General features: G+C 41.2%; 6 protein-coding genes and 1 long non-coding RNA gene across 19 annotated transcripts; 6 read left to right on the forward strand and 1 right to left on the reverse strand.

The window, feature by feature from the left end:
• Positions 1 to 663: 663 nt before the first annotated feature.
• e2f7 (E2F transcription factor 7) lies at positions 664 to 7,681 on the forward strand. The gene is given in 14 exon segments (XM_061667936.1): positions 664 to 794; positions 1,866 to 1,962; positions 2,091 to 2,387; positions 2,473 to 2,632; positions 3,180 to 3,322; positions 3,324 to 3,396; positions 4,071 to 4,214; positions 4,296 to 4,430; positions 4,509 to 4,612; positions 4,614 to 4,756; positions 4,980 to 5,247; positions 6,048 to 6,135; positions 6,208 to 6,515; positions 6,605 to 7,681. Coding segments are annotated over 13 exon segments (2,076 nt in total). The 5' UTR covers positions 664 to 794; positions 1,866 to 1,902; the 3' UTR covers positions 6,758 to 7,681.
• A 557-nt stretch (positions 7,682 to 8,238) lies between these two features.
• csrp2 (cysteine and glycine-rich protein 2) lies at positions 8,239 to 16,515 on the forward strand. 2 transcript variants are annotated; one of them, XM_061667595.1, is made up of 7 exons: positions 9,939 to 10,075; positions 10,492 to 10,521; positions 10,767 to 10,883; positions 11,468 to 11,636; positions 12,516 to 12,645; positions 14,139 to 14,232; positions 16,009 to 16,515. In XM_061667595.1, exons 1-7 carry the CDS (start codon positions 10,057 to 10,059, stop codon positions 16,083 to 16,085), a joined length of 636 nt encoding a protein of 211 aa, XP_061523579.1. In that variant the 5' UTR covers positions 9,939 to 10,056; the 3' UTR covers positions 16,086 to 16,515. The 2 variants fall into 2 exon arrangements, with proteins under 2 accessions (XP_061523580.1, XP_061523579.1); XM_061667596.1 differs by lacking the exons at positions 9,939 to 10,075; positions 10,492 to 10,521 and adding an exon at positions 8,239 to 8,364.
• A 326-nt stretch (positions 16,516 to 16,841) lies between these two features.
• zdhhc17 (zinc finger DHHC-type palmitoyltransferase 17) lies at positions 16,842 to 31,748 on the reverse strand. Its single transcript, XM_061667594.1, has 17 exons — positions 31,674 to 31,748; positions 28,835 to 28,938; positions 28,635 to 28,757; positions 28,489 to 28,566; positions 28,084 to 28,228; positions 27,163 to 27,227; positions 26,062 to 26,224; positions 25,863 to 25,988; positions 25,213 to 25,355; positions 24,854 to 24,956; positions 21,523 to 21,645; positions 20,672 to 20,734; positions 20,500 to 20,593; positions 19,566 to 19,649; positions 18,715 to 18,872; positions 18,544 to 18,638; positions 16,842 to 17,643 (listed from the first exon to the last, which is right to left on the reverse strand). The coding sequence occupies exons 1-17, from the start codon at positions 31,734 to 31,736 to the stop codon at positions 17,505 to 17,507; spliced, it is 1,869 nt and encodes a 622-aa protein (XP_061523578.1). The 5' UTR covers positions 31,737 to 31,748; the 3' UTR covers positions 16,842 to 17,504.
• An 816-nt stretch (positions 31,749 to 32,564) lies between these two features.
• Positions 32,565 to 75,744, forward strand: osbpl8 (oxysterol binding protein-like 8). 10 transcript variants are annotated; one of them, XM_061667269.1, is made up of 26 exons: positions 32,565 to 32,880; positions 35,734 to 35,804; positions 38,617 to 38,666; positions 42,114 to 42,214; positions 51,733 to 51,769; positions 52,404 to 52,577; positions 62,186 to 62,259; positions 63,058 to 63,138; positions 63,345 to 63,446; positions 63,558 to 63,761; positions 65,524 to 65,608; positions 67,449 to 67,614; positions 67,940 to 68,165; positions 68,607 to 68,791; positions 69,561 to 69,642; positions 69,735 to 69,833; positions 70,205 to 70,301; positions 70,388 to 70,486; positions 71,156 to 71,253; positions 71,513 to 71,602; positions 71,805 to 71,941; positions 72,034 to 72,219; positions 72,775 to 72,928; positions 73,711 to 73,813; positions 73,973 to 74,078; positions 74,906 to 75,744. In XM_061667269.1, exons 4-26 carry the CDS (start codon positions 42,164 to 42,166, stop codon positions 75,033 to 75,035), a joined length of 2,766 nt encoding a protein of 921 aa, XP_061523253.1. In that variant the 5' UTR covers positions 32,565 to 32,880; positions 35,734 to 35,804; positions 38,617 to 38,666; positions 42,114 to 42,163; the 3' UTR covers positions 75,036 to 75,744. The 10 variants fall into 10 exon arrangements, with proteins under 10 accessions (XP_061523253.1, XP_061523255.1, XP_061523254.1 ...); XM_061667271.1 differs by having other exon boundaries at positions 52,407 to 52,577; XM_061667272.1 differs by having other exon boundaries at positions 32,566 to 32,880; positions 51,743 to 51,769.
• A 3,400-nt stretch (positions 75,745 to 79,144) lies between these two features.
• On the forward strand, positions 79,145 to 80,183 carry LOC133397003 (uncharacterized). The gene is made up of 3 exons (XR_009767521.1): positions 79,145 to 79,275; positions 79,447 to 79,489; positions 79,832 to 80,183. It is a non-coding gene; the product is annotated as an uncharacterized LOC133397003 (long non-coding RNA).
• Positions 80,184 to 88,835: 8,652 nt separating this feature from the next.
• nap1l1 (nucleosome assembly protein 1-like 1) lies at positions 88,836 to 101,226 on the forward strand. 3 transcript variants are annotated; one of them, XM_061667364.1, is made up of 16 exons: positions 88,836 to 88,997; positions 92,851 to 92,889; positions 93,341 to 93,429; positions 94,330 to 94,432; positions 94,909 to 95,050; positions 95,339 to 95,431; positions 95,575 to 95,703; positions 95,801 to 95,872; positions 95,961 to 96,100; positions 96,195 to 96,340; positions 96,428 to 96,447; positions 96,539 to 96,661; positions 97,000 to 97,032; positions 97,124 to 97,174; positions 98,298 to 98,334; positions 100,143 to 101,226. In XM_061667364.1, the coding sequence occupies exons 2-15, from the start codon at positions 92,873 to 92,875 to the stop codon at positions 98,301 to 98,303; spliced, it is 1,164 nt and encodes a 387-aa protein (XP_061523348.1). In that variant the 5' UTR covers positions 88,836 to 88,997; positions 92,851 to 92,872; the 3' UTR covers positions 98,304 to 98,334; positions 100,143 to 101,226. The 3 variants fall into 3 exon arrangements, with proteins under 3 accessions (XP_061523348.1, XP_061523347.1, XP_061523346.1); XM_061667363.1 differs by lacking the exon at positions 98,298 to 98,334 and having other exon boundaries at positions 88,839 to 88,997; positions 95,339 to 95,419; XM_061667362.1 differs by lacking the exon at positions 98,298 to 98,334 and having other exon boundaries at positions 88,840 to 88,997.
• Positions 101,227 to 102,065: 839 nt separating this feature from the next.
• Positions 102,066 to 105,412, forward strand: phlda1 (pleckstrin homology-like domain, family A, member 1). Its single transcript, XM_061667365.1, has 2 exons — positions 102,066 to 102,723; positions 103,474 to 105,412. The coding sequence occupies exon 1, from the start codon at positions 102,209 to 102,211 to the stop codon at positions 102,680 to 102,682; it is 474 nt and encodes a 157-aa protein (XP_061523349.1). The 5' UTR covers positions 102,066 to 102,208; the 3' UTR covers positions 102,683 to 102,723; positions 103,474 to 105,412.
• Positions 105,413 to 113,086: the final 7,674 nt, after the last annotated feature.

Genomic DNA, 113,086 nt, shown 5'->3' on the forward strand with positions numbered 1-113,086 from the left:
GGAAATTGGGATGTGGGAGGAAACCAGAGTGCCCGGAGAAAACCCACGCAGGCATGGGGAGAACATACAAACTCCACACAGGCGGGCTGGGGATTTGAATTCTAGAACTGAACTGTGAGGCAGATGTGCTAACCAGTCGTCCAAGGTGCCGCCAGTAACACAATACAATGCAAAACACATTAACAAAATACAACAATAAAATTATTAAATATAAAATCCAAATCAATGATTAAAAAAGAAAAAAGTGTAAAATTAAATGGTATAGAAGCTCCAAAAACAATGCACAATAGGTTCATAAAAAATAATCATAATATTTAGAAAAATGATATATAAACTGTATTTTTAAAAGGGACTAATATTAAAAAATGATATTTTATCGAGTAAGTGAGACTTCCTACTTGCGTTACAAGCTTTGACGCAGCGCGCCTGTTTGGCCTGTTGCCCCGCCAACACAACTCTCAAGAGGCGTGGTCGACGTTGCGCGCCAATTGGTGGACACTGTGGAGCGGCAGCCACGTCCGGCCTCTGTAATTGGGTCGCTGTCACATGACGTTGCAACAAGCGTGACTCCGATTGGCCGGCCGGAGAGCGCCAGGAAGCAAGCTTGAGCGCGTGATGCTGCTGCAGTCTCCCCGGGACACTCCACACATTCCTCCACCGGGACAGGTACAGCACTCACTTACTGGGGACCCGCTTATTTTAAAGAGGGAACATTAGCTGCCATGGCGGTTTGACGAGAGGACGCGACGACGACTGTCTTCAAGCGAACCCAGTCGGATAAAAACAGCGGCAAGGTGGGGGGTAGTTTCCATTTTTACGCCTGTTTTTACTTTGGACTAGGCGCCAATGTCACCCAACTGTCCACCGATATTGAATATTGTAACATATTATGCATCTTACTTCGGACTTAAGTGTGAAGCTATACTTGAAACAGTATGTTTCATGATTCATTTGAGCGACTTAAAGTGTCCCTAGATGTTCCATCTTCATCAGAATCATCTTTATTCGCCAAGTATGTCAAAAAACACAAGGAATTTGTCTCCGGTAGTTGGAGCTGCTCTAGTACGAAAACAGACAGTCAATTGACAGAATACTTTTGAGGGATAAAGACATTGAGGAAAACAAAAAAACGAACAAAAGCAATAAAAGGTTCCTAGTAATCTGGTAGTGCTGGTACAATATTTTTGTGTGTGTGACAATTGTGCAAAAGGATGCAGAGTCCTCCAGCAATTAGAGCTGAATGACTAATATAGCAATCGTCCGGCGCAATGACCATTGTGCAAAGGGCGCCGAGACTTCAAGAACTGTATGCATTTTAAAGTGACTAGTAGTGCGATAATCTGGGACAATGTCGATTGTGCAAATGGTGCAGATGCTACTCAGTCGATTGTGCAAATAGTGCAGATGCTACTCAGGCACATGAGTGGCCAGTATTGGTCAACAACAGATATGCAAATAGTGCAGCATGGCGAGACTACGAAATGAGTGCACGAGTAATGTATAATTGGCCCGACAGAAATCTGACAACAAACTCAAGTGGGAAGAAGCTGTTGGAATGTCAGCTTGTTTTAGTTTGCATTGTTCGGAAGCGCCTACCTGAGGGAAGGAGCTGGAAGAGGTGGTATGTGATCAAAGTACTGTATTAACACGTCAGCTTGCCCCATGTGGCATAAAGGAGTAAGCTAAAGTACTTCATCACAGTAGCGTTGGATAAAGGGCATTTACAGTAGCTCGCAAGTAGCTATTAGCTTTGAGCCATCTTCCCTCTTGATGATTTATTTTTCTCCAGTCATCTTTTGAAGAGAAGATTGTTTATGATTTACCATCAGAATGGATAGAAATTTACATCCTTGTTTGTAATACAGGTCCCCCCCCCTCCACCCCCTAAAAAAAACCCAAAAAATGGAAGTGGAATGTCTAGCACTTAAGGATCTTACAAGTCCAACGAAAAGTGAACAGAAGGTAAGGTTGCCCAACACTAGTGAGGAAAGGTTGGGAAGTGTGCGGCAAAAAATGGCTCTAAAAGTATTTTCATATGTGGAAATGGAAATAAAACTCCAATAATAGTATTAAAATTGTCTCCGTTACAGGAAAATATATGCACAGTGTGGAGGAAATCCATCCCGACGAAATCTATAGAGCCGTGCGTACCTGCGATGAAGTGGCAAGGCGGCACCCCAGACTCGGGTCACGTCACCCCGATCAAACACGCCGCTGAGGCCGAGCCCTGGTCGCCCATGGCCAACCTGAAGATGCTGATCAACGCCGCCAGTCCCGAAATCCGAAACCGCGAGATGAGGAAAGTACTCTTTCGGCCCATAGAGAATGAGTCAGGAAGTGCGGACGTCGACATAGATGACGTACAGGCAGCCGAAAATACCTGTCAGGTGAGTGAGATTTGCTTAAAAATTCATCAAAACCATGACCAGCTCTACTAAAACTTAACATTTAAGCAAATATGTTTTCTCACAGTTTGAAGCAGTGGAGGAGGAGGAAAACATGGAGAAGAAGCCGAGCAGGAAGCAGAAGAGCTTGGGTCTGCTGTGCCAGAAGTTCCTGGCTCTCTACCCGAATTATCCGCCGCCCGACAAGCCAATCTGCATCTCCCTGGATGATGTGTCGACCAGTCTAGGTAAGAACCAAAAAGGTGGTACCCTTGATTTACGGGTTTAATTTGTCACATGACCGAGCTTGTACTCGACGACATGCAGAACTTGCTCACATTTTTCTTCAATGTCAAGATTTAATTCAATGGGCATCGTCCGATTCTTCTTCTCTGCACTCACTAAAGAATCAAGGTTCAAAATTTGGCACAATATCTGTACACAAAAAAAAAAAAAAAAAGCCGAAAATGCGTGTGCAAAACACAAAAAGATATTTGGCGGCTGAATGAAGTTTGCTGCTTGCCAACTCTTCGTGGAGTGTCTGAAGTGCACTCATAGCTCTTTCGGGAGCAAAAAATGTTTCTATACGATCGCTACATTGTGCCAGCAAACTTAACAACAAGCAGTAGTTTGGCAGATTTGCTCAAAAAAGATGCCAAGTGCTTGCTTCAGACTGTTTTATTGCCAGTCCCAGTTGAAAAATTGATCATATAACTCAAACAATTACATGTTTTCATCGGCTCAATAAAGGCTGGGAAACACTGGTGTAGATTTTCATGCGTGTGCGTTATCCAGGGGTGAAGCGGCGGCGTATCTACGATATCGTCAACGTGCTGGAGTCCCTCGCGATCGTGGGCCGCATGGCCAAGAACAGCTACCTATGGCACGGCCGCCTGCGCCTGGAGGCCACGCTGCACGAGCTGCAGCGCCAGGGACTGCCAGCAGGGCTACCAGCGGCACGTGGCGCTCGCTGCCGGGGAGGGCGAGCGGAGCCGGGACGACAACAGCCACGGTAACGATGAATGCGTCTTCAATAACAGATTTTATGAGAGGAACATCTACCTGCCTGTTATTTTACCCTCCCTCGCTGCCTTTATTATGCTCATGCTGGCGATTCAGACTCAATACAATACAGGTTCCGTCAAATTAACATCACAGTTAAATGAGATTTTTAATTACATATAGATGCCACAAGATGGCAGCAAAAAAAGAATTTTTTTTTTTTTTTTTTTTTAATTAGACAAGGCTACGGCCTGAGTAAATGAAGCTCCTTCCGTCACTTCAACAGAGCATCAGAGCTGAGAAATAAATACGTACGAACTACGAAGAAATACGAACCCGAACTACTGTTAAAATGTAATTACCGGGAAATTTATCGGAGCTAAAAGAAGATCCTGAGAGCACCGGGTAGTAGAACTAAAGATGTCGGAAGTTAATATATTTTTTCGAGGAAGTACAGTGCCCTTACATTCCTGCAAAACTTTGAATTGACACCTCACTTCAAATTGTTTCCTTGGGTGATGCCACCAGATGGCAGCATGGTTCTAACACACTGTACAATGGCTAATGTCTTAAAACACATTAGGTTGGATGCTATCACAGTTGTCATTGTATGGAGCCCCATTTAGAACTGAAATAATCAACTTTTCTCCCGATTTCATCATGTTATTTGTGTGCTTTTGGCAGCGGCCGGCAACAGGAAACACAAATCCCTGCGCATCATGAGCCAAAAGTTCGTCATGCTCTTCCTGGTGTCCAAGACCCAGATCGTCACTCAGGAAGCGGCAGCGAAGGTTCTCATTGAAGAGAGTCAGGACTCGTCCAGTCAAAGTAAGTATAAAAGTAAGCACCGGCACTGCTGGATTGTTTCGTTTCCCCCGTTTCGTAAAACTAAACACGTGCGTCTCTTAGCCAAGCTGCGACGTCTCTACGATATCGCCAATGTGCTGACCAGCCTGGGCCTCATAAAGAAAGTGCACATGCGAGAGGAGCGAGGCAGGAAGCCGGCTTTTAGATGGCTGGGACCGGTGCATTTTAACAATTCCGGTGTGTATATCTGATTTACTGATCATCAAGCTGCTGTAACACACCTTCTAGATGTATATCTGTTCTCTTTTAAAGCAGAGGCTGTTGTTGAAGTCACCCTGCCTGAAGCCCAGGACCTCAGGAAACCCCAGCTGGCACGCCACGCCTCTTTTAACATCACCCCGACGCCCGTGGCCGTCCGGGACGCAGGTCTGCTCGGCGCCAAGGGGCCTGGGCAGCGACATGACCGGTGAGCGAGGATTTACATCTCAGCCGCTGGATTATTCCAGAAAGACAGGAGTCGTCGGCGAGGCGGTCTGCACCCTGCAGTTTGGAAGCCACAATGAGTGAGTTTTACAAGTCATCATAAAACAACAATCTGGAAACTAGAGCTACCTGGGCAATGATGTGCTCCTCAGTTGAGAATTATTTTTTTTTTCCAAGGTATTCCCCAAATGGATCAACGGGGGAAAGAAAATTTCAATTTGTATAATAATAGTATTGGTTGAAGTATTGGTATTGGCATTGTTGGCTGACGTGTAAGATTTGACGTGAACCGTTTCTCTGCAGAAACACGCAGCCCACCCTGCTGGTCCCCGCCCTGCACCCAGAGCGGCTCTTTGCGGTCTCCTCGTCCCCCCACTGCCTGGCCTACGTGCCCAGCCTGTCCCAGGCCTCTGTGGTCATGCTCTACAACCGGCCCAACGTGACGGGCGAGGCCGAGGGGGCCGCGAGGGAGGAATCGGCGGAGGGGAGGAAGAGATGGAGGGAATCCGTGGAAGACGAGGAGGCGGTGGCGGTCAAGAAAAGCCCATCTGAGTTTGAGCGAGACGATAAGGTGAGGCATTACAATGTGAAATGGTTAAGTTATTACTTGTCTTGTAAAAAAACAAAATACAATATTATTGTATGATAACATTAATAATTAACATATTAATGATAGTTAACAATAAATACCTTCTCTGTAGCACCTAATAAATATTTGTACAAATACATTTTTACTTCATAATACTCGTGAATTATCGGAAATTGTTCAAATGAAATTAATACTGTACAATAGCCGTTATTTTATTTTTTTTGTAAAACAAAAACAAACTTTTAATTCATGCCTTATCTCCAATAAGCATTTGAACAAATACACGCCGTCCACAAAGTCTCTTTACAATGCTGGGACATTATGAGCATATATGTACCATTTTATAATAATTAAAATACAGTAATACTATAGTAGTTAAATATTTTCTCAGCTTTCCTTTGTAATGCGTGCCTTACGCCTAACATTTGTGCAAATACATTTTATTTCATAATACTGGTACATTATCACAATATACAATTCTAATTTAATCAAAATGCCATAATTTAATATTGGGTATCTTGTACTCTCTACAGTTAAGACCGGCCACGATAATCTGTTTTTACATTTATCAATATTGTTATTGCTATTTTACAGAATATTCATGGTATTAAAACCGATTTTGAACAGTGCAGCGATCAGAACAATTAACATTACTCGATTCGATTCCTTCTGCAGCCCTTTTAGGCTGAAAACTAGCAGAGACTCACCGAATATATGAGAACTCCATGCAGCAGATATGAAGCATCCGTTCTAAATTGAGTTTATCATTGTTTATTCTTCAGAGAGCGAAAAGCAGTGTGTCAGACGCATCGGAGGAGGGCGTCACTGGTACCCAGGCGTCACACGACCTCTACGTACCAAACAGTACAGGTAAAGCCACCGCAATATATTTATTATACAATACAATATGGACAACTAAGATTTATTTTCCTTCTTTGCCAGGTCTGAAAAGCCTCAACTTCCTGGTCCCCTCCGGCCAGCCGTTGGCCCATCTCCCCGCCGGCGCCGTGCCCCCGCTGGCGCTGCCCTACGTCCTGGTGCCATCCACCGCCCTCTCCCACTACCCCCTGCAGGGCACCAACGCCCAGCTGGGCTTCAACCTGCCCGCAGGCTTTATGGTGGCGGCCACGCCGTATGGTCTGGCGGCGGACGTTGGCCGGATGACGTCCGTTCCATCGCCTTCCACGCCGGAACAGGGCGGGCGTGGCGGCTCGGGGACCGCGCATACGGCAACCACTCTGCAACCACTGGTAAGGATGCTGACCTAGACACTTAACCCTCACATGGAAGGGTTCAAATGAATCTAAAAACATCATCTAATCTGATCCTCCTTTTACAGACTCCGCACACTCCAAAGGAGATCCCGGCGCCCGCCTCCAGGGCTTTCTTCCAGACTCCGGGCACCGTGGAGGGTGTCAGCGTGGCGCCCGCAGCCCGAAAGCGGGGCTCGGCGCAGAGGAGACTGGACGTCAGCCGCCCGTGCCCCTGTTAGATGTTTAACAGCCTGCTTTAAAGCCATACTGGTGCTATTACAATTTAGGGAATTAAATTACAGTGAACCTATTGGCTGTTTTTGTGCCCAGTACAGCTTTGTGTGTCTCATATGAAAATATTGCTTTGGCGCCATCTGGGGTTTACTGTTCATCTTCGATCGTGTTCTCATGGATTTATGATATTATAAAACGAGAGAAGCCATTTTCCGAGTCAAACAGGGCCATCCTGTGTTAGATGTTCGCCACTATAAGATTTAAAGCCTTAATTTCTCCCTCCCAAATTTTAAATCCAGCTACTTTCCCCCCCTCATCAGACGTGCTTAAATATTTCCTATTTATATATTTTTAGCTAATATATATTACTTGCAGGGACTGTAATGGAACACTTGAATCACTGAGTATGTTTCTTCATTTGGACACAAGCTATTATAAGGGATCTGTTATTGGCTTATTTTAATTTAGAAATTACTGTGAAGCTAAATTAATGAGGGGGGAAAAAAGTCTGTTGACATCCGATACTTGCGTGGCTGTATGTGTTCTGTGTATCGGCAACATGGCTTGACAATGCATTCGGGTACTTGAAGTCCTGTGACTTTTACCATCGAGGTATTTTTTGCAGAACTACAAGAGTACTGTAAAGAGACGTTTGTCTACTGGTTATAGGATATGGGATAAGTGCCTTTTAAGGGTTGTTGTTGTTTATATTTACAGTTGTCCGGGCACATTTTTCTTCAGGTTGTTAAGGGAGTTACCATGGTAACCTCTTGGCCAAAATAACGGTGCTGTGTAAGGACTGACTGACCACCCCACTGTGAACCATTCAGGAGGCCACACCAAAGCATGCACGGACAACCCACACTCATACGTGTTCATTCATGTACACTTGTTTTTTTTTTTTTGGTGTACATTGCTTCAGTCATGCTCGTTTTACTGTGTTTATTGCACTGTTAGTTTGAGTAAGTATGAGCTCTTGAAAACTGGTCCTTGTACCATCCGACTGTAACTGTGGGCCATTGATTTTCCTTTAATGACTGTTTCATATTTTAATAAAAGTAATATTTTGGTGGTTTGTGCTTTTTTTTTTTTTTTTTTTATTTAATAGTTAACTGAGCCAGAATTATTTTTTCTTCCACTGTGATGATCTGTCATATAATTGTATAACAGATTTGAGTGCGTTTGTTTGTTTTACCTATAAAGTGTTTAAATCCAAGGTTGTGCTCTCATAGTTACGGAGCCCCTAAAGGGACACGGAATAAACATTTAAAATGAAACATGTTTCTCATTGTAACGAGAAACATGTTTCTCATTGTAACGAGAAACATGTTTCTCATTGTAACGAGAAACATGTTTCTTTCTTTCTTTCTTTTTCATGTCCCTTTAGTGGCTACGTACATAGTGGGTGTGAGTTAAATAAAAACAAATCCGACAGCACCTGAACGCGGCAGTGATACGTTCACAGCTCCTCAGCCCCACCCATTTCGCCGTCGGTAAAAACGAGTATCACCGACCGAGACATTACGGAGAAGCACAGTCGACGCGACGTAGTCCTTTGGAATTTTGCCAGTGTAACATCTGGAACTGCCTGCTTCTTATAATCCACCAAAAGGTATTTTATTATATGCATACTGTGCACCGTTTAAAAATAAACATGTCTCCTTGAACGTTCACTATCGAAGAGGTACGTGGCTTTTTCAAATGAAGACATGTTTTCTCTAAATGGAACACGTTAGTTGTAGTGTAACCTAATCAGTGTGAAAGTAACAACCGGTTCACTGAGTTTGCATTGCTTTCTGACCAGAAACATGCTAAATGCCGAAATGCACTTGAAAGGCTAGTTATGTCTGTTTTGTTTTGTTTTGTTAGGGGGGAAATGCTATACAGTAGTTCTCAAACTTTAAACACAGAGTACCATCTAAAAAAAAACTATCCAATTAAAATGTATGGCACCAAAATGAATGAAACACCGTACCTCAATAAATGTTTCAAAACTAACAGTCTTGAAAGATTTCATGCAAACGGATTGAACTAAAAAGTTAAATACAACCGAACTGTATTTGGGCAGTGGGCATACTTTCAGAATTTATCAAATACAGTGGTGCCTTGAGATAAGAGTGACCCGACTTATAAGTTGTATTTTGTTTTTGTCTTTTAGATATGAGATGTTGCATTGTCCATTTGTTTTTTCTTCAAATTTCGAGGGGAATTTTTTTTATTTTATTATTATTTTTTTTTTTATATAAGAGCACCATATGGTGACAGTGAACTACTCCACAATAAGCATGATTTTGGCAGATAGTGGCACAGTTTCTTCAAAAAAGGCTTCAAGCTATTTATTTTGAACCTCAGTTGAAGTTTACTGTCAAACTAAACATCAAACAAAAATAATTACGTTTATTTAAATGTACCACATTACTTGGCCTGACGAAAGCTGGCTAGCGCGACGCTATCACAATGCAAAACGCCATAAACGGGTAAACGAAACTAGCGTCGATGTAACGGCGTCAAACAAAAAATAATTTTTTTGACAGGCTGGAAAGGATTATTGCCATTTCCAATCACTTCAATGGGGAAAGATGATTTGAGATGAGAATGTTTTGGTCAGTATATGTGGCATGTTCATGAGTGTAAGAATTTTGAAAATCTCAATCAACTCGTTTGACTAAATCAAATGCACACTTCATTGTTTGTTTAAACAAGGGCCGCGATGTGTTTAGATTGATTTTTGATATTAACCTCAAAACTAAGTCCGAAATCAGGGGTGTCTTATCGCGAGTGTGAACTTTTAAAAGTCACTTTAGTGTCAATTCTTGACTCTTCCTGTTGTCTATTATGCGGTTGAGAAAGCCTGTCGATGTGTTGCTCCAGATGTGAGGAGGACAAGAGCATCTGGCCAGATAATTGCATCGTCTTAATCATGTCATCACATCAAGGCCTTCAAATGGCCCAAATGGACCCATTTCGGGGCGGGCCAGGGTCAGTAATTACAGCCAGACGCGAGTGCGGAGGCATCAAGAGAGCGATTGTGACATAAGGTTTTTCAGGGGTCTGCGGTTCAGTCCAACTACGACACCCCATCGCCCAGAGGCATTCCTCAGGGTATTAAGTTGGCTTTATCGTGCCCTCTAGCCCCAGGTTGGGAGGATTGGAGGGATTTTTTTTTTAACAGCGGTGACGTGTACAAAGTCACTGCACCGTGCTCTCATTTCGATGGGAAATAAAAACATGAAAGTGAGGCGAATGGGATTTTCCATTCGGGCCGATAAAAATCTACAAGCAGTGGAAAGGCCAATGGACCAAAATGTCCGACAAAACTCAGGGTTCGGATTAGTTTTTTATGCTCAATAGGTTTACTGTATTTGACCTTTGTTTAGGGTGGATAATATTACTGCATTTTAGTTGTATTTAGGGTGAGCAGTTATACTGTATTTGACATTTAAGTCTTACTGTATTTTACGTTAGGGTAAATTGTTTTACGATATTTTAGATTTATATAGGTTCAGTCGGTTTTACTTTTAGTTTACTGAGGGCGAGTAGTTTTACTTTAATGTTTTAGGCTAGACAGTTGGACTGTATTTTAGTTTTATGTTGAGTAATTTGTCTGTATTTTACTTTTATTTAGGGCGAGTAGTATTACTGTGTTTTAGTTTCATTTAGGGCAAACTATTTTACTTGTGAGAATTTGTACAGTTTTTTAGTTTTGTTTAGGGTGGGTTGTTTGACTGTTTTCATTTAGGTGGAGTAGTTGTACTTGGTTTAATTTATGGTGAGTGCTTTACTTTTTTGCTGTATTAAGAGTTGTATTTTTCTCTTCATCTTTGCACACGTTACTTAAAACATTGCCTGTTGCGTTAATAAATTGCGTGAGCTGGGAACCAATGTCTATGGGGAAATCAGGTTTGAAATTAAACAATTTGGAGTCAATCGACAATGAAAAATGAGAAAGTAGAAGTATACGAATGTCCCCAACAGCTGTTTGGTTGCCATTCACCACCATGTGATTTGTCTCAGCCACGATGCCGAACTGGGGCGGAGGCAACAAGTGCACGGCGTGCCGCGGCACGGTGTACCACGCCGAGGAGGTGCAGTGCGACGGCAAGAGCTTCCACAAGGGCTGCTTTCTCTGCAGTGAGTACCAACAGTACATGTGAGATAAGCAGCATAGAACGGTACGGACAAAAGGCGCGCTGGGCCAAGTGTGTTTGTGCGGGGGCGTTTGTTTTGTTCCGATGAGATCACGCTGGGGTGAGAGCGTGGACTTGTACCGGTCATCTCAGCTGGAAACACGCAGACCTCACGCACAGACCGGTACCGAGCCCGAGATGTTGCCTTAGAACGTCTCACAAAGACGGGCTTGTCAAATCCGTGCAGATGATGAGTAATGGGACTTTTTGTCCTTGGCTCCATGCCTTTTTTTTTTTTCTATTTTCCCCATTGACATTCACAAGCTTGTATCAAGAGTGGCTGGCCAGAATCTTTCTTTTCCACTCTGCCAAATTGCCAATGGCCTCATACAGTCGAGCCTCAGTGGTTCCGATCGCAATGAATGAAAGTGTTCAAATACTCATTTCTTTTTTTTTTTTTTAGCATTTCAGGTGGCAGCATTCCCACACAACACCTGAGGGAAATGCATTTTCTAGATATCATCAGTAGTCCATTATTACCGCTGCCTTCTATGTATAAAAGCAACATGTGCCTGTGTGTGTTGTCAGTGGTGTGCAGGAAAGGTCTGGACAGCACCACGGTGACCATTCACGACCAAGAGATCTACTGCAAGTCGTGCTACGGCAAGAAGTACGGTCCGAAAGGCTACGGCTACGGGCAGGGGGCTGGCACGCTCAACATGGACCGAGGGGAGCGGCTGGGGATCAAACCCGAGCAGTAAGCGCCGTTCTTTGACATTACTTTACAATCATATTAATAATAGGATCTGTGTCATCCACTTTAAGGCTCTTGCTAAAGAGCATGCAGGATGTAGTTCATATAAAGTAGGATTTGAATTTTATTCTCAACAAAATATGACATTTCTCAAAATATTTGTCTTAAAATGATGACTGTATTCTGCTAAATTGATGAAACTCCCTCAAAAAAACCCTTTTTTCCCCTAAAGAGATGATTCTTTTCTTTTTCTTTTTAGTATGACTTGAGTGCAACAACGTTATAATTTAAAAAGACAATTTTACTTTTATGTAATATATTCATATTTATTGATGTAAAATTACTGCTTTAATCCTGTACATTAGGGTTTCTTTTATAAAATATTACTCTTTTTCTATGGGTATCCTCTTTTGTAGACACTATCAAAGACAAAATAAACAATATGTCACAATTTCTGTGCTATAATACTGCACTATATATTTTGAGAAATAATGCAATTTAATTTTTGGTTCAAACTAAATGAGTCATTCAAGTATTGCCCCCCTCCCCCCCCCACCACCAATAAAAGTATTTCAATTCCCTGCTGAATTGCTTTCATTTCATCAAGTCAGGTGTTGACACAATAATACCATGAAGAATGTTATTATGAAAAATGAGCACCTGGCCAGCATGTTTATCCGACCCCTAGACATCCGCCGCTTAGTATAATAAAAGTGATTTCTTATGTAACGAGCTGCGCCGGACTTGCAATGCGCCACAAAGAACTTCATTCAGGAGGGCTCACGGTCACCCTCCACCGAGCACAGCTCCCGGGCCTCCGGGGGACTTTGTTACATTCATTATCGACTGTCCGATGTGTTGTGCTCACCTCTCTCCCGACAGGTCGCCGTGTCACAGGCCCACCACCAACCCCAACCCGTCCAAGTTCGCCCAGAAGTTCGCAGGATCGGAAAAATGCGCTCGCTGTGGCGACTCCGTGTACGCCGCAGAGAAGATTATGGGTGCGGGCAAGGTGAGACGATCCCATCTGCAGGGAACCGCTGGAAATAAAGTTGGAAATAAGAGCTACACGCTCATTCAGAATCTCATATTCAAAGTCTTCTGGCTTTTCGTTGAGTGAAGGTCATTCTATCCAAAATGTTAGATTTGAAGACAAAGTAAGTTGTAGTCTTAAAATAAGTCGAATGTCAAAATTAAATAAATTTCTGAGCCCACTGTTCTCAAGAAATTGGGACTTTAATGTGCAAGGTTACTTACTACTATCCATCTATCTATCGCTCTCTATTCTTTAAAAAAAAAAAAACACACACAACACACCTTTGTTGTAATATTACAACTTTTTAAAAAAAATTTCCCTCGATGGGATTCTCGTAATATTGCAACTTTTGTGGGGGAAAGATGACTTTTTCACAACTATATACATTAAACACTGAGCCACAATATAAAAACCACAGTATAAAATGGCACCGACAACTTGCGAATTATCACAATTGATGCTCACTGCTACACTAAGTTACTTTTTACCGAGTTCAATTGTAGTTGCTTTTTAAAGCTACTTTAAGAGTTTTGGCACAGAAATACACCAACAAACGGACAGCAATTCATCCACTCAATAACACAAAATAGGCTTCATTAAGTCAATTTGACCCAAAAAACTAATATAAAAGCAGTACGGTGTTAAATTATTTAAACAATTTATATGAGTAAAAAAAGAGCCTGAAGTCAAAGTGGGACGAGCAGTCAACTTACCAAACTTCTCTGTAGTAGTGACTCCAACCAAGGTAGAAAGCCACTTGAAAGCCATTTTCCGCATAAAAATGATCCAGAAAGTTTTAATCCAGGTTATAGCGTCCAAATCCATATTTTATTGTCAAAAACATACTACTTCCTCCATGTTTTCCCTTGCGTAGAATGTTTGTGTCTTGACACCCCAGCTGTCAGATGTGTCCAATTATTTCCTGTTTACTTCCTGGATGGGAACCAATCAGATCACTTACATACCAAAGGCTAGCTGAATGTGATTTCTTTTGTAAGGGGTTTTTCCATCACAATATGAGTAACATGACAAAGTTTAAAAGATAAGAAAGGCAAATGTTGCTGTTGCCATGAAGATTGACATCACAAGACAAATTTTCAGACGAATTGTTGTAATTGGGACATGAGGGAAATTGAAATTGACCAATGCAGGGTCAAACTCTAAGTTAGCTGTAGAAGTCATTTTTAAAAGTTGATTAACATTCCTAAGTGTCATACATGTGATGTGAACAATTGAAACAGAGTCATTCTGTCCGGACTTATTGCTGGCCTTACTAAACGTTTGTTTATTTTTATGCTAACGATTAGCCACTATGGTATTTACATTAGCATTTGCTTGGTAAAAATGTGTCCATGTATAACATACTGTTTTTTATTTTATTTTTTTTCTTTCTTTCTTCTGGTACTCAAATTCAAATGCAACATCTTACAGCTCTAAAAAGGCATCTTTGTGCACATTTGTGCCCACAGCCGTGGCACAAGAACTGCTTCCGCTGCGCCAAGTGCGGCAAGAGCCTGGAGTCCACCACCCAGACGGACAACGAAGGAGAAATCTACTGCAAAGGTGACAACATACTCTTGTTCCCTGCTACAAAATGTAGGACACGGTTCATTTGTTTCTTGGCCCGGTAATTGGTGTCATGGAAGGCGTCACGAGTCAAATCGTTTCAGCTCACTCACTCTCTTGTGCTGCTATTAAAATACAACAGTGCCGGCATTATCGTGCTCCAATAAATTCAATAGAATTCAATAAACAAATAACAAATACATCTTCAAATATTTAAAAAATATATAACAATAAAATAATTCAAACCAACAGTAATTTTTAAACAAGATTCAATATTTACAAAAAAATCAAAATAATAATAGTGCTTATTATAAAGGAAATAAAGATATTTAAAATAATGTTTACAATAATTTAATAGTTCATTCTACATATTTTTAAACATTATTTTAGCTTTTGTGGTAAATACTTTCAAAGTCAAATTACAGTGAGCAACTTACAAACATGTGACACTTGAGAGTTAAATATAACAATCACGGGTCCAACATTTCATCACTGGACCTTGAGATTTAATTTGTGTAAAATGTCTTTACATCAATGAAAATGATAAAGTCACATGCAACAACAACAAAAATCTATTTTGTTTTTCTGATCATCTCCATGTCAACTCCACTCAACAAACAGTCCTGTTTTCTACTCAGTACAGCAAACTATTTATGACTGTTTGGGTGTTTCTGACACACGAGCACACAAGCAGTTAGAACTTCACACTGACACCAAAGTGAGATTAAAAAAAAAACAGGCCAAAAAAGGACACACACACACTTGAAAGACACACAAAGCATCAAGATGTTTGCTGAAAACCTGAGGAGCAAGAATGTTACATCTCGGCTCCAAACGACACTGAGGTGATTGCTGTCCATTAGAGAGGAGGGAATTTTTTTCCAGATTTCCTTTCCACTGAGAATGAATGAGAACGAATGAGATAAATAAAATACAATATTACTTCAGAGAGCAATCAAGTAAGTGTCTCAAATCAGATGCAAATTTAGCCTACGCTAATTCGTGCATCCAACAAAACTCATTGCAGCTTTGCTTTGGCCTTAATGTACTGTTTCAGACAATATAATCCAGTGGCAGGACTCTGCTCGTCACTTGAGTGGCTCTGGATCTTCACTCAGGCTAGCTACCAAGTCATGGGTAGAAAAACCGAAGGTTAGGTTATTATGTTAATTAGCATAACTCATTTTTGACCAAATTTGCAAATTTGTCCCAGTTTTAGAAATGGAACTTTCTTTGCATGAACTTACATTTCCTGGTTTACTGTTGTCATCACATTTTTGTTATGTGAAAGTATTTAAGTAAACCTTTCATCTGCAAATTCCTGAACATGTGTAAGTGAGCGAATTTTGATAAATTGCGATTATTATTTTTTTGACTCCACTAGAGCTGCAGCTATCAACTATTTTTCGAATCGATTAATCGAATTTAAAAAAGGAGGGGGGAGGGGCATTTTGCATTATTAAACAATGTGCATGAGGTGCAGGTATTATTTTTGTTCACTTTGGGACACCAGCCTCACCATATACTGTAATATTTGACTGTGTATGGCTTTAAAATTTAGGGCCTCGCATGACGAGTGGCATGGATGTCACAAATGAGTTTATCAGTAGCTCGTGTATGAATCTGCTTGTGACGTATTTCCTTACCGTTTATTCAATAAAGTAATTGAAAGTGTGAAAGTTTAATTTTCCACATTATATCTCTGCTTAAATTCACTCATTGGTTGGATCATGTTAATATATTGCATTCATGTCTTGTTCTTGGTCTCCACAGCTTGTTACGCCAAGAACTTCGGGCCGAAAGGATTTGGCTTCGGCCAAGGAGCGGGCGCCCTGGTCCACGCAGAGTGACAACACGGCCACCAGTACTCACCGCTTGTTTGCTTTTAAGTCTTCTCAAATAAAACAATATACCCCTCACATAAAAGTTCACATTTGACTGTATTTTATTATTAAAGCCATTAAAACTGAACCATGCCCGTATGTTGTACATCTGAAGCAGAGTTAAAGTGATGTGGGCAGAGAGAGAGAGGCACTGGAAATGATACGGTCTTGTTTTCCTGTGTATGTCTTTATATATATATAGTGAATAGTCCCAGAACACAACTGACTTTTGCGTTGGTAGAACTCGTGAAACGGGGGTTGCTTTTTGTGTGTCGACAGGTGAAAAAAATACCAGGCCCTTTGAAAAATGTCTTGCATGATCACATCTCTGCTTTTAGAAAAAAAGAACAAAAAAAAAAAAAAAGTCATCTATTGTCTTTGCTTTACAATTTGTACATCCAGTGGTATAACAAACCCGGCCATATATGACATTTAAAAATAATACAAAACAAAAATGGATGAGAACAGTCCACAAGCATGGTATATAATACACAGTTAAGGGGTTCACTAGACACTGGATTTAAGGGGTATTAAAACAAATGGAACAGAATGCACTTGCCAGTACGTAACATTGATTATATACAGTGGGCCAGGGGGCATCATACATGCAAGTGTGGGACACCAGTGTTGGACATCACTAAAAGCTACAATCACTTCATGTCCTTGTCATGTAGTCCCCCTCAAACTGAATTTAAAAAGTACACTGACAAATTCAAAGAAAAATGGGAGTTCCAGATTCTTTATGTACACATACAGGAAAAGTAAACAATGGGAAAAAGGTGCTGCTGGGCCCGTTTGTTGAGCATCAGCCGAGACAAAATAAATCAGTGCAATTTTGTAGGCAGACAAAAACAACAACAAAAAACACACATAAGACTTTACAGCTTTTTGATACAAACATGGAATGAACCTTCCTGTCCTATCCATAATAAATACACCATCCATCCCATCTGACAGCTACAGGTATACTCTGAATATAAAAAGCCTACTCCGCTAAAAAAATGTCAAAAAAATGATGGAGCATTTCATCGATAAATATGTTTAAAATAAATATACCTGTGTCACATTTGATTTGTTGTTGTTGTTGTTAGAATATTTGCCAGCCCAGAACTCATGATAAAAAGACATTCCCTTATCTGTAAATAAAAGAACAAAATGAGGAGGGGATACTGCAACTGCATCTCTACTAGTAACAGAGGTGCTTCGATTTTGTGATTTTTTTTTGTTGTCCATCTCCCTCTAATAGTGGTGACAAGGGGGGGCGTGGGGGGTTGCCCCCTACCAGCATGCTAATCCTGTCCCGATGTTTTGCGTGACGGTCCGACAAACGAGGACCACCCCCCCCCCCCCCCTCCCCGTCCCCCTTCTTTCTTCACACTCCTCTTTTTACACAAGCTGGTAGCCAGAGCCTGACGTCTGGTCGTAGTCTATTGTGTACTGCGTGGTCCAGTCCACCACCACGGGCCGGATCAGGCCGCAGCAGCGGACCTCGAAGAAGTCGATGAGGTTGCGGATGCAACCGTGGCTGAGGGGGAGAGCACAATAAATGGCTGAAAGAGCATTGGCGACTTTCGCTGTCAACTTTTGGCGTGCTCAAAAATCGACAGTGATAGCTCGTGATTCCAAAAAGTAAGTCAAGGGTACCGCTGTACAATGTTTAATTCTTTTCTGTATTTTGTGTCGGCTTTACAGCAAACTTCAACTGGGAATGTCAAATAAATACATAGAAGCAAGCACACTTTGTCTCTTATTTGGAGAATATAGCGAGTGAAAAGAGTGAGAACTAAGACATACTTTAAAAAGTGTGTTTTAATAAGCTTAAATGTGTTTAGAGCGCTTGGAAGGGTTACAACTATATGACAAAAAATAATAGAAAAATAATAATAATTTTTAATAGGTCTCTCTAAGGTATCGTTACCAATTCATTTTAGTGAACATTTCTGACTTTTTTGTATGATTACAACTTCGTTTCTTGCCATTTTTCTCACATTTTGACTTTAAAAGAATTATTGTGTCATTACAACAAGAATACAATTTTCTCTAATAATAGTATGACTTTTTTGTAGCAACGTTACAGCTTTTTACTACACTTTAATTATTTATTCCAGCAATATTTAATGTCAAATGTATTACGTTTTTTTTTTTCCCTCCCCCAGACAAACCGAAATGAAATTTCTTGGCCGGGCATGTTTACATTTTGAGTGGCTTACTTAAAAAGTGGCCGAACATGCACTTAGAGCAACCACAGTGAAGTCACATGGTAAAATCGCAGTGGCGCACATCAATCCTTGTCTGTAGTGCTTGGCTTGGGCTTGCTCGGGTTATAAATTAACCACCTCTAAAATTACAAGTAATGACAGACCACGGGGCTGCAGCTGTACAAGATTAAATGTATGGTGAAAAGACCAGATCCTTTCATACTTACTTGAAGGGGCTTTCGATAGACGTGGCCGTGACTTTAAAGTGCTTGTACCTCCGTGCGTTCATCCTCTCATTGGTGGTGATTCCTAGAGCGGCGATCTGGTGTGGGGAAAATTGCAAAGTCACCAAGACGGATTTATGGTGAATTATGTGAAATATATTGAAGTGTCCGGACCTGGTAGAGCTGACACATGATGAGCACGGCCACCCACATGAAGTGGAAGATGCTGTTGAGGAACATCCAGAACATCCACGGCGAGCACGCAGCGATCTGGGTCAGGTAGAGCCAGAAGCCGTCCTTGGCGTAAGTGGTGGCGCAGTGGATCCTCCAGTCTGCGGCAGACAGAGACGGTGTTAGAATGGGAAGGAAGTGACTTCAAATACACAACACAGTCCAATCACAGTCTTGTATTTGTTTTGCTTCTCTTCCAATGCAGGAACTAATAGCCCGTGGCGTAATGGTCTGTTCCAATTTCCCTCTAAAAACCAACAATTTAGTGTGTAAATGCCATAAAGTCCGTTTAAGGATTTACCCATTTGTGTTAAGTGATAGTGCGCATATTTGTTATGCCCATGTGTGATATCCTATCCGAGTAAATACTATTGATGAGCTTCATGAGAAAGTGGCTTGTTTGTGTTGAATAATTCAACTACTGCATACAGTTGTTTGTGTAACATGGGTCCATGATTATGTACATTCTAGATGCATGGTGTTGATGTTTTGCGTATTCTTCTTTGTCTGTGTTGTTACAGACCAAAGTCAATAGATCAATTTAAACACAATACCAGTCTGTTTTCAGTGCTAACTTAAACTTTAAGTGCAAACACCTGTCGTGAAGTTTTCCACTAAAGAGCAGCACGTTGTACAAAATGCAGTGACAAGTTTAGAGAAGGTCAAATTAGGCTCACCTGTAAGGAATATTGCGCATTAAAGGTTCATCCTGAAATTTCACCCCAAAAACCAAGATCCCAAACTTTTTGGGTAGTAGCGTAGCTTTATTAGGACAACCAGGTGGAAGCACTCACAGGAGATGCAGCCGTATATCATCCAGCAGATCATGCACAGCAGGAAGAACAGGTAACCCATGAAGTAGCGGTGGTTCCCGCTTCCTGTAGCCCAAAAAGAAAACAAATGTCACTTCCTGCTTTTGTGCTTTTGTTTGGAAAAAGAACAGCTTGTGTTGAAACGACAATGGGGAAAAGTGGCTCGAGTTAAGAATGATAGGATCCTTGTGTGTGTTCTGCTGAATCACAGTTAACTGCAACAGATTTGAACAGAGTAAATGAAAAATTGCAACCAATGTGGAAATACCCTATGGGTTAAGAATTACAGCCTCTTTAATGGCGTCATTGAAATTAGCTTGTTTTCAGAGAGCGGTCCTGTCTCATACAAAAGAGCCACTGCTCATCCTACCTCCCTCTACTGTGGGGCCAACTATGATGACACCCTCGTTCTGCCCCTAGTCGTCATGGTAACAAGAGCTTTGACTCTGCATTTGCATTAGCCAGTGTTAAGTTCTTTATTCAGTTCTATAGTCATGATCATTTTACTGTGCCCCCCTCCCTCCAAAAGAGGATTCAAAGCTGTTTTATTGCGCGCTGTCATCATCATACACTACTGTACCACTCCTGTCTGGTATGATGTGACTTTGTTTGCACAAAAAAAAACAAAAAAAAAAAAAACAATGTGCGATGATTAAAAGTCTCTTTTCCATCATCACTGGTCATATTTCCTTTTCTACCTGGAAACATTTCGGCAGGAGTGTGATCTGTTTCCTCGCTCTAAAAGCTTCATCGGCCCCATCTGCTTCTACGAGCCCCTTGGTGCTCCTCGCTTCCCCCACCCTCTCGTTCCAACCGTTTTCCCCTAATTTAAGGCTCCACTGTCTTCTCCCCCCTCATTTCTCAACCCAAGTGTAATGCGATCCACGCAGCGTGTCGAAGGCACGCTTCGACATACCCACGCAGTTGCCCACCCAGGGGCAGTGGTGGTCGAACTTGGCGATGCAGCGGTTGCACACAGCGCAGTGTTTGGACCTGATAGGCTTCCGTATCTACACAGGGAGAAATTAATATAAGAGGTGCTGTAACAGTTGTATTCATCCTCGAGAATGGAAGTGACCCTGGCTTACCAAGCATGTGCTGCAGAAGATGCTGAGATCCAGGCTGCCGGTCTCTGCCAGCTCCACAATAGTCTGGATGAGGGCATATACCAGATCAGAAAGATTAGTAAACAACTAAAGCGGGGTACACACCTATTGTGAGACAGCCAAATTTGATTCAATGACCATTTAAAATCTGAATTTTCTTACTAATTGGAAATTTTATTTTTAGAATTTTTTTTTTTAACGTAAAATGTAAATGCATTCATTTGCATCCTTATTTTGTGCTGCACCACTGATATGCTATAAAAAATGTTTTTATTTTATTTGGTTTGGTTTCACCCCCTGCTGCACGAGACTTCAGGCCACATGAAAAAGGTATGATGTTGGGATACTTTTATTCATATAAATAAAAATTATAAACAGTTAAGAGACCATTTGGATGCCCTCTTTTTTTCTTTTTAATGCATTGTCGAGTCGGACTCTGTATCGACAGATACTCAAAATCAAATGATTCAGACGATGTCGCAAAAACGACAAAATCCTAGACAAAGATTAAAAATCCTTTCCCTTCTAGGTTTGCTTTTACGGGAAAAAAAGGAGGGGTGGAAGGGTTCCTTTACGACGAAGGGCAAAAGCTTTGGAGCTCTCAACAATGCGGGATATATTTAGCACATTCATCAATCACAGGATGGGGGATCTGGGCCCCTTTCGGTGTGCTTTATAGTCCAATAATGACGCAAAACCAACAGGGGCTGCCGCTATGAGAGTCGGCTGCCGTGTGGCATTTGTCTGTATTCAAAACGACCCAAATCGGAATGTGACCGCTTGAAAGTTTCAATTAAGACATCAACATCCAGCCCAAAAAGTGACGATTTTACCTTTTTCTTCTGTTCCTCCGAGGCCTTGATGATCCCCGGGTCCGATTTCCACGATTTGCCAAAGTTGTAGAACAGAGCCAGCGTGTTAATGAGGAATGGCAAGTGGACCGTGGCGAATGGGAGATGTGCGCGGCGAGGTTAAGGAACACAGCTGACATTCAAGTGTCATACTCGATAAAGCCTACAGTATAATGCCTTTTATGAAGCAATAAAACGGAAACCCACTTTAAACTGAACAAGGTCGGCACACGTGAAATGATCAGTAGTTTTACAGCAAATTAAAAAAAAGCTGTGCCTATATATTTATAGAAGAATACATATTGAGAATCAATCCCAGACCAGGAATAGCCATGCCAGATCCAAATAAGCAAATTAGCTGAATGTTCTAGAAACACTGTTGAGTTGTAAGTACGATGAAGGAGTGATGAAAAAAAGTTGTGGACCTGTCAACAAAATGAATGTTCCTGATTAGCAGCACAGTCAGTCAAGCGGGTGGGAATGAGTCAGCTGAAGCCCTGGAGGAAGAAGGCAGCCACAGCCTAAAATGGAAGGAAAGGAATGGGTGACTTTGCGAAAAGAGGGGAGTCGGTCAAAGTAGTAGAGTAGTAGAAATGCAGCCTCCAATTGCTTATGAGAGACAACATGTTAGGGATGGGTATCAGCTGTAAGACTTTTTGTTTAAAATGTATAAAGTGCATAAACATTTGCATCACAAATGTAGAAAACCGATTTTTCTTTTTACCCAGACAAGACAAGCTAAACAGATTGAGTGACTCCGCCTGCTGCCCTTAATGCTACACGTGATTTGAAACAAGACTCTGGAATATCCTTACACGCATCCATCATCGATATACCGCGTATTCTGTGTGCGTGAGAGTAAAGTGCAGCCGTGACACTTTTGCAGAATCCACCAAAGCTCATCACGACTGCAGTGATCGAGCGAAAAGGCTTCTAAACGACGACAGAGGAAAAACCTCGTCTCCATAATTTGCCATAAAAGGAGGGCGTTCAAAACAATTGCTTTCTGAAATGGCTTGATAAGAACACTTTAGGTCTAACTCGAGCAGATGATCATTGATCATGGGTGGGTTAAGGGGGGCTCAATTTCTCTGCTGTCACACCTTTTTCTATTGGCAATTTGTCTTTTTAAATGGTAAAAAGAAAGGCTTTCGAAGACCATATTCGGAGGCACTATCAAATCCTAAACTTGGGCTTCAGTGTGTTACGAGTGTTATGTTTTGATAACCGACACACTTAAATGTTCGGAGCAAGGGGGAGAATATCCGCATTAATGTCTTCTTTAACAAGTGACAATTCTTTGTCGACCAATCAGAGGACAGCATATCACACAGATGAAAGGGTGTTAAAAAGCGGGGAAGTACCGGTTGGATATTTTAAGGCCAATTACAAAGGAAACGCGTAAAAATAAGTTGATAATTTGCCACATGGAACCTCCAAGGTCCGACAGCAAAGCATTCCAGCCGAAGGTGAACAAAAAACATGACATATTCACCATTAAAGTATGACGTCCCATTTCAAGTTGGCACTTCAATGGAGGTGGGCCAATTTCAAACTCCCCGGTATTCCGGAACGCAACGTAATCCTCCATACGCACAGCGGCGAGGAACAAGAGCTATCCTACATGCAGGTCAGGAACATGAAATTGCATGTCCTCTAATTGTGAGGGGAGAAGAACGACTACAAACGAATAATAACAATGCGGAAAACCGCAAACGACAGGGAACGTGCCAACGGTCAAAGTATGAACAAACATTGGCAGCTCGAACCCAACAACCAAACCAAACAGATGCTGATTGGTAATGTGCTATGTTGCTATCAATCAAATTCCAAGACATCACTTTAACACAGTGGTGTGGCAAAGTATGGCCAGCTCCAATATTTAGTCTGGCACACCAAGCATTTACATCGATCAAGAGTCCCGCAATCGTTGTTGTATTAGTGTAGTCATTTCCCCCCCTAAAATTGGTAAATTCAACCATCTCAATAATCATTTTTCAATATTTCGAACATGTAACTAAAATAAGATGCAAACTCATCTCTTCGACAATAGCAAATTTAAAAACAAAAATATTTGCAAATAAATGCATGTAACATGTTTATGTAAAAGGTTTGTGTCTGAAAAACTATTCTCATTTTAAAATAATCTATATTAATCATAAATTGTATTAACAATAAATGCTTTTTACTCATCATAAATGTATATATACAATCATTTTAGATGTAATAATTTACAGTAAATCAGTTAATTTATTAGAAACAATAAAAACATTTATATGAAAAATATTTTAAAAAATCAATTCATGTATTGTACAGTTAATAAAACGAGGTACTTTATTACATGTTCCTTTAAAAGATATTACACAACTTTTTAGTGCAATTTAATTAAGTAATAAACTAAATGTTTTCATCTTTACTTTTATTTACAATATATCATTGACTCTATTATAATGAATATTTTAAAGATTGGAAAATAAATGACACCCCAAAACAATTAAAATAAATAGATAAAAATAAAGTTAACCCACCCCTGCTCTAACTGATAAATCAGAACCATAGCGTACAATTTTGAAATGAAGACACCCAATGTGCCTCATTACATCAAGCTCGGGTCAAAGACATCTGTACTCGCCCTCCCTATTAGTGCAGCAATGAGGCATATGATTCAATGCCTTCCCCTCCTCTCCTGCAATTAGCAGCTTCCAAACAGAAAGGCAATTCTTCTGTGAGCAGAAAGAAAAAAAAAAAAAAAAAAAAAAAGGAATCAACAGCCAGATTCTCGCTCTCTCTGTTGGATTTCGCCCAGCTGCTGTTCCACTCCAAATCTCTGTCCATAAATCGAAAAACACTGAACACTGGCTAACAAGTTAATTATTGGACACTCCGCTCTGCCATCCATCCTGATTTAAAGTTTGGCTTATTGTCTCTTTTAAGATTAATAGATTAAAACTCAGCCCACAGCTCTGCCAGCTCATAATTGTTTGTGTTCTGCCTAAATAAAACAAAAAGCAGTACAACTGGTCTCTTTACAACCTCCCTGTTTATGCCAGACTTACTGGAAGGATGAACAAGCTTCCAACTAATTCCTCCCCAATAATTAGACTGTGCTCTACACCCAAGTGAACTGCCATCTGGTGGACATTAGAGGCCAACTGTCACTATGACAGGTTGGTGCAGGTTATCTTAGTTCTCGTAATTGCATAAAGTACTATTTAATGTTGAATAATGCTGTGTTTAATACCAGGCGAAGAACAACCAACAGTGTTTTCTACACAATGGGAAAAAGCATTCCACAGACAAATCCCAAAAGGATATCATTCCAGAACCAGTAGAACCAAGTTGTATACATCCAAAACTTGGTGGCCAGGTAGATTCCCAGAGGGAGAGCGCTGTGCATGGAGTGGTCGAAGAAAGCCCTGGAAGGAAAAGGCGGGAGATTAGGGGAGTTATTTTTATTCCAAAATGGAACAACTATCGACATGAGATGTCCGTTTCAGTCTAATTTGCCCATGTGCGATGACATATGCTTTAAAGGGGACTCATTATGGAAGCTCCCCTTTTTAGCACAAAATTGCTTGGATACAAATTGCTGGATCTCTGGAGTGCCTGCCCACCCATCAAGTGTGAAATCCGCCGACATTAAACATGAAAAACGCTCCCTTCCTGACTTACTTGGAGAGGAACTGCACGGCCACCCAGACGCCCACGTACATGAGGCACTTGATAAGCCAGGAGTCGATGTCGAGGTCGGCGATGAAGCCCACCAGCCAGATGACCAGGAAGGGCGTTCCCAACATCACCTTCTGCCTTACCTCCTGCAGGCCGAGGACAAACCAACGCAAACAAATTACACAAATTGTTTGTTCAGTCGTTGTCACTCCACTGCTGGCGGCAAGTATCGCAGGTCTTGAGTTTATTCTCAACTGCTTATGTATATTGCTACATGTGCAATATTCCTGACTATTCTCTCTTCATTCATATCGTTTTCCATTTACACCCACACGTGTGGTGTCAATTATTCATGTACAAGTGCATCATACACGGATGTTCTCATTCTGCTCTGCCTGGCGATGTAAATACATCAATATACTTATGTGCTGCTGTAGAACCGAAATTTCCTTTGACTTATGAAACGATATTACACTTACAGCATAATATATCGTGACTAAGCTTCCTGTGGTCTTCCCTTAATGTCCAACCACTGTCTTGTAAAACATAAGTCATTAGTTCAGAGCTCCTTCCTGTCTGACTAACATCATGAAATTTACTTCATGACTGACACTTTTATGAAGAATTTTCATCAGCATGCAGTATCCACCCACCTTGTCCACCTTGAGTCTCTTCAAGTAGGACGGGCTGTCATAACCTTTCGCTTGCCGCGCTTCCTGTAAATGATTGATCATCCACACGTTCTTCCTCTGCTTGGCGAGATCAAGCGGCGTTTCACCCTTAAACATACGGATGAAACATGTAAAGTGAGCGTGACCACTGAAAGCGAGTCGCGCAGGCTCATTTTAGTACCTTGATGTTTTGCGCGTCGACGTTGGCGTTGGCGTCCAGCAGCAGGCTGATGACGGTGGTGTTGCCGGCCAGCACGGCCCAGTGCAGCGCCGTGTTCTTGTGGTACTTGTCGCCCAGGTTCACGGACACGTTGAAAGTGAGCAGCAGCCGGGTGGGGTCCACACTGGAGAAAAACGTGACAATGAAGGATATGCTAATCAGCCACAACAGGGGTTCTCAGTTTTACGACAGTATTGACAGACGTGCTTTTGAGGTTACGATACGTGCGCAAGGAACTAGTTTGTGCAGCGCCGTAAGTCGTCACATGACACAAGAAGGCACCCTCAGTTACCATCATATTTACCATTTTTTTTAATTTGATCGTTTTGTGTGTATGGCCTAGAAGTGTCTTTCATACAAATAATTACTGTAAATATGAAACATTTATTAGCGTTGCATTGGGAAACTACAGAGCGGCGTAAGATTACACCATCACACGCCACAAGAATGCATGCTCAACTACAGCGGTACTTACTGTTTTTCATTTGATTGTTTTATATTTATGACCAATAAATAAATAGGACATTAAAATATGACATTTCAAAGTTACAACTGGCGTGGTAGCTAGAGAAGGCTTTATTTCCCCTGTGTTTGTCGTCGGCAACATTCACCATCACCAGCAGCAGAGTGTTAGATATATTGTAGAAGTTATCATTTATTTGCTTAGCTTGCATTAGTATTATGGACAATGTTTAGAAAGAAAGATGTCTCGCCTTCAAGAAGATGACTCAGCAGGAATCATCTGAGAGAAGGACGTGGCCGGGACGTGGCAGGTGCCATGTTTTCACCTTGAAACCCTACCCTTAGTGTGTTGTGTCTTGTAGCTTAGTACGTTATGTCTTGTAAACTTAGAAACCTCCCTATTTTCAAATCAATGCAGGAGCGACGGGAGAGATTGTTTAGAGCGTGTTGAGAGGCTGTAACCTGAACAATCTCCCATGCGCCCTCCTCATGAGTAAAATGACCAACGTCTTCATTCCTTTTGTGTTTATTCATTATAATGTTTGGTGAGATAAATCCAACAAGAGCATACCCGATAACGCTACGTGCTTGTTTACGCACCTGTGCGTCCTGTACGCCGCCCACATGAGGGGAGTCATTCCGTTCTGGTCCATCATGTCCACATCCTGTCATGCATGCAACACAAGAAGAGGAGGGGGAAATGCTGAATAAGCAAATGAGATGATGAAGGGAATTAAACGTCTCCCTCCGGTGGACAACAGCGGCCCAACCCAAGTTGAAAATTCATCCATGGATCAATTTTCAAAAGCTATTTTCCTCATTCGGGTCGCTGGGTGAGCAGGTGCCTATCCCGGCTGACTTTGGATGAGAGGCGGGGTTCACCCTGGACTGATCGCCAGCCAATCGACAAACAACCACTCACATTCAAACCTATGGACATGTTAACATTTATTGCAAACAAAAGGTAACTACACCAAAATAAATGTTTAAATACATGTGAAATGCAAATGTATTGCACTTAAGTCAAATACAACTAAACTGTACTGTAAATTATAATTAGAATGGTGTCAAAAGCTTAATTTAATGAGGTAGTTCAATTCAAAAAGTGGGATTCTTATTATCGAGATGCACGACACACAGAGTTAAATAGTTCATTCTTTTTTAAAAATACGTATGAATAATTTTGATGATCATAATAAAAAGCAAATGAAAACCCAAAATTCTCCATCTCTAGAAACGGGAATATTATGTAACAAACAATCGTGAAACAACGGAAATGATTTTTTATTGAGAAATTAGGCAGGAATTTGCCTTCTGAAAAGTATTTTCCCAAATGTTTACTGAATCTATATAAAGTAAGAGTACTAAAATAAATGTACCTGTACTTACTATAGGTCGTAATTCTTTTATGTACCACTAGAGAAGCCCCACACTTTGAGGTTCACTGATTCACAGTATTCAATGGACCTGCATGCATGTTTTTAGAATGTGGGAGGATAAATAATAATATCCATATCTGACCTGTCCCTTGGCGATTAGATAGGCGACGATCGAGGTGTGGCCGAACTGGGCGGCCAGGTGGACGCAGCTGCATCCCTCGCCGTCGATCAAGGATGGGTCAGCGCCGTATTTCATGAGCTGCACCACCATGGATAGGTGACCTTGTCTGGGGGGGAAGAAAAAAAAAAAAAAAAAGAGATAATTGTATTTCACAACAGTTACAGAAACGTGACATTTGGATGCTGAGTAATCTTTTAATTTCAGCAATAACAAATAATTTGATCTGCAGTCATAGAGACAAAAAAGAAGACTATGGGGGGTCAATGGAAGGCGGAGGACAGGCTATATAATTTATATATATATTATAATCAATAATTCAGGAGCAAAGCCACTTCACGTTGACCACAAAACGGTTGTGCAATGTACCTGGTGGCCCAGTGCAGCGGTGTGGAGTTGAGGTCTCCGCCAAGCTGGTCCACTATGGCCCCCTTTGATATATAGTACCTGCGGTAAAGTATTATTAGCGTCTATGCTATTATTAGAAATAACAACAGAAGAAGAGGAAGACTCACTTGACCAAGTCTACCCTGTTGTTGATGGCAGCCCAGTGGAGGAGCGTCACGTTTTCTTTGTCCGGCTGCCGGACGTCGAACCCGGCCTCCACCAGCTCCCTGCATCGCTCGAAGATTCCGTACCTTCGAGTAGGAGACAAATTAGTTTAAGTGTCAATTCCCGATCAGATCAAAAAGCCATTTTTTTTTTTTGTACTCACTGTGTAGCTTTCACGATGTCCCATGTGCTGTAGTCGTCCACGTGGTTCTTGCGACTGACGTTCTCGCTGTAGCCGTGGTTGAAGTGGCTCTGAGGCTTGATTTCCTAAAGAGCACCAGAGAACAAGGTCAAGTTATCTCCAAGGATTTTGTGGTCATGCCTCATTAGCAGGTGCATTCTTGGCTCTTGGACCTGAAGGAAGTCAAAAAACGTAATGTACCTGTAAAGAGAAAAGAGTGTTGTTAAGAACTCTGCCTAATTTGACTGATTAAAAAAAAAATATATATATATATATATATATATATATATATATACACACAGTTTTAGCCACAACCCAAAAAAAACCCAACAAAATCAGAAAAAAATTAAATGTTGAGAGTTTACCAGCTATATCTCCACAACTGAGTACTCCATAGTTCTCAGTCTTTGCACATTTTCAGCAATTATCTTCAAACATGTATAATGTACCGTATGTAGAAACAAAGCCTTGAATTCACTTTACAGGGTCGTTAAGGTCTTTCAATGTTGTCTTTGCTACTAACAAGGTTGCACTGCTGTGTAAAGGCTAGGTAACACATACGTGGACTTGGGGCGGAGTGGTCGATTGTACCGATTAATCCAATCGCTGCGTAAAAGAGGCTTTAATTTATGACTCTGGAAGGTTATAAGGCTATGGAGATTCCAATGAAAAAAAATTCTAAATATGATCATCATTCGGCTGTGAGAAGAAAAGATATCAAAACTACCTGAAAAGTGCACCCGCAGAGTTTCTGATCAACTCTATAAACAAGGGGGAATGCAGCAGTATAACGGGACAAATCCGGCTGATCTTGTCCCGCGTTGGAAAATCTAATGTGTCACATGTGCGACGCAGAATCTGCGCTACAGCTCACATTCAATTAGCATGGATGGCCGAGAAAACACAAGCTGCGTGCTGCTCACAAACAGAATACTGTGCAGCTATTTGACCACAGACAACAGTTTGATCGCACAAGTACAATCTGCCATGCTGTGAATGTAGGCTAATGGTCTGTATCATACACAGTGGCTCACAGATTAATACAAAATATTAACAGCCACGAATACTCAATGATACTCAAAATACACTAATGTGTTGGGCACAGTGGTACCTCAGGTGACCCAATTTGCGGTGTTTTCGAGATACATATTCCGATTTCTTTTGCTGTCATATGTGAGTAAACATTTGAGAGACGAGCGCTTGATGGGAGGGGTGAACTTCACACAAAAAAATAAAAAATAAAAAATTTTAAAAAATAAAAAGAGGTCAGGTGATTGTTTTAAGGTGATTATTGCCACGCCTAGTTAAAGTTTGACGTTAAAGCAAATTAGAAATTGAGTATTCAACCTAACTTTCCCTTACGAAAGCCTGCTAGCTTAATGCTAACATAATAGGAAACACCCTAGACGGACTAACGAAACTAGCATTAACATTGCAGTACTCAAAACTTGATATTAAAACACAAAGGCAGAGATAATATAACAATAATTGAAGATATATATTCTTTAATCTGCGCAATAAATGACTGACGGACAACAGATGTTAAATCACTTTCGCCCCCACAGTGATACCTTGTCAACCGGATCCGCCACCGCCGTGGTCTCTTCACCCCCCGCCATGTAAAAAGGCATTTGTCACTGCAGCGATAAGCTAAATAAGCCTTGTCATTCTTTAGCTGATCATAATGAAGTGTTCTTCACTATAAATATCATCTATTTTAGAACGATATTGTTTGGGGTAGTTACATGTTATGTGAGGGGATCGTCTCTGGACATTTGGCCAACTCCCCTGGGGCAAAAATCTTGTGGATTTGCTTGGTATCAGGATAAATAAAGCAAATTGGTCGGTGAATGAGGAGACAGTGTTAAAGTGCTTTGGTACCTTGAAGGGAGAAAAGTTATGTGGTATTGTTTCCGTATTGAGTTACTTTAAGCAGGTATAGCATTGAAGTCAAAATCTTCTCTAATATAGAGCAAAGAAAGAGGTGTAAACACACGTGCATTTTCGGCCTGGGTGCACAATTGCATTTCTATGGGCCTACCTGCCGCAAAGAGGAAGTAATTATGCAATTATCGAAACAGATTTATTACCTTTTACAATTGGGCCGCTAACATCTTTAGTATTAACCAAAGTTACTTAATAAGCTCCCCACACACCAGTAAACAACAATTAAACCTAAACAACAAAAATATTGTGTTTTTGTAATAGAAATATAAGATTTTGAAATCGAAATGAGAAGCAATTAGCATATTTGAAATGAGACAGTGATGAAGGGAATGATGCGTTTAAGTGCAAATGGGTTATTGGACCACACACCTTGCAAAATAATAATGTTACTAATTCGACATTAGGCACACCTTCTGTAATACAGGGTAGCATTTTTGACGTTTGAGACACATTTCTAACAGCTAGACCCTGTCAATGTAGCTCCCGAGCAACATGACGCTCGATTGAGGATTCACAATTTTCCTGTCGCGCAACGACACTTAAACGCACCGCATAGAATAAGCAGTAGCGGCCGAGCGTTTGGCAATCATGGAGGAAAATAGCGACTTTTGCGTGAAATTAACACGGACATATGTTGTGCGTGTGTGTGCACTAGCAATGCAGCAGGAGCAATTGTGGGGGGCGACCGTTAGCGCATTTAGCATCGTTAGCAGCCTGACATCCCCCCCACTAGTGGTTATGCAGGGGGCATCGGCTCTTGGGGGGGGGACACACACACACGGTGAATTACAAAGAACATGCACACCGAAGCCAAAGATTGTGTTTAAGGTGTGTTTATGCGTACGTGCCCGGGTGAGAAGTGCACGAAACGTACCTCTGGATGCAGAATAGGGACGCAACCAGCTTCTTTCTCATACTCCTCCATGACGTCGGCCATCTTGGGGGTGATGTCCGCAGAGCATTGTGGGAAACGGGAGGCTGCGAAAGGGGCATCCGGCGGGGTGCGCGAGGAGGGCGGAGCTGTCAAAAATCGTTAGGTTCGTTTAATTTAAAGCTACAATGATCTGTTATTCAACAACTAAAATAGATCATGTACACAATTAAATTAATACCGCTCGGAGTGTGCCACTATTGTAGAAAGTTCAGCTCGTGTAATTAACTGATAAGGCCACTAGATGTCGCCATTACCCCATTAGATTACTATTACATATCGAGTATTCGTTGCATAAAATAAATAGAAACGCGTACACTGTATACGGGTATTTTACTACCATTTGACAGAAATATGATAAAATACATGTAAAATGAACCAAAATGCAATATATTAAATAGATGGTAATGCCTATATCACATGAGTATGACAATGCGTCATAACCGTGAACTCCGAGAATGCAATTAGTTATGTTTTTTATTTTATTTTATTTTTTTAAACTAAACCGCGTTATTATTTTTTTCCAGGTAATGAGGTAAATCAAATCAGAGGAAAAAAAGGAAGGGACTCTGATTCTATAGTCGAGTTCCGTAAATAGCAAGCAGAGACCAGATACTGAACGATTGGATTTCAAAGTACTAGACCGAAAGAACGAAGTAAAGTTAAGGAAACCCCGACAATGTGTAAGAAAACTATCAAAACGATCTGTTTTATATTAAAACTGTCATAGTTGTGAAATCCAGTACCCGTTATTTTGCATGGAAGCCAAACGCACAGTCCGTTTTGTTATAAGGGTCTTACTCTGAAAGTACGTAACCGGAACTGGCGAGATTTATTGCTATGCTACCTTCTGCCCTTCTCCTCTTGTGAATGTGAATTTGACACGTCCGAGCCTGCCGAGAGGTTGTTTACAAATTGTTGTAATCGTTGCTTAAACAGTTGTATGTATGTATTTGTTTACCACATATTTATTAACATGGGGACAAAATCGAGCCGCGCTGTGCTGAAGAGTCATGACGACGCTCGCCTATCAATAATAAACGTCTGCTAATAGTTAGCACTAGTCAGACAAACCCTCCCTAAAGAGGACTAAGCGCAGAAACGAGTGATCATCATCGGATTTTCCTCCGATGAGCCAATCTCACCACGGGTAAGTACCAAAGGCGTCAAATAGAATCCAGTTGAACGGGTTTTCAAGCAGCTGTCACCCCCGCCCCCCCAAAAAAAGACAGCGAGCTGGGCTAATGTTTACACTTCAGTCACCTCTGCAGAAGAAGAGCAGACTGTACTATAATACTTCCCTTCCGTTCACCTGACTTCCAGCACAATACATTCCTGCTGCACCCTGGTGCCATGTTACCACTTTCACTTGTCTGGAGAGGCAATAGGAGAGCAGCCTGCAAAAGACGCAGATGCATGTGCATTAACCTAGTGCTTCCCAACAATTGTTTGAAGTCATCTGGTGCATGATTTAAAAAAAAAAAAACTAAATCAGTGATAAAATGTCTCATGTATTATAGATCAGTGGTTTGAAAGCCTCAAAAATAGTACCACCGTCGTGACAAACATTAAAATAATTTAGCATATACTTAAATAATGATTCAATTAAAATATAAGTTAAATCAAAATGTTTACCTAAATAAGTGTTTGAAAACATCCATCCATCCATCCATTTTCTGAGCCGCTTATCCTCACAAGGGTCGCGGGCCTGTTGGAGCCTATCCCAGCTATCATCGGGCAGGAGGCGGGGTACACCCTGAACTGGTTGCCAGCCAATCTCAGGGCACATACAAACAAACAACCATTCGCACTCACATTCACACCTACGGGCAATTTAGAGACTTCAATCAACCTACCATGCATGTTTTTGGGATGTGGGAGGAAACCGGAGTGCCCGGAGAAAATCCACACAGGCACGGGGAGAACATGCAAACTCCACACAGGCGGGGTCGGGGATTGAACCCCGCTCCTCAGAACTGTGAGACCGACGCTCTAACCAGTCGTGCCGCCTGTTTGAAAACAAACACTTCTAAAATGTTTTGTACTTAAAAGTTAAATACAACTAAATTGTACTAAACGGATGTACTGTAGAACAGTAACATCATGGAGTTTGATCATTTAATTCAGTTATTCTTCATCTACCACTAGAGGGAGCCTGTGTACTACATTGTGAGAATCACTGTTATAGATCACGAAATTTCCGATTATCATAGATTTTTCTGACTTTAATAAAAAGGAAAAGACAATGACATTTTCGAAAGCTAGCTTTTCTTTTAGGATTCTTCCCCCTTTCTGGGACTACAAAAAAAAATGCACGTGACAAGCCTAAGGTCATAACAACAACATCCTGAAAACAAACACGAGTTTTTATTTTTTTAAAAAATTACAGCATCAACTGTATCAACCTCCGCAGAAAGGAAAAAAAATAATTTTCATTTTCTTTACTGTTGTTATTGTTGTTGTGACCTTTGGCTTGTCCCGTCAGGCATCGACACCGCAAGCCACTCACATGATTTGATTTTAGCACAGTTTTTACGCCGAATGCCCTTCCCGACTAACCAAACCATCCATTTTGTATCCGACAATTGGAAAATAAAAGTGTGTCATTTAAACACAGTCTTGAATACAATTAATAAAACATTTTAAATGTTTGACAATTCAACATCAATGGATTAACAAAATATTCTCTGTCGGATTAATATGCCACAGCAAAACTGTCACTATACCTGCAATGAATAAATGCACTGATTTAAAAAACTCAAGTAAGTCAAATCAATTGACTTTATCGATAAATCGCTTCGTCGTAAAAGGTCATTTATATTATACACAGCAGTGTATATTATATTCCTGTGTCCTCCCACTTGAAAAATATATGCATGAAAGGTTAGATTGACGCTGCAGGTCCAAGTGCCCAATTCCGAGTTGATGCCTGTGTCTAGTTTTTAAAAGTATTTCCATGTACATTCCAATTGACATATATTCATATGGCTGTGTTTCATAATACTTGTTTCAGAATAGTACCGTTATTTCCCTCAGTAAATTCATGGAGAACTATTTTGGCACCAGGCTGTGTACACTGCGTGCACGCTTTCCAATCCACATCCACATTTGCATTGTTAATGAACGGTTATTCCTGACTTTCCATACCAAATTAGTGTTGCGAGCTGACCTGCACATTTGCCAGGCAAATGGAGCTTCCATTCTCTCCCCTTCTTGACTGGTGCTTTGGTCTGGTTATCACAAAGCCAGGATAAACTGCAAACAGATTGTAATTCCTTTCTGTCAGACAAGTAGTTTCAACGTGCATTCCTTGTGTGTTTCATGATGCTGTGCAATGTTTATTTAAAATTTTTTTTTAACCTATCCTCCTTTATTTACTGAAAATGTGTTCAGACAAAAGCAATTTAAGTTGTACTTTGACACCATCTAGCGAAAGCATGGTCTTGTCAGGTTTAATTCATTGATTGGGTTTTATCACCTGCGTTTGCGTCTGTGTTGTTGCCCCATCCTTGAATGCACCTCGTGCACTGGCAAAAGTGAAACTCAACGTGTGTTTCTGCTTCTCACCCGATGCAGCTACTAATAGACTGTGTAGTCTACTTTGCCGTTACAATTTTCCTGTATTTCCTAACAGTTATTGTGTGTAACTGCAAAAAGGTGAGTTTTATGACTTCATACCATTTGTGAAAAGTGCAAGTGCGCATATTTGTTTGCCTATGTGTGATGTCACGTTAGTTTGTGCTCGTGTATTATTTAGGCCTAATACTATTGATGAGCCTCATGTGAAGGTGGTGTGTTTGTGTTGAATAATTTACCTACTGAATAGTCATTATGTAACATGCGTTCATGATTGTGTACACGCTAAGAGCATGGTGTTGATGCTTTATGATCCTCTGCATTTTTAAGTGCTTTGCCGCCATCTTGTGGCATCCATTTGCAATTACTGTACAAACCCCTTTTAGGGTCTTGTCAGACACTCACAGATTTTTGTTATTTGTGGCAGGGCTCCTGAGCTATCCCCTGCAAGTAGCAGCGGTTCACTGTCGTGCAAAACCTGCACTTCGTCATGAAAAGGTATGACGGTCACATTGTCTTAACGTGTCAGTGGCATCTTATTTAAACTTGGGGAAGTTAAGATTGGGAAATTATATTGAAATTATATTGATTTCGTCATGACACTGTAAAAACGCGCACAGACAAACAAGTTGGAAAATTGATATTAAGTTATTAAACTGTTACTAGCCTGCTTTTACCAGATGCCCTGCTAATATTGATCCATAAGAAATTAGCTTTTTACGATTTTTACCAGGCCATTTACTTCAGTGGCCCTACATCAATTCCATCTACATTAATACTCCTGAGAAAGTATCAGCGGTTGACTCACAGGCATTGTCATGCCATCGTCTGGTTTAGCATAGCATATGTGATTTAAGGTGTAGCCATTGATCACACTTATTATCATTGTGCTACGCATGCCTCATGCACTACAGTCAATTGGAAACTGCTCTCAGTTGTATATTTTCAATTGAAGTGGCTGCAAAAGCATTACTGCATGAGGAAATGAAATTAGATTTAGAGTTAGATTTAATTGCTGTGTTTTGGAAGGGACTGGAACGGATTAATGACATTTCAGTTCTTTTTAATGGGGATAACTGATTTGCTATACTGTAGAAGTAAATTGAGTTAAAAGCTTGGTCACGGAATGAATTCAACTCATAAGTCAAGCTACTACTGTGGTTAAAAATGTAAATATAAGAAATTTTATTTCATCATACACTAATAATTTCAAATTAATCTTCCAATATTACCCTTGAAAATAAACTGCATTGCATTTCTCCAACAATCCCGACGAAACCTAGTCAGTGCACAAAGTTCTTTGTCTCTCAGTTGGGATGCATCATCTCAACATACTTCCTTGACACCAATTACAACCATTCTATTACCCAAGACATTGGCAACTTTTCAACAAAATTGGGTGTTATAGATAGAGCAAAAAAAAAAAAGAATGGATTTTTCAACAAATAGCAGAGGATGTATTCCACCTTCCATGGGGGAAAAAATAAGAACCGCGAAGAGGCAAGGGTTCCCTATAGTAGGAGTTAAGAAACTATGACTTGTTTTGGCTTTTTCACCAGGGCATGCGGGTTACTTTCGAAAGAGGAAGATAAAAACTGTGAAAAACCTCACTGAATATTTGCATAACCGTCACATAAACCTTAGAATGAAAACAATCGCCAGCAAGATGATATCACCCCACAATGGCTGTACTTTCATGTTTACTTTGAATGTACTGTAATCGACCACGAACTTGCCACCATAATTTGATGTATCCAAGGCAGATAAGGCTGTGCTGAACTCATATAATGTTGTAATTCAATCAGGCGGACTCCACAATCGTGTGCACAGCTGCAGGCCTTTTGAGGTTAACACGATTCATTGTTTTTGATGGAGCTGTTTGATGCACACGTGCGGAGATGCTCTCCTTAAAGAGCGACTACAGCGTCCCTGCAGTTCTTTCTAAAGTAGCCTCCTGCTAAGATTTAGTAGCTTCAGGTATTGATGACCTTGACAGTGCAATTGCCTCCATCTGACCGAAAACAAGAGCAGAATCTGGAGTAGGCCTGCAAGTGATAGACATCGAAAGTTGCACTTTTGTACCCGTGCCTCCAGCCCTTGTGAAAAATGGTCTTTCATTCCTATGAGCTGTTGATGGCACGTTACATAGTTTCCACAGGTTATTTTTACACACTTAAGCTATGCATATGTGGTGTACAATTCAAAGCACCGCGGCAGTGGTAAACAGTGTATGAACAGCGGTTTGTTGGTCATGAAAATATCTTAATCATGATGCATATTTGTTTCCCTCTAAATTTAGCTTACTGTGTGACTCTTTACAACTGTACTTTTAAAACAGTATTTTGAGTGACCCATATCTCCATGATTAAAATTCATCTGACAAAATTACAGTTGCATTGACTTAATCAAACTTTTTAGCATCAAATGAAGGTGATGGACTTAAAGGAGACAAATAATGCATTTTTTTCACAGTTTCAAAAAGTTTCCAGGTGTTTATGACATGCTTTTGTCAGGCAGGGTAGAAACTATTTTCTTGTTTAAATATACACTTGATGTGTATATTTAAACTCTCTCAATCCTATCAGCTTTTATTTCTTTTTATTTTTTTATTTAGTTGTATTTCTTATTGGGGCTAACGAAGTCAACATTGATCATCAAGAAGACTTTACTGCACATAGTGTACAAAGTCTCATGCAGCGATCACTGCCTATGTACACTTATTGTATGTAATGTACACATTTATGTACACATTTATTCAGGTAAAATTTCTAATTTCTTGTGCAATACATTTTAATTGAATCATTATTCCAGTACAGTTTTTTCCCCCTATATTTAAACACATTGTTCAAATTGTGTGTTATGTTCCATTGGCTTATATTCATTTTTAGGTATGAAACCTTGGACCTAGAATGCTACTGAATTTTAATGTTGATCATAGTGGTAGTACTCGGAGAGTCGAGTATTTTTTAGGGGGTAGTTGGTGTCGAAAGTTTGAGAACCCTGGTCTAATGGGTTCATTTCTTGAGTGTCCACACATATAGAGATAAAGTTGGACGTTAAGGCTTGTGTACCACATACATAGATAAACACAAGAACATGTACACACACACACACGTGTGGGGGGAGCACTCTGCTTGTCTCCTGCAGACGCTGGCAGCCCTGCAGCACCAGCCTACATTTTATAGGGGGCGGGCAAAAAATATGGTGATGTCATCTCAATGTCTCTCTCTCTCTCTCTCTCTCTCTCTCTCTCTCTCTCTCTCTCTCTCTCTCTCTCTCTCTCGCTCTATCTATCTTTTCTTCCTTCCAGGGTCTGTGTTGTGAACATTATGGTGCTGTCTGCTGTCCGAGCGGCATGAGGTAGGTTGCCTGACTCTCTCTTGCACATGTGCATGCAGCGTTTATAGTCCTGTGTTTGATGCCAATCATCTGTTGTTTGCCAAAATCACCTTTAAAGAAGTAACCCCACAGTTTGTGTAGCATCGGTTGCTAACAAATGCTAATGTGAGTTAAATGAATTCCTGATGTTTCGAGTCAAACACGTCACCTTGAGACCTTTACACTCTTCACCTTTTCACATTTAGAATACAAAGGGAGTACATTTCAAGGCGGAACGTGCCAACATCTGTCTGGGCACCTGTGTTTGCGCTCTCGCACTCTCTTCTGGTGTTATGTAAGAGGTATCGCGCTCTCTCTCTTGCACACACAGCAACATTCAAATCAGGCAGCGTGCGTCACAACACATTTTCACAGCACATCTCTGTAGTAGCTGTGGCCCCGCTCTAAATGTTCACAGTCACGGTTAAAAAGCCGCTGCATTGTTTCACCGCTAAGAGGATTTGAACATGCATTTGATGTCATCACAGTCTCCTTGACTTGGGTTCAGTCCTTCAGTCCTTGTCATCTGGCTCATCAGCATTCCCATCCGCATGTCGCTCCGGCAGATCAGATAGCTGGAGAGCGTTGCTCTCGTAAGCATTGCGTGACTCGTGATATCACAAGGTGACAATCTGCTGGTGAAACATAAACGATTGATGCAGAATTAGTTGTCGTCACAGTCATCTGGAAGAACTGTCACACTGATATCATTTAAGGTAGAATCGCAGTGCGTCATGAAAACCAGTAAAAAACAAAAATAATTATTTGATGTGTATTCCGGAAAGTGCCCAATAATTTGATTTACGATTGTTTCATCTTCTGCCGCTCTTCGCAAATAGTTTCTGTGTTGTCATAGGCAAGTATCGTCACGTCTCTGCCAAATATCACACAAAAGTGATTGCTCAAAAGGGGTTTAGTTCTGCAGACATGTTGGCCAGTAAATCACTTTTGCCCTCTCCATTACCAAGTGTCATTTCTTCTGTGTTGTCCCATGAAAAGATAAAAGAATGTGAGGGCTGTACTAACTTTTGTGAGATACTGTATATATTTATTGTGTTTAAAAAAACAACAACTTAACTACAGCCATAATTTTATCATGTACCTGTGGCTGAAAAGCGAAGTGTGGAGAGTCTTTCTGCCGGTCCCCTCCTTCTAGTCACCCGTTCGCGATTGTCCAGTTTCATCTAGTTCAGCCGCATCACTAAGTGCCAAATTCCCATTAACTGTTGAATCGATTAACATTCCCATCCCTAATGTCCCTCCCTTTTTCGTCGATGTTGCATCCATATTCAAGTTGTATTGATTGATTCGTTGTCCCTAAGCGATGCTTTGGTTGACACTGTTGGCCTCTCATTGGTCTTGCCCCGCCTCACATGGTTGATGAATATTCTTACTTCCCTGACCTACATGGATTCTTGCATTTACGTCCCCTCAAGCACACACCAAACTGGGACAGTCACATGATTTAATTGGATCACGCAATGTAAATTGCCTCTTGCCCGCTTCTCTTGTTTGTTTTTTTAACCCTCCTCTGACGTAATAGACATTTTGGAGTAAAATAAGGTTTATCAAGCCTTCGATGTAGGCTCAGAGAGCCAGTGTTATTTTTCCCTACTCCCACCTGTGCGCCTGCCACTGTGTTCTGATTCATAGATTGATTACTGAAGCATCTGTCTTAGTGTGACAGGTCGTTGAGCGAGAAGGCCACATCAGCAATGTGTGTGTGTGTTGGTGTTGCTAGATGACTGTCAGAACAGGTGACTTCTTCATTAGTCGATTGACTTAGTGACCGTTTTATTGCCGAGATGTCCTCCTGACTACCGTCTGACAATTTGCATCTTTATAACCATGGTAGCTGCATGGTGGTGGAGCGGTTAGCACATCTGCTGAGTCAGGAAGTTTGAATCTTTCTTCTGCCCACATTCCAACAACAAGCATGTGAGTTGAAGATTGAACATTGTACATTTGTGTGATTGCGAGTGTGAATGGTTGTTGGTCAACAATGTTACCTGCAATTGGCTGGTGACCAGGACTGGGTGTAGACAGTGTCTCGTTCCAGTTTACCTTTGATCATTTCATTTATTGCTTTATTCTGACTGGACAGTGCACATGAATGAACATGTTCAGAATATACAGAGAACTCCAGAACGCAAGTGCAGGTCAGACACAGAATGAACAGGGACTTCCTCAGTCCAGTTGAATAAGACAAGATTTCTAGCACAGTATAATATACTGTGGTGCCTTGAGATACATGTTTAATTAGTTCCGTGACCACGCTCATAAATCAAGTCATTGTTCCCCATTGAAATGAATGGAAATCCCATTAATCCGTTCTAGTCTCCCCCAAAAAAAACATTTTTTGTAATGCAGTTTATAATTAGACAAAATAGCGCTCGGTGTTCGTGCCATGGCTACCTAATAGTCAAACGGATATACATGGAGATAGTCACAGCTTTTCAGTAAGCCACAGTAAATTAGTTGATAATCATCATAACGAGTTGATACTATTCCCTCCATCCACTTGCTATACCGCTCATTCTCATTGTTGGGGATGCTTTTACCATGACTTCACGTGGTTTTTCTTTCTTAGCAATGTATTCTTAGCTCGTCCCTATTTCTTAGAATGATTGGAATCACTATCTAAGTTTCACCACAGGCTACAAAGATGTGCTTGACCAAATAAATCGAGATTGCCCCGGAATGTTGTCAAAGGCAACAGAATAGTACTTCTATTATATCTGAGTTTGATTTAGAACACAACCATAGTGTTTAAAAATAGCGGTATGTTTGGTTCAATCGACGACACTGATTTCCCTTTCACGTTCCCAGGGCCCAAAAGGTGTTACGTGACAAAGATACTCGTGACTAATAAAGTTACACCTGCTGATTAATCTTCCATTCACTTTGAAAGTAATTGGTCACATTTCAGCCAATTCTCCTCCTTACAATGCTGGACACTGCTCAGATTCTTTTTTCTTTTTTGACTGAGTATTGTTATGATGATGAATAACTTGCAAGGATCACATTTCTGTGGCACACGTCTTGTGGACCTCACTCGAGTATGCATCAAAGCCCACACACGGGCCAAATGTGTTGCACTTTAGGTGTCAAGTCAGCCCAGTCGACACCGATTGCCTCGTGTAACTAAACTCTGTCAGGCCCACTAAATGGGCTAAATGGCAACCACATGTAACCGTCCCTGGATAATAGACAAGGGTTAAAAACAACATGCCTCAAGGCTTCTATAGCGCACGAAGCTCAAGGCAAATGGGAAAAGTATTCTGAATTTCCGGGGAGAAACAGTTTACAAGGTTGGCAGATCTTAGAAATATTGAAGATCTGAGTGAAGGAAATCTACACGTTGACAGTTGCTGCTGTAATCATTTCCTGCAGCATTAACCCTTTTGTATTGCCTCACTCTCCTGACAGATATGCACTTATCTGAGCAACAGTGACAGGCCCCCCGGCTCAGATTGAATATGACCATGAAGTCTTCGTCTGAGTCCCAACAGGAGACCGAGACCACTTTGGTGAGTCGATACACAGACAGTATAATGCACGGTACATGGTACACGGTAGCCACAGTCCCAAACTGACACCAAGTTGGAAGCTTTGCAAACTTTTCCAAGATAAGAAATTAGAACACTAAAGATTTGATTGAGGCTTTAGAAAAGTGTGGTGTCGATATACAGTATACCTGTGATGGAAACTGAAATTGTCTAATGCCCATCCCAATACAGATACATGCTATACAATCTTATTATCCATCAAGTGCATATACTCTGTTAAAATGAGTGTTGACTGTGATGGTTTCCCCGAACCATTCATTTATCAAATGTTGTGTCGCCGCTGTAGTTCTTCACTGATGAGACATTGTTTCCAGAAGTACATTTGATTAGCCTTAATGATTAAAGTGCTTGTACATGCCAGTCTCCCAAACAGTAAAACTGCCTGTATGCACGACATAAGGAGATCTCGGTGGAAGCAAATCAACCAATGCGGTTCTACAGAGATGCAGGTTTATTTAATGGAAGCACAAATGATGATAAATTGAATGCGAGGTTGGAGCTGTTCACATTTTATTTTGGTTGCTCATGTTGTTGTTAAAACCTCTCTCACGGTCACATCCATATATTTGTTTTCGCAAAAAAAAAAAAAAAACACTAAGCAAATGTATGCTTTTACTATATTTCAATATTCCCATCTATAATATGTTCAAATATCCCATTTTGGGTCAGAACATTGTGCTCTTCCTGAGTCACTTACAGGGTTGGCCAGAGACTCGATCATGTTTTTTTCCCAGACAAATATTTATAAAAGCGCATAACTCACAATCTATATTAAGCACTTCCATAAAGTCTCTTATGTGACTGATGGGAGCTCCAGTCAGCACCAACGCAATAAAGTGCCACTTCCTTTCTTTCAACTCCCAGGTGAGGCGTTCTGCCCTTTCATTTCATCTTCACCCTAATCCCCCTGTATCTTTTTTTTTCCCAGTGAGTGGGAGTGCAATTATAATTGCAGATAGCCCGATAACATCGCTGCATCTCTCCCACAGGCCATCAAACCAAATGATACACAGTGGGATTATTGGGTTGCAGACCCAAAAGCCCTTTGCCCTTGCGTTGAGTTTCTCAGCGTGGCGTGAATAATTATGAATGCAGACCCTCTTTTAGTGTCTGCACGATTAAGACAGTAATGACGAAAGGCTTCTGGAAGTCATATCGGCAATGAACTGTTTCTTTTGATTGCTAACCTTTTCAAGAATTTTATCAGACTGCCCAGGGATGCCCGCGCACGATGATGTGTTATCACCTAATCACTCATTATGAGTCGCGGCAATGCCAACTGGTGCGAGATGAAGACTGTGGGACGTATTGTGTCAGTCCCTCGCTGTTTGCTTGATAGGTCGGGCTGTGGAAATGATGGGCTCTTGGCAAAAAAAAAAATAGAGATGAAAGCCTCTGGGAATTATGCCAGGTTGTCTTCACACGCGGACATCCACAGTAAAGGGATGTGTCCAACCTCCACCGACAACGGCTGCTTTTGGTTGGCAGGCGTTTATTGGGGGTAAAACTATACATATGCTGCAATTATTCAAATTCAACTTGAGTCAGAGGACGGAAGTATATTTCCTCATATAGTGCCTTCTTATATTCTTATATAGTGCAAAGACACCGTGCCCCAATTAATCGCGGGCCCATGAAAAATTAAGCACCACACCTCAGACAGATGCATTGTTTTTCAATCCAAGAAATGAAGCTAACCAGATGGGTTGGATTTAATCCTCTGTCGTAGTAGACGTCTTGTACAAATCCTACCTAAGAAATAAATGCCTTACCCCTAATATGTGTCACTACAGTCGAGTAATTAAACAGCTCCCTGGCCACTATATGAAGAAATACGGTACAATTTATTGTGTTTTTTGTTGTTGTTGTTGTTGTTGCTAAGGTACAATTGTAATTATCGCATGAATAGCATTTGGGATGATGTTCTTCTTCATTAATACAACAGTTATTCATACTGGATGTCCATAAGACCAAAAAAACAAAACATAACCAAGAGCAAGTGGCGGGAATGTTCCTCCTCTGTAGCAGACAATATTAGATGCTAAATAAATAATCCAACCCCCAGCACGGCACAATTTAGTAATGCTGCTAATAAACAAACCGAATAGGCGTACAAAATAACGATACCATGGGTTAGCCTTAACCTAACCCCCCAACCGACCCCCAAATAAAACCTACCAATCTTCCTTTTAATAAAAAAGACACCTTTGAAATGAAACCCTTCCTCTAATTCTAGCTCAACCACTGCAAATGAGATCTAAATGCCAGAGCGAGGCATAGACACGCTTTCTTCTCGGGAGCAAAAATGTCAGCTCGCCTGTCAGGTATAAGCTCGCCTCGGAAAAAAAGAAAGGTGAATATCAGCTTCAGGCGGGAGTGAGAAAAAACAAAGTTGCTTTTGCCTCTTTTGCTTGCAGAGCCAACGTGACAGCAATGTTTGTTGGGTCATATTGATTCCACTAAGTAAATGAGTTGAAGTCAAGTGGAGGGGTGGGGGGTTAGGGAGATTTTTTGAAGTACCGAGGCAGTCTTTCCTTGACAGTTAGGCTTTTATGCTGAGATGCTGGCTGAGCTCGAGACCAGTAATCACTACAACATGGATTTATTGACGCTGCCATGAGAAGGACAGGCACGAACATTGAGTCATTGGTACTAAAAACATGCATGTGTGTGTTCCCCTTAAAAAGGGAGCCATTATAGCCTCGCTTTTATCAAAAGACCCATGTGAAGCCTGTCAGGACAATTAAAAATACATTAAGCCCTGTCTTTACTGCTGTGTAGCAGCACGACAGCGCATATGGTGTGAGGTTAGATTGCATTGTGTATTATTGATCACTTAAGTTGGCTTCAGCCATCCTGAAGGTTGTCATTTACCAGGGACACGTCATCTTTTTGGAGCCTGAAATAGCGTCTGGGCGGGATTTGAACATTTTAGTCACATAGCTATACTACATTTTTCACACGGCCGTTTTTTGTTTCGTCTTTGCTGTACAAGTATACAGGTAAATTTGAATTTAGAGTTGTGTTTCAGTGGTGTAGTACCACGTTGTGCAGCAAAATGCTGGGTAGACCTGCGCTCTCCTGGAATTAGATGCAGTGCGATGAAGAGAAGGTCCCCCGACTAAGTCCAAAATAGGAGTTCAAACGCGCAAGCCGACAAGCATCATTTAGACACAAATAGTTACTCGCCACTAGTCTACTAGCGAAGAAGACTGTCCATCACAGCATTGTTCGATGTTGGATTTCCTTCCCCTGCAAAACCAAACAATTATTTCAGAAATATTTATTTCAGAAACATTTTGCTGCAGGCAGCGCCATCTCCTTTAAAGCCAATCACGAGCCCATACCTATTTACACCATCACAAACTCGTCACGTACGTCCATAAGTAAAAGAGAAACCCGATTAAAGTCTAGATTCCTTTTTTCAGACGTCAGCTATTTGAAGATGAGCTACAACCCTGCGCTGCTCACTAATAAACTGCTGAGACAGATTCTCGCATGCCATTAACTGTATTTTTAGGTGATTCATTGAGTGTTCATTTTATTTAGTCAACAACCTATGTTTAGCTGCATATTCTGTGTCATATATGTCATAAACAGTGAGTTAGGTTGGTGAACGTGAACACACTGGCAGAGGAGAGTGCATTATTGGTTCCATGATAACCGCCGCTGGGTGGTCGCTCGCGTGTCTTTCTGTAGGCTGATGTTGGTCGCTTTGGTTTATTGGTGCAGAAGGGGCGTCAGTCAACATCAGCACGAGGGGCTGCCCCTCAGGACCCATAAGCGTTCCAATAACTGCCCAGATACACGAGACAAGGTCCCGATTGTGGCTTCCACTTCAGCCTTTTATAAAACGCCCACTTCCTTGTTTGCGCGGTCGTGCGGCGCTCTGATGATTTGTATGATGTTTTTTTTCTCCCCTTGTAAAAAAGGAGACGTGCAGTCAAAGGTTGGTTTGTGACGTAATATAGAATCCAATTAAAGAGAAGTACAGCAACAGAGAGCGGTTGCACTAAAAGGGTAAGAAGAAGGAGGGGTGAGGCAACAAATAAACTCAGGAGGACGTTTAATGAAGGAAAGGGCGAATAAATGAGTGAGGCTCCCTGCCTTGTCTCCTCCCTTCAGTTGAAGACGGCTGTGAGCTCGGTCGTGGCACGCCGCAGCAGCAACGGCAAGCTCACCTCCCTCCACACGGTATGCATTTCCTTTATCTGCCTCCTGCGAGGGGGCCGTAAACGAAGTGACAAAAAGGAAACACAGTAAGCCCTCTTGAGAGATGCATGACTGATGCTGTGTATTTTTGTAGAGTTGTAGTCTGCTGTGCGACATTATGTCTTGTGTTATTAGGCTTCGCACTTGAAATATTGTTGTTTGGTTTTAGTCGCTCATTTTGTGAACGGCAGCTTTATATGCAGTGAATACTTGCTTCGGTCGACAACCACGTGCATGTGCCGGGATTCCGCTGCTGCAATAAATTTACCCCAGAAAGGCAATTGGCAGAAGGGACATTTGTGAGGTCGCTTGACAGCTGAGGAACCGTTCATCGGCAGTACAGGTTTTAAGGAGGCAGACCCAGACACCTTCTTCCTATCAGGACCCAAAACTATTTGAAGAAGCACAATATTTGAATATTGTGTTTGATTTTACAGACGGCGGTTTCGAAGCCTTTTCCAGGAGGACCTAGTAGAATTGTATTACATTAAATAGCCCACCTCTACAGGCAGGGAGAGGACAGAAAACAGGCCCCTTTATTGCGCTCTCCCCAAGTCCCATGAGGCTTTCGGGTTCAATGAAACAAAAACACTCTTGTAGTGTGTTAAGTTCGAAAAAGCTGTGTTTGCGAATAGGCTCAGTAACATTGTATGCTTTTAGGGCTGTTATGATGTCATGCGCTTTGATTTGGTGCATTTTGGGTTGTCCTCAACTGCTTGCTTACAGCTGAACTCAAAGGAGATATATTTTGCATTTTCTTTCACAATTTAAAACAGTTCCCAGGTGTCTTTAGAAAAGTTTTTTTTTTTTTTTTTTTTAATCTTCTTTGGATAAAGCATCCCTAACGTCCACTTTTCACACTGATTGACATCATGAGCCCGCTATTCTATTTGGCCAATGGGATTGTTACCATGACGTCCGGGGGTGAATCTCGGGCAGTGATTCCCAACCTTTGTTGAGCCAATGTAGATATTTTACATGTGGAAAATCTCATGTCACACCAACAAACAAAAATAAGGATTAAAAGTGGATACACAAGTCAATTATACACTTTGTGCCATCTAATAAAAGAGTATTTATTTGTTCTGTCTGTCTTTATATGCCGCTGGTGTAGAGGTGAACAAAGAGACAATTATTTTTTGTAAATAATATTCTGACCAATTGAGTGATATTTGATCATTTCCCGCGGGACACCAGAAGAGCTCTCACGGCACACTGGTTGGGAATCACGAGCCCTGAAGCGAGCCCTCATGAAGACACTTTTGCAAATACGTTGTCGTGTATTTTTGTGTCGGTCTGCCTTTAATGGGGTGTGGTCTAGTGATGTCACTCACTTGGCTCACATTCCAGCTTGGGTTGGGCATTTTCCACACCACCTCCATGCTCATTGCGAGTGTTTTCATTTTGTATTTCTGTTCGGCTGCTTGTCCCCTTCAATAAAAAGCCAAAAGTTTTGTCACTCTCATTTTTTTCATTTGACTACAGTCAATGACTAAATTAACGCCTGTGTTGTGCTCCTTGTGAGTGTTTTCCTTTTTTATTTGTATTTTTTTTCACTTCAAGTCAAATTTTAGCTTGCACCACAAAGCAAAAAGTGACCAAGCTGCTCGAAAAACTTGAAAGTGGGGAGAATCGTAAGTCAACCTACCACTGTATTTGTATATTAGCAATTAAAAAAATCAATTATCGATGCATATGTCCGTTTTAAAGTGTTCATTTGGATGAGATCAGCAAGTGGTTCGATTTAGTCTTGTTTGCATTATCCCTACCTACACAACAATCCTTGAGTTTAATTGCCTCTCCAATAGGATTCCTGCGCTGTAACCATTTTAAATCTCCAATGTCACAACTAATATCACCTCCCCCCCAGGTCACCTCCATGTAGCGTCCCTGAGCCCGAGTGCCCTTGCCGAGATGAAACCAAGTCAGTCGCGCTCGCCGCGTGAGGCCGCCCACTTCATTTAACCCCCCGCACTTGTGCTGTTCTGAAGACAGACATCCTGAAGCGCTATCCTCTAATGAAACTCAGTCTGCGTGGGTAGAAGTGTCAGGTTGAAATTGTCCTTCGCACCACCTCCAGTAACTTCAATTAAAAATGCTGAGAGAGGATGTTTATCTCCATATAGATTTCCTGTCAGTCAGGTCATAATATTAAGTTCCTTTATGTTCTCTTCCAACGTTATCTGTTAGATCTGTCTATCTGCTTGGGAGAATTCCCCAAAAAGGTACAATAATTGCAGCATGTGATTCATTGCCAACCCTATAACCCGTGCGTAAGACTGAGGCTGAACCCCCCCACTTGAGCTGACAGATGCGCTAGTTCTTGATGGATCAAGCCAGTGTGACACCAGTGCCTGCTGTAGTTTTCACACGTAGTGCGTGGGAAGCAGCGGTGATGGGAACGAATAGCCCGTAGACTTTGGAAGGTTTTATTTAAATATCTAGGATAAGATAAGCTATATAGGGACCACTACACTACCATTACTAATACTAGTAAAAACACTTATGCTACTTTAGCATTCCAAAAATTCCATATGAAGCATTCATATTAGAACAGAAGAACTCATTGGCAGAGCGTGATGGAAAACTTAAGTGTGTGTGGGTGGAGCCTGCAAACCTTTCTCATTAACCTTATTCAATTGGACTTGAGTCCCTTTCATAAGACTTTCTCGATGGGAATGTAATGCCGTGGTCCATCTACTGTGGAGGTCATCAGTATAAAGTCACAAGATGTCTGCGTTCCGGTGAACAAGTGGGAGAACACTGCAGTAATGCTGCAAAGATGCAAGTATTAATCGGTTGGCATCTAACAGTCATAATAATACTTGAAATTGTGGTTCAAACAGTTTCTGAAGAGAAGTGATGAAAATTAACTCAATGAGCGCCGTATCCCTATTAATCTATTCTTCCAGTGTCTTCTGAACAAGTAACGCGACAGTAATGACTCATCGATTTCAGTTGCCGGAAACATGTCTCCTGTTCTTTCTGAGTCATCGTCATCGGCATGTTGGTGCAAAATACTTTTATTATATGACCCACAGTTCACACTTAACAGGAATAGACAGAGAGTTTGTTTGCAATGTTTTGGGTTAATGTCAAAAGTTGGAGCTGGAGAAAAAAACCCAAAAAACTGTTGTTACTATCTCTCTCATTCCCCTGCTACTGAAAATAACTAGGTCAGAGAGACTGACTGTAAGCTGTGGCTGATGTTTACCCATTATGTAAGATGGGATATTTTATACATAGTAAGCAAGCACTCGTCATCTTAGAGTGCTGTAGTCAAGGCAGCCTTTGAAATAGATGCCATGCCTCAGTCACTTGTCTTTTTTTTTTTTTCCATTTAAATGTAAATACACTAGGCATGCTATTAACCAAACTAACACTGAAAGCTCAACAGCAAAAATAATGTGCTAAAGAAGAATGCTAAGTGAAGGTCCTAACACTGTTAAAAGTTAGTGAAGCACCCTGACGTGCAAATGTGGCAAATAGTTTGAAAAGACTGAGATTGGTGAAAATTTATACTTATTTATGATTCCTCAAATGCAACATTATTTAGAATACCATTTTTAGATTAGTGAGTGCACATACAACATATTCTTGTCCCCCAAAATTTTGCATTTCCTTCCGCTTTAACAAAATGTGGCCGTTAGTGTAGTTGACATTTTCTTCGATATTTCAACAGAATTAACTCCCAACATAATTTTTTTTTTTCCCCCAAATGCTGGCGGAAAAAGCTCTGAAAAATGTGGCTATGAGGTTTCAGCATAGATAGCTTGAAAATGCAATATGTATTTAAAAGATAACGCCAATCCTTCTGAGTAATTATGCATTGTCCTACGTGGTCATCTCAAATGGCAATTATTAAGTTTCTGAAAAGCCATCTGGCAAGAACCCTATTTTGAGTTATCAAATGTTAACAAAAAAAAAAAAGATATGAAGCCAGACACTAAGTCACTTAAGTATTGTTTCAAAACATGGAGGGCGTGGCCGTTACTGCGATTCATTTTGAAAAGCGACTACGTCGGGTGCTACCCTACAAATCTTCCGACTGTCACTGACCGTTCCCGTAATCCTTTCGCCTTATTGTTCTCTAAGCGCCTCTGAGGAGCGCTTGATCCTCTCAGCCAGTGGCTCTCAAGGCTTCGTCCAATCGCAACGGCGCGACTCGGGTGCTGCTTCCTGATTAACGGAGCAATATCCAATCAGTGGAATCGTTGGCTTTGTCTTTCAACGCGTCGAGCTGCCTGCGCTTGTTTTGTCTGTCTGAGTTGTTGGGAATCCTGACCGTGACCTCGATTTTCCGCCAAACACTACAGCCTTAATTAAGTCTTACAGCTTTTTGATAAAAGGTTGAGTATGGGTACACGTTTCTATAGTATGATTTGTTTTGACAAAATACGAAGATTAAATATGATTATTTCCTCTATAAACCAAAATATTGAACTAAAAATGCACAATTTAAGACCAGTTTTCAAGAGGAGATAGAGGTGCATCCAATCTGCTGCTTCATATGACACTGGCATGGAATCAGGAGTTCAGAACTTTTCAGACGGACTCTCACATTCCACAAAAACAATTAAAGATCAGCTCATGAAATGTAATAAAAGTCTACACACCCTGTTAAAATGCCAGGTGTTAGACCTAGATCATTTGAAACGTTTTCTACCATTAATGTGACGTATAACCTGCACAACTCAATTGAATAATGTGGTTGCACAAGTGTGCACACCCTCTTAAAAACCGGGATGTGGCCGGCGTCAGAAGTCATGTTCAATGGGAGTCAGCACACACATTTACAGTGCCTCTCGTTAACCTCAAATACATTTCAGATATAGTCTTCATATTCAAAGCCAAAATGGGAATTAAAAGCTTTGTCATCATATAGAACCCATGTCCTCATTTCACGGTCCATCACCTTGTCAAATTTTCTTTCTTCTGTTTGTTTTAGTTGAACTAATATCAGTTTTCCCATTTGTTTTGTTTTGTTGTGTGTGTTTCTTTTTGGTTGTAATCGTTGGCTGCGGCTTCTCCTGCTGTTGATGGCCACTGCACGCAAAATGCCACCGGCGCCATCCGGCTGACAACGCATGGTGGATTCCCTCCCGCTGTTTGATCTTACTTTCTCCCACACTTCATCCATTTCTCCTTCTCTTTCATGCGCTCCATTTTCCCCTTCTGTTTCTCCGCCCCCCTCCCGTCCTGCTTTTTTTTTTTTTTTTTTTTTTTTTTTCCCTCTCTCTCTCCTCTCCCCCCTCACACCCTGCTAGCACCCTGCAGACTTGAGAGAGATCCATCCCACCTCTGGTAAGCCACTGACATTTTTTATAGGAAAGGCTAAGAGCAATCATGGAAAGGACCAGTTTATATGCTGTATCCCTCAAATAGTGGCGCAATGCCTATATTAATCATTTTTAGAAATAAAGGCAAAAGCTCTAAACTATATTGGGGAATTTTTTTTTACTGCTGATGCTACTTACTTAAACTATGACCGTTGCATGTACACGTGACGTGTAGAACTGACATTTCCACTCTACGCAGTTCGGAGTATTGTTCCAAATACTGCTATACTTTTTAATATATAAACAACATTTTAATATACAGGTCTCGGCCACGAATAGCGAGACTTTGTGAATAATTGACCATCTCCTATAAGTGATTATAATAGCTTATTATTAATGGTTTAAACCATGAGTATAGCACAAACTATCATACCAAAGCACTTGGTAAATGGCTGATAGAATTTCGAACACTTAGAAAAACATACTGTGGATAATATTTTTGTTTGTTCATCAATAACACCAGGTTAAGCGCTGTAGAAAATGGATGGATGAATAATAATTTTGGTAAAGATTAGAAAAGTAATAAGTCATCCCTCTAATGTCTTTCCCCCATTGTCACCATAAGTGATGGTCACAGCCACATACGTTTGTATCTCCAGCAGCAGCCATAGCGTCCGGTGATGACGCCGTCTTTCTGACGCCAGGCAGGATGAGCCAGCGCCAGGTGAAGGAACGGGACAAGGAGAAGGACAAGGAGGCAGGCCTCCAAACACCCAGCCGGGAACATATCGCCTCTCCCTCCTCGCTCAGCTCGGGCGTCAGCTACAGCCACGGTATGTGTGGGGCTCATAAGGTGTGATTTAAAAAAAAAAAAAAAAAAAAAAACGAGTCATTTATGACTTTTTTGTCAAAAAAATAATTATAAAAAAGCATTTTTTGTCTATTGTCTGTCTAGCTATCCATATTGTTGTGTTAGTGCGCCCTCTTGTGGAATGCTGGTGTTGGTGGCTGTTTTGCATTGAAGTTCAGTATAAGATTTGTCATTTTAATTTAACTGCTTTATAAATTACCCTTAGTAATTTTAAATGTTAATATATAGTTTACCTTTCCATTTATGTATATTTCACCTGTATTTTATAAAATATAATAAATACAAAAATAAACATAATACAATATATTTGTTCCGTTTAATATATTTTTAAAATAATGTAGAATTGAACTATTAAATTGAATAAGATAAATGCATTATTAAAAATAAAGTGGGGAAAATATTTCATATAATTAATAGAAAAATGTCATTACTAAGGATAAGGCAGTTATCAGGTAGGAGATGTTTGCTTTTGTATCACTGCAGAGCTGGATTCTTTTATTATCCTGCAGAAATTGCATTTAAACTAATGTTTAATTATTAAACCAAATTATAAAAAAATAAAATATTGCAAAAGTGAACCTTTAAATAATGTATATACTCAGAATAAAATGAGAAAAATTATAATGTAAAATAATCATTCAACTCCATTATTTAATACAATTGGTGAAAAACTTGTTTTTTAGGGGCAACTTAGGCATTTATTTTTGTTGCTTTTTGTACTGATGGATAGAAGGCAGTAATATGCATTTTTAAGCTAATATAAAATTTTTCAAACAAATTCTAAACAATAAAATAGATGCATAAAATGTAAATACTTCAAACAAATTCAAAATCTATTAAATCATTGTAAAAATAAAATGTGAAGTCATTCATGTATTAAATTAATAAATCCTAAAACAATGACAACTATTAATAATGTAAAAGACTGAATTATTTATAATAGTTTATTACTACAATTACCTATTCATCGTAAGGCATTTATAGGTTGGAGGTGTTTAGAGATATATATACGACATATAGGTAACATACGTACATATTATACATACATTTATTCATATCTTAAACGAACATTCATTTTTATATTAATAAAACTATGAAAATAAAATATGTTGAAGCAAGCAGTAATACAATCAAATACATAATTGTAATGAAGCTATGTTGATATGTTGTAGATTTGAAGTTGTAATATTGTTTACCACAGCCTCTGTCACAGAACTATGTAAAGTATCGGATGCAATCCATTTTTTTAATTTTATGTTGCATTGAAAATATTCCCGCTGGGTGAAGATGATATAAAAATAAAAAAAGATAAAGTGGAATATCTTCTTGCACAAGGGATACAGAGACTTCACATAAATGACCGCACAATTAAATTATTGCACAGTGGAATTGTTGTGACTGGGCATGCGGCGGAAAGGTACGTGAGCCACGCCAATTATTTCTTCCAAGTGTCTCGAGACAGACTGTGGCGAGTGGGCGTACGGAGTTTGCGCCCATAACTTGCAGTGACGCTGGTGCCAGAGAATCCAGATGCCCCGAAATAATTCTTCCGGCCTTGCGAATCCGCTTTGTGACTCTTCTATGTCATGCTGTTCAAATGTGTTCTGATAGTTGGAGTGATATGCATTGATTGGAGAGCAAGCCATTTATTAAGAACGGGGGCCCTGTATTGTCTCAAAATGCGTATTAGAAAATAATAATCATACAAATAGCATCACATTTCCACAAAATACAATAATGGCACACGTTTTTTTTATATACATATATTGTGCATTTTTAAAATAATGCCAAAGAATATTAGATATTTTTTCATGAAAATGTTCTTTTCCAGATTTCTAGATGCATACTGTGTATACATGTGTACAGTGGTGCCTTGACTTATGAGTTTAGTTTGTTCTGTTGCCACTCTGGTAACTAAAAGCACTTGTATCTCAAACCATTTCCCCCCACAGCAATTAGTCCATTCCAATCCTCCATAAAACAACCCCCAAAACGGGGTTCTTTAATATGAAAAATGACAAATGACACTACATACCTTTTATATAAACATACAGCAATAATATCATTTAAATAGAACACAAAAGAACAATTTAACAGTTTGTGCATCATGATTTCATGCGGTCATTGTAAAGCTCCTTCAGGTGTGTGCACCTTGCCCACCAGGGGCAGTATAGTACAGCACACAAATACATAATATATATACACGAAGAATGACCGTCACAACTGCTCAGAAAACTGCAGTAATATGAGTCGATTTTCACAAAGAAAGAAAGAATGTATATATGCTTGTGAGTATTGTTACATTGTTTGTCTACGCACGTTCTGACTTCCTCATCTGTATTGAGCATGTTTTTTTTTTCCCACCCCCAGAATAGTTTACGTCATGACTAATCTTGACTCTCTTTATGACGACTCACCGAAGCAAAAATAAACCCTGAAAAGGCTGTTTGACGTGGCTTTTAGATGTGAATCGGTGGTCAGAGAAAATCTGCAGACAGGCCTGAGGTAAACGGCGTCGACGATGACAAAGGTGGCAGAAGAGCAGCTGGGGTCAGCTCGGATTTAAGTTCAGCTTCTGGGATTATGGCCCGTTACCTTATCCTCACCTGCGGCCAATCTCCTCACGGCGTTGCTTCTTTTACCTATGACCTCATCCGGTGAATGGCGAGAGTCCTAAGAAAGACGAGGCGGTGACAAGAGAAGCTAGTGGAAGTCAATTCGACGCCATGATGGAGAGTATGCTGGCTGCAGGCACGCGGCTATGCTTGGATGGCCGGAGGCTTGTCTGGGCTGACGCCGTGTGCGTCTAAAGTAAGCCAATTCGGAAATTACGGGAACGTTTCGACCTGGAATCAAAGCAAAAGTGTGATATAAAGAGGCTTCACTTGTTCAATTTAATCCTCAGTGTCATCTCATGGTTGGAAATGTTGTGTGGGAGGAGGCGCACTCAGTATAATTACTCATCCAGCGTTGTCACGCTTCCTGTTCCTTGAGTGGATGTGGACACTAGCAAGGTGGAAAAAGGCACGATGGGATGATCGCGTTCAAAAAGCTTCTTTGTTCCGAAGCTAATCCCTGGATTTACAGGGTCTACTTGAAGCCTTTTTAGTCCAAGTGGATGTGTTTACCTGCGTGCGACCACTTGTTTTGCTATGTCATTGTATTACTAAAGCCGCATGGTGGCATTGACTTTTAATCCTTTGCTCGCAAGGCGAGGCGGTCACGGCGAGGTCAATTTTTTATGTTATTTATTTATTTATGTATTTTATATATTAGCCTTAAAGCAGCTTCATTTTCCTATAGATCACAGAGGTTCCACTTCAAAATACACTAATCTCCAAGTACTACCATATTGAACAACATTAAAATCCAGTAACTAGTTGGCCAAGTTAAATGTTCATTAAAAATTCATTCATTCATTAAAGATCCACTTAAAACAAAGCAGAAGAAGCTGTCCTTAAATGATTCATTAAAATGGATTGCAAAAACAGGTTAAATAAAAAAATGCGCTCATGTTTAAAAACAGAGTAAATGCAAATGTATTGTACCATACTCAAAAGTTAAATACAACTGAACGGTACTTAAAAAATATTTTTAAAATTAAGATGTACTGTACTTGATTTGAAAAATATGTTGGCTGTATGCTTATCGAGGTTGATTCTAATATTGTTTGATTGTGTTTTATCTTATGAATGTTGTAAATTTTATTTGTGTTTAATGCAATCAATCCCACACTCAAACGCTAAAAAAATTTGCCATTAACATTTTTTTATGTGCCTGGACTTGGCAGATCAAATTTCCCTTCAGGGTGGAATATGCTGTTAACTTTATTTCCCCCCCCATAAAGTTTCTATGGCGGCACGGTGGGCCGACTGGTTAGAGCGTCAGCCTCACAGTTCCGAGGACCCAGGGTTCAATCCCCGGGCCCGACTGTGTGGAGTTTGCATGTTCTCCCCGTGCCTGCGTGGGTTTTCTCCGGGCACTCCGGTTTCCTCCCACAGCCCAAAAACATGCATAAATTGGAGACTCTAAATTGCCCGTAGGTGTGAATGTGAGTGCAAATGGTTGTCTGTCTGTCTGTATGTGCCCTGTGATTGGCTGGCAACCAGTTCAGGGTGTACCCCGCCTCCTGCCCGATGACAGCTGGGATAGGCTCCGGCACGCCCGCTTCTCCCTTGTGAGGAGAAGCGGCTCAGAAAATGGATGGATGGAGTTTCTGTGTTTGTAGTTATTATTCTTGTCAAAGCTTTATTGAATTGATAACTTTTCTCCCGTTTCAATCCAAATTCAAGCATTATTTTCTCACATTGGAAAGAGGAGAACCACCACTGAATAGAATTTCCCTGCAGGACTGCAATTGATTGTAAATTAAAATCTGATATGCTAAATCACATGATAATTTATATGAATGTACTCATAAAAGTGTGTTAAATTAAATATTTCAAAAACTGTTACATTAATACCTCACTCTCATGTATAATGAATCAATTATGGTTACTGTCAATATATATATTTTTAAATTATTATTATGTATTAAGTATGATAAATTACATATCATAAATTGCATGAAAAAAAACTAGTGTCGATCAAAATGCTCCAAAAAAAACATTTTAGTTGTGCATTGGATTTCTTATAGATGGTTGTTGTTGTTTTAGAGGTTGTCGTGGTACAAAATTGAATTTCACTGCAGAATTGTGATTGAAATTCAATAAAATATAATGAACAATTAAATTTGATACTATAGAGCATATATGTTTTACATGAATGCCTCTGTAAAAGTGGCGATCAAAACTCAGCATTATGTATAGCAGCATGTATATCCCATTTATTTTATTATTGATGTATTGGATTTTTTCATTGCGGTTGTAGTTTGCATTGTAATTAAATACGATATTATGAATTACATATAACAGTCCTGTACATATATATGAATGCAGTGTATGTAACAATGATACATTGCATTTTAGAACAAAGTCCGTACTTAGCATGTGTTCATTTTTTATCTAAAACACGACAAAAATGTAAAAAAAAAAAAAAAAATCATGAAATAAAACAGCCTTTGGAGAAATACTTAACATCAAATCTCCAATTGGCTTCCTATTATAAGCAGAGAAGGAAGCTGTATAAATATTTTATTCATTTTCGCACCATCTCCACATTTTTTAAAGTTTGTCATCCAGTTAAGCTGTTAAGAAAACAAACCAGATGAATGGTGGTGCTCCAAATGAAGTGCTCGTCAGCATACGATATAAGATGAGGCTCTTTTTTTTTTTTTTTTCCCCCCCCTCTCCAACTTGGATGCAGCTCTCCTCCCCATCCGGAGGGGAGTGAGTAGGAGGGGCCGTGAGGTACCTCCAGAGCGCTGCGTGCCTCGTCGCTCACAGTCGAGTGAGGGAGAGGGAGGGAGCTGTCAGCTGAGGGAAGCATCGAGGAAATATCGCACTCCACTCTGAGCTCTTTTGCTCTCTTCTCTTGTTTTGGTTCCTTGGCTCGACTCACCGTAGGAGCGCAGGGAGTCCCCCTTTCGCCCTCTGCCCTCGGGGTTTCGTCACCAACCTCCCCCTTACCTTCACGCCCCACCCGTCCGTCCCTCCCTCCCTCCCTCCACACCCTCGCCGAGGGATCGCCCGCCGGCCCCCATGATGAAGGAGGAGGGCCCGCTGGGGCGTCGCCGTTTCTCCACGTGCGGCGGCACGGCCTCGCTGCGACCACCGCACCCGGACGGACGCAAACTCATCCGCAATGCCTCTTTCGGGGGCTATAACGAGCTGTCGCCCATTTCACTGTCAGGTGGGTGTCGGAAAGGAAGTAGGGGTAGTCCATCCTTTAGTTGTGTCCTGTGATTGACACCTGTTTGTATTATTAGAGTGATGCTGAGTCATTACAGAAAGTGTGACTAATGTCTCGTAGTTCCTATTTGGTCAATTTGTGGCTTGGTTTGGTTGGATGTATCCAATAATATCTTTTAAAGCAGACGTATGGAAAACATGAGGTAAAGTAGCTATTTTATAATCATGATGATGGTAATCAGTATCTTCTGTTATTGCCATGGTAACCCAGGATTACTTTCCCGCCGGTGGACCGGCCAGGACACCTTTGATGCCGTGTTTGCTAACTTTGCCGCATGTTAATATGATTTATTAGTGTGGAGACTTGTTTTGGGATTGTACTAACTATCCTGATGTGGCTTGTATTTACCAAAGTTTTTATTGCGGGAGCACGAGATTTGTATACCCCAGATGCTGAAATGGTGAAAAAAGAAAAACAAGACTTTGATTTCCTAAATGTTCTGCACATTACTTGAACCAAAAATTTTAGCGTAACATAATTAACTGTCAATCTGGTTGAAGATGAACATATTTAGAAAATCTCAACAAAATAATTAAGATTATTTATGAATTAGCATTTTTTAATCATTATTAATTCGTTTTTTCAAACTATAATTGTTTTATTATTGTGTCTTACTTAATTATTCAAATGAATAAAAAACAAAATGGATACATTGAGAACTACAGTGGGCGAGCTCCATTTTTGTCATTTTGTGGGGGAGTGATTTAAAATGTTGTATCTGCTCTTACTGTAAACGCTCCTACTATTAGTCTTTAATCAATCTCTCAACCTGACGTTTTTGGGATGTTTTTTTTCGGAAGGTGAAGTGTGGTTTCATGGGCATGGCCATTTTGGACACGGGATTTGGCCCTGTGTTGCACTGATTAATGAGGAAATGTGCAAAGTGCAATAATGGGCTGCCCCTGTATGTCTATATTTCAAACAATATTCATCAGAAACAAATGCCTTTTCTCTATTACTTGTGCACTTAAAAATGACCCCCAGAAAACCTCTTTCTGCATCTGCTTTGAGCCAGTAGACGTCTGAGTCATTGTTTACTCCATCTTCTGATTTTGGATTGCTCACAGGCACTTTTTTTTTTTTGTGCAAGTTGACAGTTGGTGCAGCGGAGTAGCGCTTATTGCTCTGTCGTATTGTTTTGTTCTTGGAAATGCTGTTTTTATTGTACTCCGCCATTGCAGTGATTTCAGTTTCTCGGGCATCGAAGCAAAGATGAGGTTTGTGAAGCATGTTTGTTCGTACGCAGACAAAAAAAAAAAAAAAAAACAATGTACGCTGACAGTTTGTCGTCCTGGCACTGGTTCAACTCAGAATATATGGTCTCTGACAATTGTAACCCGGGAAGGGTATTTAACCTTTTGATGAACAACATATAAATATCATAAGATCAAATGAGCTGCATTCATTTCCCGGGTGATTTCATGCTGGCTGAGGTTTTTATGTCTATTTTACGCTTTAATACGCCATCTAGTCTTTAAATATACCTTGTTTCCGATGACCAGGGCTCATTATTTCAGTTTTTCCTTTCATACTTTATTGAACAAAACTGATTGTAATCTTTCTGCATCATGTTTGCGCACACGATGCTCTGGGATTCAAACGTTCTAGTCATTTTGTTTACAAATGCATGACTGCGGGCTGTATTCTGGTCTTCAGGACACTTTTAATACAACTTGATTAATCAGGCAATGTCTCCCTTTTTGTATGTACAACACGTGAACTGGCAAAAGAATTGGACGCTACAAATGCGTCTTTTGAAAAGGTAAAATGAGTGGACACTGGACAGCGTGTCTCTTTGTGGTTGATAATGACACATACAACCCATACAACCCATACAGAAGTCAGCATGACACATCGTATCGACCATCCCCCCCCCCCCCCCCCCCCCCCCCAAACAGGAAGGCATTTGCAACAGTCTAGAAGAACTGAAGTGGGTGATTATTAAAGTATTTTACATTATAAGGCAATATTCTTATCACAGCATTCAGTGGAACTATGCATCCAGCATCAGTTCATGTAAAAAGTTGCGTAAACAATACTAAATGAAATCAAGCGGCAGATATACTGTATACATCCGACTTTTTTTGTTGTCTTCTATTATTAAGTTCTAGTATGTTAATAAGAATACATACACCACATTGTATAAAAGAATACAATCACAGTCCAAAAAATATGTATACATCTTTTAAATGAACTAATTGCAAATTTATATTCATCCCTGCAGTAAAAACGAAAATAATTCAAAAGCTGTCCAAGCTGTGTCTTGTCTTGAGAGCACGCAACATTGGATGCCACCCACAGAGAGGGTTGGTTTCCATTTTCCCTTTCGTGGAGATGCCATGTTTTTTTTTTTGTTTCTTTCCAAGACATCTGCCAAAATAATAACGAGGCAGTTGGCGAAAATCCCACACAAGCCAAATTGCTGTCAATCTGCTCTCTAGCAACATGTTTTCTTCACTGCATTGTCATGCTTTAAAGATAATTGGCTTACCTCGCATTTTGTGTACATTGAGGTGACCAATGGCGGATGGTGTTAAATGACTGGAATCTCGCTCTCACGGCTTTCTGCTCGACTTAAATTCATGAAGCGACGTGTATGCAACATCCAGGCGTCATGGTTATGTGCGGCGTGTCCAAGTATCAAGTAGCGTTTTAAGGCAGACTCTGACCTTATTTATCCCCCCCCCCCCCCCCCTGTGAAATCTATCAGCGGTGTTGTCGCCATTATCTCCTTAAGGACAAATGTGAGTTAACGAAGAAGAGCCAGTCAGGCATCTGAGAACATGGAGCTTTGATTGCAAATTGATACATTCAATGCATCGCAGCATACTTAATGGCTGTATGTGGCAGTTTTAAAAGTGGGAAACTTGTAATTACCCCCGGCTCTCTTTATGCCCCACTGTGTGCATTCAATTATGGAGGAAGGGGATGCTGAGTCATGCCATCTCGCTGCTATAAGTGCGTGAATTGCCCTTGACTTGTTTACCGCAATAGGTTGGCATGGGGATGTGCGTCAACTGGGCGCAGATGATCTGGCGGGACCACACGTGTACTTAGCCCATGTGAAAACAACCTTTACTAAGGACATTGTATTTGTATAATCCTTTTTTTGTTTTTAATTCCTGGAGTTTTAATTCCTCAAAAGTACATTTAACATATTATAAGCCTCTGTACCATTAATCAGGTTATAAGCATGAACACTGCACTTAAATATAGCCTGTACTTGAATAAGGATTCAATTAAAATGTATTTCAAGTAAGTTAAATAAAAATTGTACCGAGATAAATGTTTGAAAAAAAAAAAAAACGTTCTGAAAGATTAAATGCCAATATATTGTGCTTGGTTATGGTTATATAAAACTGAACTGTACGTAACAAATATACTCTACTGGATTGAAAAGAAAACTACAATTAAGAAAAGTGTTATTAAATTAACATTCATTTACTCATTGAATACACTAATTACGGATACCCTGTGGATGGAAATACAATAATTTGGAAGCCATGAAATATTAACAATCTGTTGTCACCTGCTTCCCTGACACGGAGTCTTGATGTGCATTTCCTCATGTTTTTATACTTGTATATATTTGTTTGCCTTTTCATTGTTGTTTGTGGATGTCCACATAAAAATAGCAGTGCCATAGTGTACTTGTGTCACATGTCGAAAAATGCTGACGGTGTGTCGATTGACTTTTTCTTCTTTGCCTTTTCATCGCAGGTTTCGAGAGGGGGAAGGAGGATGTTTTGTCGCTGCCTTTGAAAGAGGATTCGCTTTCCATATCCAAGAGCAAGGTGCACATAATGCAGACTCATCGCGGCAATCCAAACATTTTTAAGGAGACCCCTTTTGAAACTTGTTAATCTCATGCCACTATGCAGGCGTACCTTATGAAAGAGGTTTTTTTTTGCTCCTGTGCTGGCATTTATTTTGGGCCTTATTTAACCCGACTTAATGATCCCTTCTCCGCCGCGTATGTCTCTGGGCTGTAATGACTCCCAATTGGCTTGCGTAGCGAACTGGCAGACGCATACCTACACTTACAGGAGGCCTTTTATAGGTCTGATTCAGCTCGCTGTGTGCTAAGTCCGGGCTAGTGTGAAAAGCAAGGCAAAAGCAGATGATACTTATTTCCCTTTTCGTTTGTACTTTGTTGGATTATTTTTTTATTTGACTGAAGTTTTGTTCATGTTTTTATCATCATTTAACTGTTAATTTTCATTATTTTACCTTTTGTTTATTTACATAACTTTTATTGTTATTTCAATAAATTTGTATTATGTAGTTTTTTATTCACTGTTGTTATTTTACTTGAAATCATTTTTTTTATTATTTAACTTTGTATTGTTTTCATGGAACTTTGTATTTGTCGAGCCCCCCTCCTCTCAATTCTCTGCATAACATGCTAATTCTGATTCTTAGATTATATGTACGACTTTACCCACTGTTGAAAATGGAACTCTCAAACAAAAAGAGCAATACTGAGTGACACTTAAGTCAAGTTCTATATTAAAGTAATCCACATCCCTGACCTTTTTTTCCATTTAATTTCAATTAAATGTCTCCTTGTTCATTGTTTGGTGCGTTTGTAGTCGGAAACCAAGCTGTACAATGGCTCCGACAAGGACGTGTCCGCGTCTGGAGGCAAGCTCACCAAGAAGGAGTCCCTCAAGGTAAAAACTGCCCTCTAAATCTGTTTGCACATTATCCGGACACACATAAGACGCCAACGCGTTATGTGAAGCCTGATAAACCAGTGATCTCATAGGCTGTCCTGTCATTGGAAAAACATGTTGACATAATGTGTTTCTCCATTTTAAAGGCAAATGACTCCTTATTTAATAATTGTATTGCCTATGTCTGTTGATGCTGTCTGTAGGTCCAAAAGAAGAACTACAGGGAAGAGAAGAAGAGGGCGACAAAAGAGCTGCTCAGTACCATCACTGACCCTTCTGTCATTGTCATGGCCGACTGGCTGAAGGTAGTAACAAGCCAATTTTTTTTTTATTATTATTTTTTATCCGATAGATGCAAAAAAATAAATTGAACTTTCGCGTCGGGAATAAAGTAAATAAGTATTTGATGGTTGCAGATCCGCGGAACCCTGAAGAGCTGGACCAAGCTGTGGTGCGTGCTGAAACCGGGCGTCCTGCTCATTTACAAGACCCACAAGAACGGCCAGTGGGTGGGCACGGTGCTGCTCAACGCCTGCGAGTTGATCGAGAGACCCTCCAAGAAGGACGGCTTCTGCTTCAAGCTCTTCCACCCCCTCGAGCAGTCCATCTGGGCCGTCAAGGTCAGAATATGCCAACGCAACTCGAGGGAGCCTCAAAAGTATTCACAAATCAGACCCAATCCAGTCATATGTGCCCTGAAGGATCACAAGTTATTTCATGTGGGCAGTGTGCAAGGTGAAATATTAATTGATATACATGTTTAGTGATAGTAATGATCCATTGGGGAGAAATATCCCCCGGGAAATAATTAAGATATAACGCATCAAAATAATATACATACTCTACATACAAAATTGATTGTACTATTATTGTCCAAGTCAATGTGAAGTTTATCGTGATGATGGATCGATAGATGGATGATTGTTTTTATTATTAGTAGTAGTAGTAGTACGAGTATGTTGTTGTTGTTAATATAGGACTGAAACGATTAATCGACATCCCCCCCAAAAAATCTGATATTATTGTGTGGAACATGAGGATGGTGACCCCAAGTGGACAACAATAATACCTGCACCTCACATGTACATTTTGTTGTTGAATAATGCAAAATCCATTTTGATCCGATTAATCGATGGGACGTTCTGTAGAATAATCAGTTCTAAGAATATTTGATAGCTGCAGCCCTCGTCAATAATAATAATGATAATTAAAGTTAATGAATGTAAAAAGGAATGCCCTTGAAATGATTAGTGTCTGTTTTTAAGATATAGTATTTACAAAAAAAGACAAAATTGCTTCATGTAACGAGACAGTGAAAAGGTTAATATTATCAATTATGTACAGTATATACAATTTAAAGTGGAAAAGATAAGGTGCCCGTTTGTGTGTGATCGTCCATCCATCCATCCATCCATTGTCTGTACCGCTTTATCCTCACAAGGCTTTATCCCCAGCTATCTTCGGGCGGGAGGCGGGGTCCACCCTGAACTGGTCGTCAGCCAATCACAGGGCACATAGAAACAAACAACCATTTGCGCATACATTCACACCTACGGCCAAATTAGTCTCTTCAATCAACCTACCATGCATGTTTTTGGGATGTGGGAGGAAAGCGGAGTGCCCGGAGAAAACCCACCCAGGCACGGGGAGAACATGCAAACTCCACACAGGCGGGGCTGGGGATTTGAACCCGGGTCCTCAGAACTGTGAGGCAGATGGTGCCGCCTGTGTGTAATTTTGGTTATATTTTATTGTTTTAAGTAATTTGGAATCATTTACAGGCTTCAAAGTAGACAATCATCTTACTGTTAGCAATTAAAATCTTAGCCCATAAAATTATTTCTTTTTAGAATGTTACGAGTACTGTCGCCACTTCTATTTTGCTAGGGGAATCGTTCCATTTCCAATGGTTTAATTTGAGCTGCGAGTCACGTTTTAGATGTCTTGCGATTGACTGAACCTCTTTACTAAAATCCAGAATGATCCTTTTAACAATGTGACACATGACAAAGAATGACCTCATAAACCCATCCCAGATTATTACTCAGCCGTAATCCTACAATAAGAACAATGCGAGCGGTTTAAATGCAAAATGGTCTTTTACTGAAAACAAAATCCTTTGTCTCCTGTGGATGAATTAAACAGGATGCGAATGTCAAGTGCAAAATGAAGGGAGCATCTGAATAACAGAAACACAAAGCATCCAATCCACTCCAACCATGATTGCGTTTCGAGCGTTTGCTCTTGTTTATTGATCACAACTCTCCACCTCCAAAACAAACACTTGAGCCATTCAATTTCTGGGCTGGTCTCTCCACTATTAAAGCATGTGCATCACTGGCTTTCCAATTAGTGTGTGTAAATAATTAAACGTCCTTACAGGGCCCCAAAGGGGAAGCGGTGGGCTCCATCACTCAGCCGTTACCCAGCAGCCACCTCATCTTCCGTGCGGCGTCCGAGTCTGATGGTAAGAGACAAGCTGTCATTCATAGTTGTCGTCCATTTGTCTACTTGTCAGCTGCTTATTAGATGAAAGCTGTGATGACATAAAGTCACACAAGCAGTACCTTGACTTGCGAGTTCCCCAATGTATGGGTTTTTCAAGTTAAGAGGTGTCACTCGGTCGAATTTATTGTCCTCGTGCTGGAGCTAAAATTTGAGAAGATGCCAACTGTGCTTCCTTCAAGCGGTTTATAGCCACAAGCGGTTTATAGCCACTCCCAGTTGACGTTTACTGTCATACTTAACACAAAACAAATAACTGCACATTGTGTATTTAATCAAACCACATAGCTTTTTGTCTAACAGAAGGCTAACACACCATATAAAATGCCATTGGCGAGCTAATGAGACTAGCATTGATACTGCGGTAGTTAAAAAACTTGAAACAATTGATATTTCCAGTGCTGAAATGCAAAACCACCTCATAGCTGCAGGATATTCTGATTGATAGTTTTAACCTCGACAATTTGATTTTGCAAAAGTAAATTGAGTATTTTCTGTTTTTCGGATTTCACTTTAACAGATAGCATTAAGCACGAAAAATATATATTTTTTTTTTTCAGTTTTCTTAATAAAATGTAATACTTTAGATGGGCGGTTTTGTGTTTTGGCCAAGGCACGCAGGCCAAAAGGAGCAGCACAAACTCCATTGAATTAAAGCATGATGTACAAAATGTTTAATTCTTTACATTCTATTTAACTATGTTTTTGTTGTATGTTTTTATATACTGTAGAGCGCTATTTTTGTTTGTAAAAAAACAATTTACACATTTTTGGGGGTGTTTTTGGGGTGCTGGAATGGGTTAAAGGCATTTCCATTCGTTTCATTGAGGAAGGTTGATTTGAGATACAAATTATTTGACTTACAACTGTAGAATTATACTCAAAAGTCACTGTACCACTGTAAAATATTGCTGGCATGGAGTCCAAATGATGTGACAAGTCTCTGTCCGAGGTGCTAAAACATGTACATGTAATTCACACATTACGTAACTGTCCTTGGTGCTGAAACATGCAGCAAGTCTTCAGTGTCTCTGTCGATGGCACTAAAACATGCAAAAAATCAATTTTCTGAGCCGCTTCTCCTCACTAGGGTCGCAGGCGTGCTGGAGCATATCCCAGCTATCATCGGGCAGGAGGTGGGGTACACCCTGAACTGGTTGCCAGCCAATCGCATGGCACATACAAACAAACAACCATTCGCACTCACATTCACACCTGACGGGCAATTTAGAGTTGTCAATTAACCTACCATGCATGTTTTTGGGATGTGGGAGGAAACCGGAGTGCCCGGAGAAAACCCACGCAGGCACGGGGAGAACAAGCAAACTCACACAGGCGGGGCCGGGGATTGAACCCCGGTCCTCAGAACTGTGAGGCAGACGCTCTAACCAGTCGCTCACCGTGCCGCCACATGCAAAATAGTTCCTGTTTAAAAAAAGAAAATATTTTGAGATGGGCAGTAAAAATAAAACAACTGAGACAATGTGATTGCACAAGTGTGCACACCCTCTTATAAGTGGGGTTCGGCTGTGTTCAGAATTAACCAATTCAATTCAATTGAGTAAAACGTTCACTGCTGTATAGTACAACTTCAAAATTCCTAAAAAGTCAACTTTTACTAAATGAGGTATACTGTCATAAAAGTGTTGAAAAATAAAAATGCGATGCACTAAAACACTTCACACTGTACATTTCGTTCTTTTATTATTATTGTCAACAGAGATGCATTTGTGCAATTTTGGGGGGTTTCCAGAAAATGGTAGTGGAATTAAAAATAATTTTTTTTTTTTTTTTTTTTTTAGGTCGTTGCTGGATGGATGCCTTGGAGCTGGCCTTGAAGTGCTCCAGCTTGCTAAAAAGAACCATGATCCGCGAGGGCAAAGAAGACATGAGCACGGTGGCCTCTGGCGGAGAACATTCCCTCAACTTTTACAGCCTCCTGCGTGCCCACAACATGCACGGATTCCAGTAAGTCTCGGCAAATATACCTCAAAAAAAGGCTGGGTGATTCATCGATTTTGTTGATTAATTCGAGTTTAGTGGTCACTGCAACTTTTTGTTCAAAACACCACTTTAATGCGACTAAGATTGCCTTATTTCTGTGGATGCAAGTTAATGCTAAGGGGAAAAAAACAGTTTCAAAGCTTGTTTGCTGTCAAGAAAAATAAAGCAAATCCCAGAATGGGGGGGGGACAAAAAGCAAAACCTTTTCGATAAACAAAGAAGAAAAAATTGATTAAAAGTGAAATTTTTATTTAAGGCACTGACGTTATATATAATATTTGCCATTGAGGTTCAACGATAGCGACCATTTGAAAGACCCGGACCTCTACTCCGATAAGTCCGACCGGGAGGGCGAGCCGGACCACGAGGAGTCGGACCCGGAAGGTCTGGAGAAGAGCGAGGAGAGCGACAGCGACACGTCGGAGCGCCAGGACGACTCGTACGTGGACATGGACCCCAACGAGCACGTGCGGGAAACGTCCTACCTCGAGCAGTCCCACGAGGAACTGGGCGAGGTAGTCACTTCGTTTGCTTGTTTTTTTCCCCACATCCCAAAAACATGCATAGATTGGAGACTCTAAATTGCCCGTAGGCATGACTGTGAGTGCGAATGGTTGTCTGTTTGTATGTGCCCTGCGATTGGCTGGCAACCAGTTCAGGGTGTGTGTCCTGCCCGATGACAGCTGGGATAGGCTCCAGCGCGCCCGCGACCCTAGTGAGGATAAGCGGCTCAGAAAATGGATGGATGGATGGAATAAATGAGCATGTTCTCTGGCGGAGCTGCTGTAAAATTGTCACATGGGTCATGTGTGCATTTCCACACTAATACGACTTTGACAGCTCACTAATTAAACCCCCACCCATCTAATTAAAGCCTTTCTGTGCACCATACTTGGAATGAAATACTGTAATATTAGTTGCCGATAGTAATTATTCCGTACGACTCGTTCTTGCAGGCAGGCGAGGCTGCCCAGACCGAAACGGTGTCGGAGGAGAACAAATCCCTGATCTGGACTCTCCTGAAGCAAGTGCGACCGGGTATGGATCTGTCCAAAGTGGTCCTGCCCACGTTTATCCTGGAGCCGAGGTCCTTCCTGGATAAACTTTCCGACTATTACTACCATGCGGACTTCCTTTCTGAGTAAGAGCTACTTAGTCATTCCACTGTTCGCCATTTGAGAACTGATTTATTTTTCAAGTCATTTCCAAGAGTACAAAATTATTGACACTACATTTTTTGAGCAAGGAGCCATCTTTGGTTACGGAGTGCAAACTGTAATATTGAAAATTTAGCATTTGATGAAAACTAGAGTGGGCTAACTAAATATTTTTTTTTGCATTTTGGCAGTCTGGGGGATTTATATTTGGTATATGGCAATGATTATTTCTTCTGGATAACTTTTTGTTTTAATGGAAATTGTATTTTTTCCTCAGATTTTGGCGTTTTTCAAAATATCATTGATTCAAATCTGCTTTTTTGTCTTCATTCAGTTTGATAGGTTAGAGCCCAGTCAGTATCATCTAAGATCCTGAAAAGAAAATAATCAAACTGTGATGAGAAAAATGCTTTTTGCAATAGTAGTCCAAGTCCAAACATCTGTCGATCTATCAAGATTTCATGAAAAATTATAAATAACATTGACTCATACTAACATGCAGATTCATTGACATTCAAGTTAAAGTGCTACTTGCTTTGTGAGTCTTCCATCAATCTCTCAACCTCACTGTCTTGGCTGTTTTTGTGGGAGGGGAAGATTTTGGAAACGGGAGTAGGCCCAGTGTTGCACTGAGGAATCAGGAAAAGTGCAGAGTGCAGGAATAATTGTCAAAATTGGAACTGAACCTTGATTTAGACCAGTATTCAGTTGAAAGATATTCCTCTTTATTAATTCATGCATTCAACTTAACAGGGCTGCGGTGGAGGAGAATGCTTACAACCGGATGAAGAAAGTTGTCAAGTGGTACATCTCTGGGTTCTACAAAAAGCCAAAGGTGTGAATGAAGATCACATATCCCACCGCCAATGACATACAAGTAGAAAATGTTTTTTTTTGTGCTAACGGAACGTGCTTCTGAACTTGCAGGGCCTGAAAAAGCCTTACAACCCCATTATCGGCGAGACTTACCGCTGTATGTGGCTCCACCAAGAGACCACCAGCAAGACCTTCTACATTGCAGAACAGGTAACAACAATCAAAAGCGAAACTTCAGTTCCGTCAGTGTCTTAGGCCGGGTCGATTAAAAAAATGGATCGATTGGGCCAGTTCAGGCGTAGAAAACGTTTGAATATGTTTGTAAAGCATTTGCAATGGTTATTTTTTTTCAATTTTTTTAATGAATACAAAATACATAAAATATAGTTTAAGTCTTGATATAACATATGTACATTAGTTCATTTTAATAGTGATAATTCATTTTCCTTTTTCATTTATGTTATTCAATCTTTAAATGTACTCGCAAAATGAATAAAAGCACTTTTGATGAACCAAAATGATAATAAGCCTTTTCTCAATTCATTTCTGCACGTTTCCTTCACTGCATCATTTCTGTTCAGGTATCCCATCATCCCCCCGTGTCAGCATTTTACGTCAGCAACAGGAAAGATGGATTCTGCCTCAGCGGCAGCATCCTTGCCAAGTCCAAGTTCTACGGTACACACAAACAGAAATCTTAAGCATATGCCAGTTACCTATTAAATCTCTTGACCATTACTTTTACTTAAAAAATTTTTTTATAGGAAACTCCTTGTCGGCCATATTAGACGGCGAAGCTCGACTTACTTTCCTAAACCGGGGAGAGGACTATGTGATGAACATGCCCTACGCTCACTGTAAAGGTCTGTGTGTGCCCACATTCTTTATTTATTGTCACGATTGATTGTTTTCTTCCTGCAACACACTTCAAATGGAATTGTAATGTGAATACTGTTCTGAAAAGAGACGTCCATTTCTTTTCACAATTTTAAAACAGTTCGCAGGTATTTATTACCTTTATTTATTTTTTTATTTTTCAAAAAGAAACAAAGATCAAGAGTTATGGTCCAGTCTTGTGCGTTCCAGCTGGCGTTTGGTTGGCGCTCATCATCTCGTCAGCAAGTGTATGCGTAGGAGCACAGTACTGCTGGGTCAATAACAAGTCAGCCTTTCGTTGAGAACCGAGTTGTGCAACAGCAGAGGCTTTGCGGGCTGGCTTTCTTCACCTCGCCAGCAACAGTGAGGCTGGATCTCGCCGGCTAGAGTGTGCGCCGTCTCCTCTCCAGGATTAAACACACACTGGCTGTCGCTTGAAAGTGGCTTTGGTTCTTCGCCCACACTCGCTGATCATTTCATTTTTATATGTTTTCCAATTATTATTACTCAGTGGTTTAATTTTACAACAGTTTGCAGGCACTCCAGAGACCCAGCTATTTGTATACAAGCCATTGAAAAGTATTTTTTCCCCCCATGATATGTCTCTTTAAACATCTTTGTTTTGACTGATAGTTGTCTTTTTTGTGTTATGGTAGGCATTCTGTATGGCACCATGACTCTGGAGCTGGGTGGTCAGATCACCATTGCGTGTGAGAAGACAGGCTACAGTTCTCAGCTGGAGTTCAAACTTAAGGTAAGATCACAAAGTAGCGGCCATTTGCCCATGATAGCTCCTTCTTAAATTCTAAAGTGACCATTTCATGCCGCCTTTCTGTTTTGTCCTTCCATCCGTATCTCGACCCCTCTAACATTTATTTAAAGCTGGACATAAATACCCAACCATCGTCGACTAGTTCTTTTAAGCAGATGTAAAAGACATCAAGTAACACTTGTTAACTTTATTCATTTTAGGTAATGAACAACCTTATCCTCTGTCGCTTTCTGCTTTGCAGCCGTTCCTGGGAAGCAGCGACAGTGTCAACCAGATCTCCGGAAAGATCAAGCTGGGGAAGGAAGTTCTGGCAACTCTCGAGGGACACTGGGTAAGAGCCCGCTGACTAGCTGAAAGACTGAGACAAGCCAGATAAAATTAATTGCCAGACGCTATGCTAACTGTATGTGCAGCATGTTAGCATGGTAATATTTGCCCATAAATAACATCTGAAGTGTCCATTGATTGTATATTGATTTTGGAAGCTTCATTGTATGTAGTAACAGCGTTATCGTGACGTTGTCCTCTATCAGGACAGCGAGATCTTCATCAACGAGAAAAAGACGGGAACAGTGGACACTTTCTGGAATCCAACACCGGACCTGAGGCAGAGCCGACTCACCCGCTGTACCGTCCCACCCGAGGAGCAGGGGGAGTTTGAATCAGAAAGGTGGGCTTATGCATCTAGAAAATGTATGCCGCTGTATTTGGTGAAGCAAATCTGCACAGATGACCTCGTTCTCTCTCGCATGTCATTCCTAGACTGTGGCAGCACGTGACGAGGGCAATCAACAACAAGGACCAGACGGAGGCCACCAACGAGAAGTTCATCCTCGAGGAAAGCCAGAGGAAGTCGGCGCGGGAGAGGAAAGCCAAGTGCGAGGAGTGGAACCCCACTCTGTTCGAGCAGGATCCCATCACTGGAGAGTGGCATTATAAATATGCTGAGTGAGTCTCCAGTATCTGTACCGATACTTAGCATTAGTTCCCCACCTGCGATGGATGACTATCCATCCATCCATTATCTGAGCCGCTTATCGCCACAAGGGTCGCGGGAGCGCTGGAGCCTGTCCCAGCTGTCATCGGGCAGGAGGCGGGGTACACCCTGAACTGGTTGCCAGCCAATCGCAGGGCACATAGAAACAAAACAACCATTCGCACTCACATTCACACCTACGGGCAATTTCGAGTCTTGAATAAACCTACCATGCAGTTGAAAACTGTCAGGCTGATTTGTGTCTATTAAAAGTTGGGTTTGTTTCTGAATTTTCCTGAATATTATGTTTTTTTACTGCATCACGGAGTTTCAGTACAATTAATGTAGACTTGTACATGAATATTACTTTATTAATATTCAAAGTAATGTTGCAGTACGGTATACTTAGTTTTAAAATAATCGAATAATTAGTTTTCTTTAATCACAGTAATGTATTTTTTAATTTGTGTTATTCTTTTGAACAAGCATCACGTCGTCATGGTGGTCTCTCGTCCCCTCTTCTGTAGCACAAGGCCGTGGGACCCCCTCAATGACCTGATCCAGTTCGAAAAAGACGGTTGTATCCAGACCAAGGTCCGACACCGCACCCCTATGGTACGTTCTGGCAGTCTTATTAGTCTGAGTAACCAGGGGTCGCGGAGGGACAATTGCAAGTGCCAGGTAGGTTTTTTTCCAAAACATCTTGCCGCCTAAGCCACCGTCTACTCAGCTTCATGTTTTTTTTTTTTTGTCTTCATCACTTTTTCTCATCGCCTACATCCAACTTGTTTTGCCCTTTTTTTCTTGCTTTTGTTCTGTCTGTTTCGGAAAGTGGAAGTGCACCACTTCATCTGCTTTCCTTGGCTGGATTGAGCATGAACCAGTGCCTTACCAGCAGTAATAGTGTAACTGAGTGCATGTACAGTGAAATGGGATGTAGAATTTCCGGCTAAAATTGCTAAATGTGTGAATACACTTTGTACGTGTTGTTAAATAATTCATGTAATATTGATATGCAAAATACTTTATTATATTTACAATGTGTTAATATTAATCCTCATAAAAATACATTGTATTTGTACCAAATATTCTGCGGCTGAAGCCACTGTTAACAATGTTTTCCTTCTTAACATTGAATCAAATTTATTACTGCATTAAAACAAATGACAATCTGAGCTAAGTAACTGTTTCTACTTTATTTTATAGTGTCGTAATGAGTCTTTGGCGCATTTAGTCCATCTGGATGCTTTTTTAAAAAAAATTTTATATATATATCTTACTGCTGACATCCCAGCACCAGCCGTCATGTATGTGTCTATTGCATGCATTCAGTTTCCATGTTGTGAAATCTGTGTGCAGTGTGCTTAACTTCTAATTTATTCTATTCTAGCCAATGTTGTTATTATGTTACATATTTGCTGAGCTCTTCATGTGTGTGTGTTTGCGTGTGTGTGTGTGTGTAGGTCACGGTGCCAAAGAGGAAACACAAGAGCGACAAGCCTAAAAGCCCAGAGAGCGGCTGCTCTTCGCCCGAACTCGACCGCCAGGACTCCTCTGGAAGCGAACGTGAGACAGTTTTGTGTTCAATTTACATGGCATTTAAAAATGTTGCATTTAAAAATGTTAGCGTACTGTTTCACATCACATTTTGCACCTGTACCTAATGAAGTATCCATGGCAGTTTTCAAGATAGCGCGTGAAAAGAAATATATGTGCGATTTACAGGACACAAGAGCAAACACAACAGCCGTCTGCGCAAGAAGGGCACAGACCTCAGTGAACTTCAAAGTGCCATTGAATCCATAAAGCAGGCGCAGCAGGACATCAACAGGTCAGACTTGACACTGAGAAGTTTACACACACTCATCAAATATTATATGAAAGGAGACATATGATGATTTTTTTTTTGGTCGCAATTTAAAAGCAGGTGTCTGAATGAAAGGTCTCTGACATCCTTCTATAATACATCCGTATTATAGCCCAAAACATCCGCTTGTTCCACTCGGATGACTCACTTCATTGCCGTGACGACTGGGGGGTGGAGGTAGGGTGTTTTGAAGAAACGAGCGGCGACTCAGCGTTACAAGCTGAAGGAAGTGTGTGGCTGTATTTTGCGACTTGTCTGAGCCCTCCAGCTACAACTAGCAACAAATTGAGCAACGCTTTGTGGTGTTATTGGAGAAGTGAATTGATTTTTCATGATTATTTTGCATACAGTGGATGGAAAAGTCAACACACCTCTGTTGAAATGCTGTTTTTGTGATATGAAATAAACGAGACCAAGATATAAAAAAAATTCCACCATTAATGTGACCTATAACCTATACAATACTATTGAAAAAATATATTTTTGAGATTGGAAGTAAAAATAAACAAGTGAGATAATGTGGGTGCACAACTGCACACCGTATTATAATGTAAAATTTGGCTATTTTCAGAAATAACTAATCACATTCAAACGCATGTTAAATGGGAGTCAGTACAGAAATGCCACCGTTTAAAGTGACTCCAAATAACGTTCTCGTCGAGTAGGCTTTTCCTGACATTTTTTGCTTTCGAGCAGAAGCCTGAAGGTTTTGTGCTCACACTGACCAACATTTGGAACAGTGTATATAATTATTATTATTTTTTTAAAATATATATTTTGTGCATTGTTAGGAGCATCTGTGCGTTGCGGAGTCGCACGGCAGGCCGGGCGGAGGGCACCTCCTTTCTCCAGCAGCGCGACTACGTCATCATTGTGGCCCTCATCGTCCTGCAGGTGGTCATCAACTATGTCTTCAAGTAGCAGCCATAGCGGACAGACTTATCACATACGCACTCCAGTGGCGGTAACTTCCTTTTTTCCCCCTTCCTCGGCATCATCCTCAATTGCATTTCTCGCTTCTACAAAAGAAGCTAGTCCGTCCAAAATCAGAAGACTTGAAATGTATTTTATTCCAAAGTTCACGTATTTGTAGCTTAGAAGCTGATTCGCCCAAAACCACGAGACTTGTAATGTATTTTATTTCCAAGTCCATTCCGAAATGTTATAAAGCTCCACGGATTTCAAAGAGACTCTTGTAGACAAAGAGCACAGCCATTTTATTTTTCATGGGAATGTAACTGCTGTTAATACACATGTATTCACCCTCTGAAAGACGGGGGGACTTATTTAACTTAAGAGCCATGACTACTCTCCTCATGAAAGGACCCTTCATGCTGATATCGTTTTTTGTGTGTTGTTGGTTTTCATGTTGCGTCCAAAGTGGTCCAATGTCTTAATACTTTTTTTTGGTTTTGTTTTTGTTTGGAACTTGATTTGACTCAAAGTCCATAGTTGAAGAAAAAAAATGTCATAGGTAAACATGTACAGCTAGAAAATTGTGGTAAGCACACATTGCAACTTTGTACAGTATTTTGTCTTCTGCACAAGCGCACTGGAAACGTCCAATGTTTTTCAACATTCACTCCAGAGAACTTGATATGTATTACTCTTAAAACTACAGTGATCACTGCCCAACCTTTTCTTTTCTGACTGAATCTACCAGGACATTTTGAAGTGTTCCTAATATTAAGATGTGGGTAAAATGGCGTTAATTAAGTGCGGCTAAACATTCTGGGACTCCATCTAAACAACTGCCTTCCTGGATTTAATAGCGAGTTAAAGTCAGAAAAATATTGAAGGAAACATTCCTTATTTATATACATTTTACGTACAATACCCTTCTTACATATACGAGTGAGGTGTTGCTTGTTTATTTTATCATAGCCTAGCTCAGCTCATCTTAGTTTACATTAAATACCAGGGAAGATGAGAAAAGCTATTACTTCTTATTTTCAACTGTAGAAAAACAAAGTAATCAATTTGTACTTTTATGTGAGAAGTTAGCAAAACTTGCATTCAGAGTTATATGACTAATTATTGCCTTCCTAGGCTCAATAGCAAGTCAAAGCGTTTTATTTTTTAAATTGGTGTAAATTTTACTGATGACTTTATATCTGTAATGTCAGCGTGCGCAACATTAATCTGTCATCTTAATTTGGGTTAGCTTCGCTTAGCCTAGCTTCTTTTATGATAGTTTAGCAAATTTTAGCTAAACGTAGGTCCTCTGAGTTTGAAGAGTAAAGTTACAATTTATCGGGTAAAATGTCGCTTTTTCTCTTAAGATTTACACAATGATACCATTCTTAAATCTGTAATGTCAGTATATCTCAGTTTAATTTAGCTTAGATTCACTTCTTTTAGCGTGTATTAATAAAGCTTAGCCTAAAATGTATATTTATCTGCTAAATTTACCCTCTGATACTAACTTAGCCGGAAATGTTACTTTTTCTGCTAAATTTACCCACTGATACTAATTTAGTATGTGAACGTAGCTTAGCCTAGCTTTGGGTTCTTTTAGCTTAACAGTTGCCTTTAGCTCCACCTTGCTCCGCATAATGCCTTTCCACACTGCATTTGCGTTTTCTTGGTGTTCGCCACAGGAGCAGTGCGCAAGGACGATGGCGCCGCGGTGCAAGCTTGCCAGCCCGCCAACCGGGAAGTAACGGAGGCTTTTCCCGCTGGTTGGTCTATTGCTGTTAGCACTCTGAAATCACTCCGCCAGCCCGCCAGCCCCTCTCCTATTGAATGCGCCTTCAGTGCTTCGCATAGCAGCAAACAACCCACCTTGGGTGACGCGACGCTACACGCCATTCTAGCATCGCAACCCTTGCAGCACATACACAACGAATGGGTGAGTTGACGTAATTCTGCGCTTTGCTCAGTGCAGTGTGAAAAGGCCTTTATAGTGTGAAAATAAAGTAAGAATTTTGGGGGGTAAAATTGTCATTTTTCTGTAAACTTTACAAAATGATCACAATGATGAGTCATACTGACATTATCTCAATTTAGCATCGCTTTTCGAGACTGGGAAAGATGAAGGCCAGCTAGCAGTTAGAATAAATAGCTTCTGACTTTTTATTGACCTTATTAATTATTCCACAGAAACAAATCTTAAAAAGTACAAACTTGTGAGGTAGGGTATATTGTTTTTTCTTTATCGCTTCCAGTGCTATTGTGCCACAGTGAACTCTAGAATAGACACTTTCATAAGTAGCGAGAGGAGATGAAATCTTTTTACCAGTTAGTAGAATGACCTTAGTAAACAAACAAGAAGAGAAAATCATTCCAAGCTTCCGTAAATCGGAGCCAGTTGCAGCGTGTAGACGATTAGTTTAGTGTCCTCTCTTCGCTATGTATATAACCTAACAGGATTTCCTTGCAACAAAAAGATATTTTGTACGCATCGCAGTGTGTGCAAAGGGTGTCAAAAATATCGTATACGAGGCTGGGTTTACGCTATTCGTCATGGCAACATGAAAAGAAAAAAAAGCATACACCATCAAATGAAAATATATTGAAAATTATGTTTCTTTATGTGGTGCCTAAAGATATGAGTGAGTTGCACACACCATAAGGAGCTGCAATGAATTAATCATGATCCACATACTGTTTTGATACTTCACATTCTATTATGTTATTATGAAGAACAATTTTATAGTGTGCTATTTTCTTTTTTAAAAAACATGACAATATATTTTTTTCCTTGGGGGGAGGATGATTTGAGTGTAAGTTACGAGCGTGCTCACAGAACAATTTAAACTCATATCGCAAGGCACCACTGTATACTGAAATACACAGTTTAATGATGTACCTTCTACCATCTGGTGAAAGAGCATTTCAATGTTCTTCCTGTCACTGTATGTCCCTAGCATAGATAGAGGAACAAAGATACATCGGCAAACCGTATGCACTCATTGTATACTCATTGAATCGGAATTGGGTGCACTTGGACCTGCAAGGGTAAATTCAGCCTTAGTTAATCCCGGTTCCAATCTGTAATGTATCAAGGGAGGACCGAATAGTTTGTCATGACGAAGTAAGAGCCTTGTCCACGTTTACATATCCCGTTGCCTCCGCCGTCAGCAGACTGTTAAGCGACGATGACAAAAAAAAAAGACTGGTAGCGTCGTTGGGAAGGGGAGTTAACCCGGCTGGCCCGTGTGTGTACCCGTACGTCGTCTTATCGTGCATCCTCATTGCCTCGCTCATCTTAAAGCTATCCAGATGTCCGAATGTGGAGAAATACCAGTGCCTTTTTTTTTTTAAAGGATAAAGATGGAACAGAGGAGGTCGTACGGGGGAGTTGTTGTAGTGTTGCAGAGCGAACGTGCCATACAAAGCCTTAGTAACGAACTGACTCTGCAGAACACCTTGCCCCGGAAGGGGTCGTCATAGTAACGCACTCACAGGTGTCGAGACACTGATTCCTGAGTGACTCCACTGTCTCTCGTAGCATTTTATTTATTATGTTTGTTTTCCTGCTTAGACCGCTGTTACTTTTTGTTATTTTTAATGATTTTATTCCATGTCCTCATCACTGTACTCACGTCGCTCCGTCAAGTAATCCCGCTCCACCCACACCCCCGCAACACTGTGTACCTTAATGTGTGTATTGACTATATCCTCAAGGCACTGATAATACCATCCTGGACGTTTATGGTCACATGTAATATACCACAGAATAATAATAAATCATAATTATAATAATGACATCCTGTGTGTTTTCTTTTGAGTAATCTACAATTGTATGGTGAGATGATGCAACATAATGTGAATTTTGTACTATCGTTGCCTATACAGAAGATCAAGATCAAGGTAATTGTAATGGGAAGACGAGAACAAAATGTGTATTTTGTAAAAATTATTTTTTTTCTGTTGTGTCTATCTCTTGGTAACCAACGTACATAATATAACGGGTAAAATAATTTTTAAATCTGCTTTTTAGATATAATTTTGTGTACGTCTTCCTTGTAAATGTAGAAACGTTGGACAATATTTCAAAGTCATAATAATGCTCTGAAGTTGTGTGTGTCAACATAGATACAACTGTAACCAAAACGTTTTAGCCATCTAGAGGAGGAGGAAAAAAAGTGAGCGACATGACTCAGTATGAATCACATCAACAAGCAAATCGTGCTGGCCATGCGTGGGTAGACCGAAGGTAAGTCCTTTGTTCTATTTTTCCAAATTTTTTCCAAATATTTTTAGCCATACGTTTTTTGAGTGTGTCACTCAAAACAATGCAACCAAAAAAAAATTACTTTGTGTATTGTATTTGAAAATATATAACTAGCCGTCTCGTTGACATGCTGTACTACACTTTGGCCACTAGATGTCGGCAGAGACAAATCAAGCGATTCACAGAGATGATGAAGGTAAGTGAAGAAAATATGTTTACAATAATAAACATAAACAATGCATGTATAGTGGGTGGTTCCTTGGTGTGAGATTATGGTCCCAGGACAATGTCTCCTTCATGTGTAAAAGCAGGGTTTCAAGGCTATTTAAAGCAGTATTATAGCTCTGATGAAACAATTCAAAAATATAGAATAATGTGTGAAAAATCTGTTGTCTGTACTATTTATAGGCTTAGTTTACTGTGTATAGAATAATGTGTGAAAGATCTGTTGTCTGTACTATTTATAGGCTTAGTTTACTGTGTTGCTGTTACTGTGCTGTTTGTTAATCTTATTTTTGCTCTGTACTGGTGCCTCTAGGGTCCCCTCCAGTGTCAGCCAATCAGCCATTTAGCAACGTTGCCCCAGATGTACTTTGCACCATGACGTCACACGCAATCTAAATTTTAACAGGTAAGTTGATTCAATAAAGGATGCAGAACTTCACACATAGCACTAACTAGTTAATGTGTTCGAAACCTACCAACCAAGTAGAGAGACATTTTTTGTGTGTGTACAAAGATTGCAAAGCGACAACAAAACTTGAATTTCAGGTGCTCCACTGCTCGAGTGCAGTGAGGAAAACATAAGCAATTACGCATGTGGATAAGGAGAGAAACAAGTCGCTAATACACTTTAAGCCATTTATTAAACAGGACAATGTTGTTATACGATACAGTGTTGGGAGGAAGGGGGGGGGGGCTGTAATGGATTGTTGGCATTTCAATGGTAAAAATTGATTTGATAAGAGTAACTTCATTTACAAGCTTGGTCGCAGAATGAAAAAAATGTGTAAGTCAAGATACAACTTTAACGCTGTACTCGAGCCATAGTACATATTAAAAACTGCTTCCATCCATCCATCCATTTTCTGAGCCGCTTCTCCTCACTCGGGTCGCAGGCGTGCCGGAGCCTATCCCAGCTGTCATCGGGCAGGAGCCAGGGTACACCCTGAACTGGTTGCCAGCCAATCGCAGGGCACATAGGAACAAACAACCAATCGCACTCACAGTCATGCCTATGGGCATTTTAGAGTCTCCAATTCATGCATGTTTTTTGGGATGTGGGAGGAAACCGGAGTGCCCGGAGAAAACCCACGCAGGCACGGGGAGAACATGCAAACTCCACACAGGCGGGGCCGGGGATTGAACCCGGGTCCTCAGAACTGTGAGGCTGACGCTCTAACCAGTCAGGCCACCGTGCCGCCAAAACTGCTTCCCATTCACCAATAAAAAATGGTGGATCCTGAATGTCGCTGTTGCTAGGAGACAACACGCAGACGGCAAGCTTGCTGGCGTTTTGGGATATTGGGAGAAAGGGGGGGAAGAATAGGGAAAGAAAAAGGGAAATGTAAGATTTGGCGGTCGCCATGGAGACAGTGAAGAGGGAGAAGATGGAGAGTGAAGGATGAGGGGAAACACCTCATGTTCCATTCTGTAACCGTACCACTGGCACCACCCTTTGTGGCAACAAAGCAGTCACACTAATGTTGATTATTTTGCACTGACATGTGAATGAAATGGTGGCTGCTAAACAGACACACTTCCTGTACCTCAGGCGTACATGACTTTGCTGCATGAGGCTATTACTCACCTGGGGAAAAGAGGTTATTTATTAATTATATGGGTTATTAATCATCGCAGCGGCCAGTTTGTGGCTAGAAGGATGCTGGTGTTAAGGCAGTCGGGCATCCAATGGGTTAATTGGTCATCAACGATGTGCAGTGCAGCATGGCTGGCGAGGTTGCGCTGGCTCAGCATCGTGTTTATCCCCTCCCACCCCACGTCTGTGGTATCAACAGCATGAAAAGAACTGCTGCAGTGAGCCGCTCTCATTCACAGCTGGATTAGCCGAGCGGCCGGTCGTCTTTTTTCGGCGGCTGTTCTACCTGAAATGACACCGAGGGCAGTGTCACTCGTTTGCCTTTGGGAGGAGGTGCTGCTATTTTTAGAGAGAGGAATGACTTGGGGGAACACCTTCATGTAAAGCGGTCTTAAACCTATTCTGAAACAGACACTCATTGAGAATTCTTCCAGTTGTGTGGAATTGTTTGCATCCTCAAATACAATAAAGGTGCAAGTGAAATAGAAACAGTGAAACAGATAAAAGCTTAATTTTTCGGGAGCCTGGCTGTGATGTTACGGTCTCAGTCACAGAATGAATTAAACTCGGACGTCGTGGTCCAACTCTACTGGTACAATAACAAAAGGGTGAAGGTGTCTTGTTGTGGTTGCAGGTTGCTATTAGTTTGTTCGCAAACCAGTTACAAGAGGGAATCCCACTGCAGGTAAACAGTCTCTCGTCCCTTCAAGCTCAGGTCGCATTAGCACTTCATGCTGCTATAAATAACCCGAGTGCATTGATGTATTGACGTCTGCGTGTCAGGGTTTCTCTCTTCGGCCTTCCAACTTTTGCATATTCTAGCTTTTAATCAATGGGCACAATCGTCCCGATTCTGACCTCTTCAATAGTCTGAGCGGTTAGCGCTGGCTTTCATCGCCGATTGATGGCTGAAACAACAGAGGAGGAGGCAGCGGCTCGGCTGGGTGCCTGCTGAGCAATCGAAGGACGCCAGGCGATGACTCAGATTTCTGAGGCGCTGTCTCCTCCGGTTGGCAGACAATCTGCTGACTCCTCGCCGCCTTATCAGATGTTTACCATCACTTGGGTTATGCTCGCAGACATGACTGGCATACGGCTGCATCAGATCTTACTTTTCATTACAGACGCTCCCGAGCGCAGCGGCTACATGAGGCAATATCGGGAATGAAGGAGACTATTTTTAATTGCCTTTGTTTGAGAAGTGCCGGGGACATAAAACGGGGAACATTGGCATTCTCGGAAAGAACTGATTTATGCAAAGGTCGGCTTGAACTCTGTTATTTCTGGTGTATTTTTAGTATGCAGTGAAATGTCAATGTCAAAACAATTTGGGATTCGACCAGAATTTTCTGTTCATCAAAAAGAAGACCATGGCGCTGAAATATATGAAACCTAAAAAAGTACCGTGTAATGATTCAATCAAAATGATTGCACATAAAAGTCACATGAAAAATGGTGCCTAAGTTCTTCAAGGTTAATTGCAACTGTACTTCAAATGCTAGGTAGATTAACAAGTGTGTGTTCTCGCTCCTCAGTACAATTATGAACATCAATCCATCAACTTTTTTTTACCGTTTGCCTGTACAGATTTTTTGACTTGTTCATACCGGCTTGTTCCTCGAAAATGGCAAATTAAAAGTGGTAGACACATAAAAGTGGAGTGGTAGACACATCAACGTCCAGCCCCCAGCTTGAAGCATTCAGCTATTCACCGAAGTGCCAGCCCCGCCCTGGCCTACTGCATTCCTGCCTTTTGCCGCTGACAATGACCTCCGAACGAGCCGACCCGGCACTTTTCATTGAACCTGAGTATTAGACCCACTTGTCAGCCTGTCTTTTTAGGGGCCCCGGCGCATACCGTACACACTCAATACATTCACGCTCACATCAATGGAAAGGTCGGACACAAGTACATTATTGCTATGCCCAGCCTCGACGTACTAATCTAATTGCGCTGCGAGTAGTTAGTTTCATATGGTGCTAGTTATTGAAAGTTAAGTCAGTTCAGTTCAAAACAAGTAGGCTGTAAATTTTGCGACATGACATAGGAAAGTACATTCATTGTACCGCTGCGTAAACCTGGAAAGAAAGGGTCACAAATGTATCTCTAAAGCCCGAATGTCCACCGGTCCATGGTAAATCAATGAATGGAGAATGTTCAGTGCTGTTTATATACTCTCCCGAGGAATACATATAATTGTTTGCATGCTATTAGCTCATGAAAACAGTGTTTGTCTATTGTTATGACTTAGATGAAGATCAGATCGCATTTTATGACCAAATTATGGAGAAATAATAGTCCAGTGAGACCGTTCTTTGAGTCGTTCGGTGAAGCCACCGTCGGTAAATAGTCCACACGCCAATGGCTGCACAGAGGCCATGAATAAGACATGGAGGCGAAGACAAAAATTACTTCAAGCGCGCCGTTGCTGAAACTCTGCTCTCGGGAGAGAATCCGAGGCGGACGCCGTAAAGTTCCAAACTCGCATTCGTTCTCAATAGCTTTTATTTTTGTAAAAATATATTCGAAATCCCTGTCAGCAAAGATTACTGTCAATGGTTTTGAACAGCCGCTCGGGCCTGTGTGGCGACGCAGGGTATAGTGACACCAGTTAACAGGATTACACAGCAACTTGACAGCACAAAGATGAGGCTTTTTCATTTCACCGTGGGGCTATTTTTAAGCACTGTCAAATAAAGCCCAGAGAGACGGGCGGGGGCGTTCATTTATTTATTTATATAGTTCCCTTAATTAACGATAATGGAGGCGGCGGGATTTTTGCAGCGATGACAGCGGCCGATTAACCCCGCATAGCCGGAATTTTTTCACTCATTCGGATTGCTTTCATCCCCAGCCACTCTATTTTGAGCAATCAGTGCCCGTTATGTACCAATAATCACATTTCTTCCTGGGGAAGATCATCAATTCATCATACATGCGATGTTCTCAAATTAGAGTTGAACCATATTTTTCTGGCGAAACTAAGCCTCAAATCGTCTATTACCGTGACTTCAGATTCAGTGTGCATCTAAAAAAGGATAGGCAAAGTACAGCCCAGGGCCCAAATATGGCCCGCGCTGTTCTTTAATCTGGCCCACCAAACAATTACATTATAAAGAGTCCTGCAATATTTGAGAAACTTTGAAATGAAGGTGAGTTATTTAATTCATTGCCAACTCAGTGACATGTTCAGTTTAGTGGTACTCATACATTAATATTTTTTTATGCCATCTAAATTAAAGTTTTCAGGGATACTTTTTGTGTTCTCATGAGATTGAGTGATAATAGAAGCTTTTCAGCAAAATTCTGTGCCTTTCATTCAAAACTGTCAACCCATGACAGTCACTCTGTGACATGTAACTCATATTTTGACGCTTCTAAAAATGTCTGGTCGAAGAAATCAACTCTGCTGGTAATTCCTATGTAATCGATTAGCAGGACTTTAGCGTCGACCTTGAAGCTTTCCCCTCTCGAATACGTTGGATACCAGCTCAGAAAGAAAAAGAAGCGCCTGTCATTTTGTGATGCAACATCCCGACAGTGCCGAGAGGATCACAGCTGGCGGCTCGGCTTGTAACCCTTGGATACCACTGGCCCTCCCTCCTCTCCCTCTGCCCCGTCAGCCTCCCAAATCTTTTTCCCTGCTTGTTATGCAACAGGGGTTTATGCCATGTGCTACGGGCTAGTTAAGTATTTATCAAGCCTCTTGTGTAAGCGGTGGACAGGCGGCGGCTGCCTGTTGACCCAACTCCCGTCTCGCGTCGACACTTGATCGCTTTTCTTCCTCACATTCACTCGATGTTGCTGTGTCTTTCCCCCAGGACCCTCCTGACTCATCCCTTCAATTGTCCCACTTGTCCCTCAATATACATGCCCGGTGAGTGGAACTCGGGCTCCTGTATTTTCCCCCCTTTATGCTCCCGCCCTATGCAGCATCACAACTCCTCCCGGGAAAAGTGTCGCACTCCTGCTTTATGCGGGAGAGTGAGTGACAAGATAAAACTCGTCGGTCACCCCTGGATAACATGAAGCTTAGTCATCCTAACTCAAGAAACATATGGGAAGAGTTGATTTTAATGATAACTGGTCATGTCAGGGCAAGAACCCTGTCGCTTTCAAAGGATATTTAACCCATAATGTAGCTTTAAATCAGATATCCCTGCAGTAAATACAACCACAGTGGATATAAAACCCTACCCTACAAATGCCACTCACATGGGAAAATGTGTTATGGTCCGATAAAACCAAGGACGAACTTCTCGGGCCATAATTCCAAAAGGTATGTTTGGGGCAAACACAACACTGCTCATCACCAAAAGAACACCATACCTGCAGTGAAAAATGGTGTTGGGAGCCTCATGCTTGGGGGCTGTTTTTCTTTAGCTGGAACCAGGGCCTGAGAAAAAGTGAAGGGAATTAATATTTACATATTTTTATATTTATTATTTATTATTATTATTTATTTATTATTATTATTTATTGTTTATATATATTTTTTATTATTATTATTTATTTTCTATTTTTATATAAATAATAATCAGTGTTAGCACAAATCCTTTAGACTTCTGCGAGAAAGCCAGAAAAAAAAAAAAAAAGGAAAACTACTCGAAGACCTGAACTTTTGTTGAGGTTACTAAGAGGCACTTTAAATGGCAGCAAGTGTGTGCTTTTTTCCATTAGCATGACTTTGAATGTGATTGATTATCACCAGTGAAAAGAGGGTGTGTAAACTTGTGCAACCACATTAATACCATTTTTTTTTTTTTTGACTTACCATCTAAAAAAGATTTTTCACCAAAACCAATTTTAGTTGTACAGGTTATCAGTCAGATTCATGGTGAAAAAGGTTTTGACTTGAATTACCACACAAATCTGGTATTTGACCGGCTTGTGTAGACTTTTTATCCTCTTCAAAAAGTCTTGGGAATCATTCAGATGTTATTTTTTTGCCAAGTAAGATGAGCCTTCAGGTTTTTTTGCTGCGGAACTCTGCCATGGATGCAATTTTTGCCCAATGTTTTTCTTATTGTTGAGTCATGAATACTGACCTTAGCAGACGCAAGGAAGGCCTTTAGATGTTGTCCTGGGTTCCTTTGTAACCTCCTGGATCAGTCGTCGCTGTGCCTTTGGGGTCATTTTTAAAGGCTAGACACTCCCGAGAAGGTTCACCGCTGTTCCATGTTTTTTCTATTTGTAGATAATGACTCTCACCGTGGTTACCTGGAGTCCTAATGCTTTAGAAATGGCTTTGTAACCCCATACTTTACTTTCTCATCTGTTCTTGATTTTCTTTGGGTCGTGGCATTTTTTTACAGCTTCTATTTAAATGATTTCTTCATTAAATAGGTCTGGAGGTAGTCAGGCTTGGGCGTGGTCAGTGAAAATAGACTCCGCTTTCCGAAAAATGTGATTAGCCACAGTTAATTCATGATTTAACGAAGTGGGGCAATTATTTTTTCATCAGGCCAGTTCGCTTTGAGTATTTTTTTCCCTTAATAAATAAAATCACCATGTGATTGCATTCTGTTTGAATGTTTTTTACAATATGGTGCTATTTTTTTGTGGAAAACCATTTTATGGCTATATTTTAGAAGCCAGTGCTGCTGGCCACGTGGTCAGTATTAGCTTCACTCTCCTCTCGTCGCCTCCCGCAGCGATTAGTCAGCCAGCTGAGGTTTGGACCGTCATCACTCGCTCTGCTCATAATCCATTTTCTCTGACACGAGCAAGTAGGGCGAGGGGGGGGGGGGAGGAAAAGACGACCCATCCATCATCGTACAGGGGAAGGGTCAAACGGAGCTGGTAGTCCAGCATGAATATTTAAATTGGCACCGCTGCTAGCCTGCTCTCCTTACAGAAGATGTTGATGATGAGGGGATTGGCACCCATTCCGTTGTGCAGACAATACAGCAGAAACCACTGATAGGGAGAAAAATGACCTCATATTGACATATGCAAAAGCTGACTGCTGTACAAAATTCTTGGTGGACAGCTTGTCCTCTTATTCACAATGTAAAAACAGTTCCCACGAGTCTTTCATTTTCAGCAAAATACCCCAAGGGTCAGTACCTCACACCTTCTGTTTTAACCCTTGCTAAAATTAGCCTGTTTTGGAGGGGTTTTAATGTCGGAAACAAGTACTCCCACATTTAATGATTGAGGCACCCTAAATAAATAACTTAATCAGTATTTTGGGAAGTAAGCCATTTATTAGCTGGCTGTGTATCCTTGGTTATGACAAGTGGGTCAGGAGATATTTTCAGTGCGCTATAAGAACACTGAGACCAAGTGTTATGTCGTAAAATGGAATACAATATTCGCCCTGGCACGGCACTGCTTAACGGTGGCAAACGAAGGCCCCATTCGCAATTGATGGCCGCATTAAACAATCCATTAGGGAGGCCCGCCACTGTGGACCGGAGGCACTGCCGTGGCAATTGGCAGGTTGATTGCCACAGGATGTTTGCCTCTGTCACCGTGCCAGCTGTTCCTCCCAGGACTGACAATTGTTCTTGTAATGGAAGCCATGATGAATACAAGCACAGTTGTGGCACAACAGCGGATTTATCTCGCTATCTTCTGATTTTGTCGTATCGACAGGCGACGTCCTGTAACTCGATGCCGATTTGTTGTCCTTGCCTTGCCTGTCGCACAGAACGCCTCCAGTTACCTGCCGCGACGTCTTTCCCTGTCAGTGGTCGGCATGACTTAGCGAAATATTTATTTGGGGGTATCCATAATGTTGTCACGTGTGCAGGCTTTGATGAGTCGACAGTATGAATCATACTCACTATCAGGGAAGACTCATTCAACTTTTAAGGTGAATTTCCTCAAAACAACTCAGAATGAATATTATTGACATTGATACTATGTTGTACGTTTGTATGTGGCATTTTATTTTACATTTGATTTAATATTGTTAATATAAGGTTCTCTTTCAATAAAGGGTATATTCTACTTGACATGTTCTGCATTCTACTGTACACATTTTTTAAAATATGTGTTATAATAATAATAACTTAGATTTATATACCTTGTTTACTTATGTTTTGTACTTATTTGTTTCCATTCATAGGAAAGATGACAATGCTGATGATATACTACTATTAGGCAAAGGTGATGAAGTACAAATATATTGTTACTGTACTTGAGTAGCTTTTTCAAGTGTCTGTATTTTACCTGAGTATTCTTTCTTCCGTGGATGACGACACGAGAGATAAAGTGAACCGCAGTTGAGATTTTGATTGAGTTCTTGAGGTCTTATAAGATGGGGGGAAAAACAGGGAGAGCAGCGACATGGAGGAATTTAACCCAGCGATGAGACAACAGATTCGGTGACCCCCCCCCCCCCCCCCCCCCCCCCCCAAAAAAAATAGGCCTAGCGACACCACTGCGTGACATGTCAGAAAATAGACAAAAATGTTGATCATCTTTTCCAAAGTAAAAGCAGATTTTTGCAAATGTCTTATGTGGAGGTAGAAGTCATTGTTAATATTTCCGTGCCTTGAAAAAAAGAGCCAACAAAAAAAAAAGAAAAATACAATGAAATCAAATCTAATCTTTTTTAATTTTATTTATTTGTTTAACCATCAACTGACATCTCAACCATTTGATAGAACTGTAGATATGTGTGAAAAGTGCCCTGAAATCAAGGCAAACCTTCGGGGGATTTGATTGTCCGTCGCCCCGCCCACCTGCAGCGTTACCGCGGCGACTGGCGGTTTACGTGATGACGTCACGTGTATATGAGCGCAGGCGGCGGGCTCTTGCTCCTCTTTTACCGCCATCCGAGCGGAGTGTTTTTTTTCCCCCCCCCATCTTCTTCCCACCCAGCGGACCGTCTGACTCCCTGCATCAGCAAACGTCGCCGGACACGGAGCTACGGTAAGCTGCGGTGCGCGTGGCGGTACTAGCAGCGACGCCCTGCGTTAAACTCAACCGTTTGCGAGGCTGCATTAAGCCACAAAGGACATTTGTCAAGCGGCGTCAGTGGTGGGTAGGCGGCTAATGCTAGTGAAGTGAGACAGCAGCAGCCATTGGGACCGAGCGTCACCTCCATGATGTGTTCACGTTGTGTTTATTGTCACGCCGCCACACTCTTCCAACGACGACCAGCCTTAGAACTATTAAAAGAGCGAAATGTCACCGTATTTCGGATTTACACCGTTTTCGGTGTTGACCTTATTTTTGTGGGCTGGGATGTCAACTCACGCGGTAACGCGGCAGGGGGATATATGGCGTAAAATGATGTGGATAATGGCGGAAGGTGGTGAAAGTCTGTCCGCCGGAAGAAGAAAAAAAAAGACATGGTGCTTTTGAAGCACTGCGAAGCTAACAGGCTAAGTGCACCCGACAATGGGCAAAAAGCAAGGCCATTAGCGGCTAAAGTTAGCGCCTAGCAGCTCTGTGTGATGAACACGCTTTAGTTATGTGACACCGCCCGGTTGCCGTTCGCCCAAAACCGGCGTCCATGTGCGTTCCCAATCATCGATGAACGATCGTATGGATGTGCACTTTTAACGCCATGGATTTGTCCCCTTCCCCCCCCGCGCAGTCAGCCATGGTTTGCTCCACTTGAGCGAGCAACACGTGGTCGCTGGCAGGATCAGCAAAAGGGCTTTTGGGGCACTCCTCCAAAAGTAACGTTTTACGACAGGTGCAACAATTACTGATCAATTAGCGGATTATTTGTCAACTATTTTGATAAATGATTGTTTGGCGACATTAACTTGTTCAAATCCTTTTGAATTTCCGACTCAACACTAAATATTATTTCTGTAGTCCTCCATGAAAGCAGACTGATTACACTGGGTTACAATTTTTTTATTTTCTACTTTTATTTTCTACTTTTGCAATAACGGCTCTAAAACATGAGGGGGTAAATAACTTCCATTTAACGTGCTCCATAAGGAAGAAGTTTTATGAATAGGGTTGGTCATCGTTTGAATTTGAGCGATTCCGGTTCCAAACGATTCTCAATTTCAATTCTTCTCGGGGGGCTGGGTCAAAAAAGTTTGCATGGTTTAAATAAAGGGTGTCCAAATGATGAACATCCATTTTCTTAGCAGCCCGCAGCGGAGACTAAAATGAACATTTGACTCGAGGTTCTTTATAACCAGTATCAATATCAAACCTACGAACTAAAAGGCTGTGTGTGTGGAACTAACCCAATTGACTTAATATTCACTGTTTCAGCTAAAAGTTAAATACAGCATTAAGTTATTTTAACTAACTATTTTGTTTCACTCACCCAGTTGACTTGAGAGTTGACCTTCACTGTTGCCATATAGCTGCCCCTGTATTTTGTTTCATCACGTCAAATTGTTTATATATATATGTATATATATACGTTTTAACTTGACTTCTTGCTTGTAGCCTTTTATTTTGAAGGGTACGCACCGTAACGCAGCATTTTGGCACAAAAAGTAACCACATGGCAGCGGTGATGGCTTTTTTTTTTTTGTAATTTATTTATTTTTAATGGGTGGAACCAAATGCTCTAAAATGCTGATTCCTTTCCCTACCCATCGATGAGGCACAGGGTCACTGTTTGTGATAGTGTGAGACACCATTTATGGAAATATTGTCCTAATTCATTGTGATCTCAAGTTGCTATGGTGAAGTTTTAGCCCGATGTTCAGATTTTTTTGTATTATTGTTTTGTTTTGTCATCTGCGCTTACGTTGGTTTGAAGACTAAAATAAACTCTAAAAACTGTCAGTGCTAAAGTGCAAACGACCGTTTACCTTGTTAGCTGACTCAATGTTGGCATAGATGTATTTTATTGGTTCACTCACCCAAGTGACTGAGCGTTAACTTCACTGAAGCGCCGCACGGTGTCGGCTGAGGCTCGGAGCGCGTCAGACGCTACGCATTGGGGAAAAACTCCTTTGCACAATATAATCTTATTCCAAGTGTTGCACTGAGGCGATTGGTCATTCATTTGAACAAAGTTAAGACACACTTTTGTTCGCCGCCGCTGCCCTTGGGTGGGCCCAAGCACGTCGTCGTGCCCGTTCTTCTTCGTTGCTTTTCGCCACTACTACTTCGCCGCTGGAGTACTAGGCATCGAAACTGGGAACTGAAATTTTTCAATTTGAACGGTTCCGGGAGAACCGGAACGCGAGTCCTGGTTCCAATCGGTTCTCGATGCCCAACCATACTTAAGAAATCCCACACCTGCTCCATATTCTCTTAATTTCTATCTATTCTGCTTCCATGGTAATACTATGATGGCCAAAAGACGGTGATTGTCAGTGTGGGATCCCTCTTTTGGTATGTGAAAGAATCACTGTCAATGTACAGTTCAGTTGTATTTAACTTTAGTTCAGTGCATTTGGATTTCAACTTCTTTTGAAACATTTCTTTCGATCCAATTTAAATGTAACTTCTTTGCCACTTTTTAATTAAATCAGTTAAAACACCCCCACACACACACACTATATTTAAGTGTGGTGTTAATGTCATAAAACAATGAGAAAATGAATGTCTGTTTCATAGCAGGAATAAAAGTAGCTAGTCACTTTTTGAATCGCTAGAAGAGTCGGGAAAGTCGCTAAGTTGGCAACACTGACCATGCTTTTGTCATCCTGCTCCTGTTTGCAGCCGTGTTGTAAGTGTAAACCGTGCACATCAGCGTGGACGCACGTTAAACTCCTTACGCCACAAAAAAAGAAATCTTGAAATAAATCATCCTGACTCATAAACTTCAATCACCTAGTCTAGTGTTAAAATGTCCGCTTGTCTCCTGCTGCAAAACATTTTTTTTTTCTCATTTATTGAGCTCCCCCCCAAAAAAACTCAGAAATTCATTGGTAATCACATTTTGCACAACATTACTGGAATTAAAAAAAAAATGTATCCTCCGCCGGCTGCTAAAAGCCTTTTTAAAGCACTTTACCATCAATAACATGGTGGTGCTTCACATCCAAGATGTCTGCATCATCTTGCTCCGTACAGCTACAGTACAAGTGTAGCATCGCATTTGCTATTTTCAAGCTTGCTGTTCGTATCATGGCCAAACAGAGCCACACGAATGTATCGCGTTATGATTCAATGGATCCAGGCGCTATGAATATGGATGACTTTACCAGTCCCCCCCCCCCCCAAGATTCAAATTGAGTTCACGGGTCGTTTTCAGCCTGAGTGGAGGTTTGAGCTTTTTGCTTGCGTGCAGGTGACTGGCACTTTTTTTTTTTTTTGACCGAGAATTGCTGCCTAAACTGAACCACCCAGCTTGCTGTTTTAAGTGCAACAAAGCCGGGAAGTCTGCCCCCCCCCCGCCCCCTCCCCCTTCTCTTGCATTGTACTGCTGAGGCAAGGAATGTAGTTTAAAAGATGCGTAGGTAAATTAATCGTCTTCTGTTGAGAATTAAGTTATAAGATTTGTACATGACTGGCTGAAAATAGAAGCCTTACACTGCTGAATTATCAAAATTGTGAGCACACTGTCATAGATGATGATAGTAAAAGCCTTAAGTCAGTTTCTTATCAAAATGTATGTTGTTGCCTCGTCAAACATATCCAGCTGATGATAATTTTACGTTTCTGGTGATAATGACGTTTATGTGCTCACTTTAAGACAGTCAATGCATTTAAATAAGCTTGCCTACCATGCGGCCGGCGTCACACTGGACTTGGGAGTAGAATGATGGGATGTCATGAATAATTCTGGGAGCCAGCCCGTTTGTGTCGTTCAAGTCTGCCTTACTCATTGTTTTGTCTTTCTTTTTTTAAGCATCACTCGAGACTGAGCTGAGATGGCAGACATTGACAAGTGAGTATGAGTGTCTGTCAAACTTTGACAGTTTCAGGGTAGACGTCTGCTTGCCACTGTAGGGGAAAGTCTAAATTTGAAGCCACGCCCACATCCATATCAGGTCATGTCCATTTGACACCTCAAATATTGCCATCATATTTACTGTTTGGACAAGCGTCTATATAATAGTCTTCCATGCAAAGTGGCAAACGGATGAGATTCCTGCTGGCGAAGCTGCAATGGTGAATATTCCTGAAGCGCATCCCCGTGGCAGGGCTTCGTGTTTCAGTGCTCACAATAACAATAGCATTGCTTCTCTGGCCGACGGGTGCAAATTGGTGCCGGTAAAAGTGGTTTCTCGCTCTTGATTGGCCGGCGTGTTAGTTTGCAGAATGAGGGAGAGCAGGGTGTCTTGTGTTTGCTCATTTGGCTGACCTTTCCTTTTGCGACTCCCCGCCCCCAAAAACAGCAAAGACCAAGCAGAGATGGACCCGGCAGATATGGAAGACGTGGAGGAAGTGGAAGAGGAGGAGACGGTAGAAAATTCAAAAAGCAAAGGTATCCTCTAAAAGGTTTTTAGTGTTTCAGTTGGGTGTTACCTAGGAACCGCAAACGTCCGTTCCGTTCCCACCATCCATCCATTTTCTTAACCGCTTCTCCTCACGCGGGTGGCGGGCTGCTGGAGCCTATCCCGGCTATCTTCGAGCGGGAGGAGGGCTACATCCTGAACCGCTCGCCCGAAGATAGCAGGGCACATAGAAACAAACAACCATTCGCGCTCACATTCATACCTACAGGCAACTTAAGAGTTTCCAATCAACCTACCACGCATGTTTTTGGGATGTGGGAGGAAACCGGAGTGTCCGGAGAAAACCCACGCGGCACGGGGGGAACATACAAACTCCACACAGACGGGGCCGGGACTTGAACCCCGGTCGTTCCCACTATATTAAAACTAAAATAATTTCAGTGGTGCCTTGACTTCCATGCTTAATTTGTTCCAATTTATTGTGGCTCAAAACAGACATCTTGGATTAGTTTTCTGACTGAAATGAAAGGATATACCATCAACCCATTCCATCAACCCACAAAAACACCAACAAAAATTGTTGGAATGTGTTATAAATAAGAAAAATAGCAGAATACAATTTATTGTATTTATTTATTTATTTTAATTTTAAAAAAAATAAGAAAATTAACACTGTGTCATAAAATGAATAAATTGAACGTAAAGAATTAAACAGGTTGTGCATCATGCTTATATTTCTGGTGTGGGCGCCCCAGGGAGCAGTATAATAAACATGCGTGTGTGTGTGTATATACACAAAGATGTTTGTTTTCATGAAGCTAACGGACATCCAGTCCAAGCTTCCGTTCCTTTCAGTCCTTCGCAAAGATGACCATAGAAACTAATGAGTCTGCCTGTTCGCTCGCTGATGGCGGTCTGTGTGTCCGTAGCTCGTCAGCTGACGGAGCAGCTTATGCAGAATCCACAGATACTTGCCGCGCTGCAGGAGGGGCTTGACGGCCTCAACGGTTCACCATCAGGGTACATCGAGAGGTAAGGTTATTTTTATGCGCGTTGATGTTGCAAAGGTTTGACTTGTCTGCATATTTGACGGTTCCTACTTGGCGCATCCAAAGTGGTCTGGCCCGGCCCAAAGAAGTATTTCCTGCGCCGGGATAGTGCAGGCGTATTAATTTACCTCACTGCAGAGAAACTTGAGTCTGGGTGGCTTCAAAACAGCCTTCATTTCCTGGGGGACAAAAGAATAGTACCGTGCCAAAGGATGTTAGATACTCCATCAGAAGAGGTATTAGGTTGCTTTTGATAAGAGTGCTGACTGGATTTGTCATTCAGATTTACAGTGCATCTTCTAAGGCTGGGGGGGGTGACATGGCTATAAAATCTTACCAAAATAAAATTGCGATTTAGTATATATATATATATATTTTTTTTTAAGGTATCCAGAAGCTTCGGTTCCGAACAGTAGTTTTCCATGGAATTTCCTCAGCATTGCTCCATTTTCTGTGCAGTTTACCAAAGGTTGTGAAGCGACGCATCAACGCCCTCAAGAACCTGCAGGTGAAGTGCGCCCACATCGAGGCCACGTTCTACGAGGAGGTCCACGAGCTGGAGAGAAAGTACGCCGCCCTTTACCAGCCGCTCTTCGACAAAGTACGTCGCCGCCGCTACTATTTCTCCCAACTAATTTATGTGTAATCAGTTCATTCTGTCTAGTTTTGACATCTCCAGTAATAATAATCCCAAAATGACCACTGAAACCTCAAGTAAATGATTTAATGTCAAGTTGAGGGCTATTTGTTTTATTTTATTACTCTCAGCTACCTGAGAAGTTGGCACTTTGACACCACCATTATGTATCATCAATCCAAAAGTGACGAGTCATGACTCAGTTGAATCAACTGTGATTTTTATTTATTTTTTTGGTCTTGTTTCTTGCAGAGAAGCGACATCGTCAAAGCAGCGTATGAGCCCACAGACGAGGAGTGCGAGTGGAAAGCAGATGAGGAGGAAGAGCTGACAGTAAGTAAGCAGGTACAGGTGACATCTATGCTCGCATGTCTTCCTACTTCCCTTTGTTTCCTCCGTGTCCACTGCTAATAAAAAAAACAAAAACAAAAAAAAAACATGTAAACAAAGCTGTGTTGCCAATGAGAGCATGTCCGCCCTCGCTGCAGGATGAGATGAAAGAGAAGGCGAAGCTCGAGGAGGAGAAGAAGGATGAGGAGAAGGAGGACCCCAAAGGCATCCCCGAGTTCTGGTTAACCGTATTCAAAAACGTGGACTTGCTCAGTGACATGCTGCAGGTACACTCTGCTTTGGTTTGCCTCCACCTGCTGGCCACCGTGTGCTTCTTGTCTCCTTTTCAAAAGATGACTCACTCTCACCTCCTTCTCTGTTCAGGAACACGACGAGCCCATCCTCAAACATTTACAAGACATCAAAGTGAAATTCTCAGACCCTGGCCAACCCATGGTGAGTGATACTAAATGTTGAGAATGTTAAAAAAATTTTTACATAAATAAATAATAATCGACCACACTTTTTTCTACCTTCCTCGCAGAGCTTTGGGTTAGAGTTCCACTTCGAGCCCAACGACTTCTTCACAAACGCAGTGTTGACGAAAACCTACAAAATGAGATCGGAGCCTGACGAGAACGACCCTTTCTCCTTTGACGGACCCGAAATCATGTCGTGCACGGGGTGAGTATATTAAGGGGGTGAAACAAAAAAAAAACTTTTTTTGTTTTTGTTTTTTTGTTACTAAGCCTGAATTTCTGTTGCTTTGGCACCACAGTTCCACGATCGAGTGGACAAAGGGCAAGAACGTCACGTTGAAAACCATCAAGAAGAAGCAGAAGCACAAGGGCCGCGGCACAGTCAGGACGGTCACCAAAACAGTCCCCAACGACTCCTTTTTCAATTTCTTCACCCCACCAGAGGGTATGCTTCAGCACTAAATACTAACTTGGTAAAAATAATTGTTTTTGTCACTGTTTTTATATCATATGCTCTTGTTTACCCCCGCAGTCCCTGAAAGTGGCGAGTTGGTAAGTGCTTTGTGGGCTTCCCAAAGTGAACAACCACCTGTTATTTGACAGCCAACTGTAAGCTAATGAGTCCCACTCGATCTCTCTCCAGGATGAGGACTCCGAGGCGGTCCTGGCGGCCGACTTCGAGATCGGCCACTTCATCCGTGAGCGCATCGTTCCCCGGGCCGTGTTGTACTTCACGGGAGAAGCTATAGAGGACGATGATGACGACGTAAGTGCCTCTCCAAATGTAGCTTATATGAGAAGTTGGGTTTTAAAAAAAATATGTAAATTTTTTTTAAAGACTTTGCTTTGAAATAATCAAATATTAAGATTTTTATTTATTTATTTATTGATTTATTTATTTTTAAACCATGTGATTTTTAAGAATTCACATCAACTATGCCAGTAGCTACAGCCACCCACAGTGTTTTATTTCTTAAGGGACATTTTGTAACTTCCTGGGGACATGTTATGGGGTGGGAAAAAAACCTAAAAGATTTTATTTGTTTCCAATAATTTTCATATAGTGAGAAAATTACAGGATCCTAATGCGCTTGTGTTTTGCAGTATGATGAAGAGGGGGAGGAGGCTGATGACGAGGTGAGGCTGCACATGATTTAGGGAAAAAATGGCAGCCGTTCTGTCAGCACCGCACGTCATTAAAACCTGTTGTTACGTTTGCGTCATTTAGGAAGGCGAGGAAGAGGCCGACGAGGAAAACGACCCAGACTACGATCCCAAGGTGAGGTCCCTCGCAAAGCAGTTCTCGACTCCTCGCTTGTGGCCCTTAAAACACTTAAAACATTTTCCCGGGTCATGAGTTTGAACATCCCGTCATATCATACACGCCATTAAAACCTCTGGGCGACCGCGAACTGCTGCTGTCAATTCAACATACAGAATCCATACTAATGCATCTCCATTGCTTCAGCTTTTTTTTATTTGGCTTCTCGGCTAAATTGAGACACATCAGACCTTCCACTCTTCACCGCCAACCTTTTAACCGCTTGACATTTTTAGTTGTGTTCACAATAATAGCAGGAGAGCTGCAGTTTTTCTCACCATTTCAAGCTACTTATTGGTGTCTTAAAATGTATAACATTCTTCTGACAAAACACAACCAAAAAAAAGAACTCCAGAACAATAATAGTTAATAACTAATAGTCAGTATTTGTGAATTTGCTTACTGGAATCAATCCGTTTTGGACGGGCGGTCCAGTACAGCTTTTGAGACCATGCCGACCGTGGGCGGAGCCGAGACGTAAAATGAAGAGCAGGCTCCTCGGAGTCTCATTTCAGTACTTTTCAAAAAAGCAGTCACCATTAGGTGAGCATCCAAACAGATTTGATTTTATTTTCACTCCTGAAGGCAGCACTTCACCAAATTGCATTTGACAGTTAGTGTGCCGATCTGTGCATGTGGCGCATGCAGCGGACAAGTCGCTAAATGCAAATGTATGCCACTCCCATGCCAAAAACTTTGGTAAATTTAAAAAAAAAAAAAAAAGTAGTCTCCCAAAAAAAAACTTTTTTTAAACGTTTTTATTTTGTCGCCTCCGTGCATCACCGATGCGCAGCACTCCTCTAAAACAGTGGTTTGGGATTTTGAGCTCAACTCTGCTGTTATTCTGAACACAACTGTCCTTATCACCGCTTTTGCCAACTTCAAAACTAGAAATTGCAACCTCCAGTTTGGATCTGCTGGAGGTTTCCACCACCATGTGAACCAGCATGCTGCGCTTTGACATTCTGACAATGCTAGTTCTGCTTTTTGCGTTCTCCTTTACTCATTGATGTCTTCATCTCCGATCGGTCATGTTTTTTGGCATATTTTGTCAGCTCCTCTTTAAATTTTTCCTCACTAGGTTTAAGTGGTGACAGTAGAAAAATAACCCTGTCCCGGTAGGTACAGCTTGTCAACTGTCAGCTTACTACCATCACCACCCCCAACCCTTCACCTTCTTTTTAATTTTTTTGGGGCTGTCTTCATGTTCTTCTGTCTTGCTGCCATGACCCCCTGACCTCACTAACCCACTGGTTTGGATTTTTTTGGGATTTTTTTAACCCATAGTGCGCGCTGCATTTGTACCTGTGTCATTTCTGTATGTTGAAACTCATCTTTTTGTTTGTGTTCAAGTCGAGTTTTATTTTTGTTTTGCCAGCATTGTTTGCTTTTTGTTGATGGCTGTGTGTGTTGTGTGGAATATCATTGATCCATTTCATCCTTGAATTTAATACTCTTTCCTCACAGATCACTCCAAAGTGCGTATAACCAGAGAGAATTACAAAACCCCGCCCCCCAAAAAAATAAGTTGCCGTACATTAAAAACTTGCGTCGTCGTACTAAATTGCCAACCGACGAGTTGAGCAGCATCCAATGCATCTTCAGTTTGGATGCCAGGCAGCCACAGAAAACTCACTGAGCAGCTGCCATCACCTCTGGAAGGACACCTCATCCCCGTGATGAGACTTTAATGAATGCCGGCGCACGCTTTTCGATTCCCCCCCCCCCCCTTTTTGTCTTTCACATTTGGCTGCAACTGCACAATTTGAGTGCTGTTCATTCTCCCATGTTTCTTCAAGTGCATGAGCCTGAAATTAAATTTGTTAGATTTACACTAGGAGCTCAAGTGAATAACTACCAACCAAGTGACAAGCGTGTGTGCAACCATGTAATAATTATTGTATTTCCTCCAATTGTGGCCCCCCACTCGAATTTACACTGTTCACCACACGAGCAAATTCACAAATAGGTCTGGTTTTACCTTCAGGAAAAAAGATTGGTGTGGCCACCAATGCGGTTTTAATTGTGTGAATGCTGAGGAGTATTATTAGCTGAAAAATGGATATGTATTTTCAGGAAATAATGTGGAGCCCCTTGTTCGCAGCGGATAGGGACCAAACTCAACTGCGAACAGCGTAAAGCCATGAATAACTTGACGCTCCTTGTAATTACTATTGGGTGGGGTGAATAAACGGGATTGGGTTCCCCCCAAAAATCAGCGAATAGGGGATTTTGCAAATCCCAAACTGTGAATATGCCAGCATCCACTGTGTTTTAAATGGAGGCGAGGAGCCCTTAGTCAGGCCATATCCTTGTCAAATGGAAAAGTGCGTCATTGCCATCTTCTGGCATGTATAGGCAATTGCAAACCTTTTTGGGTGGGCCTCAGGCATCAATCCCTTTTCCACGCATACAGTAGGGATTTACTGGACACATGTCAACATTTTTATGTATTAACTTCTAGGGGGGATGAATATGCATGTTTTTCTGCAGTTGAGTAATAAAAAAAAAAACTGGCCACTATAAGAGGAAATACCAACTGTAAGCTTATAAAACCATCTCTACTCGTACAAATTAAGCCTCAATATAGCATATAACTCAAGTGCACTGAAAATGTGTTTAAACCATTGTTGATTGATCCATTACCGTTAAATTTGATAATTCAATTATCAGGAACAGCTCATTCTGTTCAAATACACTTAAAAGATTAAGTTTTCAGTGGAGTGAATAATTTATGAATAAACGGAAGAATTCCTATCACCTTAAATCCAAAGCAATCAACATTTTGTCAAAGGAGTATAATGCGGCCTCTTTACTACTTTTAGGCTTTTTACAAGAGTAATTGTGTAGAAGAGTGAGAGATGTTGTCTGTGGTTCATGTCTTGCTCAGCTTGTTCAATGTTGTGTTCCTGTGGGTCTCTTGCAGAAGGACACGGCCTCCCCAGCTGAGTGCAAGCCTCAGTGAAGCATGGCCTTGCTGCCGCCAGGATCCAACTGCACTGTTAACATCTTCATTAAAAAAAAACAGGGGAAACGTATATATATATAAATATATATTACAAAAAAACAAAAAGAACTAGTGACTTACCGCCTTATAATGTTTTTGTATTTTTCTTGGTAGACAATTTGAAGGTTTCAAGGTTTTCGTTACAAAACAAATCTTAATAAAAACACGGCAATAATACTTTGAACCGTGTGGCTCGTTATATAGTATTTTACTAGACCTGTTTTTGTTTTTTGTTTTCCCCCCTTCTCTGTACAATAGACAGGACAAAAACAAAGTTAAAAAAAAAAAAAAAAAAAAGCATGATCTTCACCGCTAAACTAGTTCTTGTGGAGTCTTTTTGTGGCATTTGCTCTCGGACAACAGCTGTGAATGAGACTGGATCAAACCCACCCACCCCCTTACTTACCTTTTTCCTCAGTCGGCCTTTGTATAGCGCTTTAGCTGTACAGTTCTTCTTACTCCTGTACCAAAACATTCCAGTAAACAACGTGATGGTGAGTACATTGGTGAAACGCTCAAGGAATTGAACAAAAACTACAAGGGTCCATCATTTTGTGCTTCAGACTCCCGTTTGGTGACATCCCCTCCCCACGGCCTGCAGCACTTAGCGGTCGTACTGGCCATCTCGTTTTGACTCAGTAGCAGCCACCGTCTCGTTTACCTTCTGTATCTCCAGTTACTGACTACGGAACACATTACCACTGTGAATGAAAACGACGGAACGTGTGACAAGGCCCCCGATGTGGCCAATGGACCCCCCCCCACCCTCCTCTCTACCCTGAACATCCTCTCCACCTTTCTGATGTACCACCGATAAGGCCACAGGAGCAATATTACAGACCAGAAGGGTGACTTTTGAAGTTGCTAAAATGGCAGTTTTTTGCCTGTCGTGCAGCTGTTGTCGAGGCAAATCACTATGCTACAAAAAATAAAATACTAATGTACTACTCAATTACTGTATGTGTATGTTCATGAATAAATTGGTTAAACCTGTCCAAGTTGACACGTTGGGGTGATTATTGCATTCATTGTCAAGAGCTCGAGTAGAAGTTCTTTCTGTAATCAACAGAGGGCGCTGTTTCCTTTACATAAAGCTAAACTAGATTTATATATTTTAAAAATGATTTCCATTTGATTTTTATGACCTTTGAAATGTTTTAATACATCCATATACTGAGATTGCCTAATACTGCGTTAGCTTTATATGATGGCGTGGTCCAATTTGTGTACAATTCGTCGTAAAACAAGGATTTCAAGTGAATCAATTGCCCTAGGTTATTTCCACAATGCGGCTGCAGTGCTTCAGGTTAATGTACAGTAAATGAGGCTATAGAAACAAAAATTACACTGGAATACAATAGAAAACATGACTAAAAAGAGTTTTGTGTTACTATAATGTAACCATGTTAATGTTGTTCCATTTGCAAATTCTGCCTTTATTTGGACAACTGTACTTAAAATAGTTTTGGACCCTGCTAGAAAGGCAATTGTCAGATGGGCCAGGTCATTTGGATTTAAGGTCTAAAAAGAGAGGGTGAAAGTTTTTAATGTCATGCATAATTTAGTAATTTACAATTCACATAGACTGCTACTTGATTATTTTAGTAATCGTTTTTTTTTAATCAGTAAATTGAGATTTGAGTGAATGAATAAATCAATTTTAGGAAAACCGCTAAATAAAAAAAAACAATACCAACTGGACTGTTAACGAGTAGCAGTTGTAGGTGTACCTAATGAAGTGGCCGATGTGACTTTGGAGAGGTGGGGTCTCGTGTGGGCGGTTCTGCTCCCAGACCTCCCCCCGTCTCGGACAACCAGGCGAGCAAAACCCCTCCACTTCCACCACAACCGACCCAGAGCTCGGCAGCCGCGCGTCCCGTATGCCTTCGCCCTCTCCGGGGTAGACCTCGGCGTCTGTGCCACCCACCCCCCACCCCTCCTCCTCCCCAGGAAGGAAACCTAAAGTGGGCAAGCACGGGGTGAGCATGTTGGAAACCGGCAGGAAGGTGTTCAAGGAAGGCGTGCTGGAGAAGAGGAGCGATGGCCTGCTGCAGCTGTGGAAGAAGAAGCTGTGCGTCCTGACCGAGGACGGCGTGCTCCTGCTGCCGCCCAAGCAGCACGATCACCCGCAGCACCAGCCGCCGCACCACCTCCACCGCGGGGAAGACTCCGGCAAAGTCAAGGAGCTCCACTTCGCTAACATGAAAACCGTGGACTGCGTGGAGCGCAAGGGCAAGTACGTCTACTTCACCGTGGTCATGTCCGAGGGCAAGGAGATCGACTTCAGGTGTCCGCAGGACGAGGGCTGGAACGCGGAGATCACCTTGCAAATGGTCCAGTACAAGAACCGCCAGGCCATCCTGGCCGTCAAGTCCACCCGGCAGAAGCAGCAGCTGCTCGTCGTTCACATGCCGGGACAGAGCCACAAGACCCTGCGGAGCTCGCCGAACGTGGCGTGACGTGCCCGGCGAGTCCGGCGGACATTCGAGCGCCGTCTGCGGTAAGGAGGAGGGGCTGAAGCCGGGGTGGTCAGGGGACGACCTGGGGAATCCCCGTGTGCATTGGACCGGTTCCTTGCCATTGGAGCCATTGGAGTCCCTGGCTGTCGGCCACCTAAAATACAGAGTGCGAGATATGATACATTTTTGTTAGAAATACATATTCACAGTTCCCATTGATCTGAATGTTGGCCGATCCTATGTCGACACTGGATAAGGGATTCTAAAAGTGTGGTACTACTACCCGAAAGTACAGTTCAGTTGTATTTAACTTTCTCGTACGTTTGCATTTAATCCACAAACTTTGACACAATTTTTCAGGAAATCCCCCCCAAAAAACATCTTGCTTGAGTTACCGAACACCGCGTCTTCCAAGTTGGTTTTCTATCTTATATTGCTATCAGATACCGCATCAACACAACACCAATCCGCAATTTTACCTTCATTTGTGTTGCTTTAAAGCTTCGGCTTTCATTTTATCTCACTTCTCCACCAAGGAATCCGAGCGTGTTGACGGGGATTTTCTTTGTTAAATGGCTGCGGGACGAGGAATTTTGTCCCAGGGCCAGATAATGTACATAAACTAAAACTAATGAGAGCAACTAACCCAATAGCCTGATCGGAATAGTCTCACGGACCACAGTCGGGGAACGCTTTAGTCTCGACAATTGAACTGCGTAATGGAGAGCAAGTTTCAGGTGACTTTTCAATTGAATTTGTGGCAACGTGCCTAATTGATTCTGTCCGCACAGGATAAAATTGGACACTGGAAGATGAACATCGACTTCCACCCCTGCCGCATCAGCACCGATTCTCTAAGACAAGCCTCCCCGAGCCCCATCCATGTTTCCACGGAAACCTTTCCCCCCCCACTGATACACGGACTTCCTCCACGAAAGACTCATGGACTAACAAAAAATAAACAAAAAAAAGCATGTGAGAAAACAAAAAGTGCGGCGGACCGTGCGGTTATTTATTGATATGTATATATTTTTTCTATGAGTGTGTTCAATGGGAAGTCCATTATTGGGAATAAGCCTTTATTTGTACTGTCGTTGTCTTATTAACAGGTAGGTCGGCATCATCGAACCAAAGATTCCTTTCCAGATGTGATTTTTCTTGTTTTTAATGAACGGGATTATTAGCCACGGTAGCCTGTATGGAAGTCTTAAACCTGATGTTAGCGTGTGAACTGACTTATGCTATACTAATGGGGAGTTCAGGAGCGTAGTCGTCATATTGGCTAAAAGGTGAAGCCATTTTCTTGGTTGTTGAAGCCCGGCACACGCAACTTGGCCAAGCTCCAATGCTGGCCGTTAGCCTGTTAGCTAATGTCACCAGCTAACAAAGCGCCTGCTTTACAAGAGTCAAAAGTGTGTAATGTGAGTCAACTCTTTCCATATATTAACCATTTTTTAAAATCATTTGTGGCGTTAGCCTGGCACTAACCTACACTCTCCTGTGTTTAGCCTTTCGCTAAGGCATTTGTCGTCATTAGCGTTACGCTAACAAGGCACCGCAAATGTACAATGGTGCGTTTGTGTTTTATCTGTAAAAAAAAAAAAAAAGGATAATATGACACCTCCTCGTGATTTTTTTTGTTTCACACCACTTTGTGTGTTACATTTTGGCCACCATTTTAAAATAAGGGGTAACTTGATGAAGGGTTAATCAATTGTTCACAATGAAATTTTAAGCCATTACTTAGCTTAGAAAATATGTTGATAGGTAACAAACTCCACTTAAATTGACTAGCTCATTATTTGGCAAGACCAAACGACTTCTAAGCCTTTATTTTTCCTGTTGTCTACCTAATGTGGAATGTTTATCGTAAATTTGTTAATGAGCAATTAGCATCTATTTCAAACAGAATATATATAAAATTATGACAATTTAAAATTAGTTAAATTGAGGCTGCATTGCAGTCATCTGTGACCACAAATTGCTCGTTAAAAAACAATCTGTCTCACTATTTTGCTGTTTTTCCCTGTTGTGAGCGTCTACCTTTTTTAGAAGTGGCAAAAGCAAGCCTTGCCGTAGTAAGTGTAATTCACGAGCAATGCGCTAGAACCAAATGTGGGCTCACTATTTGACATGCTCGCTCTCACCGTTCCACTCTGACTTGTCACAGTTTCCAAGGGAATTATCACCGATGACTGTTTTCCTTGAATTGTGTTCAAATCTTGAGTTTTTGGAATCTAAACTTGTATCTCTAACTTGTATGTTTATGACGTTATGGCATGTTGTCCTCCTCAATTCACTGTCAAAACAACTTTTTTAGTATACAGCATCATAAACAGTCTTGAGACTATGATTGACAATTTTTTTTTTTTTTTTTTTTAACCCTTTCTAAATGTGCCATCTTCAAAGTATTAACCCTCTTTTGGGTTATTCAGGGATGTGTGTCATGATTGGCAATTATTTCAAACAGCCTTACTTCACAAGGCGGCTCTGAGTTGATTTTCCCAGTGGCTCGTGTTGATCGTGTGAGTCCTTTTCGAGAGCGTATGTCGGCCGAATTAACACACGCGTCGGTGTTGTTGTCATCTCCCACACGCAGGGCGATCGCTCTGCCCTTTATCTCTCCTTCGCTGCACCCCACTGACATGTCTCTTGGCTATCGTCCATTTTCTTTTACTTCAAGATCTATTTTCATACCTTCAAATGATACATTCCATTAAAAAATATATCAAGTGGAAACTGGGCTCTTGTTTTGTTCTTCCTAGTCAGGACGGTTCATGAGGGGCACCGCCGTCTCTGCTTTCATGTTTCGTAGCCCACCTCGTTTCCGAGTCTAAAAGTAGTGCAGGGGATCGGGTTTCTCTTCCAGTTGCTGCCGCTCTGATGAAGCGCCACCAGTGTGTCCTGTCAAAAAGCTCGTGAATCCGGCCTAATTCAATTGAACACGGTGCGTTGTGACTGCATCCTTTGTGACACGTGAAGGCTCCGTGACTGCCGGCTGGCTGAGCTTGTCGCTTCTAATACTTGAGGCCTGACTTGAATCATCGCACACAAGTTGGTTACCACATTGTTTACACAACAAGTTCTAAGTTGACAAACACACGTGTACACACACACAAAAGAAACACTGTCCACTGTGGAACATGGAGGAAGCTCAGTTCGGTTCTGGGGCTGCTTTGCGGCATCCGGCCCTGGTTTTCTTGAATCCATGCTGGTTGAATGCAAACCTCTATCAAGGCATGCTGGAGCCAAATATGCTTCCCAGTGTCAGAAATCTCATACCAAATAGATCCAAATGACACAATTTGGTCTCTGTTGCTAACCAAAACAGCTTCATGGAAACTGTCAAAGGGTGGAGTCTTACTGCATTATCAAAGATAATGTTACAATGTTGTGTCCAAGTCATTCACTGTAACCGTATTGTTTATAAAGGGAAGTTAAATATCATTTACAGTGACATTGAAGTAAAATGGGCTTTTTGAATGATTTAATAGTCCCAAAATGGCAATAAAATGCCAAAGTTACAGTTTCAATACATCCGGTTGCCATGTATTGTTTATAAAGGGAATTTATATGTCATTTACAATGTTTAGATCATCACCACTGTACTACATTGTCCTTGGAGGAGGCAAACAGATGAGCGGAGGACATGATGATTAAGTTACAGCTCTGTGCTGCTGCTGCTGCTGACATCCCATTTCAAAAACGAGGTGGCGGCGTCCCGCCTTTGATCGACTCCTTCGAGCGTCAGCTGTTGTCGCCAGGTTTTGCGCGTCTTGGCGTGCGCGCTGACCGCCGACGTATTCCTCGCCACGGCCAACTCTTTGTGATTTGAGCCAGTGAGGTAAGAGGAGCCGAGCGTATGAGAGGCCGTCAGGGATGTAGTTCAGGATTACCTCTCAAACACTTTACGAAAAGAAATAAAAATAAATATCTCAAACTGCTGAATCGCTCTCATACACGCTATTGAAACACAGTGTGTATGTGAGAAAACAATTTCAGGAGTGTGTAAGTGTTTCAGTTGTGTATGTGAGAGCGTTTTAGTTGTGTGCACGAGAGGTAATCCTGAATTGTGTCGCCGACTATCCCTCGTACTAATGATGGCTGCACTGACATGCTCATACAGTTTGTCATTGATTTTTTTTCACCCCCAGTACCACGCTCATGTTGATAAAGCCCTTGCGATCAATAACAGCCCAAGGATCCTCTAAAAGCTGATAATGCATCATGACATTATGAAGACAGCAGCGCAGGTGACCTTTGGATGCATACGGATCCATATAGAAACTACTTGTTTATGTTTACACATAGGTCTCATATTAATGTCAACCTTATAATTGTCCCTAATGTCTTGGAAAGATGGAAATGGTGACAGATTTTCAAAACAATTTTGGACCAATATTAAACCAAGTAAGTATATTCCAATTTATGACAAGTGAAACTGGAACTTAAAAACAAAACAGAAAGTTCTGTCATGGAGAAATGGTGCAGAACGAACAAATAAATAACACTTTACGTGGAGGACGACACAGCGCTCTGTAGCATAGGTGTCAAACTCAAGGCACGGGGGCCAGGTGCGGCCCGCCACATCATTTTACGTGGCCCGCAAAAGCAAATCATGCTCGTCAACTTCTGTGATTTTTGTTCCATTCTGTATCTAAATTCCAAATTGTCATAATAATAAACAATAATGTTGAAATGTTGCATTTTTCTGTTACCAAACCCTTCTTCTACAGTAATTTAACAATACTTGAACAAACTATTATCCTTGTCTTCTGATTTCAAAAGTAGTTATCCCTCTATTTGTTGTGTAATGGTAATATGTTTTGGTGATGATTAAATATTTAAATGGTGTCACTGTTCAAACGGCCCTCTGAGGGAAATCATAACTACAATGCGGCCCGAGACAAAAAAAAAAAAAAAAAAGAGTTTGACACCCCTGCTCTAAAGTATGGTGGCCCACAAGGGCAAAAAGGGCAACGATCCAAACTCATCCAAACGTGCTAACCACTAAACTAGAGAAGTAATTTGAAGCGACTCTAGTGAGACTTCATCAAGTCGTCGTTTTTTTTGGTCTTATTTTTTTCCCCCTTGATCAAACTTGTTGGCAATGTGCCGTCACCTGCTACTTCCCGCTGTCAGGAGATGCTCACAAAGCATGCCCATGCGCAACTCACTGTATTATAGATTAGGCAGCAGCTCCGACTAAAACCCGTTATTATAACAAAGCCAAATCATCACTGCAACTATAATCATGGTCCTCGCACATCTCACCCAACCATCGAGCTTTTGTTTCTTGCGAAAGATAAATAAATAAGTGAAGAGACTATTATTGTAGGACATCTGTCTCGACAGATTGTTCCCACGCAACAACCATGCAGGTGCGTGATAGACGGCTGTGAATAATTTTCTTCATAGTGTTTTTTTTACGCGGCTGTAGGTCATCGTAATCGGAGCCAAGTGATAATGACAACGTGGAATGGATAATACCGTATATCACACCGTCTTTCTAAACGGCGATTTGGCACTTATACTTCAGGTAATTGGCTATTAGCAAGCTGGCTATATAGGGGGGCACGGCGTGTAAAAATACAGATCCGCTTCCTCGCCATCTGCTTGGATGCATGTAAATGTGTCTCATATTCGAAATCAGTGATACTCAAAGTGTGGTACTTGTACCACGATTAGTACTCGTGCCGATGTTTGTTTGAATGTTTGGCAAAATCAGCATAAAATTGGCCAATTTTTGCCGATGTGAAAAGGGCGATTCTTTGGTGAACCGTTTCACGTTTGACGCTAACTTGCAAGCACAATCGAAGCTATATTAGCAACGAGTTTACAGGAAATAACGGGCGGAGACATGTTTAAGTTTGTGATTAGTTTCAATGGAAATGAGCTTTTTCAGACATTTTGGGGTTAAGCCCCACAACAAGAACACAAAAACAATTTGAATTTGCAGACAGGGTGTGGATATTTGCGTTGCCCTCAGGCTCTCTCTCACACGGAGTCACAGTGTCGGTCAGTGGGGTTTTTGTTGTACACACAAATGGTGGACGTGCAGGTGGTTGCAACTGCAAACAAGGAAACACTCACTCACACACACACACACACACACACACACGCACCTGCCCTCTTTCCTGCACACCCACAGGTGACACAGTGTCTGCCGGTGATAACAGCAGTCTGGCATAGCCCAAACGTTCCCCACCCACCCGCCTTCCTTTCCCTCAAGGTCACAGCTGTCTCCTCGCCAGTTGCCGGCCTCCCCCCTTGTTTGTGTGAAAAGCTCACTTCCTCTTTTTTTGTGCGCGATAACGCCGTTGTTATAGCAGGATTATCTTTTCCCAGGAGCCAAACAGCAGTTCATGCAAATTGGGACAGGTGGCTGCTGGCTGCTTGCTGTGTAAAACAGAGCTGTTTTTTGCCTTTCAATTTCACCTGGAAATAAATGAATTTTAAAATGCTTTTGTGTGTGGGAGTGTGTGGTCCCTGACTTGACTTTGCCCTGAGATAATTTATTTACACAGAATAATGCATCTTTGTTCATCTAGCTATGCCGGCGATGTAAAGAGACAGTTCAAACTATTAGGAGGGTGGGGGGGCAAGCCCAGTGTTAGGTGGGCACTGCCCCCCCCCCCCCCCTAGAACCACCACTGCCTTGTTGCCTTCCTTCCATCATTCTTCTTTTCTTCCTTTCATGCGATCGTAGTTTCCGTCTATTCTGTCCTTTCCTTGCTTTGTAAATTTATTTCAAAAGTGTGTACTGTGCCTACCCAGTACATAATGTAAATCAAAAATGTTTTCTTCTAAATCCAATTAAGATAAATATATATCTTGCATCAAGTAACCTTATCACACATACTGTTGAATGTAAAATTGAATGCATTTTATTTTTGTTGATAAAAATGAGTTTATAACTTCATATTTATATAGTTTTACTCTATTTAATGTATATGTCATCACGTCATTCATACACAAACTGAAATATTTTTGATTCTAAAGAAAAACATAATCATGGAAAATATCTTCCTCAAAACTAACAAGCGAGATGAAAAGCAGCTGGGGAGGAAAACGAGGGGCAGCTGATTGGCTGACAGCGTGAGGAAGGCATGGGTGTGCAGTTACTTCAAATGAGGCAGGAAGTCAACACTTACACATCTACCCGAGAAATCTGTTCAAAACAAACCAACCGACCAACCAACAGAAAAAGTCCTTTAAAAAAAAATAAATAAATAAAACACATGCAGTAATAACAACCAAAAACAAGCAAAACAAAAGCATCCCAGCCTGGACTGTGAAAAAAGTAAGTCGACCAACAAATTAAATCCTTCTCAGAGTGCTTTTGCCTTCAAAAATACCCCAGTGTATTTTCCCTCTAAAAGTGGTTAAAATGTATGTATTTGATGTGATGTACTTTTATTCATTTAGCTAATTAAATAATCTGTTAATTTATTTACTATAAATAAAAATGTGTTGCATAAAAATGTAACATACTGTACAGTATAAATGTAACATATAATTAAAAGATGTGTGCAACAATTACAGTATGATTGCCCTAATTATAAATAATAAAATTAATATTATTATTATTATTTTTACATTGATCTCAGTCAATAATTTATTCATAATTGTAAATAATACAATCAAAATTTAATTATTAAAAATAAAAAAATGGGAATAAATTATATAATTATTAAAAGAAAATATTTGCCATATTATGCACATATTACACATTACACTTGACTTTTGGGGGATGAATAGTGAAATGTCACTCATATAACATGGAAAAAAACCATGAAAATGTTAATTTTGATAAAGAGTGGTGCAAAAGTAGCTGTACAGTTTTTGGGAAAAAAAGACAAAGCTCGCTTTATTTTGTCACAATTAGAATATGTACAATCTTTCAAATTGGTGGCAATTTAGATTTCCACATTTATGTTGAGCACACTTTGATACGGAGGTTTTTGCTCTTATAAGTATAAGTGGTTGTTATATTTAGTTATAGTGCAGTTTATTTAATATATGACATATTTTTGTGCCTTAAATACTGTAATGTTTGACATAAAAAGATTGAGTGCTTTTACGTGTCCTTTCAAGTTTTATGACGCATCAGTGAGAATAATAGCTGACCTGACATTTGTAGGAAATCACAGCCTTTTGTTATTGCAAAGCAGCGGCAACACACTTGCCATTTTTCTATTTGGTCTCCTGGAATGCCAACTGATTATTGCCGTTTTACCATCAGGTGGGGTGTTTCGCTTGACCCCGGGCCGGGACGTCCGCTTCACTTCCCGGAAAAGCGAGTGGGCGACACTGAGTCAGCATCCTCTTGCTAAGTACAGGTAGTCGATCCTGGTTTCCATCTCACGAAGGTGTGGTCTTTGCTTAACTCATTCACCGCCAGCCTTCCCGGTTAACATGGATATTTCACTTCCAAAGCCGTCAATGGCAGTGAATGTGTTAATGGGCTTCCTCTGCTCATCTGCCGTGGTGTTCGTTCACTGATTTCATTCTCGCTCTTATCCTCTCCTTGATCCTCTTAGCTCATCTCTCGTCTTCCTGTAATCCCCCCCGTCCCATCCCAAAAAATCCTTCAGTGACTCTCTCGTTCGCGGGATAAATAATGGTGGCACTCGCGAGCGAGAGTGTCGGACACGCACTCGTGCGATGCCACCAGGCGTCCGAGACCCTCACAGATGGGATGGTGTGCGGGATGATGAGTGGGAAGTGACGAGTGTGTGGCGGGAGACAAAAGGATATCGGGGCTTGATTCAATGTCACCCTGGAATCTAACACACCTCATCATTTTCTCCTCTTGTCATCCTGTGATTCTTCCCGAGCTCGTAATAATCAAACGGCCGTCACGCAGACAGGTATAGGGCCTTTTTTTTTTTACTTCCTTTTTTTTCTCCTCTATGGCAATACTGTCAGCTTTATGGAAGTACCGCATCCTTGCACAGTGACTCATCCAGAATCAAATGCACACTGGCTGCGTGGAGTTCATTTAAAAGCGGGAACTGTCACCACCTTGGTAGGGTTACATGGGAAATTCATAGCGTTTGAGGTTGACCTCCTTTTGTCTCCTGTATAACAATGCGCCTTGGGCTAAACCCAGAGAAAGGGATTCATCGGTAACTGTAACATAGGGGACAATGGTTGAGAAGGTCAGCTCCAAGTATGCACAACAATTACACACAGTATTGTTAAAAAAGAAGACTACAATGTGAAGAAAATGTTGACAGTGAGGAATGCGGCTAAAGTACAATGGTAGGAACTGAGCCCTGCTGCGAAAAAAGAAAATCCACAAGGAATGGGCCCTTTGCACAAATTCTCCCACGTTGCCGAAATGCAGCTCGGTCTTTTGCGATTTTGAAAAATGATTCTTCACGCAGTGTTTACAGAAGAGAGCGTCCTGTATTAGCCTTTCGCCACTACCTGTAAAGTTAATAAAGGTTTTTAAAAAATGAGTTACCAAAGGTTTTACTATGGCGACAGTCCCCTTGAATAGATTTAAATGATTACCTATGTGAAACAAAACATTTTGACTGCATGTAATGTTTTCCTCACCTCATCTTATAATGTATGGTCTTGTGTCTTTGATGTAAAAAGATTATTGGAACTGGACATGATAAATAATGAATGACATTTCTATAATATGCAAGATTTATTTTGTTGACATTAGCTGCATCCGTTCTTAGCTCCAGATAAAGACTACGACAACAAAAACCATTGAATTCCACAAAATAAGATTCAAAGCAAATGATTGAGGTCCAATTTTAGAAGCTCGAACCCTTCCCAAACATCAATTTGTGGAGCGAGCGCTGCGGTAAAATAGAAGCGCGTCCTCCCTCATTTCCCCAAAATCCTTCTGAACATTAAAAAAAAATAAAAATAAAATTCGCTTTTACTCCTCAGCAAAACACAGAGCCCCGTCTTGCAATTTTCCCCACTGAATAAATCATTAACCTCGGCCTCATGCAGACATTTCCATGCCTCTGCAACCAGCGCAAGTAGGGCGGAGGCATAATGCCATTTTTTTGGGGGGAGGGACGGAGTGGGGGGTTGTCACAAACCTCTGCTTGGAAGAGCCCATTTTAATTTGGCTCACGGTCACTGCAGCCCCAGAGGAATAGAATATATATTAAAGAAAAAACAACACTAATCAGGATCTTGCTACTCTCTGCCCCTGTAGGTTAAATTGGGGACTTGCTGAAGCACAAGCTTAGCCACTTCTCCATGACAGCCAGGAAACAGGTGAGCTGTCAATCCACCTGCACAATTGAAAAGGAATCCAATACAAGTGTTCGATCACAAAATGCTCAGATGGGCTTCATTAATTTCATTGTGGTACAATTCTCAGACTGGATCTCTAATACTGAGGCCAATGTAACCACCTTATAAAAC

This window comes from Phycodurus eques, chromosome 22 (assembly GCF_024500275.1).
Source record: "Phycodurus eques isolate BA_2022a chromosome 22, UOR_Pequ_1.1, whole genome shotgun sequence".
Taxonomy (NCBI): domain Eukaryota; kingdom Metazoa; phylum Chordata; class Actinopteri; order Syngnathiformes; family Syngnathidae; genus Phycodurus; species Phycodurus eques.

Bases quoted from the DNA above. Each gene is read 5' to 3' on its own strand.
- phlda1 (XM_061667365.1), top strand. From the start codon at position 102,209: ATGTTGGAAACCGGCAGGAAGGTGTTCAAGGAAGGCGTGCTGGAGAAG.
- csrp2 (XM_061667595.1), top strand. The intron at 10,884-11,467 runs GTGAGTACCAAC...GTGTGTTGTCAG, and splicing joins CAAGGGCTGCTTTCTCTGCA to TGGTGTGCAGGAAAGGTCTG. The intron at 12,646-14,138 runs GTGAGACGATCC...TTGTGCCCACAG, and splicing joins AGATTATGGGTGCGGGCAAG to CCGTGGCACAAGAACTGCTT.
- zdhhc17 (XM_061667594.1), bottom strand. From the start codon at position 31,736: ATGGCCGACGTCATGGAGGAGTATGAGAAAGAAGCTGGTTGCGTCCCT. The intron at 27,228-28,083 runs GTCAGATATGGA...CATGCATGACAG, and splicing joins ATCTAATCGCCAAGGGACAG to GATGTGGACATGATGGACCA. The intron at 24,957-25,212 runs GTAAGTCAGGAA...TTTTCCTTCCAG, and splicing joins GCCGTGCAGTTCCTCTCCAA to GGCTTTCTTCGACCACTCCA.
- osbpl8 (XM_061667264.1), top strand. From the start codon at position 55,385: ATGGCCGGAGGCTTGTCTGGGCTGACGCCGTGTGCGTCTAAA. The intron at 62,260-63,057 runs GTGCACATAATG...GTGCGTTTGTAG, and splicing joins TTTCCATATCCAAGAGCAAG to TCGGAAACCAAGCTGTACAA. The intron at 68,166-68,606 runs GTAGTCACTTCG...TCGTTCTTGCAG, and splicing joins CCCACGAGGAACTGGGCGAG to GCAGGCGAGGCTGCCCAGAC.
- nap1l1 (XM_061667362.1), top strand. The intron at 95,873-95,960 runs GTGAGTGATACT...CCTTCCTCGCAG, and splicing joins CAGACCCTGGCCAACCCATG to AGCTTTGGGTTAGAGTTCCA. The intron at 96,101-96,194 runs GTGAGTATATTA...TTGGCACCACAG, and splicing joins GAAATCATGTCGTGCACGGG to TTCCACGATCGAGTGGACAA.